This window comes from Mirounga angustirostris, unplaced genomic scaffold, assembly GCF_029215605.1.
Source record: "Mirounga angustirostris isolate CCGP_5_RB_7025 unplaced genomic scaffold, mMirAng1.0.hap1 SCAF_1, whole genome shotgun sequence".
In the NCBI taxonomy this organism is placed as follows: domain Eukaryota; kingdom Metazoa; phylum Chordata; class Mammalia; order Carnivora; family Phocidae; genus Mirounga; species Mirounga angustirostris.
Window position 1 is genome coordinate 109792778 of NW_026991709.1, and position 144179 is coordinate 109936956.

Sequence of the window (144179 nt, forward strand, 5' to 3'; positions counted from 1 at the left end):
ACAAAAAGCTCCCGAGAGCAAACCTGAGCAGATTACTTAGCCCGGACCGGGCAAGGGCGGGGCAATTCCACTTCCGGCAAAGACATTTGGGAACCATGGCAACAGGCCCCTGCCCCAGAAGATCAGCGAGAACAGCCAGCCAAGACCAAATTTACCGATCAATGAGAAAGGCAGAACTCCAGCGCTAGGGGAATACTGCACATAGAATCCATGGCTTTTTTACCATGATTCTTCAGTCTTTCAAAGTTAATTTTTTTTTTACTTTCTTTTTCTCTTTTTTTTCCCCTTTTCAACCAACATCTTAACAATCCCTTTTTAAAAAATCTTTTTTATTTTTCATTTTTAGAGTCATATTCTATCCCTTCATAGTAGTTAACCTTATTTTTGGTGTATATATATATATATATATATATATATATAAGTTGTTCTCTCTTTAAAATTTTGGGATACAGTTTCTTCTAACAGACCAAAATGTACCCCAAATCTCTAGTGTATGGCTTCATTCTAGTCTCCTGCCTTATCACATTCTCTCCCTTTTTTTTTTTAAATCCTCTTCTTTCTTTTTTCAAACAACTTCTTATCAATTCCTCTTATAAAACCTTTTATAATTTTCATCTTTACAGTCATATTCCATCCCTTCATCATATTTACCCTTATTTTTGTACATATATAAGTTTTTTTTTCTTTAAATTTTGGTGGGCACTTTCTTCTAACAGACCAAAATACACCCAAAATCTAGTGTGTGGCACTGATCTATGCACCAGCCTGATCATATTTGATCATATTCTGTTTTTCTGTTTGTTTGTTTTTTTATCTTTATCTTTTTCTTTTTTCTTTTTTTCTTTTTTCTTTCTTTCCCTTTCTTTTCCCCCAGTTTCAGGTCTCTTCTGATCTGTTTAGTGTATATTTTTCTGGGGTCGTTGTTACCCTGTTAGCATTTTGTTCTCTCATTCATCTATTCTCCTCTGGACAAAATGACAAGATGGAAAAAATCACCTCAAAAAAAAAGAACAAGAGGCAGTACCAACTGCCAGGGACCTAATCAACACAGACATTAGTAAGATGTTGGAACTAGAGTTCAGAATGACGATTTTAAAGATACTAGCTGGGCCTGAAAAAAGCATGGAAGATATTAGAGAAACCCTTTCTGGAGAAATAAAAGAACTAAAATATAACCAAGTCAAAATAAAAAAGGCTATTAATGAGGTGCAATAAAAAATGGAGGCTCTAACTGCTACGATAAATGAGGCAGAAGAGAGAATTAGTGATATAGAAGACCAAATGATGGAAAATAAAGAAGCTGAGAAAAAGAGAGATAAACAACTACTGGATCACGAGGGCAGAATTCAAGAGATAAATGATACCATAAGATGAAACAATATTAGAATAATTGGGATCCCAGAAGAAGAAAGAGAGAGAGGGGCAGAAGGTATATTGGAGCAAATTATAGCAGAGAACTTCCCTAATTTGGGGAAGGAAACAGGAATCAAAATCCAGGAGGCACAGAGAACCCCCCTCAAAATCAATAAAAATAGGGCAATACCCCAACTTCTAATAGTAAAACTTACGAGTCTCAGAGACAAAGAGAAAATCCTGAAAGCAGCTCGGGATAAGAGATCTGTAACCTACAATGGTAGAAACATTAGATTGGCAACAGACCTATCCACAGAGACCTGGCAGGCCAGAAAGGACTGGCAGGATATACTCAGAGCACTGAGAAAAATATGCAGCCAAGAATACTATATCCAGCTAGGCTGTCATTGAAAATAGAAGAAGAGATAAAAAGCTTCCAGGACAAACAAAAAGTAAAGGAATTTGCAAACACGAAACCAGCCCTACAAGAAATATTGAAAGGGGTCCTCTAAGCAAAGAGAGAGCCTAAAAGTAACATAGACCAGAAAGGAACACAGACAATATACAGTAACAGTCACCTTACAGGCAATACAATGGCACTAAATTCCTATCTTTCAATAGTTACCCTGAATGTAAATGGGCTAAATGCCCCAATCAAAAGACACAGGCTATCAGATTGGATTAAAAAACAAGACCCATCGATATGCTGTCTGCAAGAGACTCATTTTAGACCCAAAGACAACCCCAGATTGAAACTGAGGGGGTGGAAAACCATTTACCATGCTAATCGACACCAAAAGAAAGCTGGGGTAGCAATCCTTATATCAGACAAATTAGATTTTAAACCAAAGACTATAATAAGAGATGAGGAATAACACTATATCATACTTAAAGGGTCTATCCAACAAGAAGATCTAACAATTGTAAATATCTATGCCCCTAACATGGGAGCAGCCAATTATATAAGCCAATTAATAACAAAAACAAAGAAACACATCAACAACAATACAATAATAGTGGGGGACTTTAACACCCCCCCTCACTGAAATGGACAGATCGTCTAAGCAAAAGATCAACAAGGAAATAAAGACTTTAAATGACACACTGGACCAAATGGACTTCACAGACATATTCAGAACATTCCATCCCAAAGCAATGGAATACACATTCTTCCTAGTGCCCATGGAACATTCGCCAGAATAGATTACATCCTAGGTCACAAATCAGGTCTCATCCAGTACCAAAAGATTGGGATCATTCCCTGCATATTTTCAGACCACAGTGCTTTGAAACTAGAACTCAATCACGAGAGGAAAGTCGGAAAGAACTCAAATACATGGAGGCTAAAGAGCATCCTACTAAAGAATGCATGGGTCAACCAGGAAATTAAAGAAGAATTAAAAAAATTCATGGAAACAAGTGAAAATGAAAACACAACTGTTCAAAATCTTTGGGATGCAACAAAGGTGGAACTAAGAGGAAAGTATATAGCAATACAAGCCTTTCTCAAGAAACAAGAAAGGTCTCAAATACACAACCTAACCCTACACCTAAAGGAGCTGGAGAAAAAACAGCAAATAAAGCCTAAATCCAGCAGAAGAGAAATAATAAAGATCAGAGCAGAAATCAATGAAATAGAAACCAAAAAAAAAAAAAAAAACCAGTAGAACAGATCAACAAACCTAGGAGGAGGTTCTTTGAAAGAATTAATAAGATTGATAAACCCCTGGCCAGACTTATCAAAAAGAAAAGAGAAAGGACCCAAACAAATAAAATCATGAATGAAAGAGGAGAGATCACAACCAACACTGAAGAAATATAAACAATTTTAAGAACATATTATGAGCAACTATATGCCAGCAAATCAGATAATCTGGAAGAAATGGATGCATTCCTAAAGATGTATACACTACCAACACTGAACCAGGAAGAAGTAGAAAACCTGAACAGACCCATAACCACTAAGGAAACTGAAACAGTAATCAAGCATTTAAAGAAGAATTAATACCTATTCTTCTGAAACTGTTCCAAAAAATAGAAATGGAAGGAAAACTTCCAAACTCATTTTATGAGGCCAGTGTTACCTTGATCCCAAAACCAGACAAAGACCCCATCCAAAAGAAGAACTACAGACCAATATCCTTGATGAACATGGATGCAAAAATTCTCACCAAAATACTAGCCAATAGGATCCAACAGTACATTAAAAGGATTATTCACCACGACTAAGTGAGATTTATTCCTGTGCTGCAAGGTTGGTTCAACATCTGCAAATCAATCAATCCTGATACACTACATTAATAAAAGAAAGGACAAGAACCATATGATCCTCTCAATAGATGCAGAAAAAGCTTTTGACAAAGTACAGCATCCTTTCTCGATTAAAACTCTTCATAGTGTAGGGATAGAGGGTACATACCTTAATATCATAGAAGTCATCTATGAAAAACCCACAGTGAATATCATACTCAATGGGGAAAAACTGAGAGCTTTTCCCCAAGGTCAGGAACACAGCAGGGATATCCACTATCACCACTGCTGTTCAACATAATACTAGAAGTCCTAGCCTCAGCAATTAGACAACAACAAAAACAAAACGCATCCGAATCAGCAAAAAAGTGAGTTGAAACTCTCACTTTTTGCAGATGATATGATACTTTATGTGGAAAATCCAAAAGACTCCACCCCAAAACTGCTAGAACTCATACAAGAATTCAGTAAAGTGGCAGGATATAAAACCAATGCACAGAATTCAGTTGCATTTCTATACACCAACAAGACAGAAGAAAAATTAAGGAGTCGATCCCATTTACAATTGCACCCAAAACCATAAGATACCTAGGAATTAATCTACCCAAAGAGCAAAGAATCTGTACTCAGAAAACTATAAAATACTCATGAAGGAAACTGAGGAAGACACAAAGAAATGGAAAAACGTTCCATGCTCATGGATTGGAATAGCAAATATTGTGAAAATGTCTATGCTACCTAGAGCAATCTACACATTTAATGCAATCCCTATCAAAATACCATCAACTTTTTTCAAAGAAATGGAGCAAATAATCCTAAAATTTGTATGGAACCAGAAAAGATCCTGAATAGCCAGAGGAATGTTGAAAAAGAAAAGCAAAGCTGGTTGCATCACAATTCCAGACTTCAAGCTCTATTACAAAGCTGTAATCATCAAGACAGCATGGTACTGGCACAAAAACAGACATATAGATCAATGGAACAGAATACAGAGCCCAGAAATGGACCCTCAACTCTATGGTCAACTAATCTTTAACAAAGCAGGAAAGAATGTCCAATGGAAAAAAAGACAGTTTCTTCAACAAATGGTGTTGGGAAAATTGGACAGCCACATGCAGAAGAATGAAACTGGACCATTTCCTTACACCACACACAAAAATAGACTCCAAATGGTTGGGAGACCTAAATGTGAGACAGGAATCCATCAAAATCCTAGAGGAGAACACAGGCAGCAATGTCTTTGACCTCAGCCGAAGCAACTTCTTCCTAGAAACATCGCCAAAGGCAAGGGAAGCAAGGGCAAAAATGAACTATTGGGACTTCATCAAGATAAAAAGCTTTTTCACAGCAAAGGAAACAGTCAACAAAACCAAAAGACAACCGACAGAATGAGAGAAGATATTTGCAAATGACATATCAGATAAAGGGCTAGCATCCAAAATCTATAAAGAACTTATCAAACTCAACACCCAAAGAACAAAGAATCCAATCAAGAAATGGGCAGAAGACATGAACAGACATTTCTGCAAAGAAGACATCCAAATGGCCAACAGACACATGAAAAAGTGTTCAGCATCACTCAGCATCAGGGAAATACAAATCAAAACCTCAATGAGATATCACCTCACACCGGTCAGAATGGCTAAAATTAACAAGTCAGGAAATGACAGATGTTGGTGAGGATGCAGAGAAAGGGGAACCCTCCTACATGGTTGGTGGGAATGCAAACTGGAGCAGCCACTCTGAAAGACAGTATGGAGGTTCCTCAAAAAGTTGAAAATAGAGCTACCCTACAACCCAGCAATTGCACTACTGGGTATTTACCCCAAAGATACAAATGTAGGGATCTGAAGGGGCACCTGTACCCCAATATTTATAGTAGCAATGTCCACAATACCCAAACTACGGAAAGAGCCTAGATGTCCATCAACAGATGAATGGATAAAGAAGATGTGGCATATGCATATACAATGGAATATTATGCAACCATCAAAAAAAATCTTGCCATTTGCAATGACATGGATGGAACTAGAAGATATTATGCTAAGCGAAATAAGTCACACAGAGAAAGACAAGTATCATATGATCTCACTGATATGAGGAATTTGAGAAACAAGACAGAGGATCATAGGGGAAGGGAGGGAAAAATGAAACAAGATGAAACCAGAGAGGGAGACAAACCATGAGAGACTCTTAGTCTCAAGAAACAAACTGAGGGTTGCTGGAGTGGAGGGGGTTGGGAGGGATGGGGTGGCTGGGTGATGGACACTGGGGAGGATACGTAGTATGGTGAAGGCTGAGAATTTTGTAAGACTGTTGAATCACAGACTGGCACCCCTCAAACGAGTAATATGTTATATGTTAATTAAAAAAATACTGGGGGGAAAAATAAACAAACCTAGAGTAATTGAAACAGTTTGGCATTGGCACAAAAATAGACACATAGATCAATAGAGCAGAATGGAAAACCCAAACACAAACCTACAATTATATGGTGAATTAATCTTTGACAAAGCAGGATAGAATATCCAATGGGAAAAAGAATGCCTCTCCAACAAATGTTGTTGGGAAAACTTAACAGGTACATGCAAATGAATGAAACTGGACCACTTTCTCACACCATACACAAAAATAAACTCAAAATAGATTAAGGACCTAATGTGAGACTTGAAACCATAAAAATTCTAAAAGAGAACATGGGCAGTAATTTCCATGACATCAGCCATAGCAACTTCTTTCTAGATATGTCTCCAGAGGCGATGAAAACAAAAGCAAAAATAAAGTATTGGGACTATATCTAAATAAAAGCCTTCTGCAAAGCAAATTAAATAATCAACAAAACTAAAAGACAACCTACAGAATGGGAGAAGATATTTTCAAATGACATATCTGATAAAGGGTTAATATCCAAAATATATAAAGAACTTTCCAAACTTAACACCCAAATAATGAATAATCCAATTAGAAAATGGGCAGAAGACATGAATAGACATTTTTCTAAAGAGGACATACAGATGATCAACAGATACATGAAAAGATTCTCAACATCACTCATCATCAGGGAAATGCAAACCAAAACTATGAGATATCACCTCACACCTTTCAGAATGACTAAAATCAACAACACAAGAAACAACAGGTGTTGTGTGAGGATGTGGTGAAAGAGGAACCCTCTTATACTGTTGTAGGAATGAAAACTGGTGCAACCACTCTGGAAAACAGTATGGAGCTTCCTCAAAAAGTTAAAAATGGAACTACCCTATAATCCAAGAATCATCCTATGAAGTATTTACCCAAATACAAAAATACAAATTCAAAGGGATACTGCACCCCACACTTGTGATGAGCACCAGGTGGTGTATGGAAGTGTTGAATCACTATATTGTACATCTGAAACTAATATTACACTGTATGTTAACTAGAATTTAAGTAAAATTATTAAAAAATAAAGTCTAGGCAAATCAAGGAATGATGACAGCATCAGCAGTCGCATCCACATCTGGCTTGCCATGTCTCCATTACAGCAATTTCTAAGGACAGCAGGCTACAGCATTATTTAATGTGCCTCTTTTCCTATCAGGTAATACTAATCCATTTTATTTTGTAAAGAAATGATAAAGAAATGCTTTCAAAATATATCCCAGGACACTGAATGAATACAAAAAATACTCAGCCAAATTGTCTCATATAGCATCTTTAAAAAAAGAAAAAAAAGATTGATTCAATTATTTAAGAGAGAGGGCACATGAACAGGAGGTGCAGAGGGAAGCCGACTCCACGACCTGAGCAGAAACGTGAGCCAAAACCAAGAGTCTGATGCTTAACGGACTACACCACCCAGGTCCTCCTTATATAGCATCTTTTTGATAATTGCCTCAGAGATCAATTTCTATGAAGTTCATTAAAATAAAAATATTTAAATTCCTGAAATATATATAGTTTATATAGTATTTTCATTTTTAAAAAGAATTTTAGGAATTAAAGGAATTATCTTCCTTCAATTTATTCAAAGATGTTGGTTTTGAGGCATTTATTTATAGTGCTAAATACTTTTTGTGTGCTCAATTGAAGCAGGCTGAAACATTTTTCTAAACCATTTTAAAATTTCAATGTTATAATAAAAAGCAGGTTAAACACTTCAGAGGAAATATTAGTGATTTTGAAAAGAGGGCAAAATAAACTATGAATCTCACATTTCAGGAGGAAAAAAGACGGAAAGAAATCCTTTACTTCAAATTGTAACATGAATAATGTATCAGAGGAGTAAGATTAGAATTGTAGAATGACTATTTTATGCACAGAGTGATAGAAGTTTCTTTTTGTCACCAAATTGTTGTTAACTCTTTGTGCTTTATGACACACACAAAATCAAAAGTAAAATCCCGTTTTTACCAACATGATATTTGGATGCTTTCTATTAATTGAAAGATATGTTTTTCCTAATTGTGAAATTTGACTGGCAGTGACTAAAATTCTGAATGCGAAATCTGGTTGACTCTTAGGGAAATACTTCCTATCTGCTATTTTTTCCTAGCTACACATTCTTCCAGAATGATTTTTTTTTTTTGTAATTGTGATATATTTTTAGTAATCAGTTATTATTATTACTTATTTTTATCTCCAGAATTACTTTTCCAACCTTATCAAAATATTTCAGTTTGACTTATGGCCACCACCTTATTAATCCATAAATCATACTTTTTCTCGGGCTTAAGTTCAAGTGGGTTCTCACAGAGAGTGGTTCCATAGAAAACTGAAATCTAGGGCGCCTGGGTGGCTCAGTCGTTGAGCGTCTGCCTTTGGCTCAGGTCATGATCCCGGAGTCCCGGGATCGAGTCCCACATCGGGCTCCCTGCTCGGCGGGAGGCCTGCTTCTCCCTCTCCCACTCCCCCTGCTTGTGTTCCTGCTCTCACTCTCTCTCTCTCTGTCAAATAAATAAAATATAAAAAAAAAAAAAGAAAATTGAAATCTACTCTTCCTCAAGTGTGCTCTAGAATGTAATTTGAAATATGTTCTGTCTTAACTTCCACAGTTAATTTGGATAGCAGTGGCCTTTATCGATGGATTCCTAGGCACTAGACATCATTCCAAGCACTGTAAATGTGTCATAATATTTAATCCCCATATCAATGCTGAAATTAAAATTATTATTATTGGAGCTTAAATATCTTTTAAAATGTCACAGTTACCAATTTGCAGTTTCCATTTTATCCCAGTCATTGGCTCCAAAGCCCTCATTCTTTTTTGTAAGTTTCTTCTTATCTTGCTCCCCGAACCCCTCTTCCTTCTTCTTTTATTTTATTGAGGTATAATTGACATACAATATTATATTAGTTTCAGGTGTACAACATGGTGATTTGACATTGTATACATTGCAAAATGATCACCACTATAAACCTAGTTACCATTTGTCATCTCACAAAGTTAATGCAATATTATGGACTGTATTTGCCATGCTGCATATTACATCCCTGTGGCTTATATATTTTATAACTGGAAGTTTGTACTTCTTGATCCTCTTCACCCAATTTGCCTTCTCTCAACCTCTTCCCTTCTGGGAACGACTAATGTTTTGTTTTGTTTCTTTTGTTTTTTAGATTTCACATAAAAGCTAAATCATACAGTATTTGCCTTTCTCTGACTTATATCACTTAGCATAATACCCTCAAGGTCCATCCATGTTGTTGCAAATGGCAAGACTTCCTTCTTTTTTATGACTCAGTTGTATTTTAGTGTGCGTGTGTGTGCGTGTGTGTGTGTGTGTGTATACCACATCTTTTTTATCCATTTATCCATCAATGGACACTTAGGTTTTTTCCATATCTTGGCTATTATAAATAAATAATGCTGCAATGAACAAGGAGCACATATATCCTTTTGAATTAGTGTTTTTTTTTTTCTTTTAGATCGTTCTTGTTCAACCTTGTTCTAGCTCTTGGTTGTCTCTTGAACCTTTATGATTGTCTAAACTGCCTGATTTATTCTCAATATGCCCCTGTTATTGAGGGTGCGCCAAGATCTGTCAGTGATCCAAGAAGAAGAATCATTTGGGACCAAGTTTCAGACTGGCTGGAAACCAGAGCATTGGACAGAAGCTTTTAAAGTGTGCAAATATATGGTCCTGTGGGGCTGCAATCGTAATCCTGCTGGCCTCCAGACTAGGAGATCTGGAGGTTTACTTTGGGCAACAGGTGCAAAAATTAGGGCTCCAGATGAATGTATAATCTCCTTTCCGGGAAGTCATGTAGAGCTGTATTGAGGCCAAGGAGGTGAGCAGGGATAGTATCTCCCTGCTTACATTGCATGGGAGTGCCTCCTTAGTTAGCCTCTACATTTGTGGGAAACCTGAAGCCTCAAGCTGAAGCGCCACGCTACATAAATAGGCTTTTTTCACAGGAAGACTGGGGATGTGTCTCAGTCTACTCTAGGTACAGTGTCTTGAGGGTGGTGGCTTGCCAAGAATGGTCTTTCTGACTGTTAACAGTCCCATGGAGCTCTGGAACTCCAGCTTGCTTGGCCACCAGAGCAGGTGATCAAAGGGCAGGCTTACCCTGTATGGCTTACACATATACACTTGCTGGCTTCAGAAAGACAGTGGGAAAATGTCTTGACCTATGGGCTCCAGCGATGCAGTGAGAGAGTGCTTAGTCTGTGTGCATATACCAACTTTATGCTAGGAGCAGGAGAATGCTGCAACAGCCCACCCCCACCCCCAAGGACCTAGCAAGGCAGCTGGAGGGTGTTGCAAGCTTGCTGCCTGGGCTAGCAGGCTATGTGGACAGTGCCACAATGACATTTGCCGGCACTTCTGTCCCTGGGGAGCTTCTGACTGTCTTCCATTCCTGCAGCAACTGATTCTCCCTCACATACAGTCTAGGTGCTTTTCGAACTGCTGTTGTTTTGCTGGGTTTAGGGCAAGCAAGACCACATGTGAGCCCTTCAAGAGAGGAATCTCCACTTTCCATAGCACTCGGGGATGCCCAGAAATCAGTCTTGTTTGTTTTCCAAGTCAGACGTTCTTGGGTATTGTCTCTCCAGTGCAGATCCCAGGGGCAAGGATGCTTGATGTGGGGCACCAACACCTCATTCTTTGGGGGAAGTACCTGTCTGGTGAGATCCCCTCCCCCACTGTGTATTGCCACACCAGAGGTGGGGTTTTTTGTAAGATCACGTCTCGGCCTCTCCTACCCCTCTCCTTAGCCTTTGTTGTGGAGAGTAGTTCATCTAGTTTTCAGAAATTTTTCAGAGGGAAATGACCCATGTGTAGCTGTAGATTTGGTATGTCTTGGGGAGAAGGTGAGTTCAGGATCTTCCTATGCCACCCTCTTTGACCCCTTCCCAAAGTCCTCATCCTCAATGCTCTGCTAATTAATTGGGGGGGTGGGGTGTTAGAGGTAATACTATAGGTAAATTTCACTTGAACAACTTCTTGACTTTCTGGCCTTCATTCTTTCTTGGCCTATGTATATGTGTCATTTCTCTCTGATGCTGGACTCAACAGCCTCTGACATTAGGTTTCTCTGGCTACACTCAGTGTCATCAGTGACATAGATTAATTTTTAACATGATAAAACAAAATATTTGAGTGAATATTAGTATGTAAGACATCTAGTCTACAATCAAACCAACACAGTTCTTACTTGGCTGGTATGACAATTGAATCAAGTCTGTCTGCTCTCCATTTGACAGGTCACAGGTATAAGAGCTGAAATAAAAGAGAAAGAATGCTGAAATTACTGTGATGATTTTCTATTTCTTCCATTTATCTTGAACTACTAAAGAAAAAATTGAATACTAGGTTCATATTGATCAATGCACATACTCACATCTCAATAGAATGTGAATTATTCTTCTCAGTGACCCATTCACTTGCTCTTGATGAACTTTCCTTTCCATTTGCCAATTTCCAAATAGTCTATTTCAAACTAGCTTGCTATAGCTGCCTTAATGGAGGTGAGTAGAGAGTAGTGTTGACCTGTGGGACAGATCCCTCATCAATCAGCCAGGGGGGTTGAAAATAATTTAAAAAGTATTTGGGTAGACTAGAGACAACAAGGTTGTAGGGATGTTTCTGAGAAAATGTGTGTGTGTGTGTGTGTGTGTGTGTGTGTGTGTTGGGGGTTGACACTCACACAGGGCCAATTTGAGCGTTGGGACCCATTTAAAAGACAAACTAGTAAAACAAGAATTAGATAACTCATTCACAGATGTCACTGAGCAGCACTCTTTCAATTACCTTTCACATTCCCACTGCCAGCATACAATCTCTCCACTGAAGGCTTCTTTTCCTTTCCCCTCATAGTAAGACGGGTCCTCCATCTGTGTGTTGGTAACCCTTTACCCTCAGTTCTCCCCCTGGTTCCCTACCATGGCATCTGGGACTATGCTGCCCCAATCATCATCTCCATTTCTTCAACATAATGCTATTTACTGTTTTTTTAAATAAAACTTATGTAAATATTTACGCCTTTCCTATAATGAAATATAAAAATACAGTACTCACTATAGTGTCTGTATTTTCTTTTTGTCTGACTTCTTATTTCTCATTTTCCCTCCTTGATGAAGCTTCTTGAAAGACTATATGTAGTCACTGTTTAAATTTCCTCAACTCTTCTTTATGCTTCACCCATCATAAGTGAGTTAATGTCCTACCATTCTATAACTTCTGCCCTCATCCGATCAGTACAAATGTCCAAGTCCATGTTCTTAGTTCAGGATTCCTGCAAAATAGAACAATTAATTTTGTATTATAAATTTTTTATTGTAAATTTGAGGATGCTGTCAAATCACAGTATATGGTTGTATTGATATGTACAAAGGTTCTTATGACCATTCCATTAATGGTTGAATCATAAAAAAAAGTCATAGAAAAAAGAATTTCCATTTAATAAGCAATTTCCACTTCTTTGTTTCATTTGAATTATTGTCCAAGTTCTTGTCAAAGCCATTGCCATTATTCATACATCATGTATTTTTTTTCCTAACTAAAGACTAATGATCCTTCTATCTTTCTGATGAAGGCCAGTAGTATCGTTACCTTACACTATGCTACAATTATTTTTTGTATACAAAACTGAAAGATGTTGACAAGATTATATTCTTATAATTATTAAATCACTTCTGTATTCATCATGAGATCTAGAAATTACTTGGCAAAGAAATAAACAAAATCTATTTATCATGAAAGAATTCCTCATTAATCCACATTGCTGTCAAATTTTAAAAGTTGAAAAGCTGTTCAGTTGATTCTGCATATCTAAATGTATGACATATGTTTAAAGTGTTCATTTGATAGTATCACTCAAGATGAAAATCAATGATCCAATCACCTATTTCAAGACATTACGAACAGCAAATAAAACTTAAAGTGTGCAGAGATTATTAATAAAGATAAGAACATTAATTAATGAATAAAAATAAATATGAAATAAAGAGGATCAACAAAAAGTCCTAACACCTTTTGGAAATGCCAATAAAGTGGTAAACCCTTGAGTGGCTCATCAAGAAAAAATTAACAGAAATAAGAAAGAAGGCATCACTACAGATTCTACTGGCATTTGAAAAGATAAAATATTATAAATAACCTTATGTCAATAAATTTAAAATCTTGGATGAAATGGATACATTCTTTGAAAAAACAACTGAATAAAGTCATCCAAGAATAAATTTAAATCTGGATGTCAATATAACTGTTAAATAAATTTAATCTGCAATTTAAAAAAACTACCAAGAATGAAAACCATAAGCAAGATAGGTTCACTGTTGAAATCTACAAAACTTTGAAAGAAGAAAGAATACCAGTCTTACCCAAAATTTTCAGAGAAGGAAAAAATATAGATGGAGTACATCACAAATAATTTTTTTAAAGATTTCATTTATTTATTTGAGAGCGTGCATGCACAAGTAATGGGAGGGAGGGGGAGGGACAGAGGGAGAGGGAGGAGCAGACTTCCCACTGAGCAGGAAACCTGACCCAGGACTCATCCCAGGACCCCAGGACCATGACCTGAGCTGAAGGCAGATGCTTAACTGACTGATTCACAAATCATTTTATTAGACCAGCTAAACTAGTTTCAAGGCCAGGCTAAAAAAAAGGAAAGAAAGAAAGATAAAAAGAAATTAACAGATGAAAATTTCTCATGGGAGTGAACACTGCAATTCTAAACACAATGTTAGCAAATAGAACCAACTACTATATATATAATATATATATATTAATGATATATATATATATCACAAATGGGATTCATTTTATTTATAGATGTTGGCTTAACATTTGAAAACCATACTAATGGAGAAAAATAATAGATTATAGAAAAAGCAGTTGAAATCATTCAACATGTATTAATAATGATAATAATAACAGTAATAATAATAATAAATCTCTCACCAAACAAGCAATAGAAAAGAACTTCTCCAAGGGTAGCTATGAAAAATCTAGACCTAACAAAGTATCATATTTAATAGTGAAATATAAAATCCTTTATTCCTAAAATCAAGGGAAAAAAATTAAGATACTCACTCTCATCACCCCAACTCAACATTAGAGGTCTTAGCCAAGGCATTAAGGCAAAAGAAAAATCAAAGTCATACATATTGAAAAGAAAGAAATAAACTGCCTTTCTTGGAGGATGACATAATCATGTGAGAAGAAAGTCCTAAGGAATTTACAAAGTCACAGTTAATAAGTAAATTTAGCAAAGGCTTAATATACAGGCCAATATTAAAATATCAAACATATTCCTATATACTATAACAAAAATGGGAAAATAAAACATCAAGACCATTCATAATAGCAACATAAAACATCAAATTCCCATAATTAAATCTAACAAAAGATTGGTAAGACTATGATGCTGAAAACATTGTCAAGAGAAATTAGAAAAGACTTAAATCAATTGAGAAATATACCATGTGCATGTATTACAAAACATACTAATTTTAATTTACCAATTCCCCAAAAATTAATCCATAGATTCCACAAAACCTGACTTAAAATCTCAAAAGGTTTTTTGGGGAAAAATTGATAGGCAGATTGTAATTTTTTTAATGTAAAGAACATAGAATAGTCGAGACCATTTTCAAGCAGAACAAAGATAGAGTATATACCAAACCAGATTTCAAATTTAGTACAAAAATCAGTGAACTTGACTAACAATAGAAAGTATTCAAGATTAAGTACACAGGGGAGGAAAAATGGAAAAATGAAGAGTGACCTCTGGGAAAATATCAAGCCACTGAATATGTGTAATTGGAGTTCCAGAAAGAGGTAGCAGATATATTGTTGGGGCAGGAGAAGAGAGGATAAATTGTTTGAAGGTAAAAAGGTCAAAATTTTCCAAATCTAAAAAAAAACTATGAACTCAAAGATCCAAGAAATTCAATAAGTCACAAGAGAATAAAAATGTAAATGATAGCAAGTCACATTTTAATCAAAATGCTAAAAAACAGTGATAAAAAGAAAGTCTTCAAACTATCCAGAGATAAAAAGGAATATTAAATACAAAAGGACATAAATAAGAGTGGTCACAGACTTCTCATTATAAAATTTGTAAGAACAGATCAACATCATGCTATATATGTTGTTCTGAAGAAAAATCACACTATAATCCTATTCAAAGTAAAACCATTTTTTTTAATTCAAGCAAAATAAAATTGTATTAAAGAAACAAAAGCTTGAGAGAAATCACTGCAAGCAAACATACACTACAGAAAATGATTAAAAGCAGTGCTTCAGCTTAAAATCTAATTTGTCTGATATAAGAATTGCTACCCCAGCTTTCTTTTGAGGTCCGTTGGCATGGAAGATGGATCTCCATCCCTTCACTTTCAGTCTGGATGTATCTTTAGGTTCAAAATGAGTCTCTTGTAGACAGCATATGGATGAGTCCTGTCTTTTTATCCAATTTGCAACCCTGTGCCGTTTTGTGGGAGCATTTAGGCCATTCACATTGAGAGTGATTATTGAAAGATAATGATTTTATTGTCATCATGTTGCCTGTGAAGTCCTTGTTTCTATAGATTGTCTCTGTAAATTTCTGTTCTATATCAGTCTTGGGGTCTTTCTCCTTTTATAGAACCCCCCCTAATATTTCTTGCAGGGCCAGCTTAGTGGTCACATATTCTTTCAGTTTCTGCTGGTCTCGGAAGCTCCTTGCCTCTCCATCCATTCTGAATGACAGTTTTGCTGGATAAAGTACTCTTGGCTGCATGGTCTTCTCATTTAGTACCCTGAATATGTCTTGCCAGCCCCTTCTGGCTTGCCAGGTCTCTGTGGACAGGTCTGACGTTATTCTGATATTCCTCCCACTGTAAGTGAGAAATCTCTTCCCTCTTGACAATTTCAAGATTGTTTCCTTGGATCTAAGATTTGCAAATTGTACTATTATATATCATGGCGTCAGTCTGTTCTCGTTGATTTTGGGAGGGGTCCTCTCTGCCTCTTAGACACGAATGCTTGTTTCCTTCCCAAGATTAGGGAAGTTCTCAGCTACAATTTGCTCAAATATATCTCCTAGACCTCCCTCTCTACCCCCTCAGGGATCCTAATAATTCTGATACTGGAATGTTTCATTGAGTCACTAATCTCTCTCAGTTTGATTCCTTGGGTTTTAATTTGTTTTTCCCATGCTGCCTTGATTTCCTTCTTTTCTATCATCTTATCCTCTATCTCACTAATTCATTCTTCTGCCTTGTTTACCCTGGCAGTCAGAGTATCCAGCTTAGACAGCATTTCATTCATCACATTTTTAAGTTCAACCTGGTTAGATCTCATTTCTGCCCTTAGAGATTCTACATTATCATTAACATTTTTCTCAAGCTTAGATATCCCTTGACAATTATTACTCTGAAGTCAATTTCTGACATCTTGGTTATATCCATATCCATTAGTTCTGTGGCAAAGGCCACATTATCTGGTTCTTTCCTTTGTTGTGGGTTCCTCCTCTTAGTCATTCTGCTGAGGGGTGGTTGAGGGAATGTACAGAGTCCAAATTATTGACCAAAATCCAAGCAAGATGCACCTGTTTTATAGGGACCTTAGGGTTGTCAGCCTCTTGTTCTTCTAGTCTGTCTTCTGGGGGAGGGGCCTGCCACGCTGTTACTCAGGCAACCCTGTTTGGGCAGAGTTGCCCTTCCCCCCTGTGAGGAGGGGATGGGCTCAGTGAAAACCATTTTGGGGGGGCTTTTTTTCTCTGGCAGCTTTCCTTGGTGGCTTTCCGTGACTCTTCCGAGAGTCAGAGCAAAAGTGAGCATATCCAAACCTTTCTATGCTGCCCAGAGCAATCTATACCTTCAAAGCCATCCCAATCAAAATACCAATGACATTGTTCAAAGAGCTGGAACAAACAATCCTAAAATTTGTGTGGAACCAGAAAAGACCCGGAATCACCAAGGAAATGTTGAAAAAGAAAAACAAAGCTGGGGGCATCACATTGCCTGATTTCAAGCTATATTACAAAGCTGTGATCACCAAAACAGCATGGTACTGGCACAAAAACAGACACATAGATCATGGAACAGAATAGAGAGCCCAGAAATGGACCCTCAACTCTATGGTCAACTAATCTTTGACAAAGCAGGAAAAAACATGCAATGGAAAAAAGACAGTCTCTTCAATAAATGGTGCTGGGAAAATTGGACAGCTATATACAGAAGAATGAAACTCAACCATTCTCTTACACCATACACAAAGAAAAAAAAATGGATGAAAGACCTCAATGTGAGACAGGAATCTATCAAAATCCTAGAGGAGAACATTGGCAGTAACCTCTTCCACATCAGCCACAGCAACTTCTTTCAAAACACATCTCCATAGGCAAGGGAAACAAAAGCAGAAATGAACTTTTGGGACTTCATCAAGATAAAAAGCTTCTGCACAGCAAAGGAAACAGTCAACAAAACAAAGAGACAACCCACAGAATGGGAGAAGATATTTGCAAATGACACTACAGACAAAGCGCTGATTTCCAAGATCTATAAAGAACTTCTCAAACTCAACACCCAAAAAACAAATAATCAAGTCAAAAAATGGGCAGAAGACATGAACAGACACTTTTCCAAAGAAGACATACAAATGGCTAACAGACACATGAAAAAATGTTCGACATCATTAGCCATCAGGGAAATTCAAATCAAAACCACACTGAGATACCACATTGCACCAGTTAGAATGGCAAAAATTGACAAGGCAAGAAACAACAGATGTTGGAGAGGTTGTGGAGAAAGGGGAACCCTCTTACACTGTTGGTGGGAATGCAAGTTGGTACAGCCACTTTGGAAAACAGTGTGGAGGTTCCTCAAAAAGTTAAAAATAGAGCTACCCTATGACTCAGCAATTGCACTACTGGGTATTTACCCCAAAGACACAGATGTAGTGAAAAGAAGGGCCACATGCACCCCAATGTTCATAGCAGCAATGTCCACAATAGCCAACCTGTGGAAAGAGCCGAGATGTCCTTCAACAGTTGAATGGATAAAGAAGATGTAGTCCATATATACAATGGAATATTACTCAGCCATCAGAAAGGATGAATACCCAACATTTGCATCAACATGGATGGAACTGGAGGAGATTAAGCTAAGTGAAATAAGTCAAACAGAGAAAGACAATTATATGGTTTCACTTATTTGTGGAACATAAGGAGTAGAATGGAGGACATTAGGAGAAGGAAGGGAAAAATGAAGGGGGGGGAAGTTGGAGGGGGAGATGAGCCATGAGAGATTCTGGACTCCGGGAATCAAACTGAGGGTTTTAGAGGGGTGGGAGGTGGGGGGGATGGGTTAGCCCAGTGATGGGTATTAAGGAGGGCACGTATTACATGGAACACTGAGTATTATATGTAAACAATGAATCATGGAACACTACATCAAAAACTAATGATATACTGTACGGTGACTAACCTAATAAAAAAAATTATTTAAAAAAAGCAGTGCTTCAGAAAGAAAAAAGATAACTTTTATCTATATGAAGGAATGAAGATTTACAGAAAGATAATCATTTGGGTCAATACAGATGTTTTTTCTCATCTTAAAAATGCTTCAAAAGATAATCAACAATTTAAAAAATTATTACTATAATTTTGGGTTCATAACATATACCATTGAAATATATGGCAACAATAACCAAGAAGATGGGAGAGAGGAAATGGCAGTAAACTGTTGGAAAGTTCTTCCTACTTATATGAAGTAGTACATTATTTAAAGTTAGATGTGATAACATAAAGATGCACATTGTAAATTCTAAAGCAACCATTAAAAATAATAAAACCAAGAGGTATATCTCATAACCCAATAGTGGAGAAAACAATTAAATTATAAAAATACTGAAATAATTAAAAAAAAAGGAAAATGGTGGGAGAAAAGCAAATGTGACAAATAGGAAACAAATAGCAAGAGGACTTAATCCCATCCCTATACATTTCCAGATATGTCCTTTATATGTAATTTCCATGTATCAAAAAGGATGTCTCTCTGACACTACATATTACATAAAAGGTATCTCAGCCCTTAAGATTATCTACTGAACTTCTGTAATGGAAGATGTTCACAACAGGGCCCAATAATAGACTAACACTTTTTCAAAAACATAGTATGTTGCCTCTGCATCAAATACATTTTGAATCCGGAATCCCAAAGACACCACTGGGTGGCAGTGCTTGACTTTATCTGCAAGTGTCTAGTGACCACCTCCAAAATCCTGCGTGCAGACCAGATTTTGTTCCAGACCCTGGCCAAATTCATTATTTCAATGTATAGGAGTTAATAGGGTGCCTATGTTGGTATATACATCTAGCAATATCCAAATAGCCTACAGGGACTGTGTTTATTTCTTAATGTTCATCCAGCAGAGACTATTTTGTTCCATACATCCATGAAATGTATCTCAAGTTCCTGAATCAGGCTATTCTTAGAAAATTTATTGATCAGGTTAGTTCCTGTATTTTATCTATTTTGATTAACTATCTTCAGCTAATCATGTGAATCAATATAATCTTTGGCTTTCTCCCCAGAGAGAAATTATCCTGATATGCTACTATAATGAATTACCTTCCTCTTAATATTCACCAGGTCAAAATTGTGCCTAACAATAGTAGTAACAGCATTTGAGAGGGGTCAGACATCCCTGAAGGAAGATAATAAACAGATATTGGAGTACCATCCAAGTGAAGGCAAATTATGTCTGAATTTCTTCTGAAGTTGGGATAGGAAAGAAAACATTGGTTAAATCTAGAAGAGCCTACTAGTCACCTTTATCTTGCTGCTCTTCTCAAAGAGCTTTCACTGAAATATTTCTGATTTCCAGATTGGTATACACAAGTGTTAGGCCTTCTACCTGGATGAACTAGAGCAACCCCAGACATACGTAAGCAAACATTCTCTCTACTTCCTACCCCAACAAAAAAATTCAGAATTCTCTATATGCATATGCATCTGTATATAGAAAATGTGTATTGCACAAAGTAATTAGAAAAAAATTAGCAATGGAAAAACAAGCAAAACACTTGAATATGCACCGCATGAAAGAGAAACACTTAAGACCACCAAGCGCAGATAGATAACCAAACTCATTAGTATTTAGAGAAATGCAACTAAAACAAAAATAAAATACTATGTCACACAAATTTAACTGGCAAAAATGAAGAAGTTTAACAAATCAAATTACTGGGAAAGGTGTAGTAGAATATATATCTCAGGTACATATATATATATGGGTGTATGTGTGTGTATCTGAGAAAAATTCTTACATATGTGCGCCTGGAGGCCTAGAAAAGCGTATTTATAACAGCATATTTTGTAATAGCAAAATAACACCCAAAAACCCCCACAAAAACAAAACAAAAACCTGGGAAAAACCTAAATACTCCAAAACAAGAGAATGGTTAAATAAATTGTGACATATTCTCATAATAGAACATTTCATGCATTGGTGAAAATGAATAAGGTTACATTCCATGCAACATCTATGGCTAATGATTGAGTGAAAGTCATGTCTCAAAAGATTACATAAAGTATAATTCCGTATTTTGCCCCTAAAACAAGCAAAACTAAACATATTGCTTAGGACCACTTACACACATCTAAAAAATATTTTTAATAAAAGAAAAAGAGAATTGCATACCCCCAAATCAGATTTTTAATTGTTTCTTAAGAGAAACAGAGACTGGATAGGAGAAATATATAGGGAGATAAAACATATTGGTAATATTCAGTTGAAGTGGACATAGTAGTGAATTCATGGTGTTTTATTATAAAGACTTTCAAAAGAGAGAGAAGATAAAGAAATTAATTCACTCTTGAAGGGCATGGGCAATCTGTAATAAGTGTAAGCCAGAGAGTCCATTTAAGGCCTTCTATGCTTTCAGGGGTCTCTCCCAACCCAAAAGCCCCTGTGCTCAGCCAGACTATTCCTCCCAGCTCCCAAAGAAAAAGAAAAATAAATATTTTTTAAAATGTAACTTCTGAAACAAGATTCATATTCTCTACACAAACAATTAAAGCGCTACAGCTACTGAGAGAAATCTGCACAGCCAAAATGGAGGCCAGACACAAGTAATGGCCAGGATGGTCATTTGGCACAATTCCATGGGTGTGACAGTCTGACGTGACTGTGAGGCTTTAAGGTATTTTGATGACAGACTGTGAAAAGCAGAGGGGATTATGTGAGATGCAAGCTCAAAGTTTCATCAGGCGGATCATTTAACTAACTGATAATTGACCTTGCTTCTTTTGTAACACATACATTAGAAATTATAATGTATATTGCTCATTCCCTTCTGAGACCAGCTTTACCTGCATCTCACAAGTCATGATATGTATGTTTTCATTATCTTTCAATTTCAAAATGTGTTCTAATTTCTATAATAGTTTTTTAACTCTAAGTTATTTAGTAATATGGTTATTACTTTCAAACTGGTGGGGATTTTCAAATTATTATGTTGCTATTAACTTCTAGCCTAATTCCATTGTAATCAGAGGATATGCTCTACATCATTTGAAATTTGACAATAATTGCTTAATGGCCAAGAAGATTTTTTAATGTTCAATGTGTACTTGAAAAGAATGTGTATTATGACATTATTTGCTACTGAGTTCAATGTGTGTTAATTAAACCATTTTTATTAATTATGTTGTTAAAATCTTGTCTACTTATTAAATTTTTTGTCTGTTTTTTTCTATCATTTACTGAAAAAAGATGGGCTCAAATCTTCCACTATGGGTTCTTAATTTTTTAAAATCCCCAAATCTCCCCCATGAGAATCCACACAGAAATTCAGATAATAAAACAAAAATCTATGGACAATATACTATGAAGCAAAATATGAGCCAGAATATAAAGTATCCATACAAACCTACAGGTATGAATGGTCAGAACAATCCACCGACAACTGCAAGCCCTGTGCAGCATCAGTGACTGTACAAGAGTCTGCCTTTGGCTCAGGTCATGATCCCAGGGTCCTGGGATGGAGCTCTGTGTTGGGCTCCCTGCTCGGCGGGGAGTCTGCCTCTCTTCTCCCTCTACCCCTCCCCTTGCTTGTGTTCTCTCTCCCTCTCTCTCTCTCAGATAAATAAATAAAATCTTTAAAAAAAAATTTTTTTTAAATAAAGACTAGACAAGAATCAACACAAGGGAGAGAAAATATGGAAAATGTCATAGGGGAAATACAGCCTGAAAATTAGGAAAAAGTTTAAAATAAAAAGGAATTTAATGGCTACTATATGATTCCATTTGTATGATATTCTAGGAAAGGCAAACTCACAGAGATAGAAAAGAGTAGTTGCCAGGGGCTAGGGGAAACAGGAAGAAATGGTTTGGGGGTGATGGAGCTAGTTCGGGCCTTCACTGTGGAGAAATTTACATGACAGTATGTACAAACTTGGTTTGTACACCAAATATAGTGAACTTTATAGCATGTAAATGTAAAAAAAAAGTGAATGCAAAGAAGAGATTATGAACAAGATTAAAATCACTTTAAAATCCACAAATAAAGAGCAGAGGGAAAGAATATCCAACATAGATATGATAAAAATTTCCCATAGAAGAAAAAGCAAAACAAGGAAATGGAACATTTGCTAAAAATTATTATTTGAGAAGATGTCACTGAAATTAAAAATAAGAAGTATTTGAACCTAGATAGCAATAAGGTGAATGGCATGCCTGGGAAAAATCAAACCAGAATAACCAACACTAAGACATAATTTAGTAAAAATTATTAGTTTTTAAAGAAAAAACAATCTCTTACACATTAAGGAAAATAAGACGAAATAACTTACAGGAGAATGAAAAACCAAAGGCCTTCAGATATTTTATAACAATTTTTAAGCCAAAAAGAAATATATATATACATAACCAATATTATATCAAAATATATATCAAAATATATATAAATCAATATCTATAATAATCAATGATTTTTTTATCCAGTCAAAATTAATTTCAAATACAAAGGCTGAATTTTGTCTCCCCATAAAAGATATGTTGGGGTCCCAACCCCCAATACCTAAGATTCGGATTTTATTTGGAGATAGGGTCTTTATAGAGGTAGTCAAGTTAAAACGAGGTCATTGGGCGCCTGGGTGGCTCAGTTGGTTAAGCGACTGCCTTCGGTTCAGGTCATGATCCTGGAGTCCCGGGATCGAGTCCCGCATCGGGCTCCCTGCTCGGCAGGGAGTCTGCTTCTCCCTCTGACCCTCCTCCCTCTCATGCTCTCTGTATCTCATTCTCTCTGTCTCAAATAAATAAATAAAATCTTAAAAAAAAAAAAAACGAGGTCATTAAGGTGGGTCCTCATCCAATATGACTGGTGTTCTTATAAAAAGGAGAAAATTTGGAGAAAGAAACATACATAGAAGGCCATGTGATGATGAGTTGTGCTGCCACAAGCCAAAGAGCTCCCAGAGCCTAAGAGAAGGCTGGAAACAGATCCTTCCCTAGCACCTGCAGAGGGAGCATGACCGTTGGCCACCTTGATTTCAGACATCTAGCTTCCAGAACTCTGAGAAATACATTCGTGTTGTTTAAGCCACTTTGTTACAGCAATCTAGGAGCATAGGACAGATTATCAATAAAAGTAACAGATGACTCACAGAGCTTAGATAGATGAAGTCAATAATTTTTTCTATATAATTTCCCTAGGTATTACAAAGATAGATTATACAGATATAACAACAAGACTTGGTCTAAGATACAAACTACAATATTAACCTCTCTTTTGGTACCTAGAGAATTTTTACCCTGATTATCAAGTTCCATAACACTATTTCTCTTTGGGACAGATAAAAGTGTGGAAACTAATCAATGTCTGGATAACATAGCTAGAAAAGAGAATGGAAAGCTTGGAGATTTTAGGTGACATTGTACGGGACGTAATCAGATCTTCCCTTATATTGCCAATAAATAAATTAGAGTACATGACTTTTGCTTGGATGTTTCCAATCTTTTTTTAAAGATTTATTTATTTATTTTAGAGAGAGAGAGAGAGAGCAAGTGGGGGGAGAAACAGAGGGAGAGAATCTTCAAGTGGACTCCCCACCAATCCCACGACCCATGTGATCATGACCTGAGCCAAAACCAAGAGTTGGACACTCAGCCGACTGAGTCACCCAGGTACCCTGGATGTTTCCAATCTTGATAGCTTTATCACAGTGCTCCAATACCACCACATAAAAGGCAACCAATTTTGGGAGTATGGCCCAGTGAATCTAACCTTGTAGCATGTCAACAGTAATCAAAGCTACATAAATTCACTGGGTAGTCAAGAGCCCAGTGTCAGAAATTGCAAAGGAAGTCTGTCTAGCAGTGGCTTTTGCAAAATGTCTCTCTTCCAGAATGTTCTGAGACCAAATTTACAAAATAAATAAATGAGGATTGACTGGGCTACCCTAGCACACATTTCTGCCACATTCTTAAGTATCAAAATAATAAAAATTAAAATTAAAAAAATAAAGGAAAAGTGCTTTCCTACTCTGGAATGTAAGGCTTTTCAGGAATTAAACGCTTTGAACTTTTCTCTAGCTGTGAGCCAGCCTTCCTGTCCAAGGATATGAAACTGCATGCTAGTGAGACTACACACTCATGCTCACAAGATTGAAAGAGGCTTTCATCAAGAATCACTATGAGAAATATTCAATGAACAATCAACAAAATGTGCTTTCTGGAAAGATGCACCTTTTATGGTTTGCTTGCATATCAGTTATTTTTGCTGAATGTGCTATCATAATGTAGAGTTTTCTAAGAGTTTTTTTTTCTCCCTGATTAGAACTGGTGGCCAGTATACTAAATGATGAAAAAGAACTGGAATCAGATTCAGTATCACAAAAAAAAATTTTTTACAACAACTTAAAAATATATTTTAAAGGAATTTAAAGGAAATTAAATCAGAAATATAACAATATAATTTGTTAGAAGATCAACTTTCCATACAGATTTTATAAACCTCAAAGGAGAAATATAACTGACTCCAATGACATTCATTTTGTTCTCATTTGTGATAGTCACAGATGTTTTTTTAACCCTTTAGGTGTTGAGCTGAAGAAAAACAACTCTTTGCACATACTTACTTTCTTTCTACATTAAAAAAATATGAAAAATATGTATGAGTTTGTGGACTGTTGAAATTGTCATTTTTAATTGTCTGCTGAAAAATGTAGGTTTGATATAATGTCTGTTCTTTATTGAACAAGTTAGATATTTCAGTTGCTCTTGGGTCAACTAGCTTGTAAATTTTCACTACCCCTACCACACACATAGAGATACATACAAATTTCTTGCTACATTTTTAACTTCTTAACTTGATTCAACTGGTTATACTTAATATCCAAGATTCATACTACTGTATTACAGGTATTTTTTTCATAGCAATAAATCTTTAGTTTTAGTTTATGATTTCACTCAACAAAAGGCTTGTAGAAGTGATTTATCATTTGGGTAAAATGACATATTTGACAGTTTTTTGAAAACCTTGTTCACTCCATACTGAGCTGGGCTATATTGTTGAATTCATATTTAGATTAGAATGAATTATAATGAATTATAATGTTGATCTGTTGCCTTTTTAAAACATAACATTTGACTGAAAATGTGAAAAAAAAAGGTCTTCCAAAAGACATCTAAATCCTAATTCCTGTGAATGTTACTTTACATGGAAAAAAGACAGGTATTTGTAAATGTAATTAAATTAAGGATCTTGAGAGGGGGATATTATCTTGGATTACTTTGGTGGACCCTAAATGCAAACACATGTATCTTTCTAAAAGGGAGGCTGAGGAAAAGGCCATGTGAAGATGGAGAAGAGAAAGATTTGAAGATGCTAACTTTCAAGATAAAATAATCTGGCTACACCAAGGAATACTGTCAGCCATCAGATGAAAGAGGCAAAGAGCTCCATCTAGAGCCTCCACAGGGAGTGTGGCTCTTGCCAACACCTTGATTTTGTGACCCCCAGAACTCCTGAGAGAAAATATTTCTGTTGTCTTAAGCCACTAGATTTGTAGTAATATGCTACAACAGCCACAGGAAACTAGTACAATTACTTTGTAATTTATTTTCTTTATTTTTCCTTTTCCCACGCACTATTGCCATTTCTGTGCCTGCCTGGAAACTATCTTCTCTAATTTGCCAGTAACCATTCTTATTTCTCAACTTTAATAGGGATCGGCCCCTAATGGGACCAACATAATTATAATCAACTATAAATGAAGGGATTAAATGCATTTTACACCTGCAGGTTCTGTGAATCAGAAAAATTAACTAGCTCGAGGACATACAGTAACTGTTATAACTGATTTAAATCTAGATTCAGATAACACAAATGACATTGTTCTTTGCACTACAACTACAAAATATCACAAATTACAATCCATTGCCTGATGGCCATATATATTTTACATATACTATATTTATAAATTATTATCCAGCCAACTAATATACATATCTCTTATCCTGAAACCTAGATGTAAATACAGTGGTGATGCCATGAATGATAAAGCTCCATGGATTCCATTCTCAATATGGTCATGAGTAACTTGAACTCCAACATTTCGAAGTCTTGAAACATACATAAATCTATCATCCTTCAAAAGATCATATTGACAAGTAAGAATATAGGTTGGTGGCAAATTCTGTAACCAGGAATCTTTGACTAACAAGGGTGAAGCTCTGATATCTGTAAGTGCTGGAAATGAATAATTGTGTCTTCCAAAAATTGGTTCAGTATAAACATAACCCTTTCTAAACTTCTTGGGTAAGAGAGTACTCCAGTTAGCAAACTTAAACAGATGTCTTGATCCCAGAGGCATATGTTTATTTCTTCTCATTGCCTGGAGAAATGCTTCATTCTTATTGAAATATAAACTGATGAGTTTTATGGCTAAGTCCCTTGTTAGAACTATACCATTCTCATTTTCTTGGTGAGATGACACATAGGAATCAATTAGCTGTAAGCTAGGGTAAAGTAAAGCTTGTATCTTGACTTTATGTTAAAATTCAAGATCATTCTGCACCTGAAAAAACATAAGATGTCTTATAAGCAAAGACTTCCAAAACACCAGGAAGAGGAGATTGAATTCTAATAATTTAAGCAGTCGTGTGATAAACAAATCTACAAAATTGATGCAATATTATAATTATTTTCACAATATTTATAATGTCTTCCAGTGGCAGGAAAAAAGGTCAAGCTCATTTCAACAGTAAAGTTTTAAAAATATTGTTTGTGTGTGTGAGAAAGGGAGAAAGAGAGATACACACTCCCAGTCATAAAATAAGTCATGGGGATGTAATGACAGCATGGTGACTATACTTCAATAATACTATATTGTATATTTGCATGTTGCTAAGATAGTGAATCTTAAAAGTTCACATCACAAGAAAAACAATTTGTAGTCATGTGTGGTGGTAGATGTCAACTAGATTTATTGTGCTGTCAGTTTGCAATATATACATATATCAAATTATCATACTGTACATCTGAAACTAACATAATGGTATATGTCAATTATATATCTATAATTTTTTTAAAAAACAGACATATGGCAGGAGGTGAGGCACAATTGGGCTGTACCCAAGAGCAATCTGAGAGACTGGGAGCAACAGACACAGTGAGCTCCTCAATCTGAGGCAGTGACAGGAGGAACAGCAACCTGGCTTCATAACCACTAGTCGCACAGACCCTGCTAGATTTGCTTTAGCAAGTTGATGGTTTATAATCAATTGGCTTGGTGCATAAAATGAGTTCAGTACAGTGGGCAAAGGGGAAAAAAAGAGAGAGACGGGGAGAGGGAGATACATACATATAATGATGCTTTTGTCAAAAATCACCAATGCAAATAACCTGAATAGTATATTCCCGAGGGAAATTGACAGTATATATAAATTTGTAAAAATTCTTGGCTGAAAACAACCACAATGAATGGAAGAAATACATGCAGTTATTAAAATAATATTTATCTTAAAGTTTAAAAATTAAAATAAAATATTAATATTAATATTAAAATATTTTAAAGTTTAAAATAATATTATTTGGCTGTTAAGCAAGTTCCCAACATCATACTATAAATTTTAAGAAAACATTTAAATGTAAAAGTACACAAAATGATGTACTGTATGTTGGCTAATTGAACATAATAAAAATGAATAAATAAATAAATAAATAAAATGTAAAAGTAGAGAGACAAAAAGAAAAAGAAAAAAAAGCCAATTGATAGGTAACTTACTTTCCGAAAGAATGGTGATATTTGGAAAACAAAGGGATGAAATTATTTAAAAGAAAAAAAAGCCAATTGATAGGTAACTTACTTTCCGAAAGAATGGTGATATTTGGAAAACAAAGGGATGAAATTATTTAAAAAAAAAAATTTGTTGATATTTACAGTTTGACGTGCAAGGAGAAAAATGTGAAATATTTGATAAGGAGCCCTTTTTTCTTTCCAGAGGTGAAGGGTGTCCTGAGGTTCACCTATGACCCTGTGGACCGTGGGAGAGAACCTCAAAATAATCTCCAAGGAGCAAGTGTCTTAGCTAGAGCATTGCATCTGAGACAATGACATCTAGACAAATGAAAAAACCTGCTACTGCCCCAAGTGAAAAGCTCAGGCCTGGAGGATGTACCTATAAGTCAATCTTTCACCACAGTGGCTGGATGAACCCAAAGGATGGAATAAACTGAAATCCAAGAGGTACCTCAGAAAGGGAAATAGTATCCCACCACCTCCATGATGCTCTCTGAAGGTGCTGGAGGCTTCACAAGGTTAGAATGAAAATGAGCCAAAACAATATTCCCTGACAGAAACTCCCAAATCTTTTCCAAGTGCCCTCAGGTAGATGATTTATTGAGCAAAAGTTCACCATCAACATCCCACTGCCAAAATCCTAAACCTAGACAAAGAAACAAGCTGCACCACAAACACAGGGATAGGGCAAAAGGAACCCACCAACATCCTGATCTGGCCCGAACAGCCCTTTCTGGAATGTCAGATGAAATAAATTATTTTCCCACAAATGTGTCACTACTTACCACCTCTAGGTCCCTATTACAACATTTGTTGCTTGGTCATTCAATGCATCTTCCTATTTCTCGGTCATCCTTTGAAGCTCATTTCAAAGTTAACCCCCTTCGCAATATTGGAAGAGAACCTGCTGGTCAGATCCTCCAAGTCTGGCAGTTTTGCCCTAGTTTTAACAACTATGTTATCAGTCCGGTACGAATCTTCTCAGATGTTTTCTACACATTCTATATATATTTATAAATATGTATGTGTGATTATGCATGTGAGTACCTTTACTTCAGATAATGAAGTGTTCAGTTGAGCATTAAAAAAAGTAGAGAAATGAATAAATCAATATTGCTGCTCAGTTTATAATGCTCTTAAGAGGACACTATCGTTAAACCAGAAATCACAGGATGTAAGAAGCAGTAAGAGACATATAACAAATAGGTCCCAACAGTAACACTGAATTATTCAATTATCTATAGCTTTGTTCTTTCCTTCTAGACCCACATAGACTCAAAGACAGCTAGCTAATCAGAGCACAAAGGTCCAAATACGCATTAATATTGATCCATAAACATTACTACTGGAAGCCCTGAGTGGACCATCCTATAATATAAATGTGACTATCACATGAATGGATATGTATTTCTCATTTCATGGGCAACTCATATGTACCTGACTGCCAAAAATGTATAAGACATTTATTTATCTCAGGACATTGTTACTCTGAAAAGAACAAGAATGAAAATACAAAGTCAAAAAAAAATTTGAGATAACACACCTTGCTTGTTATAATATCCTTGAGGTTTAAACACTGGTAACTGTTCTTGAGTTGTCGTTTAAATTTTTCTTATTTTTCAGTATAATAAAGACCTTTGGGTAACCCAGTAAAAGGCTATGGAATATGCTCAACAAAGTACATCCTTATTCTTAATCCTTTTCAATAATTAACATTATTTCAATGAGAACACAATGGATATGAGGCATTTGAACTTCCCTTTTATAATTAAGTAACATTAATCCTAAATTCATGAAATCTAAAAATAGAATTCTCTCATATAAACTATTCCCTCTGCTCCTCTTTTATTAAACCATGTAATTTGGATCTCTAACTGGTTTTTCAAGTCATGCCACTATATTATTGTTATCATGAGAGTAGTTTATCCACACCATGGTAAAGATTGGTCTCCTAAATCTACATATTTGAGAATGAATCTGGAACCAGTCCATAAAAGGCTTCTGTGTCATGCTAAAAAGCTTGGAGTGACATGAGGGTCAGAACTATTTTCACTCCTACATTAATTCCTTTGTTTACAACCAACCCTCATGAGTTGGGAATGGTGGCTGAGGCTGAGAGCAAAGTCAGAGAAAAGATGCTTCATGACTTTATGTCCTGCACAGAGAGGCCTGTATGAGTCTACTGACTCCACTGCTTTGAAGCCCATTCAAAGTCATTGTCCGTCATGGATACCTGTGCCTGACATAAAGCCTGCTCCAGACAGTCCGAAGCATTACTGGATCCTCTCCCATTCCCCAGATGTCCCAAGACCATCTGTTGGGGCCTGGTGCTTTCCTAGAGAGAGGTAGGTTTTGCCTGCCAAGGGCCTATATACTACAGTTCCTGCCTTGAGTCCCTCATTATCCACTGCCCCTCTCAAACCAGTCACTGGTTCGAAGGGTCCCTACCATCTAGCCCCCTGGTTTGGATGTGTGTTATCTAAGTTCTGCACATCCACAGCAACTTATCCATTGACTGCCATCCACAGAAGTATAGATGTATACAAAAATTAACTTACATGTAGAATTCCTACATCACTCATGCTAAGTCTTATTCATCACACTTAGCAGATCTACTATTTTCAACCCAGGAATCCCAGCTTCATAGCAACTAGAATTGTAACTCCCACTGATTGTCCTTTTCGTTGACCACCCCACTCCACACCACACCCAACTTCACCAATATACAGATAGCCAGTGCGTATTTAGGTGAACTCTGAACCATCATGAGGGAATTCCAATATAAGAGGCCTTTTGGCCTCATCCTAGGGTGCATGTTCCAACTACACTGGAAGCTGGAGAACCCCCACATGGAGGCTTCTATAGTCTGAACGTTTATGTTGCTCCAAATTCATATGTTGAAAATCTAATGACCAAGATGATGGTATTAGTCAGTGGAGTGTTTGGGAGGTGATTAGGTCACCAGAGTGTAACATTCCTGAATGGGATGAATACCCTTATGAAAGAGGGCCCAGAGAGCTAGCTTTCTCCTTCCACCACATGAGGATATAATGAGAAGCTTGCATCCTGGAAGAGGACCCCCACCAGGCCACACTGACACCCTGATGTCAGACTTCCAGCCTCCAGAACAGTGAGAAATAAATTTCTGTTGTTTATAAGCCACCCAGTACCTGCTATTATGTGATAGCAGCCCAAATGGACAAAGAAAGGGCCCTTCAAAAAGCCCAAGATGATCAACTTGCTCTCCTCCTTAAGGATTTATCCTATTCTTTCCTGCTCCTTATTCCTTCCTTGAAAATCGCACTTCCCATTTTATGTCCTAAAAGTAGGACAGTGAAACAGAGTATATGACTCAACAGTGCTGGATTCATGAGATACCATGTCCAGGTACAAACCTAGTAACTGGGGAAGAAGGGCCTGAAATCAGTATTGCTCAGTGGTTAAGCTTTTCATATCCAAGTTTGAATCCTGGATTTATATTAACTCTATGACCTTGGACAAGACACTTAACTTTGTAAGGCCTCCATTTCCTGATCTCTAAAATTGATATAAATTAGTAGATACAGCATATCAGTTTTGTGCGGGTGAGATAAAGCATTTATAGTATGGTTCTGGGCATTTGGTAAGCACTCAGTAAATGATAGCTATCCTTCTTATTGTCATGGAGACAAATGTAATAGAAATCCAACAGCTTATCCTTGAAATGCTTCAGAAAATGTTTCTTGGGGGTGCCTAAGTTGCTCAGTCGGTTAAGTGTCTGCCTTCAGCTCAGGTCATGATCCCGGAGTCCTGGGATTGAGCCCCAAGCCTGGGTCCCTGCTCAGCAGGGATTCTGCTTCTCCTTCTCCCTCTGCCCTTACCCCGCTTATGCACGCTTTCTCTCTCTCAAATAAATAGATAAAATCTTTTTTAAAAAAGAAAGAAAGAAAGAAAGAAAATGTTTTTTGATCTTCCACTGAGCAAACCATAGGAAATATTGGCTCGGCTCCATTTTTGTTTGAGGATGAACCAGTGGTGTCTTATCTGGACAAAAGTTGTAATAACTCTTGTGCAAACCCATGGCTCAGACCACAGAAGTCTTCGAAAAAACATACCCTCTCCCCAACCCTATTTAAGTAGTACTATACAATAGAGGAGCATTGTCATAAGCTTCTTCTTTTCACTGTTTCAGTCACTTGCTTAATCTGACCTGTTACCTAATTCTCTTCTATTTTCATTTCTCTTATTTTTTTTGAGTAGGCATTTTTTGACCAGCCCCACCTCCACTTTTAAACACAAGCATAGCTCCCAAAGTTCATTTTATATCAGAATCTATCTACTTTTTAAGAAATCATGATTGCTAATACTCTATGAGCATTTGCTACAAGCAAGACATTCTGGGTAGTGTTTTACATTGAATTTCTTCTTGTATACATCATAAAACATTCAAACCCACTTCCCATCAACCATTCTTGACTTTTTATTCATTATCCCCCAAATCCAATAGTTCCCCAGACCTGTCAATTTCACCTCTTTTTATTTCACCAATCTAGCCACTATTCTCCATTCCCGTTGTCACTATCCTAATCCACAATACTGTCTTTGGTCATCAGTGTATTGCAATTCTTTCCCATGTTCTCCTTCCCACTCTCTCCCACCTTCTACACTACTCTCCATTTTGCAACAGTATTTTTTTTAAGTTTTTACTTAAATTCCAGTTAGTTAACACACAGTGTAATGTTAGTTTCAGGTGTACAATATAGTGATTCAACACTTCCCTACAACACCTGGTGCTCAACACAGCAAGGGCACTCCTTAATCGCCACCACAGATTTAACCCATTCTCTCCACCACCACCTCTACCCTGGTAACCATCAGTTAGCACTTTATAGTTAAGAGTCTTTTTCTTGGTTTGCCTTTTTTTTTCCTTATGATGGTTTTGTTTTGTTTCTTCAATTCCACATATGAGTGAAATCATATGTATAATGGAATACTCAGCCATAAAAAAAAAAATGAAATCTTGCAATTTGCAATGATGTGGATGGACCTAGAGAGTATTACGCTAAGTGAAATAAGTCAAACAACAGTATTTTTTAAAATACAAATGTGATTAAAATTTTTCTATGACTTCACAATGCCCCTGGAGTCAAGTTAAAAAAAAAATTCAAAAGGCCCTTGTATGATTTGCCCCTGCTAAATTGCCTAACATCACTGTCCACCATACTTTCCTCTGATGTAACATCTATGAACTTCTTTCTTTTGGGGGGGGTAAGATTCAAAGAAACAAAGAGTGCATAAATAGGGAGGGGACAAAAATGAATCCACTCATGCTCTTCTCAGGCAAATAGCAAAATCAACTTGATTCCAAAGACGAATAATCAGTTACTGCTCATTTCAGCCATGTGTAGAACCAGTGTCTTTATTTAATCTCTAAATTTTTCCCACAAAAACATGTTGAAGATAATCTGTAAGACTGTGCTCTGTTACACAATGGGACAGATTACAGGAAGCTGCTAAGCAGGTAAAACAGGCTGAAGAGAAGCAAAAGTCAAATCTTGGAGTATTCTGAAGGGTAGAGGAAGAAGGCAGGAAGAGGACAGGTATGATGTCAGGGTTTGGATACATAATGATTTAAAAAAAATTGTTGTTTCCAGATTCCAAAATACTTAAGAGTCTAGTTGGGAAAATGCACATGCAACAAATAATAGAATAATCACTATACCGTAACTGTGTAAAACTGCTTCGGGTAATATAGAGGAGGTTTGCCTGTGGGAGTTTCTAGAGCTTATAGAATATCCGGGTGGGGAAAACTGGATATATGTGTTTTGAGCTCATGACCGTGGCCTTAGTGGGAGACATAACTTTAAGAGCCTTCAGCAGATCAATCAGAGCTGAAGCCACAAGGCCAGGCAGAGAGTAGCATAAAAGGCAGAAGACCAAAGGTTGAGCCCCAAGGGATACCAGATGTAAAAGAGTGTACAGACCAGGGCGCCTGGGTGGCTCAGTTGGTTAAGCGACTGCCTTCGGCTCAGGTCATGATCCTGGAGTCCCGGGATCGAGTCCCGCATCAGGCTCCCTGCTCGGCAGGGAGTCTGCTTCGTCCTCTGACCCTATCCCTTCTCATGTGTTCTCTCTCTCTCATTCTCTCTCTCTCAAATAAATAAATAAAATCTTTAAAAAAAAAAAAAAAGAGTGTATAGACCAAAAGTTTGTCTCACATAACACTGGTTGGAAGAGAAGTAAGATGAAGACAGAGAGAGTGCTATTACAGACCTCATGGGAATAAGGGAGTATTCTAAGGCAAAACCCGGAAAGAGTTTTAAGTGATAAAAGGAAGTTATATAAAAAGAACAACAATAACAAAAATGCCCTTAAATAGAGAAATAATGAGATCCCTGACAAATTTAGCCACAGCAAGTTGAAGAAATGGCCAGGGGGAGAACACAAAGGTGATGAACTGAGGAAAGTATACATTACGAGTATGTAGAAGAGGAGCATAATTTGCTTTTAATTCAACGGGGTACAAAAAGAAAGCCTTGTGATAGAACAGAAGGTTGGATAAAGGATTAAGAAAGGCTCATCAACTTTGTGTTTCTTTTTGTTTTGATTTGGAGATGAGAAGGCCCAGATATGGTTATATACTGAAGTAAAAGAGCAAATAAGGTTTGAGATTTTGAAAATACTGGAAAGGAAGAGAATACTTCTAGATAAAGATTCCTGAGGTGGCAGGAGGTGGGAGGGAAGTAATCCAGCAGAGGTGGTGGGATGCTTTTGAGCCTGAGAAATACAGGCTTCTAGTTATAGAATGAATAAGTCACCGGAACAAAAGGCACAGCACAGGGAATATAGTCAATGATATTGCAATAGTGTTTTATGGTGACAGATGGCAGCTACACTGGTGGTGAACATAGCACAATGTATAGAGAAGTTGAATTATTATGTTGTACACCTGCAACTAATGTAACATTGTGTGTCAACTATGCTCAAATTTAAAAAAAAAATTAAAAAATAATTATAGAGGAAACTAAATAAAGATTTCAATGATGACCATCCAAACTGGAAGAAAGAAAAAGGAAGAGAAATGATCAACACATAAAAATTAGCTTCACTAGTAATAAAAAATGGAAATTAAAATACCGTTTTTAACCATAAAAAAACAGGGGAGAAGACATGTAAACATATATAGCGGAATTTTGTTTGATGTTTGGTTGGTGGTTTTGTCAGTTGGTTTTGGAGATAATACAGGATTTAAAAGAAGAACATATCTGGTGGCCATTTGCCCATTATCTCTTTAATAAAATGTGTTTCAATTCACAGACAATAGACTTATAACTAAGCTTGTGAATCAAAACTAATTTCAAGTTGGAGATCTCTTAGAGGAGAGAAGAAAACCAGGGAAAGAGAAACAGAGACAGAGAGATAAGTAGAAATTCTTCACATAACATAAATATCTGGCTAACATAAATATATCTTACCCTTAAACTTCCCTATTAAAGATAATAATAATAAAATAAATAGATAAATAAAAAGTCTGGCTACTTAAGGACAATAATACCTCACTAAAAGCATCCTCAACATAATCATGGACCAACTGGAATCTAAAATTCTATAGCATTGGGGGTGCCTGTGTGGCTCAGTCATTAAGCGTCTGCCTTCGGCTCAGGTCATGATCCCAGGGTCCTGGGATCGAGCCCCACATCGGGCTCCTTGCTCAGGGGGGGGCCTGCTTCTCCCTCTACCACTCCCCCTGCTTGTGTTCCTTCTCTCACTGTGTCTCTCTCTGTCAAATAAATAAAATCTTTAAAAAATAAAATAAAATTCTATAGCACTGAAACAGATATAGATCCTTCATCTTTTGAGTTCACATCAAAAGGTAAGCATGTAAGTCAGTGTCAAATTAATTACATAATTTCAAACTATTTTTCCCACTGATGAGGAAAACAATTAACCCAAATCCAAAAAAACCCCCACAAAATTATGATAGTTGAATATCTGATGTTAGGCTGAGGCAAAACAACTTTCTTACCAACCAAATTGACCTCCATCTGTAACTCCAGAGTAAGGCAACTTTGTTGTTACAGTGTCTCAGGTAAATAGCTTTCAAATGTTGAAAGGTAATAATGTCAAAGACAGATGAATTTCAGACTTAACTTGCACTATTAATAAAGGCCTTTTAGTTCTACAGACCTGAAAAAGTTAGCCAATCTTTTATTTAATCTAGCAAACTTACTGAGACCTTTATTTCCCTGAGATAAAGATGTATATCCCAAAACAAGTTGCCTTTCCTAGACATATCTTCCACTTGACCAACACAGGGAAAGAAAGAGCTATTGTTAATGGACCGGTAATAGAGGAACAGAGGAATTTCTCTAACTCTTAAGCGAGGGATACTCAGTTTGAGATCTAACAAATGATGACAAAGACTCTCCTGAGACTACATAATGGCTTTTGCAATTCATCTTGATTCTGCTAGCATAGATGGATAGAGGCTCTCAGAGCAATGGTGATGCAAAATTCAAGTTAACAGAGGACAGGTATATCTGTTTCAATGGATTTCGGGTAGTCTGTGTGACACTGAGATGTTGGGATTACATAGATAGAAATAAACATGGCAGAAACTAGTATACCTACTACTAAAAATATCCCAGGTCCAAGGGTGCTGATTGTCAAGTTTTCTTTGAAGCATCATCATTAATTACAGTCTCTGATTAATATTTGCTATTAAGACTATTTTGTAAAGAAAAATTTAAAAATATTTTTAAAGAAGTGTCAAACATACAAGACTATATATGGCCATAGAAATATGATGTAGAGATGCCATAGAAATACTGTTATAAATTGGATCACAAGGTCACATGACACCTTATGACAAATGAGACAAATTAGTAGGAAAGGTATATTTAGAAATGCCAAAACTATAAACTTTAATAAATATAGATATCTAATATTACATATTCCTTTTTTTAAAGATTTATTTATTTAAGAGAGTATGAGCAGGAGGGGCAGAGGGGGAGGGAGAGAGAATCTCAAGCAGAGTCCACACTGAATGCAGAGCCGGACATAGGGCCCAGTCTCAGGACTCAAAGATCATGACCTGAACTGAAACCAAGAGTCAGACACTTAACCAACTATGCCACCCTGGTGCCTGTATGGCTCCCTTTTCAAATTACCTATATGGAAACACATAGTTTTTAAAAATTGAGAAGAATGGAATTTAATAATTACTTCAAAATATCAAATCAATCCATATTATTTTCTAAAATTAAGAAGACATTTATGACCTAAATAAATAAAAATAATGCATAAATTACTTTAAAATAAAATTGGATGAGCTGACCATGAAATTGCATTTAGATGCTGAGATTAAATTTTTAACAATATTTGTTCCTTTAAATTAAAAATTAAGGGACTATGCCCAGAAAAGATTCCTTGACTATAGTGATTATCCAGATCATTGTGATTGGTCAGCAACATTAGTGATTTTAGGACACATTATATGATGTTGCCAGAAAGTCTCAGAATTATAGGGGAAATATATTCATTTTCTTTTCAATAATTAGAATATAATTGAAAAATAAACAAAGTCCACAAAAGAAAATTACAGGGATGCCTGGGTGGCTCAGTCGGTTAAGAGGCTGCCTTCGGCTCAGGTCATGATCCCAGGGTCCTGGGATCAAGTCCCACATCGGGCTCCTTGCTCAGTGGGGAGTCTGCTTCTCCCTCTCCCTCTGCCTGCTTCTCCCCCAGCTCGTGCTCTCTCTCTCTCTCTCTCTGACAAATAAAATATTTAAAAAAAGAAAATTACAGAAGAATTTATTTGACTTCTTAATCTATGAGAACATCTTTTTATTTTGTGAATTCTGTATGATTTTTTTTTTTTGTATCCACACAGGAAAAACAAATCTAATATATCCTCTTGAAGTCTTCTCAGAGTATAGAACACTATTGATCTCTCAATGATATATTCTTTTGAAACTGAGTTTTTCAGGCCATAAATCTATAACATACTATTAAACACAGGGTCATGAGACTTTGGGGGAAAAAATGGGTTTATAATACTTACAAAGTAAAAGTTGATTTTGATGACCCAGACAAAAAATAAACCTAGTATGGGGAATAAAACTTTTTGATTAAAGTATAACTTATGGAGAAAGTTTAGCAGACTGTGAATAAGTAACTTAAAATATAGTCATAAAAATAAACAAGGGTAAAGGAAGTCACCTTTTTTATGTTATTTAAGCATATTGAGTTCTGATATAGTATTTTCAGTTGTAACAATTTCTTTGATCAGGTATATCAGAAAGTTAAACAGATACTATGTTCTTGTATAATTAACTAATTCAAGGAAAAGGATGATTGTCAAATTTTAATTCACTTCAAGACAACAACTTACACTGCCCCACAAATTTTACTGAGAATTGCATCTGTTTTTGGTGACTATGTTAATATTTAGGATTGCCCTGCTGGAAAGCAGTAAGATAGGTCTTCACATTTTGATGAATCTCTATGACTACATCTGTCATCATTTCAAAAGCTTTCCTCATTTACAAAGCCTGGGAAATATTACAATATGCAAGCAGAAATTATGGGTGTAGCAAGGTGCTTCTTGATTGTTATTGGGTAATTACTGGACAATTTTCAGAATTTCTATATCCATAAAACCAGTTTTAGATAAAATTCAAGATTAGATTGCTATATGACTTGGCATAGCAATGAATATAGTAATGTAAAAGAGGGGATAGTCTCCAATTTTCATTCCCCACCATACTTCCCACCCCATCCCAGCAAGATCTTTCAAATAAGTTGGTATATTATTTCAAATACACAGCAAATTACTTCAGGTTGTAGGAGGCCTCAGGAATCAACAAGTCTAATGGTTTGCAAATTTTCTTTTTGGTAATGAAATTCTCTTTTATTTTTTTCCACTAAGAAAATTTATATAGAACTCTAAACATGAAGAGGATTAAAGTGGACCATCTTGGGTTGAATGGAAGCCCAGGGTGCAGATCAAAGGTGAAGCTTTGTTAACTGTTGCCATTCTGGCTCTACAATAGGGCTTTGTATGTGTATTCGTATTACAGATTAGTATATATGCATATGTATATGTACACATTCATACGTATGTATCTATATATATATTTGCATGTGTGTGTATATATATATAAAATATAAATACATATGTGTATATACTTTTCCTTTAAGTGCTCTAACTTGAGTATTTTATTTTCATACTTAAAAGGAAATTTTTTTTTTTAAATGAAGGAGATTCTGGGTTTGCAAACACATGGAAATTTGGGAAGAATGGCACACCTGGAGAGGGCATTGGAGCTCTGAGCCCTTTTCCCACACCTTGCCCTACGCATGTCTCCCATCTGGCTGTGTCTGAGTTATATCCTTTTTTAATAACATGATAATCTAGGACCTTCTCCCTCAAGGGTTGGGCATTGTAATGAGATGGCCTCTTGTGCTGCAGCTTGTTATTCCAAAGCAGAATATGCTAGATTTCTACACTACAAAGGAAAAAACAGTTACAGATTTTGATGGCATGTAGCATGAAATTGAAGCAGAAACAGATTGAATGAATCTGTTCATTCTATTACACACCCAGGTGACCAGAATGAATACAGGCATTTCCTCCATACTCATTAATTTATGAATCTACTCCCCACATGTGTTAAATCTGTTATAAACCCACCTAGAGTTACTAAAGTGCTCACAGGAGATCAGCTGCCAGATATTGAGTATCAAATCAGAGAAATAATTGTGCAGTTCATCATGCAGAAGAATGGATTTTTGGCTGTTGCCCTAGCCAATACCAATCTTAAAAACTCAGATCACTGAAGCTAGCTAAAGATGTTGATCCTCAAGGTCTGAGGACCCCTGGAGTCATCACCAAACTAGATCTTATGGATGAAGAAACAGATGTCAGGGATGTCCTAGAGAACAAGATGCTGCCTCTTCGCAGGGGTTTCGTGAGGATGATAAACAGAAGCTAGAAGAACATAAATATAAAGAAGGACATTAAGGCTGCTACACTGACAGAAAAGAAATTGCTTCTCTCACACCCAGCTTACAAACGTATTGATGATCTGGTGGGGAACCCATTCCTGCAGAAGTCCCTTAATCAGCAACTTACCAACCACATTTGAGCTACTCTGCCAAACCTCAGGAACAAACTATAAGTTTGTTGCTCTTCACAGAACATGAAGTAGAAGCCTACAATAACATTAAGCCAGAAGACCCTACCAGGAAGACGAACGCATTGTTACAGGTAGATCAACAATTTGCTGTGGATTTTGAGAAGAGAATCAAGGGGTCAGGGGACCAAGTAGATACCCTGGAACTCTCAAAGGGTGCTAACATCAATTGTATTTTCTATGAAGGCTTTCCTTCTCAGATAGTAAAGATGGAGTTCAATGAGAAAGAATTGTGAAGAGAAATAACCTATGCAATCAAAAACATACACTGTATCACAACAGGGTTACTTATTCCAGACATTGCAATCCAAGCAATAGTCAAAAAATGAATTGCAAAGCTGAGAGGGCCTTCTTTGAAGAGTGTGGATTTGGTAACATAAAAATTAATCAACACTATCAAGAAGTGTACCCCCCAAACTGGCAAACTTGCCCAGACCCTGAAAAGAAATGGAAAGGATTGTTGCTAACCATGTTTGACAGCAAGAAGGCAAGACAAAGTATCAGGCTATTGATTGACATCCAAGTCTCCTACATCAACACCAAGCAGGAAGATTTCATTAACTTTGCAAATGCTTAGCAGAGGAGAAGTCAAGTTCATGAGAAAAACACAACTAGAAATTAGGTGATTTGCAAGGAGCAGGTAGCCATCAACATCACTGGCATCATGCAAGGAGGCTCTAAAGGATACTGGTTTGTCCTGGCCACTGAAAGTTTGTCCTCGTACAAAGATGACAAGGAAAAAGAAAAGAAGTATATACTTCCCTTGGACAACCTGGAAATTTCAGAAGTGGACAAGAGCTTTATGTCCAGCAAACACATCTTTGCATTCTTTAATAAAGAACAGAAAAATGTTTACAAACGTTGTTTTCTTGAGCTGGCGTGTGATTCACAGGAGGATGTAGGCAGCTGGAAGACCGCTCTAATAAGAACTGAAGTTTCTCCTGATGAACCTTTAACTGCAAATAATGAGAATAACCAAGCAGAAGAGCTTTCCACAAACCCAGAAGTGGAGAGTCAAGTGAAGACGATTCATAACCGAGTAAGCTCTTACATGTCTACCATCCATACATGTGTTGACATCAAATTCCAAAAATGATAATGCACCTTATAACCAATAAGGTTAAAGATTTTGTGACTTCAGAGCTCTTAGCATAGTTATATTCTTTAGAGGACCAAAACACTCTGATGGAGGAATCACCAAGATGAAATGTTTCCAATGTACCAAACTCTTACAGAAGCCTTTGTGAATACCGATGACATCAACACTGTCACCACCTTCACCCCAACTCTGCTTCCTGTGGACGACTCCTGAAACAGCAGTCCTGTAGCTCACCCCCCTCCCCGAGACTCACAACCCAAAGGAGGCAGACGTTGAGTGCTCCTCCCCTGTGGCCCCCATGGCCCACAAGCAGCCAAAGGTCTGCTCCTGTCATCCTGCTCCTAGACCCCGGCCCCACTGGGGAGCTCCCCCAGTTCCATTCCAGCTGGCCCCTCACCTCTTTTTCCCAACAGCAGCAACGCACTGGAGCACCTCTACAAGTTCCCTCTCAGCCCACAAGGGCCCCTGCCAGTGTCCTGAATCATTCCCATGGATTTTGAGTGAGGACAAACCCACAATTCTTATGAGTGTCTCTTTGCATACCTAACATCACGCTGTGGTGCCACGAATGAAGAATCTGCCAAGCCTTGAAGACTTGGGCTCAGGAAACACAGATGACTAATTGACTTGTGTGATTTCTCCACAATCACATACTGGAAACAACCTGACTTACTCCCTCTTCAACAGCCCTCTAACAGTTTGATTTTTAGAAACTGAGTGTCATTTGAACAAATGAGGAATTTGTGTTGCGATTTCTGAGTTCAGCTATGAGCTTTCTATTATCCTCACCATTCTTCTCCTTTAAAGAATAAATAAATTTATGATTCGGTATTCTGAAAAAAAAAAAATAGAGAAGTTGGAATGCTTCCCAAATGATTGAATGAGGCCAGTACAACTGTTATATCAAAACCTGACAAAGAACTTTTAAAAAATAGAAATCAATCCCTCAAATCTTTAATTTTAGCAAATGGAAACCAGTAATATAAAAAATTTAAGTCATCATGACCAAGTGAGGCTCATGTCTGGAATGCAAGCATAATTTTACATCTGAAAACAAATTCACGTAACTTAACACATTAAAAGAAAAAGAGATACAGATCTGTGATTCAACAGACTTGCACAATTCACAGATCTGTACCTCTGAAACAAATAATGCAATATATGTTAAGAAAAAAAAAAGAAGAAGATAGTAGGAGGGGAAGAATGAAGGGGGGGAAATTGGAGGAGACGAACCATGAGAGACGATGGACCCTGAGAAACAAACTGAGGGTTCTAGAGGGGAGGGGGTTCGGGGGATGGGTTAGCCTGGTGGTGGGTATTAAAGAAGGCACGTTCTGCATGGAGCACTGGGTGTTATGCACAAACAATGAATCATGGAACACTACATCAAAAACTAATGATGTAATGTATGGTGATTAACATAACAATAAAAAATTTTTTAAAAAAAGAAAAAGGGAGAAAAATCACATGGTCATCTCAATAGATGCATTAAAAACATTTAGCAAATTTGGGGTGCCTGAGTGGCTCAGTCAGTTAAGCATCCAACTCTTGGTTTCAGTTCAGGTCCTGATCTCAGGGTGGCTCACCCTCAGCACAGAATCTGCTTGTCCTTCTCCCTCCTTCTCTGCCCCTCTCCCGCCTGCTCACTTGCTGGCGATCTCTCTAAAATAAATAAATAAATAAATAAATAAATAAATAAATAAATAAATAAATAAATAAATAAAATCTTAAAAAAACATTTATCAAATTTAATACCTATTTATGGGAACACTATCTGCAAACTAGGAACAGAAAGGATTTCCTCAACCAATAAAAGCTGCAAACTAGGAATAGAAAAGACTTTCTCAACCAATAAAAACCAACTATGAAAAGTTAACATCATATTTATTTGTGAAATGTTGAGCAATTTCCTCCTAAGATTCAGAGCAAGACAATTATATTCAATATCATCCTGAAAGCCCTAGCCAGTGCACTAATTAAGAAAATTATAAAGATTGGAAAGAAAGAATTAAAACTGTCTCTAGTCATGGAAGACATGATTGTGTAGAAAATCCTAGAAACTATCAAAAAAATACTAGAATCTATAAGTGAAACTTTTAAGGATATGATTTTTTTTTTAATGATATGATTATAAAAGGTCAATGTAAAAATCAAATGTGTTTCTATATACTGTCAAAGAAACACTTGAAAAATATTATTTTACATGAAAATTTTCCAAAATAACTCAGGAATAAATTGAAGAAAGATTTGGAAGATATCTACATTGAAAAAGTAAAATACTACTTGTCAATTTAGAAATTGACAAGATATCCCAACATTTTGATGGAAAAGATCTAGAGTAGTAGGAACAATTTTGAAGAAAAGACAAAGCTGAAATCAATGAAGTATCAATGGAACAGAAGAGAGGATCAGAAATAGTCATATTATGGTCAACTGATCTTAGACTCAAGCATCACTGTAATCCAATGAGAAAGGATGATCTTTTCAACAAATGATGCCAGAAGAACTGATTATCTGCACAGGAAAAAACAAAAAATGAGTTTTGACCTCATCCTCTCAGAATAAAGACAAAACATACCTGTTGAGTCACTCTTGTTGCCAAATTGCCCCCAGAACTGTCTCCTGAAATACAGATTTGGGTGGGATTTACTCCATATTTTGTAAGAATTTCATCTTGAAGAAAAAACTTAACTGCAGTGAGGCAATCTTCATATGGAATTGGAAAGTGGTGTTGAGGAGCTAGTCTATAGCTTTAAAAATGAACAATTCATTTAAACAATTTTTTAAAGTACCATTTACGGTTGTATCTTTCCATGTAGCTTTTAAAAACCAAACAGATACAATTTAACACCAGTCTCTACTGTTTAACCTTCCAAAAATCAAACTTGAGTTTTTCCACTAACTCCTTATTATTTGAAAAAAATGAAAATTGGTATAAAGGTTTTTAACCTTGTATCTAAGTTCCCTGGATAGCATTGTGTGTGAGGAGTAGGGGATATTATGAACTCCCTAAGACTGTAAGTATAATTTTTAGATAAAGCACATTTTGGATTGGATATACTTTACAGCTTATATCATCTTCTCAATGTAACTGATGATCCAAACATTAAATATATATATATATGAAAAGCACCATGGATTTTTGAAGGCAGCAGATCTAAGAGAATATTATAGGCAAAGTATTATATTTTTTCAAGGTCATTTAGAAAAAAATTCTACATGCTTGCAATGTACATATCTCACCATGGATAATCCCCAGGAGTTGATTTTAGATGAAAATTTTGAAGTATAAATAACATTTTGAATATGGTAGGGAGGTCGATTGTTTCTGATAAATTCATTTATAAGGCAAACTATCACACCACACTTTTAATGGATATAAATGGACTTTTCTCCCTATACATGTGGACCAGTAAAAATAGAATAATTCTATTAGCCTGTTATCTATCAGGGCTAACTTTTTCTTTTTGCTCTTTAGAATAATAAAATCTGTAAATATATGTACTCAACATTAAATGCTGGTGATATAATACTTAAAGTTTTATCATAAATTATTATTTAGAAAGTCCTAAACGAAATATAGGTTAAACTCACCCCAAAGATGTTGGTGTCTATACTTTAAATGCAGTAGATTTAGACTTTTTAGGGCAAAGAACAACACAAATCATAAGGATTTGATAGGATATATACGCCAGACACAAACATATCACTATATTAAAACAGATTTAAAATGAGAAGGTTTAGATTACTTCCCAAAAAGCTATGAAGGTAAGGGATGTCTGGATGGCTCAGTTAGCTAAGTGTCTGACTTCAGCTCAGGTCATGATCTCAGGGTCCTGGGATTGAGCCCAGCTTCAGGTTCCCTGCTCAGTGCAGAGTCTGCCTCTGTCTTTCCCCCTGCTCATGCTCTCTTTGTTTCTCTCTCTTTCAAATAAATAAATAAAATCTTAAAAAAAAAAAAGCTATAAAGTTTTTAAAAAAAGTAATGTCCTCATATTATAAATTAGAAGTATCCTTGAAAATAGGAAGTTCTAGTTATTGTAAGTAACCATAATGACAACACTGTCAATCACTCTTTAGATGATCAAATTGTCACTTTAGTTGTCTCATTAAATTTTCATAGCTTCCTAGCTAAAAAACAAACAAACAAAAAACCTATGTCACCATGTCCTCTAAGAACTATTGGATTAGAAGTCTCTAAGTATGTTTTTGTTACTATGGACTAGGGAAGAGGGGTCAAAAAATATTCCTCTTAGGGATGTCAGCTTCAGAAATATAGACGGTACCCATCTAAGAAAATATTGAACTGTCCTGAGACATTCTGATATTTTCTAGCAAAATCCAGAATATAAGATCACTTCTCCTGAGAGTGACTTAAAATTCTTAGCTGATCCCAAACTTTATCTCCTACATTACTCTAAACAAGAATTGTTATAAAATATTTTATCCCCAACCCCAACACCACCTACCAACCCAAATGTGTAATAATTTATTTCTTCCTACCTAGCTATGTTATCTGGGACACTAGTTGGGACCTAAGTTTTATGTGTCTAGAGCAAATGTTTCCAAAAATGCTCACTCAAGGATGTCATTCAGAGACTCACAGAATCACAGAAGAATATGAGATAGTGGACTCTTTTGAGGAATGGTCTATGTTACAATGGTGACAAATAAAATAGAATGATTTTTAAAGAATTATATCTGAGGCATAGTTGACTTGATTTGGAAATCAAACCTCTACTTGGTGAAGGCAAAATCATATAGTAACAAAAGAAAAGCATCTCTTACTCCACTCCTACAACAACAGCATTGAGTTTCTTTGCAGTCCATCTATTCAGGGCATCAAAAGCCATATTCTCTGAAATGAAGAAATAAATGTCGAAGTACTCTCTGTAATTAAACAGCAACAGAAATGCCTACAGCTATGAACTTGGAGGGAAATGTGATTTGTGAGTGTTATAAAGGAACCTATATTTCCCATTCCATTTTTATGCAGAGGGACCAGAATCAGCATGACACACTCTACAGGAGTGTCTCCTCAGTCACTGTCTCCAGAGATGAAAAGAGGACTTTGCAGCTTGGTGGTTTTGAGGAAGAGAAACTAGGCTCAGCCCATTCTAATTTTTCTCTTTTCATCTGCTGCCTGTCCACAAGGATCCTCACTCCCACGAACCTTCTGTGGCTTTTTGCATTTTACTTTGCTTGTTCCTTCAGGCAGCAAGTTTCATAGGGAGGCAGTGTGTGATTGGTCAGCAGGGCCAGCCACTACAGATGAGTTAATCTAACTCAAGAGTGTCATAACAATACCCTAAATACACATTCTCTAAAGCCTTCTTTAGAAATAATGGTTATGTTTTGACTGTCATTTCCTTGAATTTTGTGTATAATCTTCAACTGATTCAGAATTCAGGGGAGAAAGTAAGTAATAGATGTACTGACTCTCTGAAACCACAGCACTCGATAATACGGTTCTTTGAACTTCCAAATTATGTGAATATGCCACATTATAAAATGTTGCAATAACCTTGGTATTTAAGACAGAATCTAAGGAAAAGCAACTAATTTTGAGAGAGCCTCTGGCAAGTCAGTATGCGGACTTAGATGTACATATCCATTTTGGCACACATGACACACAAGCCATCGTCCCTCTCCCCAGTATACACACATATCTCATCCCAGGTACCTCTGAATCCAGTTTACCAATGCCCTAGCCACAAACCTTTGGCAACTCTGTGACATCTGCTATTACTTTATTTACCACAGGATCTTAAATATTCAGAGAATTCTAGAGCTGTGATCAAATTCCAAACTTTTCCAAGATGTCTCCTGCGTGTTAACAAAACTTCAAATTAAAAACTAATGATTATGTTATGTTAATCACCATACATTACATCATTAGTTTTTGATGTAGTGTTCCACGATTCATTGTTTACATATATCACCCATAACATAATAACAAAAAAATAAAAATAAAATAATAAAAACTAATGAAATACTGGGTGTGTAACTACCATGAAAATAGAAAAGTAAGTCAGGTAGTTTTTTAGGTAGAAAAATAATGTTTTTATTAAATATTGAGTTGATAATTTGCAAGACAAGGCAATGGGTAGATAAACACCAAAACGTACAAGACATAAGAACCGTCTAACCCTCACGCTGAAAGCCCCTCAGTGATATGTTTCAAACTTGTCTTCATTTTTATTTCCCAATACTTTTCACTTGTCTCACAACAAAAGTCAGTTTAAGTTTTCTGTTTCCCATTCTTAATCTCCAGCTGTCCTAACTCATGATCTTTGCTGATATAATCTGTTGGCTCATGTTTTTCTCTAGGTCCAATTATTGAGTTTATATCACTTGAAGAACCCAGACAGAAACAAGAAGATATTAGGTTAGATGTCAAAAAACAACCACCACAGTTCTATGTAAAAAAGTCTACTAGAGAAATATCTTCTTATATTTCTTAGTTCTCAAAGCAACTTCAGCAAGTTTAAAGGAGAAAAAAAAAAAAAAGGAAGCCTAGGAAACAAAGAAAGGAAATTGAAATTAATAAATACCAGAGAATAGTTATAGTGTCTATGTCCTGATTTGTCAAAAAATAGAAGGTATCTAAGTCTTTTATAGTTTATTTATATAAGTTCTGATAGATCTATGAACAAATAATGTCCAAATATAAAGTCAAGACACAGAAAGAAGACACAACTGAAATTCAGCTGAACAAGAAATTAGAATGTGTGTCCTGAATAATAATAATTCACACATTTTTAAGAATTACTGATCATAATCATTGCATTTGTCAATAAAGGGGAAATCAATCTGATAATCAGGAACACTTCTAATTTATTTTTCAAACAAAGTAATAATTTCCCATCTGTGAACATGTCTCTTGTGCTAACTGAAGTCCCAGGTAATATGTATATGGATACTTGGATATTTCATAGACCTTATAAAAACCTTAATGGCATTAATACATCTCTTTAGAGATAAATGAGGTCAAATTGGTATTTCATTTATCTTATATATCTTATCTTATAATGTATTTTATAAAGGAAGCAAAGTATTCCAACCACCCTAATGCCTGACATAAATTAAATTATAGGTGAAATCTAATTTACTGAAAAGATTAAGGAGGTAAAAAAGACATAAAAGTACTGGGAAAACATTTTGACTAGTAATCCCTCCAGAGAACAACAATAAAATTTCCTTTCAGTCATTCATTTGTTTTCTCAGTTTATTTGTTGAACACTCATTGTATAGAAAATGCTTTGGTAGATGCTAAGAGGTGATTCCACTTCCTGGAGAGATGCTAAACCAAACATGCAACACAATTATAAAACAAAACAAGGATTGTTGCCATCAGGTAAATACAAGTTGCAATGAGCCATAAAGCAACATTGCTAAAGTCTTTTAAAGCCAGAGAAGATTACACATACACACACACACACACACACACACACACACACCCTCACCCACAAAATGATGCTTTTCATGAACATAAAAGAGTGAGCAGTTCTCTTGAAGTAAGATGGGAAGGACATTCTAGAAAAGCATAGCCAGGTATAGAAATAAGAATTCACAGAGGGTTTGGGAACTAAATATTACAGCTCAGTATGCTTGAAACAAAATCATGAAGGGAAGCATTGGCAAGAAAAGTTAAAAATGTAAGAACCTGGAAATCTGAACCTCATGCTAATGGATTTAGATTTATTTTATTATGTGATGAAAGTCACTGAAAAGTTTAAACAAAGAAATCATATAACCAGATTTGCATGTTAGAAAGATCCAGTACACTAAATGTAGAAGATGAAATAGAGTTGAACAGGACACAGGCAGAGACATCAGAAAGGAACATCTTTAAAAGATCATGAAGTACTAAATTGTGTTAATGAAGTCAAAATATTCAGAAGTAGAGTGAATGGGATATGGTAATTTGATGTGAGCACTAAGGAACTATAAATAATTGACCATAATTGCTATTTACTGAGATTTTTCAGATGTTGGTTTAGATGGATGGTGGTTTTTTGGTTTGTTTTCTGAGGCCATTTGGACACAAGACAATAAATTGTGTTTGGTCCTATTGAGTTTGAGATGTGTGTGGTTTGTCCAGTTGTAAATGTCTAAGTGATAGCTGTATATATGGATCCAGGACTCAGGAATACTATCAGGGAAGCAAATTCAGGACTGGATGTCAGCAGCACATGGATATTTGGAGAAGAGAAGAGATTGGAAAAGAGAGTGTGTAAAGTCAAAACCCAAAGGTAGGGAGAGAATTCTGGGGGGCAAGAATATTTATAGGGGAAAATGAAGGGGGGGGATTGGAGGGGGAGACGAGCCATGAGAGACTATGGACTCTGAGAAACAAACTGAGGGTTCTAGAGGGGAGGGGGGTGGGGGGATGGGTTAGCCTGGTGATGGGTATTAAAGAGGGCACGTTCTGCATGGAGCACTGGGTGTTATACGCAAACAATGAATCATGGAACACTACATCAAAAACTAATGATGTAATGTATGGTGATTAACATAACATAATAAAATAAAATTTTAAAAAAGAATATGGAAAATCTGTTATTTTCTTTGGTTTGTTTTTAAAGATTTTATTTATTTATTTGTTTGTTTGTTTATTTGAGAGAGAGAGAGCATAAGCAAGGGGAGTGAGAGGGACAAGCAGACTCCAAGATTAGCAAGGGGTCCAACTCGGGGCTTGATCTCATGACCCTGAGATCACGACCTGAGCCAAAACTAAGAGTCGAAGCTTAACCAACTGAGCCATGCAGGTGGCCTTGTTTTGTTTTTAAATGAGAGATGAGAAAACAAGGAATGACAGGAAATCTAGGAGATACTTTGTCATAGAAACAGGGAGGAGCAGTGCATGTCAAAGAGGAGAAAAGATTAGTCTTCATCAAATGCAGTAGATTGTAGAGATCAAGGAATTAATTAAAGGTGGGAAAAGAAAGGAGTAGGGAAGGACGAGAGCTTGTTGGGCAAAGAAATGGGTCTGAGAAGGAAGGGAAAATGAAAGGGACTGATTACACAGAGGAATTCACGGTCAAGTGGGAAAAAAAAAAAAATTTAAGATGAGAATGACCATAGGGCACCTGGTTGTCAGAAAGCTAGGGAGAAGATAACTAGAAAGGCAAAATTGCAGCCTACCTATTTTAGCATTTTGTATATTAATCTGAGTTTTTGTGCCTCATTAATTTTCCATGCTAATTTTCTCTATGACTAGTCCTCATAACTTATATTTGATTAAGTGTAGCTTGCTATATTGCCCATATCTTTATAAGGTTCTCAAACTATTTAGAACAAAATGAGGCTTAGAGAAAGGCAAAAGGTAAAAAAAAAAAAATCATTTATTACCTGTTTATCTGTCCTTGGTTCTATTCATTTAACTAAATAGAACAGTGCCTCCTCCTTATATACCAGCACCACTGGATCATCAAGTTTTTCAAAGTTCTCATAAAGGGAAATGTATTCATGTTTGTGTTTTGAATCTGTTATATATGCCTCTTAGAATCATTGCCAGAGATAAATAGGGAAACTATACCTCATAGGAAGAGTTCATTTTTTTTAAGATTTTATTTACTTACTGGACAGAGAGAGAGAGAGAGCACAAGCAGGGGGAGCGATTGGTAGGCAGGAAGTACCCTGGGATCATGACCCAAGTCGAAAACAGATGCTTAACCAACGGAGCCACCCAGTCTCCCCAAATAAGAAGACTTTATTATAAAATAGGTCTATTTTGTGCTTTCCTTTAAGAATCAAGACTAGCTACCATTCTAAGATTTATCACTGTTAGCATTATTGTTATCAGTAACTACAAACTTCACCTTGTAGCCACCAACAACGTAGGACTCTGATTTACCATTTAAAACATCTGCCTCACTTCAATGCTTCTGCTCCTGAATATATTCTGATCCCAAAGAAAACAAGTTATACTAATTGATTCATTCATACCCTACTTTCATTTGATATGAGTTCATTCAATATAAAAGCTGAGAAAAAAATTCTTAGCAAAACCAAACAACCAAACCAAACAAAAGCAGAAATAATGATCTCCATGATATTTTTTTTACCAAACATATGTCTGTGTCTCTCTCTCTACTAGATATCTAATATTTATAGCTACACTTATACCTATTATACATATAAGTATGCATATTTATATTAAAAAGTTCTTATATCAAAAATATACAGCCAGTTATAGTTTTTCCTTATATGATGAACTTACTGAGACTTCCAAAACAAAAGGCACCACCGTGAATATAGATTACAGCTCATCTTGAGGTTTCTGACTTTCTCTTTGGCAAGTACAAACATACTGGAATGTCAACAAATTCTGTATCCATCACTGTGACATACTCATCGGAAACTGGCTGGGTATGGCCCAGCCTCAATATCATGGAAATAAGCTCTTCTCATAATACCTATACTGTCAAAACACATAGCCTATAAAAGCAAACAAAATTGAACATTTTCATCTTTAACATCAAATGCATAGAAAGAGAAAATTTAAAAAACATAAGCAAAATAAACAGAAATAGAATGTTTGTAACAATTATTTCCAAATAATACTGCATAGATCTTAGTCTACAAGCTTGTTGAAAATCTTAAGTGTTCTGTATTTCAGATTAGTAACTGTGTCATTCAACAGCTGTCAGTTTACCAGCAGTTTTTTTTAATGTCCATCATAATTATTTTTTTAAAGATTTTCTTTATTTATTTGACAGAGAGAGACACAGCGAGAAAGGGAACACAATCCGGGGGAGTGGGAAAGGGAGAAGCAGGCTTCCTGCGGAGCAGGGAGCCCGATGCGGGGCTCGATCCCAGGACCCTGGGACCATGACCTGAGCTGATGGCAGATGCTTAACGACTGAGCCACCCAGGCGCCCCCATCATAATTATTTCTTAATTGTAAATTCTTATCTGAAAAATGTCCAGGTCTTGTACCATGTTTTCTTTTGTTTTGTAGGCATGCTGTCACATTTTTCTTCTTTATGGTTCACTCTATTTAATCCAAAATTTTAAATGTTGTCTTATGACCACACTATTAGTTATTTAAATGCCCTGGTTTTCAACTCCAAATAGATTTATGTCCTTCGCCCCCCAACCCCGTCCCCGAAATCCCATATTTGATATCACTGAAGAAAGCTCTCCCTGGTATTTCTGACAACTTTTCTAGGATCGTTGTGACATTTCACTGGACAGTTTACTCAAAAGAAGAACCTTAAAAATTACATGGTCAATAAATAGTACATTAAGCAACCTTTATTCCTACAATTATTTCCAAGAGTTTGAGGTAGTAAAGAACATCTAATACCTATACTTTAATGATGCGGAAGCATGCAGAAGCTCTTAAATTGCAACCAGGAAATGTCAAAGCCAAATCTGCACCCATTTTTCTAGACCAGTCTCTTAGACTATCACTTACTGACTATATGACTGGAAGCAAACTACTCTCTACTTCAATTTTTTAAATCTTAATAATAATAATAATAATAAATAAACCCCTCAGTGGGTTGTTGTAAGATTCAAGTGAGTTAGGACTTTTAATGTACATAGAAGAGTGCCTAGCACATGTATGTATTCAATAAAGCTTGTCTTATATAAGTATACTTCACTAATAAGGATTCTTAAAGGGGCGCCTGGGTGGCTCAGTCGGTTAAGCATCTGCCTTCGGCTTAGGTCATGATCCCAGGGTCCTGGGATCGAGCCCCGCATCGGGCTCCCTGCTCCGCGGGAAGCCTGCTTCTCCCTCTCCCACTCCCCCTACTTGTGTTCCCTCTCTCGCTGTGTCTCTCTCTGTCAAATAAATAAAGAAAATCTTTAAAAAAAAATAAAAATAAGGATTCTTAAATAATTTCATGCTAATTGAATATAATCAGGTAGAGTATCCCTTAAAGCAAGTTTTTGGTAAATGGGTAAATTACACTAATATTTCATTTACTGAATTGAATTTTAAAAGATTTTTGGCAAATTGCCTTGTTTCTCATTTCTCAGATATTTTCTGTTTCTGAGCAGATACTTAAGTATGTTTTGAACAATAACAAAAGTACCACTTTAGAGATTATTTTGTGCTCTTCTAGCATATGTGATCTGTAATTCACAGAGCAATCCTGAAAAGTATTTATGATTAGTATCCTCATTTTATAAGTATAAAAAAAAGGTACAATGAAGGGCTAAGGACATTTTTCAAGGTTGGACATGCTCTTCTACCAAACTCAGCCTTCCAATTTAACATATGATAGACATAATGATGCATTTTATTTATCAAGTTTACTTTCTCAAGAACTTTGATTTTCACTTCCCTTTCATATGTTAAAGAATTAATTTTTCTTGGGCGCCTGGGTGGCTCAGTTGGTTAAGCGACTGCCTTCGGCTCAGGTCATGATCCTGGAGTCCCGGGATCGAGTCCCATATCAGGCTCCCTGCTCAGCAGGGAATCTGCTTCTCCCTCTGACCCTCCTCCCTCTCATGCTTTCTGTCTCTCATTCTCCCTGTCTCAAATAAATAAATAAAATATTTAAAAAAAAAAAAGAATTAATTTTTCTTCCTGGTATCTCAGCTTTGATTTACAAAATTCAGTATTGAGAAGGAATAAAACTGTTTTCTTTAGAACAGCCAATGACTGTTAATTTTACTAGCATAATCTTTAAAGTAAATACATGGATGCTTTTCTTATTATCTTTTGAAAAATAAAGAACAATCCATATACAATATCAAATCTATAAAGGGCATAATTTTATTATAGATGGGCAATGGTGAGAATAATTTGTAGTTGAAAAAGGAAAAGCCTTTATGGAGCCAGTACTTGCTTTCACATTATGTTAACTCCAGGGGGAAGAGCATTGCGGGAAGAGAGAGTTCCGGAGAAGGTGTACCTCGAGAAGTAACCAGAGAGATAAGTATCAGGACTTAGCAGACACAGACAGGAGTTGGCTGTGCTTTCACAGAACTGCTGTCTGCTGTACAACGTACCAGGGCACAGCCTGTCCCTCTGAAGCCATAGATTGCTCTCTCTTCTCTGATCATTCCCTGCTGCCATTGTGTCCTTTCAGCTTCATATCGCTTCTGTCATCAAAGAACATTTCTGGGAGCCTTTGTTTGGCAGAAAGAGTATGAACTTTGAAATGAGGTATCTGTGGATTCAAATTCTAAAGTTGTCGCTTTCTAGCTGTATGAGCCCCTCTGAACTTCTTTGTCCTCCTCTATAAAGTGATACAAATAATCAAAAGGTAGTGGGGATGCACAAAGGTATATATTATAGAAAGCCCATGTATTCTAAAAGCTCAAAAATGCTAGTTTCTAGTCATATCTCCCCCTCACCAAGGAGCTATTTTTGCTCGAATTCATAATCGACCCACATATTTCAAGTCAGACAATCTCTGAAACCTAGCAATTTAGAATTAAAGATAAGCAGTGGAAACCACTGAGATAGTGAGAGTCCTAAATTAACATCCAGTGGGTACAAACACCAATAATGTTTATCTGTATAATATATATAAGTAAAACCTAACTGAAAACTCAAATGTGTCAAATATAACTCAAATGTAAGTTATCAAGAAAACTTCAAAACTTTTCCCTTCAGCAATACCACTTAATGCATATCACAATAGACACAATCTTTACATTTAGCTATAAACTCCTGGGCAGCAAGAATTCTACCTCACTCTGTTTGCACAGATGCAGAGGCAGCAAGTTTTATTTACTTACCTTTATGTAATTGATCTATTCTAACAAACAAAGAAGCAATGGTTATTTCAAAAACAGTAACTACTAAAAAGTTCATAAGCACTGATTTTTTAGTCAACAAGGCGCTCCAATATCCAGAAGAAAAAAATGTTAATCTTACCATAAATGTGCAAGTTTTAGCAAATATATCTAAGGCCCCTACATTCCAGTATTCTTCAATGTTGCCCGGTATGGTGATATACATATGAGAGGCAAAGAGAGCACAAAACAGCCCCAAACAGAGAGCTTTGAACCCCATGATATCCCTTTCTCTAGCCTCTTCACAGTGCTGACATTAAAGTGTTTCCACAAATACTAACTAATAAGTAGCAGAACAACTGTAGATTGGGAACGCTTTTGGGTAATATATGATCATCTTAGCAGCATGAAGCTAATTTTTAATTCAAAAGTTATTGCATCAGTAATGACTCATTTTTGAAATACACAGATTCTGAGACAGATATTATAACACAACAGTTCATGCCTATATTATAATAAGACAGTTAACAACTCCCACAGTGTTTCTTCACCCTGTCATACTGTTATCATGTTAAAGCAACTTAGGTGTGAAATCAGAGCCTACATGAGAGCTCTTAAGATACCACAAAGTAAAATTTTGTGATTGGTTTTTGTAGGAAAAGAATTTTTTAAAAAATTAGCTGATACTTAGTCAAAATGCAGGCTCATGCAACTTGCATGGATTACTATGTTAATAAACCCTGCTTGTTGTGGTGGACCAAACTTTGGGCCAAAAGATAAGGGGTGTGGAGACTTGTCCATATGCCATTATTCATCATGCTAGAACTATAATAGTCTGAAGTACCACAGGGCTCAGTATAAGTATCTCAGGAAACACTGTTTTTTTAAATGATTACACAGTGACTTTGTTCTTATGGGTTAAATGGTAAATCTTTAAAACCAATCTATACCAAGTAGCCTAGTGTGACAATATCAAGTGCAAATATTGGACTTCTGCTTGCTGCACGCTGAGAGAGACCCTGTCCATAAAGCCGATCATTTTGATGTTCTTTAGAGATGCAAGGAACTGGAGATTTTCTGTCTGATATGTCAGGACCTAGGAAATAAAAGAATAGTCACAAATCAATAAACCTGTGATTCTCAAGCTCATTACCAGAGATTGGTACTTAAAGAAAGTAATTTTTATTGATAGAATTCAATCCAATCAGGGGTCTAATATAAGTCTATACTGGGCCTCTTGAAAGCATAAGTATTAATTCCAAAGTCTATCCTAAATTTCATTATTAAAATTTTTATTTTTATCCACTTACATTGCAGTCTTCCCTGAATCCCCCAGGGCATAACTTAGTAATATCATTTGTTATTCAAACTACAATACTATTGCAAGTGAAAGAGACATTATTAATAATGCACATAAACTGGAACTGTCCTGGACAAACTGATACTAACAGACTTACCCTAATCATATAACTCTTTTATCAAATTTAATTTGTGTGCCTGCCTTTCTCAGTGTACTGTAAGACATCATACATTATTTTGTTGTTGTTTTTGCAACCTCTAAGAAATCAATGCTTTGCAGGTAAAGGTGCTAAATACATATTTTGAATAAATTAATGGATAACCAAGTTAATTAATTAATGCTTAAGGATATTAGTAAGGGGGAAATCTCAAATCTCAAATCCACCATGAAGTTTGAAAACTAAAATCAGGAGTGGTCACTGATGACAAAGACTGAGAGAAAAATAGAGTTAAGATAAAGATAAGCAGAGGTATCTTATGTATTTGGAAAGATAAACATATTTGGAAAGATAAGCCGAGGTATCTGGCATAATGACTCAGTTTCTCTAATCAGATCCTAGCAGTTTGCCTAACCCGTGGTAAGCAATCACGAAATATTACCTGTTGTTGTTGTCGTCATTGTTACTAACTGTATTATTTTCAACATTATTGCTGGGATCAAAGAAAAGAGACAAGAGTATGGAATCCTTCAAGAAGATCCAGGTCTATGTAATGAGGTTACAGGGGGACGTTAGACCTCTGACTGGAGTCAAGGTTAAAACATCTGAAGAGCTAGAGAGAGGGGTACAGATAAAGAGAAAATAGCCCAAAATTTGTCTCACTTTGCAGTTCCTTAGGTTCAGCCCTAGGTTTCTGAAGATCTCCAACTTTCACAATTTTCCATGTCCCTTGGGTCACCATTGTTAAGCATAGAAGGAGAACAGATCAGATGTATGACATGAACCCGGAATAAAACTGAGACCATCTTTTCCCAGACTCAATGACTGTGGGTCTTTTCTTACTTTACAGAGCTGTCAACACCATTGCTTTATGTCTCTTTAAACTTTACCTTGTTTTACTCACTAAATGAAAGGTAAGGCTTTTGTGCACACCATAGTGTTTTGTTTGGCAGTTTTTGGCCTTTTGCTTGAGAGGTTATGAAACACGGTGCACTCAGTTCAGAGCAAAGTTTACTTGTTTTAGGGGCACCCGGGTGGCTCAGTTGGTTAAGCGACTGCCTTCGGCTCGGGTCATGGTCCTGGAGTCCCGGGATCGAGTCCCGGGATCGAGTCCCGCATCAGGCTCCCTGCTCAGCAGGGAGTCTGCTTCTCCCTCTGACCCTCCTCCTTCTCATGCTCTCTGCCTCTCATTCTAAAAAAAAAAAAAAAAAAAAGTTTACTTGTTTTATTTTCCCCACAGTTTTCCACCACATGATATCATTATCAGTCAACTAATATTTGTGGAGTCTTGGATGCGCCTTCCCACACCTCACTTCTATCCAGATCAGACAATCTCAAACATCTTTATATCTTTCCCATTCCCTCCAAGATAAAAATCCAAATTTCTCAGTAGTGCATTATATGTTTCCAGTCATCTTCAGAGTCTCTACTTTGACCCTACAAGCCAGACCAACTTCAACTGCTGGAAGTTACCCTATAGCAAAAAGCCATTAAGCCCTCCGGAGCTTTCATCATATCTCTTCTCCCAGAATGAGCCCCTCAAGTTCTCTCTGATCCTACCTGCTTATCACACACTTTTCCGGCTTTTAATTTCCAGCTAAATCACTTCCGTGTTTCTTTTTGTGATCTCTAACATAGAAGGTTGATCAATTGCCCTTTCTTTACACCCTCCTAAAGAAGTATAGACTTGTGCCATCATCCCAGTAAGACCAAACTGAATTTACATAGTGGGTATGAATCTTGTTCTCTTAATGGTATATGGCATACAAATATTTCTTTAAATCCTATAATGGACTGAATGTGTTTTCCCAAAATTCATAGGTTGAAAACTTAATGATCAAAGTGACTGTGTTAGAAAATGAGCTCTGGAGAAGGGATTAGGGCATGAGAGCAGAGACCTCGTGAGTGGGACGGTGCCCTTGTAAGAGAAACCCCAGACAGCTCCTTTGCCCCTTCTGCCAGGTGAGGACACAGCAAGGAGATGGCTGTCTATGAACCAGGAAGAAGGCCCTCACCAAACAGTAAACCCGCTGAACCTTGATCTTAGACTTCCTGACTCCAGAATGTTTGGTGTTTAAACTATTTAGTCTATAGTTTGTTTTTTTTACAGCAGACTAAAACAAACCCCAAACAACATTAACAGTAATGCATTATGCCAGTTAGGCATTACCAATAAAACACAAATAAATCAGTGACAAGACAAGGATCCTACTTTCACTGCTAGTACCTATCATTGTACTGGAAGTTCTACCACTATAGTGGTAGTAGCACTACCAGATAAGAAATGAAAATAAAAGTCAACCAGATTAAAAGGAAGAGGTAAAACTATCTTGATTTGCAATTGACATGATCTGATGTATAGAAAACCCAATACGGGAATATGTAAGTTGAGCCTGGAAAATACTGATACACCAGATTGCAAGGAAGATCTCAATGACTTTCAGAGTAATATCAAGAGGACTGAAAGGAGCTTCCACTGGCCCAAAGAGGGACTACTGAACTACTTTAATAAGAAATTAGTCCAGGGCGCTTCAGTGGCTCAGTTGGTTAAGCATCCAACTCTAGATTCCTGCTCAGGTCATGATCTCAGGGTGGTGAGATTGAGGCCCTTGTCGGGCTCTGTGCTGGGCATGGAGCCCCTCCCCTGCAGTTGCTCATGTGTATGCTCTTTCTAAAAAAAAAAAAAATCAATAAAATAGGCTTGAATTCTCAAGCCTGTACTGATATATTATTTTTTAATTAATTGGTTACATTCTGAAGATAACAGGGAATTATTTCATTATCTTGAAAAGTGGAATTAATAAAAGGACATAATAAACATTTTATCTTGCCTTTCTTATATGAAGTATGCCATTGTTTAACTAAATAATATATGATGGTAACCATCCTGTATAAAATTTTCCAGGTAATATATAAAAGCAAAATTATCAAATTAAAATATCATTTTTCAATCTCCATTGAATTAATGAATCTGTATTTACAGCCTCAATGGCTTTTAACCTAACATAAAGTGACAAATATGTGCTTCATGATCAAATAAAGTCCCATCATGTATATTCTTGTCAAACAGATTGAACCTAAGTCTGATCAAACCTCTGGATTCCAACTGATAATTCACAGGAAACACAGAGGACAGAGGAGCATGGTAAACTGCAAAGAAATGTGCAATCAGAAAATGTAGACTTTAGGAAACCCTGCAAGCCCAGATCTTCAACAGATAAATTAGGAATAAAGTGTATTGTAGATGAAAAGAAATTTAAAAAAGACATACCATGTTTTAAACTGTGAAGGAATAGGGGTGCCTGGGTGGCTCAGTCATTAAGTGTCTGCCTTTGGCTCAGGTAATGATCCCAGGGTCCTGGGATCGAGCCCTGCATCAGGCTCCAGGCTCAGCGGGGAGTCTGCTTCTCCCTCCTCTCCCACTCCTCCCGCTTGTGTTCTCTCTCCCTGTCTCTTTAAATAAAAATAAATAAATTGTGAAGGAATAAACCAGAGTTTCTAGAGAGTCATAGATGGATGATAATATTATACAGAAATGCAGTGAAGTTATTACTATAAAATTCAGGACAGTGGTTCCATTTGGGAAGAGAGGAAAGCTGTGATTTAATTTTGGCACAAGGATGAGTACATGGGTGACTTGGCAAAGTTGAATTTCTTAACCAGTGTGGTGGTTAACATGGGTCTTCACAGTATCATATTTCATTAGCTATGCACTTGTTTAATGTGTTTATTATATTTGTATTTGATTTTACAGTAAAATGTTATTTTTAAATAAACATAGTCTGACATCATATACAAAAATTAACTCAAAAACCTAAATGTAAAACCTAAAACTATTAAACTAGAAGAAAACATAGTGGAAAAGCTTTAGGACATTGGATTTGGCAATGATTTCTTAAATATACACGATAAGCATAGTCAATGAAAACAAAATAGATAAATAGGAATACTTTAAACGTAAAAATTTCAGGGAATCAAAGGAGACAATCAACAGAGTGAAAAGGCAACCAATGAGAAAATATTTGCAAATTATATATCTGATAAGAAGTTAATATCTAGAATATATAAAGAACTTCTACAACTCAACAACAAAAAGCAAACAACCTTGGAACACCTGGGTGGTGAGTCAGTTAAGTATCTGCCTTCAGCTCAGGTCATGATCCTGGAGTCCTGGGATTAACCTTGCATTGGGCTCTCCTGCTTGGCGGTTAGTCTGCTTTTCCCTCTGCGCTCCCACCCCCTCTCGTGCACGCTCTCTCACTCATAAATAAATAAAATCTTTAAAACAAACAACCTCATTAAAAATTGGGCAAAGAACTTGAATAAACAATTCTCCAAATAAGACATACAAATGGCCAAAAAGCACATGAAAAGATGTACATCACTCTTCATAGACAAATGCCAATCAAAACCACAGTGAGACATCACTTTACAGCATTTCAATGGTTACGATTCAGAAAAACAAAAAGTAACAAGTGTTTGTGAGGATGTGGAGAAACTGCAACTGGTGTAAATGTAAGATGGTGCAGCCATTATGGAAAATAGTATGAAGATTACTCATAAAATTAAAAGGTAGAAGCAACCCAAATGTCAACAGTAGATAAATGGAAGATGAAAATATACATATATTCGAATATTATGCACCCTTTAAAAAGAAGGAAATCCTGTCCCATGCTACAACATGGATGAAACTTGACGACATTATGCTAAGCAAAATAAGTCAGTCACAGAAGAGCAAATTTTGTCAGATTATACTCATATGAAGGATCTAAGAAACAGAAAATAGAAAGCTATTACCAAGGGCTGAGGGAAGGGAAGAGAGGGCATTAGTATTTAGTTGGTATAGAATTTCACTGCTGCAAAAGAAAACAGTCTAGTGATCTATTGCACAACAGTGTAAAGATATTTAACACTACTACTGAACTGTACACTTAAAAATGGTTAAGAGAGTAAATTTAATGTTACGTATTTTTGCCACATTTTTAAAAATGGGAAGTAGTTCTCACGAATATAACCACAATAAAAGTTGTTTAACTATAGCTTCACAATAGGGGTGCCTGGGTGGCTCAGTCACCCAGGTTGAGCATCTGATTCGTGATTTTGGCTGAGGTCATAATCTCAAGGTCGTGAGATCAAGCTCTGTGTCAGACTCCACGCTGGGTGTGGATCCTGCTTAAGATTCTCTCTCTTCCTCTGCCCTTGCTACCCCCTCCCCCTTCTTATAAGCGCTCCCTCTCTCTCTAAAAAAAAAAAAAAAAAAATACAGATAGATATAGATAGCTTCAAAATAAAATAAATATAGTCTGATAGGATTGTTAAATATCTATCCATGTATTTGTCACAAATATCAAATAAAATATAGTACACAAAAATATTGGCATTCGGTATATGACAAAGATATTTCAAGAAATTACTAACTAAGCTGGCATGGCTATATTGCTGTTAATCAAAATAGACTCAAGGCAAAAATCATTTCTATACATAAAGTCACTAAATAATGATAAATTTTATGCACCTAGAGGACAGATCAATTCCATACTCTAATAAACTAACCTCAAAATAGGAAAGAAAAAAAACAGAACCACAACTCAAAAAGAAATTGACAAATTTATTGCATTAATAGAATTTGAATACATCTTTCCTATAATTAAGGGATCAAGTTGAGAAAAGTCTCAGAAAGAAATGTGGAAGATTTATAGAGCACACTAATAAGCTCAAGCTAATGGTATAAGTAGACTGTTTTATCCAACAATTAAAGAATACATATTCTTTTGAAGTGTATATGGACATATACACAAATTGATCACATGCTATGCAATAACCCTAATCTTAAAACCCTAAACCTAAAAATAATAAAATTTTATAAGATTGTAACATACTACCATATTCTCAGGCCACATCACAATTAGGTCAAAAATTAAAAAAAAAAATCTCTAAACAACTCAGATATCAAAGAAGACAAAAAAATGAAATAGAAAATATTTAGAACTAAGAAGATATCGACAAGTGTAGAAAGTCTTTTAGGGGCACCTGGGTGGCTCAGTCAGTTATGCGTCTGCCTTCGTCTCAGGTCATGATCTCGGGGTCCTGGGATTGAGCCCCACATCAAGCCCCCGCATCGAGCCCCACATCAGGCTTCCCACTCAGTGGGGAGTCTGCTTCTCCCTCTGCCTGTGGTTCCCCCAGCTTGTGCTCACACTCTGTCAAATAAATAAATAAAATCTTAAAAAAAAAAAAAAAAGAAAGAAAAGAAAGCAAGCCTTTCAAACAGGGAAAAATGAAAAAAAATCTTAAAATTTATGAGTTATGCATATACAGTAAACTCTCCCTTTTTCCTAGCCACTAAGGCAATATTAAGGCATTATTAAGGCAATAAATGAAGAAACAGCTATAAAGAGACAATCTATGCATATGAATGTACATGCATGTGCATTTGGATGCGTTTTTTCTCTTTATTTCAGTGGCGAATTCTACTGTGAAAGGGTCACAAAAATGTATCAAAGAGCAGTTGAGTATTTCTTAAGAAGTGGATTGAAAGCTGAATGTGTGCTTCTCTGGTGTTTGGGGAGTGTAAGAGGTAGCACCTTCCTGGCAGAAGGAAATCAGGCATACGAAACATTTTGGTTTGGTTGCCTAATTACATACGGCAGCTAAGGATACCAAGAGAGAGAGGCCTGGAGACAAAGACAGGTTTCATAAGCCAAATATAGGAATTTGAGCTTTAGGGAGGGAACTGGGGAAATGCTCCATGCTATATAGAGTGATCCTACATTCCTCTTGCCTGAGATCATCAAGGCTTATTTCCCTTCACCTTCACAATTACCTTGTTTTGTACAATAAATTATTTGGTCATCCATCTACAAAGGTGTTCAGGATAAACACAAGTCTGACCTGATAAATAGGGGAGAGGTATTAGAAAAAAATGCCCAAACACCCACAGAAGATCTGATGACACAGAATTGTGTGTGATGCAAACCTCAGCAAGTACAGTAATTGCTCTCCTGTTGCTTCATAAACTTGAGACCAGAAGGCAGAAATTCACAAACTAAATCCCCAGAGTCATGATCTTTTTTTTCTTAAGGTTTTATTTATTTGACAGAGAGAGAGAGCACAAACAGGGGGATCAGCAGGCAGAGGCAGAGTGAGAAGCAGGCTCCCCGCTGAGCAAGGAGCCCGATGCGGGACTCAATCCCAGGACCCTGAGATCATGACCTGATCATGCTTAACCGACTGAGCCACCCAGGCGCCCAAGTCATGATCTTTTACTTGGAACTATAGAACCATACCTGGAAATTTCAGCAAAGAGGAGAAACAAGGAGGAGAAAGCTAAAGCCTTAGCTTGATGAGAGAAAAATTCTCTAAAGGCCTGGTATTTAAGAGAAACCATTTAGATTTCTTTCCAAGCCAGCATGACTGTACATAAACTTTGTTCAAACTGAAAGCCTGATTTATGGCCATATGTTTTGTGTATTTGCTTTGTGAATGAGTAACCTGAAGGAAAACCATCTTGTCCTTAAGATACCGATCAATGCTCCAACTCCCTGCATTCCTTGATGTTAAAACTCATGATTCCTGTCTATAGGTTAATCTAAATTCTTCTGAACTTTTCCAAAATGTACAAACTGTACATTCTCTGTACAAATTGTTCATTCTTTGGAACACTTTCTTCCTTGTGAAGATTGTATTTCCTGGGCAGCTGTCCTAACGGGCTCAAATTAAACTCTCTTTCTTTTAGAGATTCTAAAAAGTTTGTTCATTTTGCGTCAACAAGCCCATCAGAAAGCAAAGTGGCCAAAAGCTTGTGCCAATAGGAAAAATGCTCTTACCCACTGAGTCTGGAATGAGGAGAGGTCTGCTCTATGTCCTTCTCTAAAATTGGCAAAAGCTCCCTGAGGGACCATAATAGCACCCAGGGCTGAGCCATGGAGAACTACAAAGTTGGTCAAACTCTTCAGGTGTCCTCTATCCCACTTTCAGCAGCTTCTCCCCCAGTCACCTTCAAAGGTCTGAATCCCCCTGTGGCCACCCCTTCTCAGATCTTCCCTTTCCTGTAGGGCTTCCATGCTACCTAACTCATGTCTCATTCTCTCCTTCTAATCACAACTTCTTTTCCTTTAGAGAAGCTGATTTGATGTGTTATGAAAACATTATTAACAACAACGACAAACTAAAATCAAATGAACATGTACATGTATCAGGTAAACCCACACGTTTGGATTAAAGCAAACACAATATTACTTTGCACAACTCCCAGCCTTCTAAATATCTGATCGTTAAGTCTCAAAAATATGATATCCCATTTTTGAAATACTTCATTTCCGATTGCTATTTCATTGTTGTTGTTGCTTTAACAAAATATCTCCTAGAGCTCTTCAATTAGCTCATCCATCCACCCACCTCTATCTACCTACAGATACATTTTACCTTGTGGTTTGAAGAGTAGAGAACTTTATCTTCTACCCTGTCTTTCCTTTCACTATAGAAAAAAATGTACCTCAATTAAAAAAAAACAAACCTCTTACATTGCCTAAAAGACACTCTTTAGGTCATCTGTATACATGTCTAGGTTACCTGAGCCTAGTCTTGAATTGTTTTTGAAATATTTTACAACTATGCATTACCTACATTAAGCACACTCTCTACTGCTCATTGTCTTTGAGCTGGTTTTATTATATTGGTCCTTTGGGTTCTCTTCTAAAGAGGTTATAACGTCTGCCTGGTTTCTTCACTGAATGAATTAAAATACAGTTTTTAATATGTATTCATTTTTCTATCTGCATGAGTCATAACTTTAAGATATCTAAAAGTTATCTTTAATAGCACAGACCTTTCCATGTTCTGGTTAATCACTGTAGTATTTACACATCAATATGGTGGTTTATAATATTCATAGCTGTAGTACTTTGATTTTATTTTATATTAAGCTTTGTAATTCTGATGTTTTAAAGAGGTTTATTAAATTCTTATAATACCAACTTCATTCTGACCCTACCAGTAGTTTCATATGCTGAATATTACCTTTTATATAGATATTGTTACATTAATACTCATGATGGTATAAGTTTGAAAATGATGGGCCAATGAATATATTTCCTAGGTTTTGAAACTTGGTCCATAAGGATAGGACATGGCCAGTAGCTTTGGTATCTGAAGAGATTCTGGGAAGTGACTATGGGGGAAGCGTCTCTCTCTCTCTCTCTCATTCTGTCTGGCTCCAAAAAGAGTAAGTATTGGAATAAGATGTTTGTCATCTGCCATCTTATATTAACATCCTTTGGTGCATTAGTTTTAAAGTTTTATCCCTAAGCCAGATGAGCTAAAATCAGCATGTATTTCATCCTGAAACCATATTGCTTTCTACCAGCTTTGTTCTTAAGCCCTCAGAACTCCATACAGCACTACAAGAATGATTTGAAATTGGCTCCAAGAATTCAGCAATATTTTAAAATCCTTGAATAAGAAACTGAAGTCCTTTCCCTAATATCCATTTTCTTGCTATGATTTTCCTCAGTTCAGAGTCAGTCTTCTCTGCCTCCTCACTCCTAAATATAAGAGACTGAGAATTTGCTTAGTACTGCTGAGTTGATGGCTTTTGGGGACATTACACAAAGTATCCTTCCCTCTGGCCCAAGCTCTTAACCAGATCCCCTTATAAATACAGCTTGTGTCTTTGCAATAGACATCGCACTAATACATTGGAAAGGTTCAATGACCCGAACGTTGAAAGAGATTTCCATCTTTGACACATTCTAAAGTTATAGTCAACAAACATGACCAATCACCATTCATTCCCTATAGCATCTATTTGATGATTTTTAGTTTGTTATTTAAAACCTTCTGTTACTCAGATTCCTAAAACTTTCCATTGCTGGTGCCATTTCAGGCTAGAAACTCTAATATGTGATTAGGGCATTGGTCTCACTGTGACAAACTTCAGCTGATGAACACTATTAGCCTGCCTTCCCTTTCCCAGGCCCTGAATTCCTCCCTAGGAGCCTAGGACAGGTGATTTCCTAAGCAAAGTATGTCACCCTCAGTGGTATAAGGAAAAAAATGATGATCACATAAACCCCTAAAAACAAAAAGAGGAGAGAAGATTCCACCACACCTTTCTCAGGGTAATACCAGAAATAGGTACCCCTAATCCAAAGATGGGTCAGCAGATTCTGTTTGTTCTGAGGGAATGCAGAGTCCATTATTCAGCCTTGTCCCTTGTCCAATTATACTGAAATACAGAAATTTGGAAAGTAAATCCATAGCAGTGTTTTTTGTTTTTTTGTTTTTTTTTAAGGCAACAAGACTAGTTTTCCTAGTAGGAATTGCAAAATACCTGCCCTCACCAAAGTAGCTGACATACCAAATGAAAGAATTAATTTAAGTATCAGTGGCACCTCACAAGAGGAAATGATATCCAGCCAACTCTCAAATGTACATTCAAGGTATAGTAGGTGCCATGAGTTCAAAAAGAAAATGAGGAAAGAGAAATTTCCCTAACAGAATCTCTCCTAGGCCCTTGATCCCTCCCTAGTACCCTCAAACAGATAATTTGCCAGAAAAAAAAAAAAAGGATCATCCCATAAGATGAGTGGAAGAAACAACAGTGATCACATAAACAAAAATGAGGTAGGGGTGCCTGGGTGGCTCAGTCAGTTAAGTGTTTGCCTGTGGCTCAGGTCATGATCCCAGGGTCCTGGGGTCAAGCCCTGCATCGGGCTCCCTGCTCTTCAGGGACTCTGCTTCACCCTCTCTCTCTGCCCCTGCTTGTGTGCTCTCGCTCTCTCTCTCTAATAAATAAATAAAATCCTTTAAAAAAATGAGGCAGAGAGATTGAATGGATACTTTCTCAAGCTAGCAGAGGTGATCCCACAAAATGAGTTAGCAGTTTCTGCTGATTCTAAATGTATGTATCCCTTTGCTTATGCTAATTTTGTTCCATAAAGGAAAAATTATGCAAAAGGACAGTAGGTTGATTTTTTATATTTGCCACTTCATAGTTTAAAACATAAGGCCAACAAAAATATTATAACTGAAATAAAATGATTCTTTTGTGTTAGGATTATAGTATATATGTACTATAAACATATATAATGCATTAAACATACCAGTTGAGTCACTTTTGCTGCTACCATACCTCCAGAACTATCACCTGAAATACAGATTTGGGAAGGATCCACTACATATTTTGTAAGAACTTTATCCTGTTGAAGAAATTTGACCACAGAAATGACATCTTCATAGGAAAGAGGGAATTGATATTGAGGAGCTAGTCTATAGCTTAAGAAAAAAAGAGAAAGTGACCAGACATATATGATTATACTTCGGTTGCATGTATCCAAGTGTCTCGCAATTTAACCAACAGGTCCAGTGAGCCAAATTGGCCCTACTTGGAATCTTTTATTTCACCAATCAAGCTTAGATTTACTACCAACTTCCATCTTTAAAATAAAAAGGAGATTCTGGTATAAAGATTTTAAAATGTTGACTCTATGGGGAGATGAGAGAGATAAGGATTATGTCTTCATCCTTGTAAAATTATATGTAAAATTTTCAGCAAAAAACAGTAAGGGAGATGCTCTGTAGTGTTCATCAGATTCTTGATGGAATTAGTGACTCAAAGTTTTCACAACCATTGTTGAGAGTGCACAAGAGATTTAAAAGCAGCTCATCTGAGAGCAAATGATTTGTGGGTATCTTATATTAGAAATTTATTTAGGTAGAAAATCTTCAAGATGGCATATCCTATCTTATATCATGAGCACTACCTGAATTCTTGATTCAAAATAAAAGCTTTGAGGGGCACCTGGGTGGCTCAGTTGGTTAAGCGACTGCCTTCAGCTCAGGTCAGGATCCTGGAGTCCCAGGATCGAGTCCGGCATCGGGCTCCCTGCTCGGCAGGGAGGCTGCTTCTCCCTCTGACCCTCCCCCCTCTCATGCTCTCTCTCTCTCTCATTTGCTCTCTCTCTCTCATTCTCTCTCTCAAATAAATAAATAAAATCTTAAAAAAAATGAAAACAAAATAAAAGTTTTGAAATTTAATATTTAAGTATAGTAAGGGATTTGGCTCAATGCTCAGAACGACATTTGTAAAGCAAATTATTACACTACCCAGTAATGCATACGTATATGTATATGTGTACAGATATGTATGTGTGTGTGTATATATACATATTTTTTTTCTTTGAATATAAGAGCAACCTCTATTGGATTGTCTTATTTTTTTTAAAGATTTTATTTATTTATTTGACAGAGAGAGACACAGCGAGAGAGGGAACAGAAGCAGGGGGAGTAGGAGAGGGAGAAGCAGGCTTCCCGCAGAGCAGGGAGCCCGATGCGGGGCTCGATCCCAGGACCCTGGGATCATGACCTGAGCCGAAGGCAGACGCTTAACGACTGAGCCACCCAGGCGCCCTGGACTGTCTTATTTTTTTATTTCTACCTATACTAGTAATCTTACTCTCCATAAAAATTGTGAATTAACAATGTCAATACTAAACATTAAATACTGACCATATGGCCCTTGCATGTTTGTCATATTGTAATCTATAGCTAAAATATCTGAAATATAATAAGATACAAACGAAGTAACACATCAGAATGTAACTGTTACTTTAAATGCTCTTCAGGGCAAAGAACAAATATCATAAGTAACTGATGGAGCTCTCAAGCCAGATACCATACATACCACCATTTCAGAAGTGTATTTAAAATGATAAGGTGGTCTATTAGGTTAAAATTATAGCGTGAAAGGAAGACTATCCTTTTAAATGATAAACAATAAATATCTGTGAAAACACAGGGATTCTTCTAGTTGCACTAAAGCAGCAACATGACTAGGGTAGCACTGGTTCCACTTGCTTAAGTTCTCACTTTACCAAGAAACCCCACCATGTACTGGGTCGAAGTCTCCAGGTATATTCTGTACTATGTAATGGATAAGAGAGATGGGCAAAGAAAATTCTTCGTACTGACGATGAAGTACAGAGTACCTCTGAATAGGTCAGAAAGTACTTGGCATTTACTAGTCTTTCTGGTATATTGTTGAAAATTCAGGCAAAAATCACGAGCAACTAAGATCTCTCCTTTTGACAATCACTTAAGATTCCGAGATGCTCCCAACGTTTGCTACCTGATGTTCCTCCAACCAAGAATATCTATAAAATGAATCTTTTTAGGGCGCCTGGGTGGCTCAGTTGGTTAAGCGACTGCCTTCGGCTCAGGTCATGATCCTGGAGTCCCTGGATCAAGTCCCGCATTGGGCTCCCTGCTCGGCGGGGAGTCTGCTTCTCCCTCTGACCCTCCCGACCCTCCCCCCTCTCATGTGCTCTCTCACTCAGTCTCTCTCTCTCAAATAAATAAATAAATAAATAAAACCTTTAATAAAAATAAAATAAATATGATAAAAAATGATAAATCTTCAGGCGCCTGAGTGGCTCAGTTGGTTAAGCGACAGCCTTCACCTCAGGTCATGATCCCGGAGTCCTGGGATCGAGTCCCACATCGGGCTCCCTGCTCGGCAGGGAGTCTGCTTCTCCCTCTGACCCTCCCCCTCTCATGTGCTCTCTCTCATTCTCTCTCAAATAAATAAATAAAATCTTTAAAAAAAATGAATCTTTTTATTACCAGCTCAAACAAGACCCAACAGCTCAAATGTATAGTGGGTAATTAAGCACTTAGACAGTCCTAGAATTATCACAGCTGTGTTGCCAAAAATGCTCACCCAGCAGCTCTGAGAGGTCACTAGGCCGGCAGAGACAAGAAGCTGGGCCCCCTTGGGAAGGGGTGGATGATACAACAGTAATAAAAGGTATTGACTTGAACCCCAAATACCTATCCCGGTTTTTCTGAGGGTCGGGTGCCTTCTCTGGAAATCAGTCAATAAAATATACCGTCAATAAAAAAAATGGAAAACCATCAACACTTGTGATCGAAATATGATTAACTGGTGGAATCCCTATATTCTCACTTTTTCTGTTGCCATGTGGAGATATTCAAAGATAAAAGATTTGATGACTGCCACCAAATGGAGAACGTCACTGCAGAAGACAATATATTCAAAGACAACGACTCATGACAAAGCATAAAAAGCTCAGGGAAATAAATGTTAAATACAATTGAAATAAGAATTTGAAGAGGAGTAGGGGTATAAAGCAAAACCACAAAGGAAAATAGTTGGTGATACACATCTCGAGGTCCACAGGTGGGTAGAGGTGGGTAAGGTTGAAAAGTTTGGAGGACTAAATAAAAGAGCATGAATGTCAAAAACTACAGAAAGGAATACTGAGAAACATGAATACTTACAAAGAGTAAAGACAGAGAACTTGTTTTTGTGTGTTGGTGTTTGTGTTGTTTTGAAGAGGGAGGTGCAGATGAAGGGAAAGGGGAGGGGCAAAAGGAAGTTTGAAGAAATTTGTTTCATAGAACGAAGGGAGCAGAGAGTTTCAGTGAAGTAGAGGGGAATGGCCATTCTCAAATTACACAGCTTAAAGAATTATTCAAAAGAGGAAAATAGAGTTCACAGTGTATAGAAATGAGTCTGAGAAAGAAAAGAGAACTACCTAGAGAGAGGGACTTAGGAACAAAGTACAAGTGGTAACATGTTAGGAGTCAATTGGGAGGACATGTTTGTAGGTAGAAAAATGAAAGAGAAAAACTGATAAAACCAAATAGTAGGAGGAAATAGCACAAGTGAAGTGGAGAGATTCAACTTTGCCCAAAGATAAAAATGCCTTTCCAAGGACATAAATAGAAAGAAGTAAAGCTAAAGGACTAATATGGTGCAAATAATTTTTTAAAGATTATTTATTTATTTATTTGAGAGAAAGAGAGAGAGAGCACAAGTGGCAGATAGGGACAAAGGGAGAGGGAGAAGCAGATTTCCTGCTGAGCTGGACTCAGGGCTCCACAAGGGGCTCTGTCCCAGGACTCCAGGGTCAAGACCTGAGCAGTAGGCAGATGTTTAACTGACTGAACAACCTAGGCGCCCCTAGTGCTAATAAGTTTTAAGGGCATGTGAGGTGGGCCGGGGGAGGGGAGCAGTGTCGGATTATGGACATATGTCCTTGATAGCTCAGGGAGGATGAACTGAGTCTTAGAAAGTGTGCTGAAGGTTAAGAAGAGTCATTGGCATGAAGGAGAGGAACCAACTACATGTAAGGCACAGCATCTTAAAGCCACATGGGGGGCACCGATGGGGCTGTTCACCAGTGGTGTGAGGGTGAGTCCTGTGGGTCCTGCTGGCAAGGCTAGTTTTGGCTACTGGTTCCACCACTTACTAATAGTAAGACTTTGAATAAGTTACTTAACCATTCTGTGTCTACTTCTTTCTCTCTAAAACTGTGGAAAATAGGGTGCCTGGGTGGCTCAGTCGTTAAGCGTCTGCCGTCGGCTCAGGTCATGATCCCAGGGTCCTGGGATGGAGTCCCACATCGGGCTCCCTCCTCGGGGGGAAGCCTGCTTCTCCCTCTCCCCCTCCCGCTGCTTGTGTTCCTGCTCTCGCTATCTCTGTCTCTGTCAAATAAATAAATAAAATCTTTAAAAATAAATAAATAAATAAAACTGTGAAAATAATACCCACCCTAAGAACATGCTTACCTATGAAAATAGCCAAAAATGTAGTAGAAAAACAAAATGGAATTAAAAATATTCAAATAATCCAAAAGAAGGTAGGAAACAGAGGAACAAAAAGTAAAGGGGCTAAACAGAAAACAATAATACACTTTAGATCTAATTCTAACATATCAAAGATTATATCAACTACAAACACATCAGTTAGGAATTTTCAAAGGATTTTTAAAAACCTCAAATATAAAGGCGCCTGGGTGGCTCAGTCGGTAGAGTGTCCAACTCTTGATTTCAGCTCAGGTCATGATCTCAGGGTTTGGGGTCGAGCCCCACATCCGGCTCCACACTCAGTGGGGGGTCTGCTTGAGATTCTCTCTCTCCCTCTCCTTCTGCCCCCTCTCCACTCGCATGCTCTCTCTCTCTAAAATAAAATCTTTAAAATAAAACTCAAATATATGCTATGTATAAGAAACTCACAAATATAAAAATATAATGATATAGATAGTTGAAAGTAAAGGGACAAAAAATATATAGCATACAAACAATAATTAAGAGAAAACTATAGTGCTTATGCTTATATCAGAAAAAGTGGACTTCAGACCAGGAAAAACTACTCAGGTTAAAGACATACATTCCATAATTATAAAAATCAATTCACCAAGACAATAATGCAAAATGAGTAAGTGCTTATTAATAGAGCTCAAAAATGCATGAAACAAAACTGATGGAATTGCAAAGAGAAATAGATAATCCACATAATTATAAACATCAACACTTTTCACTTGGTAATTGATGGAAAAAATAGAGAGAAACTCATTAAAGTTATAAAAAGCCTGAATGACTTTATGTGACATTTGTAGCATACACAAAAATGGAAGAATATACAACCTTTTTGAATGCATATGGAATTGTCACTAAAATACACCACATTCTGAGCTTTTAAACAAACTTGAAGAAATTGAAGTCACGGAAACTATGTTGTCTGACCATAATAGAATTAAACTAGGAATCAAGAATAGAAGATGGAAAAATTGTCAGATATTACAAAATTAAAAAAATATTTTTAATAAAAATCACATATATTTAAGGTATACTACATACTGATTTGATATGCATATAGTGAAATTATTACTATAGTCAAGCTAATTAACGTATCTATCTCCTTACAGTTATCTTTTCTTGTGTATGTAGTGAGAGTACTTGAAATCTACCCTCTTAGCAAATTTCTGGTATCCAACATGGTATTATTAACTATAGTCATCTTATGGAACATTAGATTCTACATAACCAACATCTCTTCATTTCTACCACCCCACCTCTAGCAACCACCATTCTACTCTCTGCTTCTGTGTATTAGACTTTGTTAGATTCCACATATAATTGAAATCCTGTAGTACTTGTTTTTTTCTGTGTCTGGCTTATTTTACTTAGCATAACACCCTCTGGGTTCATCTATGTTGTTGCAAATGGCAGGATCTCCTTTTTTAAGGCTCAGTGATATTCCACTGTATATTTGCACATTTGATTATTCATTCATCCACTTATGGACATTTAAGTTGTTTCCATGTTTTGGCTATTGTGAATAACGCTGCAATCAACCTGAAAGGGCCTATATCTCTTTCATGTTCTTTGGGTATATACACAGAATAGTGATTGCTGGATCATAGGATAGTTCTATTTTTAGTTTCTTGAGGAATCTCCATACTGTTTTCCACAGTTGATATACCAACTTACATTCCCACCCACAGTGCACAAGGGTTCCTTTCTCTCCACATCCTCACCAACACTTGTTATTTTTTATCTTTTTGATAACAGCCATCCTAAGAGGTGTGAGATGATACCTCTTTGTGGTTTTGATTTGCATTTCTCCAATGATTAGTGATGTCAAGCACCTTTTCATATACCTGTTGACCATTTATATGTCTTCTTTGGGGGGAAAAAAAGTCTATTCAGGACCTTTTTCCTCTTTTTAAATAAAAAAAAATTTTTTTGCCATTGAGTTGTATGAGTTCCTTATGTATTTTAGATATTAGCTCTTATCAGATACATAGTTTGCAAATATTTTCTCCTATTCTGTAGATTGCACTTTCATTTTATTGTTTCTTTTGCTGTGCAAACACTTTTTAGTTTGATGTAATGCCACCTATTTTTGCTTTTTGTTAGTTGTGCTTTGGTGTCATCTTAAAATATCATTGCTAATGCCAATGTCGAGGAGTTTTTTCCCTACATTTTCTTCCAGGATTTTTCATGGTTTCAGATCTTACATTTAAGTCTTTCATCCATTTGAAGTTTATTTTTGTGTATAGTATAAAATAGGAGTCCAGTTTCATTCTTTTACATATGGATATCCAGTTTTCCCAACACCATTTATGGAAGAGATTACCTTTTTCCATTGTATATTCTTGGTAACTTTATCAAAAATTAATGGAGTATATATGCCTTGGTTTATTTATGTATTTTCTGTTCTGTTCCATTGGTCTATGTGTCTTTTTATGCCAATACTATATTGTTTTGATTACTATACTTTGTAATACAGTTTGAAATCAGGAAGGGTGATGCCTCCAACTCTGTTTTTCTCTCCCAAGATTGCTTTGACTATTCAGGATCTTTTGTGGTTCATTGAATCTTAGAATTGTTTCTTCTATCTCTGTGAACAATTTCATTGGAATTTTGACAGGGATTGCATTGAATCTGTATATTGCTTTGGGTGGAAGTCCTAGTTAGTGCAACAAAGCAGAGAAAGAATAGTTTATGTGGATCAGAAAGGAGTAACAGTCTCTCTCTGTTTTCAGTCAACAGGTTATCTAAGTAGAAAATATTATGGGATTTATAAAAAATAATAAAAAGCCCTTAAAATGAATAAGTAGGTTTAGCTAAACCAAAGGATACAAAGTCAATATAAAAAATCAATTTTATTTCAAAATTAGCAATGAGCAAATGCAAATCAAAATTTAAAAATATCAATTGCAACAGCACCAAGAACTGAAATACTTAGTTATAAATATAACAAAATACATCCAGTATCCATTTGCTGACAAGCATAGAACACTGATGGAAGAAACCAAAGACCTAATTAAATTGAGAATTATATGTTAATTGATCAGATGACTTAATATTGTTAAATGCCAATTCTTTCTAAATTAGTTTATAGAGTTAATCTAATCCCAGTCAAAATCTCATCAGAATTTTTGTCACCAATAAGATAAACTTAAATATTTTATGGAAAGGAAGATTAATTATAATAGCCAAAGTGATTTTGAAAATTAAGAACAAATTTAGAAGACTCACACAACCTGGTTTCAAGATTACTAAAAAGCTATCACAGTTAATACAGTGTAGTATTGGGAAATGCTGGGCTCACAGATCCAAGGAGGAAAATAGTATCTGTCCAGAAATAAACCAAAATCAATTTGTCCAATTTATTTTTGACATATCAGTACAGACAATTCAATGAAGAAAAGTAGCTGTTTCAACAAATTGGAACAATTGGACATATCCATATGCAAAAAGAATGTATCTTGACCTGCTCCTCACACCTAATACAGAATTAACTCACAATGAGCTCAATACTTAAATGTAAAATGTAAAACTACAAAACTTTCAGAAGACAACATAGAAGAACATCCTTGTGATCTTAGGTTAGGTAAAAGTTCTTAGATATGATACTAAAAAATAATACATAAAAGTTTTCTTAAAAAAAGATAAATTGGATTTCAACAAAATTAAAAGCTCTTGTTGTATAATGTAAGACAATAAAAAGAGAAGCAACAGACTAAGAGAAAATGTTGGCAAATCAAATATCTGCCAAATGACTTGTGTCCAGAATAAGACACTCTCAATATTCAACAAAAATAAAGAGCAAATTTTTCTTGAAATAAAGATAAGATTTGAACATATACATCACCACAAAAATATGAAATAGCAAATAAGTACATGAAAAAACACTTGTCATCTTTAGTAACTAAGGGAATGCAAATGTATATTAATGAGATATTTCTATACACTTATTTGAGTAGTTTTTAAAGAGGGGCACCTGGGTGGCTCAGTTGGTTGAGCATCAGACTCTCCATTTAGGCTCAGGTCATAATCTCAGGATTGTGAGATTGAGGCCCAAGTTGGGCTCCATGCTCAGCTGAGAGACTGCTTGAGATTCTCCCTCTCCCTTTGCCCCTCCCCCAGTCACTCTCTCTGTCTCTGTCTCTGTCTCTCACTCTCTCACAAATAAATAAATCTTTAAAAAATTGTTAGAAGGGCTTTTAAAGAAAAACAGAAAATACTAAGTGATGATCATGATGCAGAACTGCTAGAACTTTCATACATTGTTGATGTGAATGCAAGACAGGATAGGCTCTTTGGAAAACAATTTGGCAGTTTTATATAAAGTTAAATATATAATATCTATATAATATCACCCAATACATCTAGTTCTAGGTATTTACCCAACAGAAAATGGAATTTTTGTTCAAACAAAAGCCTATATATGAATGATTTATCAGGTGAGGAAGTGTTTACTCAAAAGAGCAGCATAAAGGTGATTTTGAAGGGTTGTGTTTCTTGATTATTGTGGTGGTTACTTGAATCGATTTTAACATGTGTTAAATAATTTTAACACATGTTAAACCCCATAAAACTGTATGACAAACAGAACAATTTTGCTATACACAAAGTTAAAATTAAATGTAAAATGTGACACAATGATAAAAATTAGAGTCTGAATCAAGACGGTCTGGGTTTGATTCCCAATTCCACAAATGATTAACTGTAAGTCTGCGGTTTACTTATTCCCTGTGCCTCATTTTCCTCATCTTTAAAATGAGGATAATGGGTGCACCTGGGTGGCTCAGTCGTTAAGCATCTGCCTTCGGCTCAGGTCATGATCCCAGGGTCCTGGGATCAAGCCCTGCGTCGGTCTCCCTGCTCCGCGGGAAGCCTGCTTCTCCCACTCCCACTCCACCTGCTTGTGTTCCCTCTCTTGCTGTCTCTCTCTCTCTGTCAAATAAATAAATAAAACCTTTAAAAAAATAAATAAATAAATAAAATGAGGATAATGATAGTGACTTCTTCAAAATGCAGTTGTAAATGTTAAATAATACTTTTAAGAAAAGTAAAGTTGGTCAGGGTATATTGTAAATGTTCAACACATTTTAACTTTTTTCATTATGAATGTATATTAAAAATATTCTTAAATATTTTCATTGCTAGTTAAAAATGATACAGTGAAGATCTTTTCAATTTAGTAAATATGTCATTTTAAAACTAACTTTTATAGAGTTTTGGCTCCTCATCTCTCACAGCTCCAAGGAGTAGATACTGACTAGCTCTCTAACTAGAGAATGAATGATAACCAGCCACCATTTAGACATTACTAAGTGATGCTTAAAACACAGAACCTTTTATTATTAGAGTCAAGCTGCAACATGTGGATTACATTTCTTATTTTACCATGGAAGAAACTGAGCCACAAAAGGATTAAGTAGACTCTTTAAGATCTGATTGGCTTTGAAGCTCATGCTCTTTCTTCTACTTTATGCTATCTATAATTTGAATGTGTAACTTCACAGCCTCACATTTATTCTGCACCAATTTATCAAGAACTGTGATGTTTGCTTTCCTGGCATTTATTAAAAAATTAAACTTCTCTCTGGGAATCACCTGAGTTACTATAATTCAGATATGACAGAGACATGGTTATTCATTTAACAGGTAGAAGCTGATCAATTACTACCATAATTCATATGTCTGTGTGTACATTATTTGTAGTCGGTTCTATTTTAGATGTGCAACGTCTTAATTCTAGTTTGCATTTGGTAGAGTAGAAGTTGAATTCTACAGCTGCATGCTTTCAGAATGTGCTACCATTGATGAAGAAATAAGCTTAAGTTAGTTCCCTCTGAAGTTTAAAGAATATATGAGCTATTTGGGAAGGTAACACAGTAGTTTCTCTATAGGGCTGGCACTTGCTCATGTACCTATTCCTCTATTATCCAGTGAATGAAAAGGTGAATCATTAGCAATAAAAGGGGGGGAAATGGGGCCAGGGGTGACTCAGCATACTTTGGATTTTGAGCAGGAGATATCTCAACTATCTAGTTGGACAGATCTCTCATCTTCTGTGTAGCACCCAAGGCAGCATATACCATGCATTGCTCTCCTCTGAACACTTATTGCCTATTGATGCATTCTCCCTAAACTTCCTATTGTCACTGTCATCCACAAGCCTCAGGACAGCAGCATGTTTTCACAGGGGAGCAAATATTTTTAATGAGGCAGATCTGAGTTCAAATTCTGTCATGTCACAAAAAATCCAAAATCCAGCAATTTAGGACTCAAGATAGACAAAAGAAGTGGTTTTCAATGGGGCATCTGGGTGGCTCAGTCAGTTAAGCATCTGCCTTAGACTCAGGTCATGATTCTGGAGTCTCAGGATCAAGCCCTGCATCAGACTCCCCACTCAGCAGGGAGTCTGCTTCTCCTTCTGACCCTCTCCCATCTTGCGCATGCTCGCTCTCTCTCTCTCTCAAAAAAAAGTGGTTTTCAAGGTGTGGTGATGGAATCCCTGTGGTACTCTAAAACATGTTCAGGGAGTATGCATAATACTGACACACCCTGCCTTTTCTTTTCAATCTAACTCCCTCATGAGTAAGCAGTGGGGTTGTCCAGAGGCTATGACATGTGATATTGCAACTGACTAAATGTAAAAGCAGGTATGAGAATCCAGCTATATTTCATAAAGTGAGACATTAAAAAGATTTGCAAAAATGGAAAACAATGTCACTATCATAGCTAATTTATCTTGTCTTAAAAATATACTTAATTTTAATAAAACTATTATCTATCTTAACGTTTAATGAGATTATTATCACCATCATTAAGTGAATTTTTAATGAGGTCAGTTTCTAATGCAGTAAATATTGATAAGTATTATAAATAGAAAAAAAGCTCTTTGGGGTCCATAATAACTTACACAGTTCCTGCAATCAAAAAGTTTGATAACCACTGAGAAAGAGAAAGACGTTAAAACAAAAAAGGTACTAAAAATACATCAAAATATAAACACAATCAAGGCATACGTGTAAATTTTAAGAGAATGTATGAGAGACCAGGTTCCCTCAGAAATGTCAGATATAATCAAGTTACTTGACAACCTTCCAAATTTTCCACTTAGACAATACAATTTTTTATTCTTATCACAACATACAGTGTATTTATCTTTAGATATAGACTCTTATCAGCAAGAATTTTCTCTCCCTCTGCTTTGTACTAGAGATTAAATTGGTTTGTTAATAATTAATTTAATTAAATTAGCATTATTTGACTGATTTGTCCTAAAAGAAAACCAAAGTCTCTTTCAAAGAAAGTTGAGATGTACTTGCAACAAAGCATCCCAATTCTCTGGGGAAAAGAATTCCTATAAGCAAAGTTTTTATGAAAGCCTGCACAACCCCCACCTGCCTAGATTTTTCAGCGTTTTCTGGTATCGGTGCATAAGCATAATACGCAAAGAGAATACAGATCAGTCCAAAGCACTGAGTTTTGTACCCCATGATATTCTTTTCACAATCTTATATAGCAATAATTTAATGCCACTCTATATGCTAAATGCTAAGTAGTAGGACAAAGGAAAATGGCTCTCTCAAGTGATCTGACCATTTTAGCAACATCCACCTAACAGTGTCAACATTAACAGTGACAGTAGCAATTGTTTTAACAATTACACACTGTATCTGAAACACAATTCACAATATATCCCATCAAGTATCCTGATAGAGTAGTAAATAATTTAAAATGCTGGCCAAAGTTCTTTCACCCTCTGACGGCATAATCATCCCAGCACAATAAGTTTTACTGAGAGTCTTGGGAGAGCAAAGATAGGCTATGAAGTCTGTTTCTCCCATTAGTTTTTTGCAAGGATTAGTGAAAAGAAGCTTAAAAAAGGGAACTGTCAGGTAATATTTAGTCAACCTCATGGCTAATGCTTGTGGCATAGATCACTAACAAAGTTAAAATCCAAGGTGAACCAATTGAGTGTACATAAGAAAAGAAGAAACTGGTATTCTCGTCCAAGTTCCAAAATTAATTCATCCAGGAGAGAAATATTTATGGAGTGTTTACCCAATGTTGCATATGAAAAATTTCAACCTGTATTATTGTATAATCATGGGAAAGGTATTCATTAAGCAAATATTTATTGCATGCCTTATAAATACTAATCAGTATTCGATAAAATGGATACAAAATTGAGCAAAACCTGGCATTTGTCCATTCCTTTGTGGAGCTTTCTCGATCTTTCTGATTTCCATTTCCTAAGACCATTTTTGGAAATTTTATCATAGAAGAGTTAATTTGGGGCCCCTTCTGTTTCTCCACACATGTTGCAGCAGAAGTTGTTATTGTTACTATAGTTGCTGTATTATCTCCATGCCATAATTCCTTATTGTAACCCTGATTTATTATATTTCTTAGCACCAGACTTACAGGAAAAAAGATCATTCTAAAACAGTTGAGCAATAAAAACCACATGGGTGGAAGAGGAAGAAAAGGCTAAAAATAGGCTAAATATGAACATCCCAACATGTGCATAATGAAAAAGTCAACATTTTAAAATATCAATTTCATTTTGCAAGCCTTCTTTCCTACAAATGTTAAAAGAAACTAAGGGGGAAGGGGACATCATTTTATTAAAGAAAACAATAGTAAGAAAGATGGATGATATTACACACCAAGCAACAAAGCAACAGATACCAGAAGACAATAAAATGATATCTTTAAAATACTGAGGGGAAAAAAGAAAGTAGCTGCCAATATAAAATCTGTATATCTAAAAAATATCCTTCAATGAAGGAAAAATAAAGATAAACAAAGCTAATTTGTCACTAGCAGATTCACAGTGCAAGAAAGACTGATAAAAGAAAAACCAAAATAATACCAGAAAATCCAAAAATAATCCCAGAGAATAATACCAGCTGGCAAGAAGAAACCAAAATGGGTTTGAAACATGTTAAGGATATCCATTCCCACTAATTCTATTCTACCTTTTATTGGTTATTTACTCACTTAATCCAGTGAAATAAGTCAAGAAGAAGTAATATGAGGCATAAAGACAGAAAACAATAAATCTCTCTTTGCTCTCAGGTGATACACTCATACATACAAAAAATCCTGAAGACTACATGTAAACAAGCCATTAGAACTGAAATGTAAATTTAGCAACATCACTGAGTAAAATATAAATATTACAAATCTCATATATGTTCACATGCTAGTAACAAAGAATTCGAATATAAATTTTAAAAGTAAACATTTAAAAATCTCTTAGTTTCCTGGCCAAAATACAGTAATAGGCAGGTCTACCCTCCCTAACACATGTAGACAGAAAACCTAATACACACAAGAACAATTGAAAATATATGAAGCAATAGTTTTCAAGACACTGAACATCAGGAAAAGAAAGAGTATAATTCCTGAAAGGTAAAAAATCAGCCAAATGAGTCCAATTATTGCCCTAGCTTACTGCCTTGGGAGAGTTTCCTGTGCCACACAGAAGGGAAACCAGGAGAAGCCTGGTGATTCCCTAAGATGAAGAAACAAAGCTAGGTGTCCTTAAGACACCACTGTGGCTGCAGTTCATTAGGACAGAAGACCATAGCTGAGAGCTGCACAGAAAAAGAATTTCTGAGATCTGCAGCAGGTCCTCCTCGAGTACTAACTGACACATGCATATGAGGAAAATACCTGGGGCAAAGGAAAGAACCAGTTGAAAAAATTAGAGTGAACAATGATTAGTATTCACAGAGGGCCAGGACTCGTGGCTGTTCTAAGAGTCATACTGGAAAATCTGAAGATTCATGGGGCGAAACTGAAAACACAGAAAGGCCTTACCTCAGGAGTGGGGACTGATTAGCCCTACATTGAATACTGCTCTTGTTCTGCCTACAAATCTTCAAAGCAAGAACTAAAAGAGTCAAATTATTAAAAATATCCAGCACACAGAAAGGAAAAATTCATAACTCCCAGCACCCAATAAAAAACAACCTAGCATGCAAATATACTGAGGAAAGAAACACATAATGAATAAATAAATCAATGAATCAAAACTGAACAGACTGGCACAAATGTCAGCATTATCAGCCAAAGACATTGAGAGAGTGTTCATAACTGTATACCAAAATGTTCTATAGGTTATATAGAAACATGGAAAGTATAAAAATGAGCCAAATTGACCTTTCGGTCTGAACAAAATGGCATAGACTCATTTATTCCTGCTTCTTTTAGGTACGACTATAAACTCTAAAACAGTGCAAGAGGTAAATAAACAAAAACTCTAAAAGTTGGAAACAAGAGGGTGGACAGATTAGGGACCCCAAGACTAGAGAAAAAAACATAGAAACATGGCAACAAGGTGATGCAGGTAGGTTCATTCCAACCCCAACTCAAACAATACACCTTAAAAACAGTCTGTCCCCTCCCGCCTCCTTCCTTCCTTCCTTCCTTCCTTCCTTCCTTCCTTCCTTCCTTCCTTCCTTCCCTCCTTCCCTCCTCTTTTCTGTAAGGAATACTCCTATGACTCTGAAAAGCATCAAAAAATACATTTTCATAAAGGTAGGGGAAACTGAGTTTCCTGGGATAGGGCCTCAGTCTTCCAGCTGCGCTTTGGGTGTTGTGTGGATTGGCCCACATACCAAGGGGATCCTCGATCCAGGTCCCAGGAGAGGGAAGCCTCAGTTCACACAGCAAGGGGAGGGTACATGTTGGTCTGTGCCTCCACAGATTCCATTCATTCATGACCCACCTTTTCCCTGTCCTGTTTCCAGTGGAACAGGTGATCAAAAACCACATCCTCAAACTCTTCCAGAGCAACCTGGAAGATACACTCAAAAATTTTATCAATTTATCAAGATGGAAACTTAAAATAAAATTCTTTTTAGAATAAGCTCCAACACGTAAAGAGTTTATAAGTCATCACACAATCTTCACAAGAAGACAAAATCCAAGCAATCATAAAACCAATAACTTTTTTCTTAGATCCATCAGAGAATTGAGGTCACAGGGCAAAAAACCTCCCCAAATCTGGACAGACATGCAAGTACAAAGAATCACAGCCAAGATCAAATTATCTGAAGCAAAAGCCACTGGAACCAGGAACTGGTAGAAAGACTTAAATGATAATTTTGACAAATGGCTGGATGCTGAGTGTGGGCAAACTGGGGAGTTAAAACCTTCTGGAGACCCAGACATAAGGGGTTCACCACACTTTCATGGGTGTTACATCAAGGACCTCCACTCAGTAGGTTGTCATGGTGAAGAGTGGAGAAAAAGCCTTCCTATCCTGAGTAGGGGGAGAGGAAAAAAAAAAAATTGAAATTTTTCTCAGATTATTCTTTATAAGAAAGGCCTCCTCGCCAGGGAAAAAGATCTCTCTCACCTGGGGAAGAGTAATTAGCCAATTCCAGCCCCTTTTAATCTTCCTGTCTCATGTTAAGTATAAAGGGAGAAAAAAGAAAAGGCTAAGAAGTATTTTAAAAGGTCACAGCTCAAAGACTCAGAGCCACTAAAACAAAAACAAACAAATAAAATCCAACACTACAGTCTAAAGAGACAAAGCAAGCATCAAAACCTGATTCAGATATAACACTAATTCTGGAATTATCAGGGAATTTGAAATAACTGTGATCAATATATTTAGGACTCTAAAGGAAAAGTAGGCAATATGGAAAAACAGATGGGTAATATTCAACAGAGAAATGGAAGCACTAAAAGAGAAATAAAAGGAAATTCAAGAAATAAAACATAATGTAAAAGAAATAAAAAGTATGGGGCGCCTGGGTGTCTCAGTCAGTTAAGTGTCTGCCTTCGGCTAGGGTCATGATCCCAGGGTCCTGGGATCAAAACTCACATCAGGCTCCCTGCTCCATGGGGGGCCTGCTTCTCCCACTTCCTCTGCCTGCTGCTCTGCCTCCTTGGGCTCTCTCTCTGTCAAATAAATAAAATCTTAAAAAATGATAATAAAATAAAGGAAGAGAATACCTAAGCCCTGTGGGACGATTATAAAAGCTGGAACATATACCTAATGGGAATACAAAGAGAAGAAAAGAGAAAGGAGCCAAAAAAAAAGTTTGAAGTAATAATGGCTGACAATTTTCCAAAATTAATAGCAGACACAAAACCACATATCCAGAAGGCTCAGCAAACACCAAGCAGGAAAAATATTTTTAAAAATTTATTTAAAGAATAAATTTTGAAAGAAGCCAGAGGAAAAAACACAATACAAAGAGGAACAAGGATAAGAATTCCATCAGACTTCTCTTTACAAACCATGAAAGCAAGAAGAAAGTTGTGTGAAATATTTAAAACATTGAAGGACAAAACCAACAAAGTAGAATAATCTATTCAGCAAAAGTATCCTTCAAAAGTAAAGAAAAATTAAAGAATTCATCAGACAAACAAAACCTGAGGATATTTATCATCTGTAGACCTTCCTTGAAAGAGATGTTCAAAGTTCTCTGAAGATAAAGAAAATTATATAGGTGAGGAATATAGATTTACATAAAGAAAGGAAGAGTATCAGAGAAAGAATAAACAAAGTTAATACCAAACTTTTTTCTTCTTATTCTTACTCGATCAATAGATGACTGTCCAGATTAATAAGAGCAACAATGTATTGTATCATTTTAACATTTGGATAAGTGAGATTAATGACACTAATGTTATGAGGGATGGGAGGGAATCATTGAGAACACTGTTATAAGGCGCCTATGCTGAGTGAAATGCTATAATGTTATTTGAAAACATATAAATAGTTGTGAATATATATTCTACCACTAAAAAATTTTGTGAAAGAAGTGTGATTGATATGCTAAGAGAAGAGAGGAAAGGGAATAATATAACATGTTCAATTAAATCCGAGAACAGAGAAAAGAGGGAAAGACATGAAGAAACAAAGAACAAGTGTAATGAATAGCAAATGATTATGAACATGGTAGATATTAATACAACTATGCCAATGATCACTTCAAATGTCAATAGTCTAAATAACTAACAAAAGAGCTGTCAGAATGGATAAATAAACAAGACTTGGTTTTTTGTTATGTACAAAAAACCCACTTTAACTATAAAGGCACAGATAAATTCAAAGTAAAGAGACAGAGATACACCATGCTAACACTGAATCAAAAGAAACATGGATTTATTATGATAATTTTAGACAAAGCAGATTTCAGAACAAGGAAACTTATCAGGGACAAGAAGCATTATGTAATGATAAAGGGGTTAGTTTCCAAAAAGACATCAGAATCCTGAACATGTACAGACCTAACAATAAAGAATCAAAATATGTGATGCAAAAAATGACAGAAATATAAGGTAAAATACACAAATCAACTATTAGAAACGAAGCCTTTAAAACCTCTCTTAGTAATTGACAGATCTAGCGGCAGAAAATCAGTTAAGATACAGTTGAACTGAACAGCCCCAACAGACAAATGAATCTCATTGATATTTATAGAATACTTCATCCAACAGCAGCAAAATACATTCTTCTCAAGCTCACAAGGAATGAGACAGACCTCGATGGGGGCCATAAAAACACCTTAATGAACTTAAAAGAGTAGGAATCATTCAAAACATGCTACTATGTTGAATAATACACAACTGAAGAGAATAAATTTGAGATTCAAATAATCTGTGCAGTGTAATATGTATACAGTAATGGATCCTGTAGGTGAGCTGCTTAGAACTTCTTAGATACCTTTTAAACTATTTTGTTTATCCTGGGTTGTGTATCCTGTATTCCATGAAGTCTGAACAGACATCCACCTGTCTCGTTTTGAAGACCTTCCCTGGGATGCTAAACCAGTACATACTGACAAACATCAAATCTAAACAATCACAGTGCCTTGGACTTCATAGCACAACAACCACCACTCATGCCTTAGCTGTATTGTGTCAAGTAATGCAATATGGAAGCCCCAGCTCTCCTTCCTAGGGTCCAGACAGCTTTGCAGTGCAAACTGCACTCCAGAAATTTTGTGGGGAATCAGGCTGAAGCTACATTCTGAGGGTCCTAGCCGGACACCATATACTTACATGGCTTCATCACCCTCTTTTTCCTACTTCCTGTATTATCTTACAGATTTCTCTAAGAACACTTCCTTAAGAAATTATTGGGACATGTCCCTTTGTCTGTGGATCTGCTTCTGGACAACGCTACTTATGATAACATGTGCCGACAACCAACATTTCAGTAAGAAAGAACAACAATGCTACCCCAATTCTTTCACACGTTTTAAAGAGAAGAAATTCATGAGTTCAGTATAACCTTACAATCAAATCCTGACAATGACATTCCAAAGAACATCATACAAAATTACCACTCATGAACATAGATGCAAAAATGTTAAATTGTTGGCAATCAAATCAAGATGCATGTAAAATACACAAAATAGTTGGATGTTGGTCATGATGTTTTATTAGTTGCTTAAATCTACAAAAAATTTTAAGGACCCTTGGAAATATCTTGAGCATGATTCAAATGTTTTCAAAACATTCATTTGCAGAAGATGTTAATTCACATGCAATACAGCTTGAAAGATAAAAGGGGGTAAATGGCACACTCACCCTCCCTCTCTGCCACTAGCATTGAAAGAATTAATGAAACCCCAGATATAAAGAAACAGTCTATGCCTATAAATATGTAAGTTTGTGAATTTGTGTACTTTCCCCCTTTATGATAGTGGTAGGACAAAAGGGGGAAGTGGCTAATTCTACCCAGAAAATATCACAAAAATACATCACAAAGTTGGTAAGTACCTCTTAGGATGTGAAATGAAAGCTGAGCAAGTGGTCCCCGTGTATTTGTGTGGAGAGAGGGTACGAAATAGCACTTTCTACATAGAAGGAAAAACTCAAACAAATTAAAGTTTCTTTGATTGCCTAACTCTAGGCAATTACAAGTATAATCCTGGATGCAGAGATAGATAAATTGGCCTGAGGCACAGAAACTATATAGGCCATGAGTAAGAGTTTATGTTTTATCTTGAGGGAACTGGGGGAATGGTGCCTGCCATACAGGGTTACTGTGTGTTTTTCTTTGCCTGAGGTCATCACAATTTCTTCCTGCTGTGTTTGCATCCATGTTCATAACAACCCTTCCTCTTCACAATTACGTTGGTTTGTACAATAAATTATTTGGTCATGCATCTATAGAGGTCTTCAGAATAACCACGTCTGATTTCATGTAGCTAGGCTGATGGGGGAAATGTACTGAAAAAAAAAAAAAAAAAACACCCAAACACCCACAGAAGATCTGATGACACTGAATTGTGCATGATACAAACCCTGGGAGAGAGTGCAATAACCATCCTCCTGTTGCTCCATAAGCTTAAAGTCAAAGGGCAGAGATTCACAAACTAGGCTCCCAGACTCATAAAAGCCTGACTTTGTATTTAGAACTGCAGAGTCATATCCTGATATTTCAGCAAGAAGGAGAAACAATAAAAGCTAAAGCCCATCATAAAGCAAAGCGGCCGACGGCTTAGGCCAATAGGAAAAAAGCTCCTACCCACTAAGTCTGGAATGAGGAGAGGTCTGCTCTATGTCCTTCCCTAAAATTGGCAAAAGCTCCCTGAGGGACCATAATAGCACCCAGGGCTGAGCCATGGAGAACTACAAAGTTGGTCGAACTCTTCAGGTGTCCTCTATCCCACTTTCGGCAGCTTCTCCCCCAGTCACCTTCAAAGGTCTGAATCCCCCCTGTGGCCACCCCTTCTCAGATCTTCCCTTCCCTGTAGGGCTTCCATGCTACCTAACTCATGTCTCATTCTCTCCTTCTAATCACAACTTCTTTTCCTTTAGAGAACTGATTTGATGTGTTATGAAAACATTAATAACAACGACGACAAACTAAAATCAAATGAATATGTACATGTATCAGGCAAACCCGCAAGTTTGGATTAAAGCAAACACAATCATTACTTAGCACGTCTCCCAGCCTTCTAAATATCCTATCATTAAGCCTCAAAAACATGATATCCCATTTTGAAATAGTACACACCTCTGTCTACGATCTCTGCAAAGGAGGTACACTTCAAAACGGGTTTTGGAGGACTCTGCATCCAGATGCAGATAGCACAGCCAATCAGAGAGCATGACATCTGCAAAGGCAAGACAAGGTCACAGAGAAGTACCAATACTGATTCCCACTGGAGTAGACCTTCAATCATCTCATTCAGCTAAGTCATAAAAGCATTAGGATTCACCATTTCCATATTTTTATATACCGATATAAAAGAAAGTGGTTTCATTTAGAACCTGAATCATTTCTAAATAGGGTATTTTACTATAACCAGATCTAACCATCCAGGCTGAAAGACCCAGCCCTCTGGTTTACGCCAGAACCTAATGAAAGCCTTTACACTGAGAATTAAATAAGAAAACTCATTTTAACCAACTACAAACAGATTTTGCAATCTATCCCCGGTGCAAATTTCACATCCCAATTAATGTAACTACAGGATACATCCTTTTCCTGACACATAAAATTACATGATTTTCCTTCTCAATCACCTGGCAAGTGCATAGAATTTAGCTAAATAGTTGGACATTGATCTAGCTGTGTTCCAACTAGATCAATGTCCAACTATTTTGAACAACTAGGAATGTGATCTGAGGATTAAGAAAACAATCTGCACAGTTGGAGGGAGAGAACATGGCAGATGTGAGGTTTGGAACCATGAACCAGGGGAGAGGAAAACCCCACAGCCGCTAAGGGCCAGGAACCCATTCTGCAGAGCAAAGTCAAGGGGAGGGAGAGAACAGGAGAGAGCACAGCAAGCAGGGCTTGCACAATTAGCCCGGTGAGGAGAACCCCTGGGTTGCACTGGGAGAGATCTCTCCCCTTCCCTGAGTACATTTGGAAGAGTGTATTTTGCCTCTCCAAGGACAAAAGGCCAGCAGGGACAGAGTGTGCTCAGAGGGCAGATAACCTTGTAGCAGCTTTTCCCTGTGAGCCACAATAGACTTAAACCACCACATGCACGCGGAGCAGCTGCTTTTCTGGGACGGAACTGAGCAGAGAGCAGACACCGGCAGACAGCAGATAACCTGGCCACTGCTATTCGCTCTCTGCCACAATAGATTCAAGCCTCTGTGCCACTGCTTTTCTGGGACAGCATGGAGCAGGGGACTGAGTCAAGCACAGATGTCTGATAACCTGATTCCAACGTTTTGCTGAGCCTTACAATAAACTCCAGCCTCTGTGTACAAACTGTGCAACTGCTTTTCTGGGACAGGATGGTGCTGGGAGAGCCGGGAGGCTCTCCTCTGGGGGGAGAGGAGTGGGTTCACACCTTGCCAGGCCATTTAAAACTTGGAGTCTTGAATTGTAGCCACCTGCCAGAGAAAAAAATACAGGAGATCAATGGCCCCAGGAGTGCAGATGGCCCGGGCACAGGCAGGTTAAGGGCAAGGATCTGAAGAAAGCCTGGGACACAGGAAATTGTTTGCTTTCCTGAGAGGGTCTCCTGAATAGCAGTGGCCAAGAGTTCCCCTCCCCAGGGACAGAAGGTGGGCTGATGCCACATTCTCCTTCCACCACCCCTCCCTCTCCCCCTCCCACCAGCACAGTCTGACTTCAGAGAGAAACATAGCGCCTCCAGTGGAGACTGGAGTCCCCTACACTAAACCCCACCCCCCTGCATCTGGCAGGGGCATCTTTACAAATAACAAGTCAGCTTGTGAGCCAGCCCAGCAGGCCTCTCCCTCAGAAGATCCACACGGAAATCCCTACAGGTACCAAGTCTACTGATTAAAGAATGGTCCAAAACGACAGCTTCTGGTGGAAATAGGACCAGGCTTGCTTCTCTTTCTTCTTCTTTTTTTTATTCTTTTCTTAATTTTTAAAATTTTTAAATTTTTTATTTTTCTATTTATTTTTAATTTTTTTAAAAGATTTTATTTATTTATTTGACAGAGAGAGACAGCAAGAGAGGGAACACAAGCAGGGGGAATGGGAGAGGGAGAAGCAGGCTTCCCGCTGAGCAGGGAGCCCGATGCGGGGCTCGATCCCAGGACCCTGGGATCATGACCAGAGCCGAAGGCAGACGCTTAACTGACTGAGCCACCCAGGAGCCCCTATTTTTAATTTTCTTATCTTTTATATATTTTTTCTTTTTTTCCCTTTCTCTTTATTTTTTTTGGTACTAGGCATAATTTTTTGTTCATTTGTTGGTTTGTTTGTTTCCTTTTCTTATTTTTCAGATCAGGGTTTTTTCTCTCTTTTCTTCTTTCCTTACTCTTTTTTTCCTTCTTTCTTTCTTATTTTTTGGAATCAGGCTTATGGTTTTTTGTTTGTCTGTTAGTTTGCATTTTTGTTCCTTTTCCTTTTGCCCTGGATTAGGCTTTTTTTCTCTCTCTCTCTCTCTCTTTTACAGGTTTATCAACAAACGAATCAAAGCACACCTACTTAAAGGTCCGAACACTTCCCACTACAAGCAAGGAGGAACTCAGTAGAGGATGGACCAATGGGAAACAGCAGCCAAAATGCAACAGCAGAGTGTATACACAGCATACACCAGAAACACTTCCTGAAGTTGTTGTTGTTGTTTTTCTTTTTCTTTCTCCCTTTCTCCCTCTCTCCTTTCTTTTCTGGACAAAATGAAAAGACAGAGAAATTCACCCCAAAAGAAAGAAACAGGAGATAGTACTCCCTGCCAGGGATTCAATCAGTATGGATATCAGTAAGATGTCTGAACTAGAATTTAAAACCACAATTATAAAAATACTAGCTGGGCTTAAAAAAAAGTATAGAAGACACTGGAGAATCCCTTACTGTAGAAATAAAAGGACTAAAATCTAGTCAGGCTGAAGTTAAAAATGCTATTACCAAGATGCAGTCCCAAGTGGAGGTCATAAAAATGAGGATAAATGAATCAAAAGACTGACTCAGTGATATAGACAATAAAATGATGGAAAATAAGGAAGCTGAAAAGAAGAGCAAAAGAACCTATTAGATCATGAAAGTAGGCTGAGGGAATTCAGCGATTCCATAAAAAGAGATATTCCATATTCCATATAATATTATATAATATTCCATATTATAGGAATCCCAGAAGATGAGGAGTGGGAGAAAGGGGCAGAAGGTTTATTTGAACAAATTATAGCTGAGAATTTCCCTAATCTGGGGAAGGAAACAGGCATTCAAGTCCAGGAGGCACAGACAAACCCCCTCAAAACCAATAAAAATAGATCAGTGCCTTGACATATTATAGTGAAGCTTGAAAATTAAAGATAAAAAGAAAATCCTGAAAGCAGCTCAGGACAGGAAGTCCTTAACCTACAAGGGTAAACAGAGAAGGCTGGCAGCAGACCTGTCCACAAAGACCTGGCAGGCCAGAAAGGACTGGCATGATATATTCACAAACTAAATGGGAAGAATATGCAGCTAAGAATATTTCATCCAGCCAGGCTGCCATTCAGAACAGAAGGAAAGATAAAGAGCCTCCAGGACAGGGGCACCTGGGTGGCTCAGTCAGTTAAGTGTCTGCCTTCAGCTCAGGTTCAGAATCCCAGGGCCCTTGGATTGAGCCCCATGTTAGGCTCCCTGCTCAGGGGGGGACCTGCTTCTCCCTCTGCCCCCTCCCATAAATTAATTAAATTAAAAAAAAGAGTTTGCAGGACAAATAAAAACTAAAGAAATTTGTAAACACTAAAGCAGCCCTGCAAGAAATATTAAAGGGGATCTTTTGAGTAGACAGAGAGCCCAAAAGTAACAAAGACCAGAAAGGAACAGAGACAGTCTACAGGAACAGTGACTTTACAGGTAATACAATGACACTAAATTCATCTCTCTCAATAATTACTCTGAATGTAAATGGACTAAATGCTCCAATCAAAAGACAGAGGGTATCAGAATGGATAAAAAACAAGACCCATCAATATGCTGCTTACACAAGACTCATTTGAGACCCAAAGGACCCCCAGATTGAAAGTGAGGGGATGGAGAACTCCCTATCATGTAATGGGCATTAAAAGAAAGCTGGAGTATCCATCCTTATATAAGACAAACTAGATTTTAAACCAAAGACTATAATAAGAGATTAAGAAGAGCACTATGTCATAATATAGCTGTCTATGCAACAAGAAGATCTAATAAATGTACATATTTATGACCCTAACTTGGGAGCAGCCAAATATATAAACCAATTAATAACAAAATTAAAGAAATTCATTGATAATAATACAATAATAATAGGGGACTCTAACACCCCCTCACAGCAATGGACAGATCATCTAAGCAGAAGATCAACAAGGAAACAAGGGCTTTGAATGACACACTAGACCAGACGGACTTAACAGATATAATCAGAGCATTCATTTCATCCTAAAGCAGCAGAATACACATTCTTTTGGAGTTCACATGGAACATTCTCCAGAATAGATCACACATTGGATCACAAATCAGTCTCAACAAGTACAAAAAGATTGAGATCATACCATGCATATTTTCAGACCACAATGATATGAAACTTGAAGTCAATCACAAGAAGAAATTTGGAAGAACCACAAATACATGGAGTTTAAAAAACATCCTACTAAAGAATGAATGGGTCAACCAGGAAATTAAAGAGTTTAAAAAAAATATATGGAAGCAAATGAAAATGAAAACACAACAGTTCAAAATCTTTGGGATGCAGCAAAGGCAGGCCTAAGAGGGAAGTATATAGTAATACAGGCCTTCGTCAAGAAGCAAGAAAAGTCTCAAATATACATCCTAAAGCTACACTAAAAGAAGCTGGAAAAAGAATAGCAAATAAAGCCTAAATCCAGCAGAAGAAGAGAAATAATAAACATTAAAGCAGAAATCAATGTTATAGAAAAAAAACAAAAAACAAAGAAACAGTAGAACAGATCAACGAAACTAGGAGCTGGTTCTTTGAGAGAATTAACAAGATTGATAAACCCCTAACCAGACTTATCAAAAAGAAGAGAGAAAGGACCCAAATAAATAAAATCATGAATGAAAGAGGAGAGATCACAACCAACACCAAAGAAATACAAATAATTAAAAGAGAATATTATGAGCATTTATATGCCAACAAATTAGGCAATCTGAAAGAAATGAATAAATTCCTAGCAACATATAAACTACCAAAACTGAAATAGGAAGAAATAGAAAACCTGAACAGACCCATAACCAGTAAAGAAATTGTATCAATAATCAAAAATCTCCAAACAAACAAGAGTCCAGGGCCAGATGGCTCCCCAGGGGAATTCTACACAACATTTAAAGAAAAATTAATACCTATTCTTCTGAAACTGTTCCAAAAAATAGAAATGGAAGGAAAACTTCCAAACTCATTTTATGAGACCACCATTACTTTGATCCCCAAACCAAAGACCAGTCATGAAATAGGCAGAAGACATGAACAGACATTTCTCCAAAGAAGACATACAAATGGCTAACAGACACATGAAAAAGTGCTCAACATCACTCATCATCAGGGAAATACAAATCAAAACCACAATGAGATACCACCTCACACCAGTCAGAATGGCTAAAATGAACAAGTCAGAAAACAACGATGTTGGTGAGGATGTGGAGAAAGGGGAACTCTCTTACACTGTTGGTGGGAATGCAAATTGGTTGCAGCCACTCTGGAAAACAGTATGGAGGTTCCTCAAAAAGTTAAAAATAGAACTACCCTATAATCCAGCAATTGCACTATTAGATATTTATCCAAAGGATACAAACATAGTGATTCAAAGGGGCACATACACCCTAATGTTAATAGCAGCAATATCCACAATAGCCAAACTATGGAAAGAGCCTAGATGTCCAACAACAGATGAATGGATAAAGAAGATGGGGGGGGGGTAATGGAATATTACTCAGCCATCAAAAAGAATGAAATCTTGCCCTTTGCAATGATGTGGATGGAACAAAAGCATATTATACTAAGTGAAATAAGTCAGAGAAAGACAAATACCATATAATTTCACTCATATGTGGAATTTGAAAAATAAATGAGCATATGGGGAAGATAAGGAAAAATAAAATAAGATGAAAACAGAGAGGGAGGCAAACCATAAGAGACTCTTAACTCTAGGAAACAAATGGAGGGTTGCTGGAGGGGAGGTAGGTGGGGGGATGGGGTAACTGGGTGATGGGCATTAAGGAGGGCACTTGATATAATGAGCACCAGGTGTTATATGCAACTGATGAATCACTGAACTCTACCCTTGAAACTAATAATACAGTATATATTTACTAAATTAAATTTAAATTAAAAATTTTAAGAAAATATCTACACACACACACACACACACACACAGAATGGAATATTATTCAGCCATAAAAAAGAATGAAATCTTGCCATTTGCAATGACAAGGATGGAGCTAGACAGTATAATACTAAGACAAATTGAAAGACAAATACTGTATTTCACTTATAGGTGGAATTTAAGAAATAAAACAAAGAACAAAGGGAAAAAGAGAGAAGCCAAGAAGCAGACTCATAACTATAAAGAACAAACTGATGGTTACCAGAGGGGATGTGGCTGGGGGGTATGGGTGAAATAGATGAGGGGGATTAAAGGGTGCACTTGTCATGATGAGCACCAGGTGATGTACGGAAGTGTTGAATAACTCTGTTGTACATCTGAAACTAATGTAACACTGTATGTTAACTGGAATTAAAATGAAAACTTAAAAAAAAAATTGGTATCATGAAGACAGACTATAGGTTTTCTGTCAACCACAGCTGAACCTAACAAATACACGCACATAAACAAAATTTTTAAATACTACTTAAAAAAAAAAAAAACTGCTGGGGCACCTGGGTGGCTGAGTCAGTTAAGTGTCAGCCTTTGGCTCAGGTCATGATCGCAGGGTCCTGGGATCGAGCCCCCATCAGGCTCCCCGCTCAGTGGGGAGTCTGCTTCTCCCTCTCTTTCTGCCCCTCCCCCCTGCTCGTGCATGCGCTCACTCTCTCTCTCTCTCACGCTGTCTCTCAAATAAATAAAATCTTAAAAAAAACCCTGCAAAAACCAAAGTAAAAATGTGATGCTATTTATATCATAAACAAAACTCTAACTTATGTATTACATATCAAACTACCAAAAATTGGTGAGAAAAAGATGAAATATCCATCAAAAAATAAAACTGGTTTTAAAATATATGAAAGAATGATCACACGGAATTATAAGAGGAATATATTTAATGTAATTAAATTTATAATAAAAACCATGTATCACCCGTTATGTTGGTAAAGAATAAAACTTTTGATAACAATTCATTGCAAGAATGGAAATGAGGCATAGTCCTATATTATTGCTTGGAATTTAGATTGACTTAGGCCACATAATTTGTCATTTAAACCAGAGCACTTTTGAGAGTGAAACAGGCACTATTAACAGTAGTATTCATAATTTTTTACAGTTCTGGCTAACTGACACTCCTGCCATTTATGGAATCATAACACTTTCACCATGTTTTGTGTATCTTTCCAGATGGGCAGTAAACACATTGATGGAAGGCATCGTTAAGATTTTTTTTTCTTGTAACTCCTAAATGTTTAGTACTTTGCATATAGTATGTGCTTAATATTTTAAAATGAATTTTAAAATGTCTAATTCACGGGGTGCCTGGGTGGCTCAGTTGGTTAGGCGACTGCCTTCAGCTCAGGTCATGATCCTGGAGTTCCGGGATCGAGTCCCGCATCGGGCTCCCTGCTTGGCAGGGAGTCTGCTTCTCCCTCTGACCCTCCTCCCTCTCATGCTCTCTGTCTCTCATTCTCTCTCTCGCAAATAAATAAAATCTTAAAAAAAAATTTTTTTTTAATGTCTAATTCACTAGTGCCTAAAGGGACAAAGGCATGGACCATATTAAATCTACCCACTGCATTAGCATTTGGAATAAACACCAGGAGAGGCCATTGATGAGAAGGGCCAAGAAGGGAAATAGAAGTTAGAGGAAACAAATTTCCTGTCTTGGAACCACCTTACTAATTAGAGAGAGAGGAAAAGAGAGTGATTTTATGAGGCTAAATTGCAGCTGCAGATACGTAGGAACGAAAGGGCCAATGTATATAGTTAAGGAAATTACATGTAGGTGTCTGAAAACTTTCAAAACTTGGACACGAAATGGTTAAGCTCATTCTCTCAAATTTGGAATAAATTTGGAATTTGGAATGAACTGCTGTGGTAGGCAGAAAGATGACCCTCCAAAGATGTTCATGTTCCCAAGCCTTGGAACCTATGAACACGTTATACGACACAAAAAGAGGAATTAAGGTTGCTAGTCAGCTCACCTAAAATAGGGAGATTATCCTGGAATATCTGAGTGGTTTCAATATAATCACAAGGGTCTCTAACAGCAGAATCACTACCAGAGTGATGTACTGTGAAGCCAAAGGACACAGTCAACTTTTAGAAAGTAGAAAAGAGGGCGCCTGGGTGGCTCAGTTGGTTAAGCGGCTGCCTTCAGCTCAGGTCATGATCCTGGAGTCCCTGGATCGAGTCCCACATCGGGCTCCCTGCTCGGCAGGGGGTCTGCTTCTCCCTCTGACCCTAACCCCTCTCATGTGCTCTCTCTCATTCTCTCTCTCTCAAATAAATACATAATAAAATTTTAAAAAAAAAAGTAGAAAAGACAGGAAAACAGACTCTCCCCTAGAGATTCCAGTGAAGAATGCCTCTGTACCAACACTGATTTCAGCCCAGTGAGGCCCATTTCAGTCTTCGAATCTACAGAACTGTAATGTAACAAATTTGTGTTGTTTTAAGCTGCTCAGTTTGTGGTAATTTGTTATACCAGCTACAAATATGCCCATCGGCAGTTACAACAGCAGTTAGTGTTATACCTAATGCACTCACAAGCAGTTATAAAACATTATCATGGTAACACGCTCTCATCTCTGACCTAAGAAAGTCAGAGAATAACCAAATAAAACATATTACATGATGACTGAATCACTCTAATCATATTATACATGTTTGCCTGGCACATAGTAAGCATTGAGGGATTGTTATTTATTGTCATCTTAGAAATATCATGTATTGCAGCTGACACCAAGAAAAGAAGAAACCAGAGAGTACAGGGTCCTTCATAAGGCACAGGTCTTAGTAGATAATCAGTGCGGGGGACTTCATGTCTCCAGAGAGCAGTCTAAGGACACAAGCAGCTGGGGAGTGAGGGTGCAGATCAAGAGAGAATACACAAAGATTCTGTTCCACTTTGCAGCTAGACTCTGGTGTGTGTCTGGATTTTCTCTTATTCTGGCAATGACACATGTCTCTCAGTTCATCAGTGTTCAGTTTAAGGACAGATCAGTTGTGTGAGATGAAGAAGCTGTACAATTGAGTCCATCCTCTGCCAGACCATATTCCAGGAGCTGTTCACAGCACTGCTCTGTGGATGGCTTTAAATTTCATCTTGTATTACTCAATGAAATGAGAGGAGAATGAGACTTTCCAAAGCCCGACACTCGATATGTCACTTTTTTCACTTTTGGTTTATGGTTCTTTTTGATGATTTTTGCAGTTTTATCGTTGGGGGGCGGTCTTTGCCAAGGTCCTTACTCCATCACTCTTTTATTCTAAAACTTAATTTTAGAGCTTTAGATTTACAGAAAAACTGAAAAAAATGGTACAGAAAGTTCTCATATATCCCACACCCAGTAACCCCTTTTACTAATATCTTCTGTTAGTATGGTTTATTAAAAATGCATTAACCAATGTTGAAACATGACTAACTGAAGTTCATAGTTTATTCAGATTTTCTTATTTTTTTACCTAATGCCTCTTTTCTGTTCTAGGATCCTACACAAGATTCTATTTGCTAATTATGTCTTCTTAGGCTTTTCTTGGCAATGATAGTTTCTCAGACTTTGTCTTTGATGACTTTGACAGTTTTGAGGAGTGCCGATCAGTTACTTTGAAGTATGTCCCCCAACTGGGATTTTTCTGGTGCCTGCCAGAGGGCAATCAAAGGGCACCAGCACCTGGGGAGCTGGAAAGAGGAATGTAGAGGTAGAGAAAGGACAACATTCACAAACTTTTTTTGCCATTCTTTAGATTCAGGTCTGATGTCTGTGATTTTTTTTATTCTGGCAATGACACACATCCCTGTAAATAACGTTGTTAAGAAGTGAAGGGAAAAAAGATCCCATGCAAAACTTACAGAAGGTTTAAAACTCATCCCAGCTTCTCCCAGGTCCCCAAAATGTGAACATTTTCTCCAACTCACTCAGGAGCTCCCTGCATCATTGTTCTTCAGCTGTATTAACAATTAACTTGTTTTTCTCACTGAAAATGAGAAGGTCAAGAGTTTTCTGGAACATGTAGACAGTTTTTTTTCTTTTGGTTTGTGAGTAAATGAGGCAGCATGAAAACCATTCAGGGCAGTATGCTTATTATATCTTCTCTGTGACATTTCCATCACATGGAAACTGTGTTAAACAAATATCCATGCAGATTTGGCAGCTTTTCTGAGACAGACATGTGTTCTCAAACAAGTATATAATAAATAATATTCTCCCAATTTTCTCCATGATAAGTACAAATATCAGAGCAGGGCATTATGTGTGTCTGGCCTTAAGGGAGTCCTCTCTTGACTCTATAACCAAGGCCAGCCTCCACCACTGAAGGTTCCCTAAGGCATCAACCACATAAGGCCACTGGAACTTTTGTCACATTTCTCTCTCCCCTGTGGAATAGCTTTTAATTTCTCAGCTCAAACCTTACCTACCTCCATGTTGCCTTTTTGAACCCTCACAAGGATTGACCACTTTATCCTTTTGTGTTCCCTCCTAAAGCAGTAGAGACTTCCAGTACAGTACCAAAAGCACAGTACCCTACTTGCTTATGCAGCAGGCACAGATCTCATTTTCTCAGTGATATGGGCAAGAAATGCTAAGTTCCTTATTTTCTGTCAAAATTTATTTCTCACTATAAATAAATTCATCTCTGTGTTTTATGTTATTTGCAGCTCCAAAATTTCTACTTTTTAAATAATTTCCAGTTATGTGCCAATTTTTCTGAATTGTGCCTTTGTGTCTCTGAACTAAGCATAGAGAATTTTAAAGCTGTCTCTGATATTATCTGGATTCCTATGGATCCGTTTCTATGGTCTCTGTTTCCTTTGGATTTTTATCAAGTGACATTGTGTCTTCATGTGCCCGGGCATACATTTCATTTCTGAGTATCTGACACTGTATTGGAAAAACTCGAAATAATTTTGAGACTTAGGATCATGTTCTGTTCCTCTTCACTTTCATTCTGATAAATTCCTCAATCACCTTAATCCAAATATACCAATTGAGAAAAAATTGTGAGTTTCAATACCTATTGGAACCATTGTAGGTCATATTTACTCAAGGGGTCCCAAACCAAACTTTCGGGATTCCCACAAGCTCCACACCTTCATAACAAAATATGGGCTTCATTTTTTGTCTTTTTACACCCATGAGCAATGCAAAAGATCTGCTCAGCCTCCCAGTCTCTCAGAATGAGCTCAAGTAGAATGAGCTCTAGGGGAAAAGAGCAATTTTCAGGTTACTATTGGGTTTCTTCTTTACCTGGATATTGGCCTTGAAATTTGTCAATGCCATGTCGACTCCACAATTCCTTCAGGTAGGTTTTGTTTGTTTGTTTAAATACCATATGTTGTTTTTCCAACGTTTGCAACCAAAGAGTGTGTTTTATTACTTGGTTCACTATTAGTGGAAGTAGAAATCCCACTTTAATTCAATAACACATCAAAGTTACAGGCTCAGAAAATTTTTTTGTGGTCAGTAGGGGAGGAGGGACATTGAAGCTCTCTATTTGAGTTAAAAGACCTTATAGTTAGAAGTAGTTAGTACACAGAGTCTTAGGTTGAGAGTTCCTTAAGGCCTATATGAAACCTATATAGATAATGCATTTTAGAATGGAAACAAAGTCTCCACTAACAGGTGGATTTTTAATTTTGTTCAAATATTAAAACTGCGGATATTTACTACTGTCTTTAACATGAGATGTTGATTTCATCAATAAGAGGGAAGGAAATGACTACAAATACAAGTCCTCACTATTTCCTACTTTAATACTTAAACACCAATGTACTCTAGTCAAAATATAACCTTTTTAAATAAGAAACTTTTTTAAACACATGGGTAAATTTGATTCTAGTATATATCTGAAATTTGTGATTTTGTTTCACATATTTAAAATGTGAATTATTTCTTTGTTATATGAATACCCATCACAGGGTCCCACCCTGTGGCTCATCTTTTTTTATTTTATATGGTATCTTTTGCTTTAAAAAAAATTTCAACTTTTTCCTTGATTTATATATTTTATGCCTTGTCTCAGAAATCCACCTAGATGCCCTAAAAATATTCTATAATTATTTCTTGAAGTTGTGATTTCACTTACATTAACTCATCTAAAAATGGATTTTATATATAGTGTGAATCATGGGTCCAATTTTCAAAATTTTTTATATTTTTAAATTTATATTAAATTTTTATAAATTTATATCCTATAATTTTTAATATAGAAATGTTATTAGCCCTACACCATATAGTAAATATTTTTGCTACTTATCTTTATTTCTACACTGTCATATTTCATACTTTCAATTCTTTTCTGTACTCTCAACTCTTTTCCATGGGTCTGTATGTCTAACCTCAAATCAATATCACTCTTTTTTCATTAACATAGCTTCATTTGTCTTAATAGCTCAGGAAAATCTCCAAAACTTGTTCTTAACTACATAATATAATCTTTTTCAGTCTTAACCCTCTGTCTTCCATTTAAATTTGGAAACAGATTGTCAAGTTTCATCATAGGTACTGAAATCTTACATGTAATTTCATTGAAATCATAAGTTATTTTGAGTTATACTGACAACTCTATGCTATTAGGTCTTCTAATCCATGAACATGGTATACCTCTCCATTTATTTAGGATTATTTAATGTCTTTCAGTCAGTAATATTTAATTACTTTTCCCAGAGAGTTCAGTTTTAGATTTTTTATTGTTGTTACATTTATTTTTGGATATCTTTATAAGGTATATAAGAAATTATATTTCCTGTCACTATTAAAATGATAGCCTTTTTGTTCGGGTAAGGAAAATGCAACTGATTTTTATTACTAGCTTTAAATTATTATATTATGTCATCAGAAGATCCTTTTGGATTTTTTTATAATAATCATATTATTAAAAAAGTTATTTCTTTTTTTTTTAAAGATTTTATTTATTTATTTGACACAGAGAGAGAGAGGAATCACAAGTAGGCAGAGTGGCAGGGAGTGGCAGAGGGAGAAGCAGGCTCCCTGCTGAGCAAGGAGCCCGATGTGGGACTCGATCCCAGGACCCTGGGATCATGATCTGAGCCGAAGGCAGACGCTTAACGACTGAGCCACCCAGGCACCCCTGTTATTTCTTTCTTAATTCATATTATTTTTATTTCGTTTTCTTGACTTACTACACTTTTTTAGCTTTTACTCTCAGTAAAATGTTGATGTTGAATACAAATGGCGGTAGTAGACAATCTTGCCTCATTCCTGAAATCAAAGGAAAGAATTTGACACAATATATAAATACTAGAAAAATATATCTACTTACTAGGGCTGCCATTAAGAAGTACCACAAACTAGGTGGCTTAAACAACAGAAATTCATTGTCTTGTAGTAGTGAAAGATATAAATTCACAACGTTGGCAGGGGTGGTTCCTCCTGAGCTTTGAGGGAAAGATCTGTTCCAGTCCTCTCACTTTGGATTACAGATGGCCATCTGCCGGTTCACATAGTGTTGTCCTATATCTTCACATTACCTTACCTCTGTATGCGTATCTCCATGTCCAAATATCTCTTTTTTATAAGGCTACCAGTCATATTGGATTAGAGCCCACCCTAATAGCCTCACTTTAACCTGACTAACTCTGTGAAGATTTTTATCTCCAAATAAGGTCACACTGAGGTACTGAGAGTTAGGACTTCAATGTATGAATTGTGGGTGGGGTGGGGTACAATTCAACCCATAACAAGGAGGGAACAGTTCCAAATTCATTTTATGCAGCCAACATGATCCTATCCTACAAAGACATTACAGAAACAAGTAAACTAGAGACCAACAACCCTCAGAAACTTAGATACAAAAATTCTAAACAAAATATTATGATCTAGAATTATGATCTAGAACAATACAGAAAAGATAATATATCTCAACTAAGCAGGTTCACTCCAAGAAGGTAAGCCTGGTTCAACATTTAAAAATCAATCAATGTAATTCATTATATTAATAAATGATAAAAAAAACAGGTGATTATCTAAATAAGGCACAGAAAATGCATTTGACATAATTCAACATTGATTAATGATAAAAACATTCAGTAAAGGAATTGAAGGAAACTTCCTTAATCTGATAAAAAGACCTCTAACAACTCTATACAGCTAACTTAATGGTGAAAGACCAAATTACTCCCCCCTAAAATTTGGAATAAGACAAAGATGTTCTCTCTCATAACTATTCATCATTGTACCTGGAGTTTTGTTATTGCAATAAGATGAGAAAAAGAAATAAAAGGCATCAAATTGGAAAGGTAAAAGTGAAATTGTCTCTATTCACACACAACATTATTGTCTACATAGAAAATTGAAAAGAATCATTTTTTTTAAATCTCCCAAGAATAAGTGAAACTTAGCAAGGTCAAAGACTACAAAATCAATGTATAAAAGTCAATCTTCAGGGCACCTGGGTGGCTCAGTTGGTTAAGTGTCTGCCTTCAGCTCAGGTCATGATCCCAGGATCCTGGAATTGAGCCCCACACTGGGCTCCCTGCTTAGTGGGGAGTTTGTTTCTCCCTCTCCCTCTGCCTGCCAATCCCCCTGCTTGTGCTCTCTGTCAAGTAAATAAATAAAATCTTTTTTTAAAAAAAGTCCATCTTCTATATAATAGCAATAAATGATTGGAATTTGAAATTTGAAAAAAATGTCCTTACAATAGCAGCAAAAGCTTAAATACTTCAGTATAAATTTAACTAAATGTGTTCAATAAAAAATTTTAAAAATGTGTTCAGGATATATATTGAAACTTCTACTGAAAACTATTAAACACTGATGAAAATAATCAAGAATAACCAAATAAATGGAGAAATATACCATGTTTATTTACTAGAATACTCAATATTGTTAAGATGTCATTGTAGCCCCAGTAAAGATCAGCAACTAACTCCCATTCTTGAGTGATATCACAGTCCAGAGATTCTAAGTAATACAATAACAATGATTACTGTTACAACTAAGAAACATTCTTAAAATAATAATCTGTACATGGCAGTTCCTGCAGGACACTCATATTTTTATAGTTGATGTTGCAAGAGGAAATCAGACTCCCACAAGAAACCAACACACTTTAAATCAAATCTTGCTTGCATTAAAGCTGATGAAATATGCTATCACAAACTAACTTAAGTACATCAGACTATTCCATGAACCCAAGTTGCATTAAAAGTATGCAAGAGAATACAGTTTTCTCTCCCTACATACAAATGTCCTTATAATTTTCATTTAACTTACACTTTCCCACTCATTTCCATCCTTGCCACTTCCCAAAAAGTATAATCACTTCACTTATTCTCTTAATACAGTTGGCCTATATTAACATCTATTCCATCAGAATGAATTAAAACTAAGAGAAAGAATACACACAGTTGTCTTCATTTTATAGATGAAGGATATAAGATCAGAAATATAATTTTCCCAAGGAATACAATAATTGTTATAGCTCTTATTCAAACCTAGTTTGGCCAACATTAATTTTATAATTCTTTCCACTATACTCCCAGACATCACAAATTAACCTTTGAACTACAATCCACTAAATACTGAGCTACATGTACATATTATATAGTTATAAATTTTCATCTAGCCTAGTAATGTATTTATCTTTTATCCTGGGCTTAGGTGGAAATGGAAAGGTTATACTGTGAATGTCAGAATTCCATAAAATTCAATTCTATGTGCTCATGGCAACCTGAACTCCCACATTTTGAAGGCTTTTAACCTAGAACTCCCATATTTTGAAGGCTTTTAACCTAAGGCCAATAGCTATTTTGAAATCATATTGACAGGTCGATGTCAAATTCTGTAGCTGGGAATCATTGGTTAACTAAAGTGATACCCTATTTTTTTTAAAGATTTTATTTATTTATTTGAGAGAGCCCGCGCACATGCGGGAGGGGGGTGCAGAGGGAGAAGCAGACTCCCCGCTGAGCAGGGAGCCAGATGCAGGACTCGATCCCAGGACCCCAGGATCATGATCTGAGCTAAATGAGCCACCCAGGCACCCAAAAGTGATATCCTATTAACAATAAGTCCTGGAGGGGCGCCTAGGTGGCTCAATTGGTTAAGCTACTGCCTTCGGCTCAGGTCATGATCCAGGGTCCTGGGATCAAGCCCCACGTCAGGCTCCCTGCTCAGCAGAGAGCCTGCTTCTCCCTCTCCCTCTGCCTATTGCTCTGCCTACTTGTGCTCTCTATCTCTCTGTCAAATAAAATCTTAAAACAACAACAAAAACACAGTAAGTCCTGGAAATGAATAACTATATTTTCCAAGGGTTGGTTCACTGTAACTATAACTTTCTATATATATTTTTTTAAGATTTTATTTGAGAGAGAGAGATAATAAGAGAAAGCATGAGCAGGGGTTTGGGGATGGAGGGTGAAGGATGGAGGGCAGGGTGGAGAGGGGGTGGAGAGGGAGAAGCAGGCTTCCGGCTAAGCACGGAGCCTGACCCAGGGCTCAATCCCAGGACCCTGAGATCATGACCTAAGTCAAAGGCAGACACTTGCTTAACAAACTGAGCCACCCTGGTGCCCCTCTTTCTATACTTCTAAGGAAATAAAGCGCTCCATTAAAGAAGTTGAGTATTTTTCCATAGGCATATGTTGGGTGTTTCTCCAATTGCTTGGGAAGTATTTCTTCCTTAGTCAGCTAGTTCTATTGCCAAATCACTTGTCAAATGGAACATGCTAATTTTCTTGGTGAAGTGGCATCTAAGTACAACTTGCACGTGAGTCAGGATAAATTCAAGCTCATTCCTTAATTTTTTTTTTTAATTTCAGGATTACACTACCTGTGAAAGCTATAATGGTAGGTGAGTCAGAGGTTGCCAAAATACAGGATTAATAAATTTCACTCCAAACATAGATTAGCTACAGCATAAAGCTACAAAAAGTAGCATAATACTTACTAATATTTGTATAATTTTGATGATGTCTTTCAAGTACATGGAAATTATCATAACTCTAACACTAAACTAATTTTGTAGATTTTCTAACTAAAATTATGAATTTATGTACACATATGTATATATGGGACCAGGGCCCCATTTCAAAGAAATATAATAATAGAATATCATGATCATAGAAGCTAAGGATGAATTCCTAATTTCATATATATTCCAAATACAAACTGAATTCACACACCTAAAAATAAAATATAATAACTTCCCTTCTTGAGAGTGACTACAGTGTGGTAAGAATTAAGTGGCATTAGTCATAGAAAAAAAAAAAACACTTTAATATCCATGAGTTTGAAAGGTGGAGCATTGCATTTAGAGCCTTTTTTTTTTTTTTTTTACTTTCAGAGAAGAAAGGCTTATCCTTAGCTATTGGGCAAGTAGAGCTTCTATACATTCCCCTTACTTTCCCCCTAGACCTACAGATTGCAAGATGGAACCAAACCGGATCAGTAGTCTCAGGTACAGAACAGCGTCTGCAACAACGGATTCTGGACACATGGATCTACCTGCTGCTGCTCTAAACAAAAAGCTCAATAATTGGAGGATGTGTCTCTAAGTTAAACTCTCACCACAGCTACTGGCTACTTCCAAAGGAGGGAAACAAAGTGAAATCCAAGAGGCAATGGAAACCAGAAGGTTTATAGCTCTCAGAAGAGGAAGAGGAAATGGAAACCAACCACCTCCCCTACATCCTCCCAACATGACAGAGATCCCAAAGTTTACATGAAAATGCACAAAGACAAAGTTTTCTGACAGAAGACCTCCTGGGCCCCACATGTCTCCCTGGCAACCTCAAGCAGATGATTATTTGAACTAAGAAAATCAGCCATCAACTTCAATTTCAAAAACTACTGGGAAGAAACTCAGTGGATACACAAACAGAGAGAGGCCAAAGAGACTGTATTTACACACTTCTCAGACAGACTCTGCTGCTTCAGAGGTATGTAGAGCTCATGTGTTTAATTTCTTCCCTTGCCAAATCATTTTGAAATAAAGATGGAAGTTAGGTGTTTGATCTAATCCTTAGCAAATGTTGAGGGGGAAAAAGTGAGTAAACTTCTCTTCTAGTAGGGGTTAAAAAAAACTTCAAACTTTAAACCAAAGAAACCTAGAAGCAATATCAGACTATACAATTATTAAAAACAAAATTGGTAGAAAAGAAAAAGGAATAGGCTAAAGTACCTTTGTTATCATGATGTATTGGACCACTATTGTTCTTCCCTGTGCCAAACTGCTGAAGCTAGCTTGCTGAGATGGTGAGAATTTCTTTCCTCTGGACACACATGAGATGTACATTAGTCACCAAATAGTGCTGCTTAGTGTTCAGACCTATCTGAGGGTGGATACCAAACTCTTCAGAGATATGTGGGAAACCATGAGTGGCCATTGTTCACATGGGAGGGCTATCCAAGGAGGCTTCAATTTGACCTAACCTGAGCCACTGGCAACCTGAGGAGCAGCGATGGAAATTACTAGCTGGCTCCAACCATACAGCAAGTCAGAAGATACCTGGCACAGAACCTAGCTGGAGTCTTGAGATAGTGTCCAGTGCATTAGACACAGCCAGCTGTCTGTGAAGTCTGTGGTATGTCTAGGACATCGCACATCCGACAGTCTTTCACAAAGGAAGCAGTTGTGTTCTTTAAAACTGGTGCCACAGTTAAACTCTTCTAGGAATTCAGGGAATGCTTTGTCCCAGGCCAGAACTGTGTCAGAGCCATGAGAGAGAACTCCAGTTGAGTACGGACAACTGAACTGTCCTCAAAAGCAATTTTTCCAGAACACAGAGAGAAAGAACAGTATGAAGGTGGGTCTGTGAAGGCCATTTCTTTGAGTAAAACTAGCTTTAAATCTTGTAGGCAGCACAGGAAGAACATCAAAGGGTTTTTTCCACCAACAGCAAACCAGGATGGAGGACCAGGAGTGGCTCAAAGAGGCAGCAGCCACCCTTTACCCCGGTTGCACATTATGGACACTGGGATAGCTGGCAGAGCAGCAGCCACAGCACAAGAATCCCCTCTTGGGGGAGGGACAGTGACACAGAGAAGGTCACCTAACAGATGGGGATAGTCCTAATTGCAAGGCGCCTTAATGATTCCAGAAAATTGCCTTTAATACTTCTAACTGTCCGATTGATAGAACTCTAAGCTTCCTTTGGGAAGCTAAATGTAATAGCTTTCTTTTCCCAAAATTACTTCTTTTGCCCTGACTCCATTATATTGCCTGCTATCCCAATGCTCAATTATGAGGCTCATGCTTTCAAAACAAAACAAAACAAAACAAACAAACAAAAATGGTCAGAGAACAACACAAACCAAAAATATGGTAAATGCATATGAAAAAGAAAGAAATGAAATTTAAAAATATATTTTATGAATATTAATTCCAAATAAAGCTGTAGAGACATCATTGCATAAAGTAGTACCTTATTATTGTCTTTGAAGGAATCTTAAATAATTAGTTTTAGAATAAGAGTAACTTCATTCAAAAACCATCACTCTACTGGCAGTTTCTTTTATACCTGGCCTAATTATTTTTTAATTGTAAGCTACCTGAAAATAACAGATTTTATAATTCTGCTTTATTTTCTTAGTAGGCTTATTTTCAAAAATTTCCTTTCATTATTTAGTCCTTCAATTTTATTCAAATTTTTTAAAATTATTGTGTTAATTAAAAGGTTGAATTTTCTATTTTTCACTAAAAAGTGTTCATTTCTTTCCTGGAAAAAAAAAAAAAACTAGAAAAAGGATGATTCCCATACTCCTGTCACTGATACAAAGTCCCTCTTACTATTTCTGCCCAGGCTTTTTAGCATCGTGTGATATGCCATTGCTGAGTACCCACAAAAAGGAAATTTTAAAAATTTTGTGGACACTTATAAGTTACACCATACTTATTTTACATTTTTGTATATTACCTTGTTAGGATTTTACAGAGTATTAAAAATTATGTAACCCTTCTGCTTTAGAGATAAGAAAACTGAAGCCCAGAAAGTTTGACTGAACAAATTTGCACAGCTAGGAAATGGCAAAGCTGGATCTAACACCATTTTTTAGGTCAGCGCTCTAGCTGCTTTAAAAAACAGACAATTAACTTCTAAATTTTGTGAAAGAGCACCCTGGAATTAAAAAAAGAAAGATTAAGGAAGACAAGATAAATCAGAAAAGGCTTTTCAGAGAAAAAAGAACTTGACTTTTACTGTGAAGAATGCCTGAGATTACAAAAAGGGAATGAGGTATAATGAATGTGAATGATATGCTATGTGGCCTCAGAGAAGCCATGTTTGTCACATTGGCACTTGGAGCCAAAGATTTTCTCATGGGAACATTTTGTTGGTAACAGTGCCCTGGTTTGATTTAGGGAACGACCACTCCCTTCCCCGACTCTCCGCCCTTGGATGGGACCTTTAACAGGGCTGTTGATAAAGAGGCTGCCCTCCTTCAGTCAATAGATGGGAAAGTAACCCAAGTGTTCAATCAGGTGCTCTTTCACTGGGAATTTCCCCACAGCTATATCCTGGAAGTCACTCTAGTTACTGCTACTGAGTGCTTATTGCTTTAGCATTCTGGAACTTTACCAGCTCACATACATTTTAAAGTGTGGTACTTTGGCTTTCCTTTCAGTTCTGTGCTATTCCCTAAGTCCTACCAAGATCTACTATCACTTTTTCCTTTAAACTAGCCATAGTCACATTCTATTGCTTGCAACCAATACAATCTACTAGATACAATCTATGTATGGGGTGGGAACATGTTCCCATTTTCTTCTCAGGTAATGAAACTAAGTAACACAGGGATTAGTTTCCACTGATTGGATCCAAAGTCCTTACTGTATCTTCTGACAAAGTCAGTCCATAGTAGTTACTCTCATCTGCAGCCTTTCTTTCCATGGTTTTAGTTACCTGTGGTCAACTGACCCTCTTTCTGATGTTCATCAAAAGTTCATAGTAGCCTAATGCTATGTCACACTGCCTATGTCACTCATCTCACTTTATTTCATCACATAAGCATTTTATCATCTCGCATCATCAGAGGAAGAATGAGTATAGTACAATATTTTGAGAGAGAGAGAAAACTACATTCACATAACTTTTGTAACAGTATATGACGATTCTATTTTTATTATTAAATTATTGTTGATAATCTCTTACTGGGCCTAATTTATAAATTAAATTTTCATAGGTATGTATATATAGAATAAAAATCATAGCATATGTAGGGTTTGGTACTACCCACAGTTTCAGGCATCCAGGGGGATCTTGGGATGTATACGCAGTGGATAAGGGGGCAGTACTGTATAAATTGAATGTGTCATTGCATCCTTTTTAAAAAAGATTTTATTTATTTATTTGAGAGAGAGAGAGAGCTTGAGTGAGGGAGAGGGGCAGAGGGAGAAGTAGACTCCCCGCTGAGCAGGGAGCCCAATGCGGAGCTCAATCCCAGACCCTGGGATCATGCCCTGAGCGAAAGGCAGACACTTAACCATCTGAGCCACCCAGGTGCCCCTGTCATTCATTGCATCCTTATGAATATTTTTCAGGAACTGTGGTTACTTTTTATTTTCTGACATATTAAAAGATATAATTTCTCTCCTGGAGTCACAATGTTGCTGCTATAACCCCACTGTGTCAGAAAAAAAAATTGTATTTTGTCCTTAATAAGCAAAAGCCACTCAATGACTAAACCAACTCTCAAATTAATTTTCTTCTTTTCTTGTTTCTACTTTTAGAAAGTCCTATGCACATACAAAAACACAAAAATTAAATAATTTTAGAAGGGGAGTTAAGTATATTTTTTAATTAAGAAAATAAAAGTAGAATTTTAGATTTGTATATTCTGAGACCAATATTGATAATGAATTAAACCTCAGAAAATATTTAAAACAATGAGAATTTCCCCCCAAGTTAATGTCAGACACCAAACCATAGATCAAAAAATACCAATCGGGAAAAATGCCCCCAGAATTACTCCTGGCATATCATTTTCAAACTACAGAAAACCAAGCATTTAAAAAAATTCCCCAAAGAAGCCAGAGGAAAAAAATACCTTACCTACAGACGAAAAAGATGGGAATTACTTCTGACTTATCTTCAGATCTAGGTAAAAAGAAACCATGCAAGTAAGAAGAGAATGGCATGAAATATTTAAAGTTTTGAGAGAAAAAAAACACCACCCTAAAATTTTGCAGCCTGTAAAATTATTCTTCAAAAGTGGTAAAATAAAGACTTCCTCAGAGAAATAAAAATTGAGAGAATTTATTGCCAATAGACCTGACTTGCAAGAAATGCTGAAAGAAGTTCTTTGAAGAGAAGGGAAATATAGATCAGAAACTCAGTTCCACCTGAAGAAAGGAAAAGCTTCAAAGAAGAAATAAGTGAAAGTAAAACAAAAACTTTTGTTTTTCTTATTCTTGATTGATCTAACAGTTTACAACCTGCTCAAAATAATAATAGCAACAATGTATTCAATTATGTATGCTTATATATAAATATATCTTATGTATATATACTCTTATGAATGCTCATATATAAGTGAAATGAATGACAGCAATGATACAAAGGACAAGAGGGAGCAATTAGGATTGTCTTGTTTTTATAAGGTACTCACACAACCTGTGAAGAAGTACAGTGTTATCTGAAAGTGGATTTTAATTAATTGTAAATGTATATTGCAAACTCTAGAGAGACCACTAAAAACAGTTAAAAAGTAGAAGCATAACTAATATGCTAAGAAAATACAGAAAGTGAAATTATATAAAATCCTCAAAACCACAAAGGCAGAAAAGAAGTATGAAACAAACAAGAACAAAATAAGGGCAACAAATAGAAAATAGTACCAAATATGGTAGACTCAGCAGACATGGGGCTTTCAGCAGGAGGTACCTAATGAAGCTGATTGATACATTGTCAACTTTATGGGAAGCAGAACAGTAGGTAAAGGAACCAGCTCATAATGGCTGTCAAGAAATGATTGTTAAATGTTCAGCTCTTTCGCAAGCCATTTGTTAAATACAGCCATTACAAAAAATACACTTACAATTAAATTATATTAAAAATAAGGTAATAAATACTCAAAATTGATCACTTCCTAATTTGTTTTATTATATTTACTATTATCTATGCACATGCGGTATTTATGTCTCTAGTATCTACATTGTGGAAAAAATACATAATGGTGGGCTACTGCACATCTCTTCCCAACTTTGTGCTCAGCTACATCACATCGATCATTTACAATCAGCCAGGATTGTAGTATTTACAGCGCTGAGCCAACCAATACTACAAGTCAGGGCTTTTCTTGGAAAGCCAGTCATTCAGTGTTTACCAGCACACCACACTCCCTGCTTTACCTGCAGGTGCTGATCCCTACCCTCAAATGGCATCAACTGTCCACCGCCACCTCCTGTCATCACTATCATAAAAACCAAAACCCCCAGGAATTAGCATGCTTTGGCAGAAAGGACATAGGTTCACTTTCTAGTTTGTGATCTCTTCTGAATCTTAGCTTCTTCCTCTATAAACTTTCGAATATATTGAAAGAATAGTGGAAAAGGAAGTGAGATACATAAAAAACCTGGAACATCAAAGGAGCTCAAAAACATTATTTCTTGCCCTATTTCCCTTTTATGGGTATCTACTTTGAATGAAATTCAGGAACAAGAGGAAGATATTGAATTGGAAGGACACTAAACAAATAATCAAGCAGAATAAAATAGAAGTAATCTACACATATAAGTTGTAGGAGAATATTAAGGAAACTTCAAGCATAATGAAGATACTTAACAATTCACAAACTTCCCCCTTAGGCATTTCCTTTATGCTTGTCCCAGTGTCTGCTGTCTTTCTACACATCTTTATGCACCAGAGGGAGCAAGGATTCCGTTGCCCTCTACTGCACAACGTCAGGGAAACACATGTAATTTGCCAGATTTATCCTCAAAGAGACTCTTTCAAAATACAAATCATTATAAAGTCTGCATGTGCTCATCTGTGGTCAGCAGGGACTTCCATGCCTAAGGGGGCAAGGGAGGAACCTTATCACAAGTGCATTAGTATTGAAATGAGATCTATGGCCACCAATCTCCAGCATTTTGCAATGTTATCTGGCATGAATGCATAAACATTATAATCAAAGAGAATACAAGTCAGTCCAAAGCACTCAGCTTTGCACCTGTGATATTCTTTTCTCCAATCTCTCTGCACAGTGATTAGTTTGATATTACTCCATGTATAACGAACACTGAGTAGCAGGTCAAAAGTGGAATCCTCTTAGGTAATATCATCATCTTAGTAACCTGGACCTACTGTTCAGTTCCAAGGCTGACAGTGACAGTAGTAACTGCTTCTGCAATTATACAGACTCTTTGAAACGGAGTGCAAATCAAGTATGCATCATTAACAGGTAATTAGTACCTCTCGCAGAGGGCTTTCACCCTGGGACAGGAGCCCAGGCAACACTTCTTTGTTTTTGAGAATATAAATAGAGCACTGAATAAACCAAGAAGTCTAACTATATGATTGGTTTGTTGCAAATTTAGTGAGAAGAGGTTAAAAAAAATCTGTCTCCTAAGATCTAGTCAACATCAGGCTAATACCATTGAAATGAAACATTAACAGTCAAAAACCATTGCTTAGTGCTGTGAATTGAGCTTTGGATGAGAAAATAGAGCATTCTTGTCCAAGCTCCATCATTCATTCATCTAATTCTGAAATATTTATTCAGTGCCTACCATATGCTGGACATTCAGTGCATCTTAGAGTTTCACCATATGAAAATCAATTATTCTATAAGCAAATAATTATTGTATGCCTATATTGTACTAAGCTCTACATTAGGCAAAAGATTACAAAGGTGATCAAAAGCTGGTATAGTCCACACCTTCCTGGAATTTGGTGTACTCATCTTTCTGACTTTTGCTTGCCTAAGGTTAGTTTTGGAGTTCTTATCCTATAATTTTTCATTAAATTGGTGCTGCTCCCAGATTTTCCTACTAAGTTTGCAGCAGAATCTGCTATTGTCACTTCTTTATTTTTTCCCCCACCACATAATTTCTCATTGAAAGCCTGCTTTCTTTTCCTTCTTTGTATTAGTTATAAAGTAGCAGTATCACTGTTCTGAAACATTTGAGGAATGAAGATAATCAACATGTGTGAAATAGTAAAGTCAATAGAAGTGAACATATATTTTTTAAATAACCAAAATATTAATAGTTTTGTGTGCTTTCCATTTCCTCTGCTTTACCCAGCACTTCCTTTTCCTCATTGGCCCTAATCTTTTTCCCATTTGGGCAGCTAAGCTCTTGTTTTCCCATTGTCTCAAAGATGAGAGTTTCCTATGACAATTACCTTTCATTCTATAGGTCAAAAAACCAATGTGAGAATTCTTCCACCTGCTAGCAATGTTCATCTTTATTATACATTCAAGAAAGAAAGAGAAAGCAATGGGAGTAAGTGAATCCATTAAATTCACTGCAAGATAGACTTGACCCAAAACATCAATTATCTAATTTCTATGCTCTCTTGCTCTAATGGGGGGATAAGCAGGGGAAGGGGATGTCATGATGGTGCTTTGGGTCCTCAGGTATGTGTGTGGGTTCAGAATCTATACCAAACATCTGATGAAATATGTGAATATTTTCCTTCCCTCGGGGCAGTTATTCAGGTAGTGGGCATATATCCCTTTGGACAAGGGCTAGAAGAATTTTTACTCAATATATATAATAGCTGCGGCACTTCAGGGACCTTCCTAAAATTGACTCAGTCTCTCCTTCAATATATAGCTCTGAATCTAAAAAGTAGTTAAGCTAACAATATTGGATCAGGGATTAGAGCAGCTGATATCAATCTTCTGTTCATCTTTATCTTTTCTGAAACTAGGCAAATACATAATCAAGAAAACCCCTACGAGCTACCCACAGATTTTGTCCCTCAGAACTCAGTGGTCTATTGACCATTACTATTAATTGGCTATAGGTCAAAGCCCCGAAGTGACATTGCTCTTCAGTAAAGTATATTCACCTTTTCTATGATGATAAAATGCTGCCCCACCTGGCTTTTGCTATTCCAGAATTGTCACACCCATTGAAACTAGCGAAACCAAGATTGTCCTTTACAAACAAACAAGAAATAAAACTAGACAGTTTACTATATGCATATTGTTATCTCATTAACTTCCCTAATGACCAATAATATTAGGAAGTTTTCATGTACGTTTCTGATTTCTTGTTTCTGAGAGCATTACATGATAGTTTTGTTCATCTGGGGAGGATAAATCCTTATCACAAACCTATATCCATATTTTTGGGAGAAGATAGCAAAAGCAACAGGCCTAAATGTCACTCTTGTTCCTGCTATTCAGGGGTAGACTTTCTCCCCAGATTTGCTTATCTGGAGACTCTTCAGAGCTACAGTGAACTGAACATGTCCTATGTTGATCAATGTACACATCAAGATCATGACACCAAAAAACACAGGGGACTTCCAACTATGAATGGAATCAGTACAAAAATTTTCTCCAATCAGGTATCATGTATAGGAATAAAATCTAATTCTGAGAAGGAGAAATACAAAAGCCTAATAGAAATACAATAGAGTGTTGTTAAATCTTAAACATCACAAATCATGATGATGCTGTGCCAGTTTGAAATAAAACTTTTATGATTTAGGTGAGTTGTAAAATACGTGAAGGACTTCTGGGTTGGAAGTTAAGAGAGGTAGCCCTTATTTACAGAGGTCTCAGGCATTCTTAGGTTTTTACAGCTGCTATGCCCTTGGACTTGGCTATGCTTTCACCACCTGTGGGTCAAAGGTATCTTCACCATATGGTCTGCCCTCAGGTATAGACTTTTGGAAGAGTCTTTCCTTCATCTTTCGGACAGGATTTAAACAATTTGTACCTTATGCTCTAGTTACCCTTATAAATCAGGTGACCACATAATCTTTATCAAAACAGGGACAATTTTTTGAGTAAAAATGGTTAATCACACCAAGAAAATGGGCATAAGCCAAGACTGATCTGGGAAAACCAGGACTTTTGGTCATTCTAATTGTAAATTGCTTATTTGTTTCTAGACCTGCCCTTTCAAATAAACAGTATTTTGCTTGTACTAGGCATTTAGTAAGCATTAATGAATTAATTAATGTCTAAGGAGACTAAGCAGGGCAAAGGCTAAAATCTACCAACAATAACAGTGGGTGGAAACTAGGGCAAGCAGAGATCAGTGACAGAGAGGACCAGGACAACTGGCAAGAATAAAAGAGAAGAAAAGCCAAGAAGACTCTAAATAATACATGCATGTGACAGATACACAAATGGTAACAGGTTAAACCATGACTGCTTTCTATAGAGATAAGTGGGATAATAATAAAGCTTCAAGAGATGTGGTCCAAATAATTTAAATTAAGAAATTAAGAGAAAATTTTCACAGCAGGCATCATGCAGTTAATGTTTGCTTCATCTTGTATTTCAAAGAATGGGGAAAGATATGTAGAGAATGAGTATGAATTATTTTAACCAGATAACACAAATTAATACATAGTAAAGCATTGATGCTATTATTAAGATCATCGAAATTAGTGCTAAGATTGGCTACTCTGAAAACAGGAGATTGTGACTATATCAAGAGGAGGGGAGATAACTGGGAGCACTGACTGTTTCAAGGAGTGGGTCTCAGTTGGGTGGTCATGAGGGAATTCTAGAGGCTGCCCAAAGGGACCAGCACCTGGGAAACAGAAGAGAACAAGGTATTAAGCCAATGAATGTCAACACAGGAAGGAAACCAAAGTGCCATATAATGAAGATTTTTGCCTTAATACCAGGAAAACCACACCTTCCTATTTGGAGTGCCAGCAAAGCTGTTATCACTGAGAAGCTACGCAGGACTCCAGGGTTACTCACATGCCTTTCTCACCATCTGATATTACTCATTTTAAGGACCTCTTTTCCCTGTGTGCCAAAAGTTTGCAGTACATAAGTTTGGTATCTGTCATGCAACAGGGTAAATTCTTTTAAAGAGAGGATTTTTTTATTTTGATGGGAACCTAAATACCTCATAGAAAATTGATAGTGCTTTGTCAGAGGCTTAACAACTGCCTACTCAAATTATCAGTGATTTATTGGGGAGCTCACACAGGGCAGAAGGACAATATTTCTAAAGGCAATGATTGTGCTGACAAGAGTTTCAAAAGCTGCTATTAACCCATAGCAGACTCCAAACTTAGAAGCCCCATTTTTTGATACTATAAGAAATTTTTCTTCATTTTCAAAAATATGTTTCACGAAGGAAAATGGACAAAGAGGCTATAAAAGGTGCTAAAAGAAATTTGACTGGACTATGGGAATTACATAACAAAATAATTCCCGTGCCAAAGTCCCTATTTGTTTGGTTAGTATTGTATCATCAACAAAATCATTTAAATTTAAGAGAGACTTCAAAGACACTAGATTTTACTATGCCTAATAAACAGATGAAATTACTTAAAATATTACAGAGATGTGCTATTTATCAGCAGAATACAGGCCACTTCCAAAGTAAACACAGGAAGTTTTCCCTAAACCAAATTTCCAGGAACCAGTTGGATTTTATAGAATTAAGGCCCATGAAAAGTAAAAGATTTTGTCGAGTTACAGTGTGTATGATATCTGAACAGCTCAGGCAGTGGTAGTCTTAATATATACAGATACAGCGGTAAAGCCTCTCCCCACTTTGGGCACACCGGAGGATATTAGATCTAGGAAGTCATTTATTTCTACTGTTGTCCAGGAATTATACAAATGTTTGCAGATTCCTATAATTCTCAGTCCTCTGGACAAGTAGAGTGAATAAATCAAAACCTAAAACAAATCATTGGCAAAGATTCAGCAACCTCCTATGATAGGAGAACCTACAACTCTACCATCAATCAGTCTTATTAAAAATTAGAGTAATCCATATCTACAAGCAAGCAGAGAGTCTCTCACAGTGACCTCATATTTGGCAAGCCTATGGATTTTGGCCTGAGACCATGTCCTGTGCCTAATTTAACCAAATCCTCTTACAATCATTCCAGTACTTTAAAAGGCATCTCCTTTCTAGCTAGAAAGCCTGAAACAAAGTCATAAACACCTGGAGTGACCCCCTGGAAGAAGTCTCCTGCTCCTACTGACCAAAAGATTTCATCTACATGAAGATGTTCCAGAGAAAAGATGGGCTGTCACTGCCCTGACAAGGACCCATTCGAGTGCTTCTGATCATTGATGGCTATCAAAGTAAAAGAAAAACTCAGCTAGTTGGTGCTTCCCGTGGAAATAGGATCCTTAGGAGGACTGGATTGCACTTACCACAAAGGACTTGAAACAAGATTTTTAAACTGTTATTGATACTGAACTCAACTGAAAAGAGGTATTCTGGCTAATTTATTATTTTTCTAGAACTTTTATGAAAGTGAAATTGTAAAAATTTGAATAAGATGATACTTTCAACACTATTGCAAGCATTCAGTTCACTTAAGTTTGTTTGGAAACTTCTAACCAATGACAATCTTGAGTAAATTATGCCTACAAGATCATAAATCAATTATGCCTCTATGATCATAAATCAATTTAAACACAGAAGCATTTCTTAAAAACCTCAATCAGGTACTACACTTGGTACTTACCCCATAGAGAGCAACCCATAGAATTTTGAAACCTGTTTTTCCACATTCTTATCACTATTCTTAGCAGAACATCTTTCAGAGAATTATAAATTATACTATAAAAAGGAGAAGAGTTGACAGTTTTGATTATTCAACAAATGTTAGGTAATGTCAAAAGGAAAAACATGAAGTATTCCCTTTGTTATAATAAATGATGAATTCCTTGATAACTGAAACTAAACTGTATTTGCCTCTGTCTTACTAGAAGTTCCTGGCATAGTCCCCTGTTCATAGACATACACACACATTCTCAATTAAATTTGAATGTAGCCAACTTAACAGAGAGAAGCTTCAAAGTAAGCTTTTAGCTCTCTAATTTTTAGGATTTACTGTTAGGGCACCAAAATATAGATTAAAAACAAACAAAATTTAGTAATGACTGGACACAGAACAATGAATGTTCAAAGGTGAGATTTTCCAATCTAGTCATGCCCTTGTACTCAGCCTGGCTTGACTCTCTCTTTCATATTATGTCAATCCCTCTTTTGCATATAGACTCATTCATTCCTGCTTCAGGGAAAGCAGACCATTAAATTCTCCTTATAATACATCATGGCTTCTGGCTGTTCAATTAGCGACAATATACACACATGAGACAAGATAATTTACATTATTGTTACTTTAGGAACTCAATGAATTCAAAGTATTGAAAAGTCTGTTTGCAAATTTTAGATTTCTTTTATTAAACATTTTGTGATTGAACTAAATATTAAATGAACCACTGAGAGGCAGTGTAGTACCAAAACTTATCCTTTCTTCCCAGGAAAAGATAGGTTTTAATTTTGCTTTTGAATCCAGAGTATACGAATATTACTCTCAAAGATTTAGTGCTCATAAGGGATGAGAAGATCATCTGTGATATCTCATTCTTCCTACTGTCTCCCTTTCTGTACAACCCAAAACAAGCTATTTTGGAAACATATCTTGGAAAATTGAAAACTATGCTGTTAAAGAAAATGGTTTCACAGCAAGATCGCAAAGTGAATATTCATTACCACTGAGGACAGAAAAGGGAGGAATCTAACATTTGTTAAGAAACTTATCTGAGCCAAGTGTCTATTTTTAGCAAGTAATTTTACTGAAGCAAATTCAGTGGAAAAACCTAGAAATGAGTAAATGATCCACTCGAAGGTACATAGGAGATTTGTTAAACTAAACAAAATGGAGTCACAGTAAAACATTTTAGTTTTAGGAGATAACTTGTTTAGTTCCTGCTCTGTCTGCCAGTGATAGGGTGCCATTCACCACATGGCCTCTGTGAAAAGAAAACTCAGAGCGGCACAAGCCTTAACAAAAATAATAATTTTTTTCGTTTGCAATGTTTTTGCAAAAATGACCTCAGAATAACTCAACCAAATAACACACATAGAAGGTACTTAAAGTAAAAACCAAAAATCAAACAAATGACCTAAGTTATAGTCTGTTCCAGATGGGAAAATAGCAGTTTGCTCACTTGATTTTCATCCCTGCAAGCATCAAAGATCACATATTTATAGTCATCAGGATTTCAAAAGTCAAGGAGTTACCACTTACAGAAACGGCTCAAGCCTTCACTTACTTAGACACTAGTGCTCTACGGAATGTTTTTGCTTTTTATTTCTTATTTATGTATTTATTTAGAGAGCACGCAAGTGAGGGGTGGGCCGAGGGAGAGGGAGAGAGAGAGAATCTTAAGCAGGCTCTACACCCAGCACAGAGCCTGTCCTGGAGCTCGATCTCACAACCCTGAGATCATGACCTACGCTGAAATCGTCAGATGTTTAACCAACTGAGCCACCCAGGCTTACCATGTTTTTGCTTTTTAAAATTCATCTAAGGGGGCGCCTGGGTGGCTCAGTCGTTAAGCGTCTGCCTTCGGCTCAGGTCATGATCCCGGGGTCCTGGGATCCAGCCCCGCATCGGGCTCCCTGCTCTGCGGGAGGCCTGCTTCTCTCTCTCTCCCACTCCCCCTGCTTGTGTTCCCTCTCTCGCTGTGTCTGTCTCTGTCAAACAAATAAATAAAATATTTAAAAATAAATAAATAAAGTTCATCTAAGGATATAAATTGCTTTTTTTCTGTTATGTGAGATGCTGAGTCAAAATGCCAGCAGGGCAAAGTGTCATTTTGCTTCTCAGTCCCTGCTTCTGGTCAAATTACACTCCCACGTAAGTGAAGTTTTGGCCATATACATTTGTTTAGCTATTTTCTAATTCAGTATCAATAATTTGATGCTTTGTTTACTTGGCTTTTGTTACTGTAATTAATAAAAATATCCTTAAAAAATATCCTTGTTAACATGGTTAGCATAACTAGAGCCATATGAAATTAGGGCTTCATATTTGATTTCTCTCTGGGGAATTTGTAAAGCTCCGAGGGCCATAGTAATCACTGTTATTTGCCAGAAGTACTTTTATTGCTTTTGTAACAATGTATTTCAAGGCTAGGGTTCAGAAAAATCCAACGCAATGTGCCCCTAGTAAATTTTGCCTGCAGTACTTACAAATGTAGAATTATTTCTGTTTCTCTAAGATCTCCGGGACATCTATCCTTCCAGAAAGGGACTCTTTTTCCTACCTGTAAGTCTAGGAATCCATAAATGATAGAGCAGTTACCAAAAACTACATTTCGGCATCATTTCCATATGAGAAAAAACATGCTTTGTTCTTCAATAGTAGACTTACCATGCCTCATTAAATAAGATTTTTATTGAAACTATGCAAATAACTACAATGTAATAAAGAGCAACAGAACATATTAAAGGCATTTTGCTTAATATTTAACCATCGTTCTGAGCTCTTCTGTCAATAGGGCCAATAGTGTGCCTTTGATTTTTAGAAAATTCTCTCTTAAATGTTTCCAGTTATGTATTATTTTGTATATTAAGTTTTTATTTTTTAGGACTTTTACTGAATTCTAAGGAGTCAATTTATTCCAGGTTGTAATAGGATAACCTATTAAAATTGATAGATCACAAAGAAAGGTAAATGTTCTCATATTTTTATTTAAAAAATAAAACATTAAGCAAAATTACATTTCTCTCTCATTCAGTCTGAGGTAATTCATTCTAATTCATTTGATCTTGAGTTATTTTCTACTATACTGACACAAAGTCCTCTGCATCTATATTAGGAGTGTTAGAAATCTTATTTGACAGGCATCTTGCTCCCAGGACGACGACCCCCACACGCCTAAGGCTGTGCCATATAGAATCAATGGTTAAGAATGTGCGGGGAAGTCCTTTACTAAAGTCATCATTCATTTGATGTTTCTTCCACGATACTTCGAGGCTTGTGGTGGGGGACTTGAGGCAAGTGGGAGGAAGAAGCAGAGAGCACTTTTAGATTACAAGACTAAAAGACTCTGGTTATTTCATTATAATAATGAACAAAATAAGAATGGAGAAGAGTAAAGTCCCCCACTGAAGTTTCATACAAATTAATTTTTTAACAATTTAATATATGAATACCCTGAGAATAAGAACATATTGTGGACAGTGAGGTCACTGACTCTAGGGTCTTTTACTTTATCCTATAAGATGTGTGCCATGATTGTCACCAACTGGCAAGCTATTTTAAACCTAGAAACTAACTCTCTTGATAATCAACTTATTGTTACTGTGGCAGTCTATGCACATAAACTTGACTGTTTCCATTCTTCCTAAAAAGTGCAAATACACTAAAACATATTCATTTTGCATAAAATTACTGTAGAGAAAATTAGCTTCTCTTTTTGATTTGTCAGTTCTTATATCTTGGGCTTAGCTAACCGAACAGTTTTGACAGTAGTGCTGAGCTAATTAAAATTATGGCATGATCCTCATACATAGACACAATTATTTCTAGCATTTTTCCTTTCATAGTGTAAAAGAGAAAATTATTGATGTAGTCTAGTAGTCTTATGGGTGTAAAAGACACCTCGATAGTTCTATTATTCTGGTTTTGATGGCTAAATTTGTCACTCTTAAAAGGAGGCAATATGTGTTATGAAATTTTAAAGATACTAAATGGTTATAGGAAACAGTCATAATCTTGATTTAGTCTGAAAATAAACATGACAGCAAGTAGCAGGAAATATTAGAAAATCTAGTCTTAAAAAAAGCGGGGGGTGGCGCCTGAGTGGTTCAGTCGGTTAAGCGTCTGCCTTCGGCTCAGGTCATGATCCCAGGGTCCTGGGATCAAGCCCCACATGGGGCTCCCTGCTCAGCGGGGAGTCTGCTTCTCCCTCTCCCACTCCCCCTGCTTGTGTTCCCTCTCTTGCTGTCTCTGTTTCTGTCAAATAATAAAATCTTTTTTTAAAAAATCTAGTCTTTTCACAAGTGAAATCTTGTTAAAAATTTATTCACAAGCATAAAAAAAGCACATAAAAAGATGAGTAGGCTCTTGAGTGAGATTATTTTGATGATCATAAGAAAGCTTTGCTATCCAAGAATAAAAAAAGGTAGTGCTTTCGTCAAGATCTACCTGTAGATTCAAAGATCAATTTTCCTTTGAATGATGGTTTTCCTTCTTTATTATCTGTAAGCTTCCTGTGACAATTTTAATATCTTCATATTTAGACATATACCAATGCATATACAGTCAAAGGCTATTTTTTTTTTTTAGATTACCTAGGGATGCAAATTGTTTTTTTCCCCTCTCTGTGACAAGTAAGAGCTAAGAACAAGAAGTCAACTTTTCTTCTCACTTGAGACACAGAGAAGAAAGGGTCTGATAGCAGTTCAGCATACTTTCTTGTCCAAGGAAGATCATACATGTGAGCTCCTGAGTGAAGTAGAACTTCCCTACCCAAAATAAACACAGCAGGCTTACATTCCTATTGATTTGGCAAATGAAGAGACCATGAACTAAAAAAGATAAGTGGCCAAATTTCTTAACTATTCATCCTATTTTAAAATGGTGAGAATCAGAGGCTCCACGTAAGTTTCCAGTAACATCCTGTTGTTTAACAAGCTAGCAGTTAAGAAAAATGATCTATCTTAAATATCCCCAGGGAAACATCAAGAATATTTATTTGGTACAATTTTTATGCACCAAATCACATAAAGGCATGTCCTTTGAAATCATAATCATAACAGGTATAATACTCTGAAATAGGCAAATTGGTTTAAGAAGGGTTAAAAGAACTTTGGAAATGGAAATTTCAAACATGTTACTTGCAGACTCTATACTTTGCTAGTTAGCCATACTTTATCTTTAAAACATCCCATAATGCTACTCTCAGTGTTCAAAAAAGGGGGAGGAAAAGAAGGAGGATATAACTAATTCGTGTGATGCAGTTTGGCTATGCCCTATAAATTTTGATTCCACTCCACGACACATATTTACTATGAAAATATGCTGGTAGTTTCATCATTCAAAGTAGCCCACATTATGTGAGAAATTGAAGTACACACATGACCAGTGTATGCTAGTTTTTAGGATCTTAACATTCCTTGGAGGAAAAATGAGGGAATGAGGACTTAACCATAGATTTATCAACATAATCATGAAGATGATTGCTCGGCAGAATATTTAATGTGACTTGTTTCAATAGGGAATCTTTAGTGGGATCAAAATACTAAAAGGGCTTTTTGAAAAATTTTAATGCAAAAGAGAATGGCTTTTTTTCATCTATTATTAATTACTGGGTTAGGTTGTGCACAAATGGAAACAAACAGCTTCATTTCATAAACTTACCTTTTGAATAAACATACAACTACAAAAAATAAAAACTCATAAATAAAAATAAATATCTCATGTATCTGAGACAGGCCCAGGCCAAAGTGTCTTTCCTCAAAAGAAGAACCAAAAAAAAAAAAAGAAAGAAATGTTGAGAAGTTGTAGGAGCAAGATGACAGAATAGGTTCTCACCCTAATATGCCCACATAAACACTCATTTAACAATTCTCCACAGTATAAAATACCTTCATGAGAACTCTGGAATCCAGATGAGAGGTAATAGCATATAGGTGGAACACAGAAATGAACAAAGATGCACTGGAAACAGTAAGAAGAACAGTTTCCCTGTACCTGCATTACTCCCTCAGAATGCAGTCTCAAGAGATCCCATTGGCCCAGAAGCTCTCCCATGGGGGAAGGGAGAGCAAAGGGAGCAACGGACTTTGCTGCAGTCCCTGGCACCTGGCCTGCCCACTGGTGGACCCCATCAGCCAGCCCACTCAGAATCTCTGGCTGAGCTGACTGGTGAAGGGTTTTCCCTGACAAACCCAGTCTGCAAGGCCTGGAAGAGGTGTCTCTTTTTCAAATGAGCAGATACCAACACAAGGCTACAAGGATCACAAAGAATCAGGGAAACATGATACCACCAAAGGAACAAAATAAAGTCCCAGTAACTGGCCCTAAGGAAATGGAGATCTTATTACCTGACAAAGAATTCAATATAACTGCCCTAAAGGAAACTCAGTGAGCTAGAATAGAACGTAGACAGGCAACGAAATGAAATCAGCAAAACAGTACATCAAAAAACTTTGCAAACAAAAGCAAAAAATCATGTGCCAGGTAGATGGAAATCATCTATGCTGCTCAAAAAATTGTCTTGTTTCTTTATATATTACATCATTGTACATTTTAAAGTTGTGTTTTCAAAGACTATATAACTATTTTTGAGACACTCCCAAATCAGAGGACTATATATAATGGAAACAAATTTAGAATTCTTTGAATAAAACAAATGTTCAATAGTAAAATAAGTTTATTTCAAGGTATCTAGATTCTATGTACTTATAGTATTAATTTATAGTGTTTTAAATTCTAATTTAAAGACGGTTTTGCTGTTATACAAATGGGAACTTCCTAAAAACATCTATCCTCATGTTTTCATACTTTCAGTCTAATCCAGTTGGGAGCTTGAAAGAAACAATATGAGAACTTAAGGGCCATAAATAAAAACAGCAGGCCAGAGACTCAGATGATCAGAGCAGAGATCACCATGGGAAATAAACTGTGTTTAACTGTCCTACTCTTGGTAGGGCTGGGGTGGGGGTATGTGTGTGGGGGGAAGCACTTATAAAATCATAGAAGGGGAAATGCCATTATAAAACCACAACATGTTTAATCTTTAAATGTAAATAAACAATTCAGTGTATGTACACATGTAGTATTTTATATTTTTGTCTACTAAAAAAGCCTAGAAATAATCTATAATAACCAACCCATGAGCAATAAGCATCTGAGTGTCCAGACTGTGATCGTGAAATAACATTTCCAAGTGAAAGAAACCCGAACCTCTTGGGAAATGACTGATTTCAGTGCAAGAAATGTACTAGTTGAGCCAACAGTACCTGGTCTTACTGGATAATAAGGAAGCTATCAAATGCAAGGGTCATATCAAAAGGATAAAAAAGCCAATTTGAAGAGGCTCCCACTGACCAAATATGGAACAGTTGAAGCTTCAGTATGGAGAACTGCAGTGCACTGAAGCATATTAATAACATTTAAATTCATGGGTTTATAACAGTATTTTAAAAATAAACCAACTAGTCACCTTCTGAGAATGACAGTGAAGTAGTTCATCATCTTAAAAACTTACATAAAGGGAAAGAATCAAGAAGTTATTCTTTACAAAATCACACAGCTAACAAATTAAAAAGAAGTGATATAATTAGAATATCACATTTATTTTAAGCCCAATTGAGGTTAGCAGTTCTAGGCACTAAGCATCAATGGTTGTTAACAACAACAGAGAGCAAAAAGCAAACAGTATGTGTCTTCTGATAGAAGAACACAACCTGGCCAAAGAGAAGGAACCCAAGTCTGATTAAGACTTTTAATAACAAAAAAACAAAAAAAAGAATTTTAATCTAGCTGCCAGTTTGTAGGAATTACAGAAGATAGAGGAACATGTTGAACTACACTGTGAGTGTGCAAGATGAATATATAAAAATCAATTGTATTTCTGTACACTAGCAATGAACATTTGAAAATAAAATTAAGAAAGCAGTTCTATGAACAACAGCATTAAAAAAACAATAAAATACTTAAGAATAAATTTACCAATAGAAGTACAAAACTTATTCTCTGAAAACCATAAAACATTATTGAAAAAACTTTAAAAACCTGAATAATAGAAAGACATTCTCTGTTCTTAGATCTTTTCTCCTTCATAGTCAAAAAAGTACAAACTCCCATTCTTTATCTTTGAAAAAAATTTTTTAAGATTTATTTTAGAGAGAAAGAGAGAGCGTTTGTAAGCAGGGGGAGGGGCTAAGGGGGAGGGAGAGGAAGAGAGTCCTCAAGCAGACTCCCCACTGAGTGCAGAGCCCCACACAGAGCTTGATTCCAGGACCCTGAGATCATGACCTGAGCCAAAATCAAGAGTCAGCCACTTAACCAATGGAGCCATCCAGGCACCCCAAAAACTTCTTTTAACATGAGAGTAAATAGAAAGAAAACAAAGGATTAATTCCTTATAAGAGCTCCTACAAATAAAAATGAAACCTCTAAGATCTCAATAGATTTATAAGCAAATAGATAAAAATTAAAATGAGACCAAACATTTTGCCTTTTATTGAGGATGACTTATTTGTTTAGAATTCCTACTACTAAAATGATTGCAAATTAGTGCAATCTTTTTGGAGAAAAATGATTGTATCAAGAGGTTTACAAATATTTTTATTCTTTAATCCAGTAATTTGTATGCTTTTCTGGGTCTTCTAAACACAGAGAAGGCTTTTATATACAAAGAAAATTCCTGTGTACAATGTTCATCATAGCTGTATTTATAAGAGAATTAGAAACAATTCTTTTTTTTTTTTTAAAGATTTTATTTATCTATTTGACAGAGACAGAGATAGCGACAGCAGGAACACAAGCAGGGGGAGTGGGAGAGGGAGAAGCAGGCTTCCCATCGAGCAGGGAGCCCCATGCGGGGCTCGATCCCAGGACCCTGGGATCATGACCTGAGCCGAAGGCAGACGCTTAACGACTGAGCCACCCAGGCGCCCCAAGAATTAGAAACAATTCAACAATAGGGGAATGCAAAAGCAAAATATGGTACAGCTCTGGGATATATTATATAGCCACTAAAAGAAAAACAAAACCAAAGCAAACAAAAACAACCATCTTCAAAGAATGTTTAGTAACATGGAAAAATATTTAGGTTAAATGTTAAGTAAAAATAATCAGAATAAAAATATCTGTACAGAATGTCAATGATATAAATATGCATGGAAGGGCAACTGGGTGACTCAGTCGGTTGGTCGTCTGCCTTCAGCTTGGGTCATGATCCCAGGGTCCTGGGATTGAGTCCCACGTCAGGCTCCCTGCTCAGCAGGGAGTCTGCTTCTCTGCCCCTCCCTTGGCTGGTGTTTTCTCTCTCTCAAATAAATAAATAAAATCTTAAAAATAAATAAATAAACAAACAAACAAACATGGAAAAACACAGAAAAATGTTAATCAAGTATTAATAGTGGTTACATTGGAATGGCTGGAAGAAATCCATGTGATCATGCTTTCTTCTTTTCAATAGAAATACTTTTATATAATGAATACATACTAACTGTAAAGTAAAATAAGAAAAACAAAAAAACAGGACTTAAAAAAAGTGACATGAAAAATAACCTGCTAATGTCCATAATAGCCAAAATATGGAAAGAGCCCAGATGTCCATTGACAGATGAATGGATAAAGAAGATGTGGTATGTGTGTATATATACACACACACACAATGGAATATTACTCAAACCATCAAAAAGAATGAAATCTCACTATTTGCAATGATGTGGATGGAACTAAGCGAAATAAGTCAGTCAAGAAAAACAAACATACGATATCACTCATATGTGGAATTTAAGAAACAACACAGATAAACATAGGGGAAGGGAAGGAAAAATAAGATGAAAACAGAGGAAGACAAACCATAAGAGACTCTTAACTATAGGAAACAAACTGAGGGTTGCTGGAGGGGAGGAGAGTAGGGGGTTGGGGTAACTAGGGTTGGGCAGTAAGGAGGACACGATGTAATGAGCACTGGGTATTATATGCAACTGATGAATCACTAAATTCTATCTGTGTTAAAAAAAAAAAAAAAGAAAAGAAACATGACCTAAATAAAAAAAAAAAAGCATAGTTTTTTTTTTTTAAATGAAATTTGCTTGACTATTTATTGTCTAACCTTTTGCTTGAGTAAATGTATAAGCATTTTTTTCAAGTTAATCTCTTCAACTTTATGCTCAAAGTGACTTTCAGTATTTAATTTTGAGAACATCAAGTAAATAAACTTTCCAGATATGATTATTAAAGAAATGTGCATAAATCTGATGCATAACTCCACAAATGATTGCTAAAATTCAAAATTTATTGTATTAGGCAGAATTCCATTTTTCAGCAATCACATGCACTGTAAGAAAAATCAAATCCAAATGTTAGTGATTCATTTATACTTACATCATCAAATTATTGAATCCACTTTTAAACGGGAGATTTAGTAATTTAGAAACATGTAAGTATCTTTCATGAGCTTATATTTTCCTCTTGTCTTGTTATATTATCTCCAACAGTCTACTTGCTATCTTACAGTTATAAAGAATTTATGGATGAGAAATTCTCTCTTACAACATAATTTTCAGTATTCAATCTTAATTTATTTCAATGAAACAAAAAAGGCAAAGGTTAAAGTGCAAAATGAGTGAAAATGCTTGTTATATTGGTTGAATAATATTATAAAAAATAAATATACAGCAACTGCATTTTGAGCTGTCTCTCAGAGCTTGAGAGAGGAACACCTTTTTCCTTTTTGTTGAGGCTACCAATATTTTGATAAGTGAAGACATGCCTAAATAATTCTATAAAAACTGGATATTTAAATATTTACATTTAACACAAAAATTATTTATGCAATATAATTGTGCTATTCCCAAGATACTTAGGAGATTTATAAAAATATCAATTGAACACATGAGAACGGTACTATGGCCCATTATGGATACAAACATGATAAAGGTCATTTTCTTTAACACTGTCAGAATATCTCTGAACTGCATGTAGAACTTAAGTACATGTAAACTTAATTTTGCATGTGAAACTTACAGATCCAGCAAGAGATTTTAACCCAGGATACCTGGCTCCATGGCAAATGCACTTTTTACCCATGGTAAAGACTTTCAGGGAATAAAGCTCCTTGACGAACACTGACATTGAAAGTGTTTCTCAGACTCTGCTAATGAGCTGGACTAGTAAGCTGGAAGGACAATAGGTAATTACAGGGTCCACGGCTTCCAAGAAGACTGTAAGTGAAGAAAACAAGGAATAATGTGATAAGGGAGTAACTGAAGTATAACTGCAATAGGGATCCAATAGGGATCCTGGTGCCTTCCAAGACCAGGGAAGCTCCAGGAAATGTCTGAGGATAACCCTACACACAAAGGCCCCCTCAGGGTCTAAGCGAACTGAGTGTGATCATGCTTTCTTCTTTTCAATAGAAATACTTTTATATAATGAATACATACTAACTGTAAAGTTACCTAGATAAAAAAAAAAGAAAGCATCAAGGGATACAGGAGAATTTTGTGGACTTTTCACATCTCAGCTCTGATGATACCCCTTCAAGGAGGTCTTTATAGAAAACATTATTGAAGTACAAAAATATCAAATGCATAATTTGGAACCAAATAAACAATACAAACAAACCAAATTTCAATTGCATGATAGAAGCCTGAAGCATATAGCAAAAGTATATACTCAAAGTATGGTTCTCAGTCCCTGGGAGCTTACAGAAATTCAGATTACAGGCCATTCCAGACCTACTGAATCAGATTCTGCATTTTAGATCACTAGGTAATTGATAAGTACATTAAAGTTTGATAAATGCTGTACTAAACAGGTACTCCTACACCTTGTTTCACAAATAGATAAATGGAATCATATAGATAAAAACTAAGGAATGTTTCAGTATTTCAAATAAAGAGAAGGTGATCAGTATTTGCTTCCTTCCTTAAGCTATAGTTTGCAACAGTCTAATTGAACATTTTCATAAAATAATTATTTAAGTTGTTAAATCTATAGATATAAAACTACAGAAAAGTTTTATATTTATTGCAAGTCTAGGGTGAGCTTAACATATGCTAAGTGTTGTAGAAAATATAAAAAAAGGAAAGAGAAAGTATGATGGCTTCAAAAATATAATTTCCTTGATCAGAAGGCTATTGACACCCACAAAAAAAAAAAAAGTTCATTTGTTCATTTGTTTGTCCTATCAAGAGGAGTAAGTATATCAAACAAATATTTGAATATTGAAAAACTAACTTGAATCAGAAGTAGAAACAGAAATAGGGAAAAAAAAGGAGAAATAAAGAATTGATTGAACTCAGGAAAGAAATGGAAGAAAAAAACAAACATCTCAGAAATGAAAATTATATTACAAGATGCTTAAGGAAGAATAGGATCAAATGAAAATATAAAAAGGGACACTGACGAAATGTAGGAAAATGACCAAGAGAATGAAAATGATATAAAAAAGTAAAAAGCGTCAAAAAGTAGTGGAAATGGAAGACAGTAAAGAAGGAATACTATTTTTATTATCAGAACAATTGAAAAAGAAAAACAAAACAATAGAATATATAAAACTGTAGTCTAAGAAAAAGTTCCAGAGGAAAAAAAAAAAACAAAAACATTAACTGAATCTGCACATTGAAAAATTTCACTGGGTAATTGGCAAAAAATCAACCTAAAATGATGAAATACAGAATTTTCAAAGTCAAAATAATTAGACTGAAATCAGAATTTTCAAGACAAAATATAAAACAAGACAATGATGAATCAATCTTTATAAAAATATTCAGTGCAAGAAAATATGAAAAAAGGATTTTATGTCCAACCAAGTTATCCTTCAAATATCCAACATAGTAAAATCATTTCTAACATCTAAGAATTTAGAAGATTCCGTACTCAGCAACTCTTCTTGAGGAATTTACTAGAAAATGAACTCCATCCAACTTCATCCACGCAATAATTGGGAAACTTTCAGCAAAAGGATCAATGGTTAGCATTTTTCTTAATCGTTAGCGTATTAAAATACACAAATAAATAACTAAATAAATAAATAAATAAGACTAAATATGGGATAAAGACTAAGGTACAAATGTTATAGATGTGATGACATAGAAATTATGCAACTAAAAAATTAGTAAAACAAAGAAGGAAAGAGGAAAACAGAAAAACTTCATTGCTGTAGGTAGGCATCAAAGGGTGTTAAAGTATTATAAACCAGAGAGTAAAAGGTTAGATAAGAAAATGGGGACCTAAAAGTATTTTTAAAAGAAAGAAATACAAAGGTAACTAGTAGAATAAAAATACAAACCTTCCTAGATACAGATAATAAATAAATAAATAACACAAAGAATATACATGTCATAGACACAAAGCAAATACAACCAAATATGTGTAATCATAAAACATGACAATTTAGACCAAATATATCAGTCATATCAATAAATGTGAATGGACTTAACTCTCTTATCTAAAGCAAACAATTTTCAGTTTTGCTCACAAAACAAGACCCAAATATATGCTGTAGACAAGAGACAACCCTAAATCAAAATGATTCAGAGAGGCTAAAAAATATGGAAATGAATTTCTGCTTCCAGGAAGATGAAATAGACATCCATTCCCCTATTTCTTCCACTAAGTAAAACTAAAATTCCTAAGCATTACATATAAAAGAAATATAAGAAGTCTCTGAAAGGTGAAAAGAAGGAGGTAGACTGGCTAGGGATCTCCAGACCTAAGGAACAAATAGTGATGAGTTCTTTGGGTTTTCTTTTTGGCTCATATATCCCAGATTTGGCACTGAAAAAAAAAACAAAAAAACAAAAAACAGCAACCTAGAAAAGCTAAGAGGCACAGATAAAACAAACACCAAATCAAATAAACACACAAACAAAAACCCTGCTTTCTCTAGCAAAAGGACCAGGAAAGGGGCAGCTTAGCAAGGCAGAAATGTATAGACAAGAACCACTCTATCTTGTCAACACAGAAAAGAACTGCAGCTCACCTTCACCCATTCCAGAAAAGGCCAAGTGGGGAAAAAAAAAAAAAAGAAAGAAAGAAAGAAAAGGCCAAGTGGGGAGCCCAGACTCGCACCTTCATGTGCTTTTCTACACATAGCAAAGGCTATAAAAGAAGTCAAGAGTAATTAACTTGTCATCTATAATACAATTCACTCTTGGTATTTTCTTTCTGTAAATACTGTTTGCTCTCAGGCCCCCCCAAATTCTGGACCTCTTGCCTACTTGTACCTCTGCCCACCTCATTAAGCTGGCCTTTGCACTAGGTCTGTGAAATGTGACAAATCTCTCATTTAGGGGATAGCTAGTTATAAACCTTGCTCTCCAGACCCACCTTGATGCCCTCCACATTCCAAAATTACACACAAAATTATATGAAATCTCTAAATGGGCTTTAACTTTTTATTTCCCATTTGTTTTTAAAGTTGTTGAAGCAATACCGTTTTTACTAGACTACTTGTTGAAAGGAAAGGGGAAAACGTGGAAAAGAAATAAAAGTTAATACGCAACACATGTTGAAAACCACTACCACTAAATATTTGAGAGTTATTTGCTTGCATAAGGGAAACTTCACTGAAGCTACTGCAAATAACTTTCAAATGATATTGCATAATATTACCAAAAATTGGGAATTAGAGTAAAATACTTATGCTCTGATCATGAAAGATTTCTCAAAGAGATCCAGACATAGTGTAACGTCTCTTCAAGGAAAGATTGTATTAAAAGATATTTTTAAAGTTCTCAGAAAAAATTAAAGTCATATTTTATATCTGATAAAGTATTTTGAATTTGAAAAGCAATGCTCTATTTATATCATCTGCTTAACTATGAGATGACTTTGGGATAATATCTTCACAAAAAGAAAAGAACTATTGCTTTATGAGTTCTTAAAAAAATAGACAAATTGGACTTCATGAAAATTTAAAAAATTTCTGATCAAAAGACAATATCGGGGCCCCTGTGTGGCTCAGTCAGTTAAACGCCTAACTTTTGATTTCAGCAGGTCATGATCTCAGAGTCATGAGATCGAGCCCCACATCAGTTTCATACTCAGCACAGAGTCTTCTTGACATTCTCTCCCTCTCCCTCTGGCCCTCCCCCTGCTCATTCTCTCTCTCTCTCAAGTAAATAAATAAATAAATAAAATCTTTTAAAAAAAACAAATATTCTCACTCCTCTCCCTCTGCTCCTCCTCCCTGCCCCCTGCTGACACACACACACACACACTCTCTTTCTCTAAAAAAATAAATAAAGGCAATATCAATGGAGTAAAAAGGCAACCACAGAATGGAAGAAAATATTTGCAAATATATATACATATATATAAAAAATAAAACCTAATTCAAAAATGAGCAAAGGACTTGAATAGACATTTTCCAGAGAAGATATACAAATGGCCAATAAGCACATGACAGGATAACTAATCATTAAGGAAATGCAAATCAAACTATAATGAAATACCATTAGGATGACTCCTAAAAAAACAACAAGCAAAAAAACAAAAACAGAAAATAACAAGGCAGAGAAATTAGAACCCAGTACACTGATGATGGGAATGTAACATGGCTGTAAAATAGTGCAGCTGCTATGAAAAACAGTATAGCAGTTTCTCAAAAGATCTGAGTTATTATATGATGCAGAAACTTTATCTCTGAATATATACTTAAAAGAATTGAAATTAAGGTCTCACAGAGATATTTGTTTGTATATCCATATTCATGGATATACACAATTCATGATAGCTAAAACATGGAAGCAACCTAACAGTTCATGGATGGATGACTGGATAAGCAAAATGTGTATGTACATACACATAATGGAATATTATACAGTCTTAAAAAGGAAGAAAATTCTTACACATGTTGCAACATGGGCGAACCTTGAGGATATTATGCTAAGTGAAATAAGCCAGACACAAAAAGAAAAATACTATATGATTCCACTTATATAAGGTACAGAGGGTACTCAAAACCATAGAAACAGAAAGGTTAAAGTATCTGTGGGACATCCTGTAAGTAGGTAGATGTCAGATGGTTAGAGGAGTGGACTGGGCTAAAAGTAAACTTCAAATAAACTTTAAACTCAGCAGGTCCCCAAATAAGTAATTTACCCCTCTATTTACTCTTACACCTCTTTTTTATCTTGATTTTTAGTATCTCATCCATTGCATTTTCCAAGTTCCCAATGCTTTCCTCTCCCAAGTCCTTTTGATTCTACATCCGATTGAACGTCAATAACTTCTCTTCATTCCAACTGTTACTCACCCTTAATTATCTCACTGCGTTCCTGAAATGCTTCCTCAGGGAACTCCATGTTTTTCATTTCTCCTCCCTCCCCCTAACCTTGCTTCCAAACCACTCCCAGCATTAACTTTTTTTCATTGTTCTGTTCTTATTTCTTACCTAGTAGGTGTCATCAATTACTCTTCATCAACATCAGGATAAAAATCTCTATTTCTTAGCATGATCCTGTTTACTCTTGCTATCTTTTTCCACAAGGACAGGTGCCTTTTAATTCTTTGTTTTTCTTAATATAACTTTTGGTAAAGAAGTCTCTTTAAATATGTTTTTCAAGTGAAAGAATAAAAGGACAAGTATTTTCTCTAAAAATATTATTTTGTGCTTCTTAATCTTTTGCACAAGTTTAGAAAGTCTTCACACCCCACACCACACTGCTGCTCTCCACTATCTCGACCTAACATTTACCTATTTGTTTTCCATACCTAGCTCAAGTGTCACTTCCTACAATCTACCTTTACCTACTCCCTACCAAATAGAGTAAATCAATTCCCACTCTCTGGTTCCAATATACTTTATCATGGTGATGCTATTTCACTCAGCAACAAGCAATTATAATTAATTTGTTTACATATATTCTTTCTTAGTAGGCTTGAGGAGAGAGACTATATTTCATTCAACTCATATATTCCCAAAGCCTGGCATAGAAATTAGCATGTAGTAACAAAGAAGGGGTGCAACAATTGATTTTTTTTTTAAGATTTTTTTTTAATTTATTTGACTAGAGAGTGGCAGGCAGGTGGAGCGGCAGGCAGAGGAAGAGGGAGAAGCAGACTCCCCACTGAGCAAGGAGCCTGATGCGGGACTTGATCCCAGGACCGTGGGATCATGACCTCAACTGAAGGCAGATGCTTAACCAACTGAGCCACCCAGGCACCCCAGCAATTGATTTTTCAATGAATAAAGGAATAAAATGATAAATTGAAATACAAGGAATTTGTAATGGAGTTTTACAACATATGCCACTACTATAACTAGTGTTTATTATAATAAATATTTTCAAATATTCTATTAACATAAGTGTATTTTTTATTTGGCTTGCTATACTTTCAAGAAATGAAGAATAATTCCATGATCAATAAACTTCCAAGCCTAGGAAAAATTGAAAACCTATTGAAAAATATTCAGAAAACCTAGAACTAATCACAAGGAGAGTGAGCCACAGAAAGGAATTAAAACAAAGAAGAAGAAAAAAAAAAGAGGTTTTTCTCTGGAAAAAAAAAAAAAAAGACTCCAATTTTATCCAAACATAAGATTAAAACATACATTTTTCAAATTCAAAAATCTTGGTTATGACTTCTATTATTTTTCTAAATTTCTGTGTTTCTCATCTTGGAACAGAAATAGAAGTCTCAATGTACCATTTCATAGTCTAAACATTAGTCTAATTGCTAGACCAAACACATTGAGCTATGCTTTAGATCAGTGGATAATAAGTATTTGGGATCTGGGCATGCATAAGCTTTGCTTTGAGTAGTCCAAGATTTGATTTTAAACAGGACACATTTCTTCAATGGTAAGTCAAAATGTTTTTATAGCAAAGGAGAGAGGGGTATTAGGGGGTTAAGAGCAAAAGGACATAATGTCTGGCACATAGTAGATGGTAGAAAAAATTTTGTTAAAAAGACCTGTTGATTATTTGTGGTTGAATAAAATAGAATAAATCTATGTTATTTTTTATTTAATATGCGATAACAGAGAGGATTTGAGAAGCAACCCTTACTCACTAGAGTGACTTTTTTTTTAATGGAATGACTGTATTAACTCCTTCTCTCACAGATGAATGCTATGAAATTATTCTTTATGAGAACAAATCATTTCATATTGAAGCTATAAAGTAAAATGTTACTTGGATATATTTAATATATATAACATATATAATATACATGTAATATATACACACACTTATGCATTACATATATATATCTCATAAGTTCAAACTTCAAATGTCAAGGAGAAAATGAGAGTTGAGATTGTGCCCACAAGGGGATTAAAAAAAAAAAAAGTAGATTCAGATTTAAGGGAAGAATCTTTTTTGGTGAGACTACATGAACAAATAGGGAAGAGAGGACCCCTTCCTTAAGGAGACTTTTATAGCTGGAACAAATATCTGAGGTAACTTTTACTACATCTCATGATTTTGCCCAATTGAGGAGATAAGATTTTGATCACCATCCCCCAACTTTCAACCATGCCTTCCTTAAGATGAAGCAGCTTTAATATGGACCCCTTCCACTTCAGAATTCTCTAAAGAGCACTCCGTACAAATTTCTAGGAAGCTCCTCAGACTGATCTTGTCACTCTAGGGCATTCATTTCTTACTTAGCTCTCTAAGAGTCCAAAGTCAAGACAGGTAATTAATTCATCCTCCCCCACTTGGCTGCCTTCTGTCTTCTTTATTTCCATCATGGGGAAAATGAGGAACAGCCCTTGCTGTAACTTTTGGTTTGTCTGTAAATGGCCTTGGAACAAAATGATCTGCCAGGGAGAAAATCTAAGGAACCTCCAATAGGCACTTGACATTCAAATCAGAAAACTCGCTTACAGTTTTCCAGAGCTTAAGAGCCAAGTTCCAAGAAGAGTCTAAAATGGCTTTTCCCTTCTCCCAGAGAGGCACAGCTCAGTGCCAAAAGAGAACTTCTCAGCCCATGATTTCCCCCCCAGGGGAAAGTGAGAAAATGTGAGTAAGCACCCGATTTCCCCAGCTGTGTGGGACACTGTCAAAAGGCCCATCTCTTTCTCACCCCACCAAGAATACTAAGTCATAAACTGCATGGTCGGGGGGCAATGAACAGCTAGAAGAACAGCAAGCCAGAAATTAGAATGAAATTTATCAAAGAGATGCAGATCCTGCTAACTGCTTTGCAGGCTCTGTCAAGAAGCCCACCCATCAAGCCTTTGAGGTTGCCTCTCCTGCAGATCCCCACAACTGGCCCATGGGCTTTCCCAGTGCTTTGCACATGCCCCACCCTACATACACACACCCCATGGCCAGCTCCCTATGTGTGCCCCCAACAGCAATGAGTGTGCCTTTGCCAAGCAATGAGTGTGTGCTATCTGCAGGGTTAGGAGAAATCACACAAACCTGAGCTTCAGCACTGCCCTTGAGAAAGTAAATTAGAGGCTGTCAGTACCTGCCTCAGCTTTGCAGGATCCAGAGAAGGCATGCAATCTTGAGAACTCCTCTTCAAGAGAGAACAAGAAATGTGGAACAGGCATATTCATATAAAAATTCTGAGAAAGCCTCAGAATTTTAAGATTTATTTATTTGAGAGAGAGAGAGAGCATGAGTGAGAGGGGAAGAGGGAAAGGGAGAGAGAATCTCAAACAGACCCTGCACTGAGTATGGAGCCCAATGTGCAGCTTTGATCCCAGGACCCTGAGATCATGACCTGAGCCTAAACCAAGAATCAGACACTTAACTGACTGTACTACCCAGGCACTCCAAGCCTCAGAATTCTTAATAGGGAAGTACAAAAGCAGAATTTTTGTATGAAAGTTAAGTTGTTACCAACCTAAAATAGACTATTTTATCTATGTTTTGTGTAAGCTTCTTGGTAATCACAAAACTGAAATCTACAGTAGATACACAAAAGATAAAGAGAAGAGAATCAAAACATACCACTACAGAAAATCATCAATTCACAAAAAAAGTAAAATAAGAAGGGAACTACAAAACAGCCAAAAAACCCCAATAAAATGGCATTCATTAGTAAGTCCTTAACTATCAAGAATTACTTCAAATATAAATGGATTAAATTGTCCAATCAAAGCACATAGAGTGGCCAAATAAATAATAATAAAAAAAAAGACACAACTATATGCTTCTTAAAGCATTTCATTTCAGGGGCACCTGGGTGGCTCAGTCAGTTAAGCATCTGCCTTCAGCTCAGGTCATAATCTCAGGGTCTTGGGATCAAGCCCTGCATTGGGGGAGGGAGGGGGAGTCCCTGCTGAGTGGGGAGTCCACTTCTCCCTTTGCCAAATTGTTCTCATGCTTGATCTCTCTCTCACTCTCTGTTTCAAATAAATAAATAAAATCTTAAAAAAACAAAACAGATTCATTTCAACTTTAAGGACACACAAAGGCTCAAAATGGGAGAATAGAAAATGATATTTCATGCAAGAGGAAACCAAAAGAGAGCTGGGATAGCTAAACTTATATGAGACACAACAGACTTTAGGTCAAAAACTATAACAAGGGACCAAAAAAAGGTCATTATATAATGATAAAGGGATCAATTGATCAAGAGAATAAAGCAATTTTAAATATATATGCACCCATTGGAACACTTAAATATATTAAGCAAATACTAATAGATTTGAAGGGAGAAATAGACAACAACCTAAGAATAAGAAGCTTTAATACCCCACTTCCAAATCGGATAGATCATTCAAACAGAACATCAATAAGGAAATATTGGACTTGAACTATACTTTAGAACAAATGGACCTAACAGATATGTATAGGACATTCCATCCAACAGAAGCAAAATACACATTCTTCTCAAGCACATGAAAAACATTCTCCAGTATTAATCATATATTAAGTCACAAAACAAGCCTTAGCATATATAAGAAGATTGAAATTACATCAAGTACTTTTTCTGACCATGATGATATGAAACTAAAAAACCAGTAACAGGAAGAAAAATAGATAGTTCTCAAATATTTGGAGAGTACACAACATGGTATTGAACAACCAATGGATCAAAGAAGAAATCAAAAGGAAAATGAAAAATCTTGAAACTAATAAAAATGGAAACACACATACCAAACCTTAAGGAATACAATAAAAAGCAGTGCTAAGAGGGAAGTTTACAGCAATAACCACCTACATTAAGAAAAAAAAATCTCTCAAATAAACAGCTTAACTTTATACCTCAAAGAATTAGAAAGAGTATACTCTATCCAAAGTTAAGGAAGGAAATAACAAAAATCAGAGCAGAAATGAATGAAATATAGACCAGAAAAATAACAGAAAAAAATCAACAAAACTAAGAGCTGGTTTTATGAAAAGATAAATTGATAAACATTTAGCTAGACTAAGAAAAAAGAGAGAAGAAACCTTTTCCTCTAAGATCAGGAACAAGACAAGGATCCCCACTGCAGCCACTTTTATTCTACACAGTATTAGAAGTCCTAGCCAGAGCAATTAGGCAAGAAAAAGAAATAAAAGTCATCCAAACAAAAAGGAAAAAGAGTGTAACTGTGTGCAGATTACATGATATTAGACATAGAAAACCCTAAAAACTCCATGAAAAAAACAAACTGGTAGAATTAACAAATTGAATCAACTTACAAAAATCAACTGCATTTCTATACAGTAACAAAAAACTGAAAAAGAAAATCTCATTTACAATATCATTAAATACAATAAGAAAAACTTTGGGATAAATTTAATCAAGGAGGTGAAAGATCTGTATACTGAAACATAAAGACCTGGATAAAAGAAATTGAAGACAATTATTGAAATAATGAGAAGATCCAATATATCAAGCTATCACACTGTACACCTTAAACTTAACACAATGTTATAGGTCAATTCTTTCTCAATAAAGTTGGGGTCAAATGTGTATTTTTTTGTTCCACCGAAAGACCCAATTAGTTGTAAGAAAATTTTTGCCCTTTCAAATTAATTAAAGGCAAACATACCAGAATTTTAAAAATATAGCTACTACCAGGTGAAGGGCACACTGGACCTGTTTGTACTGTCTTTGCAATTTCCTATGAATCTATTTCAAAATAAAAAGTTAAAGAAAACACAATAAAGATAGAGAAAACAGTATGCAAAATATTAATGCTTGTTGAATTTAATGATAGTGATGAAGGAACAGAAGGCAAGCTGAGGACAAAGCAGAAGCTGACACCCCACATCCCCCCCACCCCAAATGGGATATACAGGACATTCCTCATACACTCCTGGCTGCCCTAAAGCTAAGGAAAGGAAAAACAAATAGTTAACTTATAGAGATCACAGTGCTGCAAGACAGGAGTCTCCCTCAGTTTACAAATGTCTTTGCAATTTACAAAAACAAAGCTTTTCTATCAATAACCTAGCTTCCAGAAGGAAATGTAGATACAATTAAATGTCTTTATAACCTGCAGTCCACTGACAGATACTTGAAGTGGGCAGAGTTTAATGTTCCTCCAGGAAGCTCCCAACTATCTTAAGATTAATGCCTTGCTAGAGGGAAAAACAACCTTAACTTGACAATGGCAAGGCCACCAGAATCCTTTGAGTCTTCTTTAACATATGAAAATCCTTTTTGAAACCCCCTTTTCCTTACCTCCCCCAACTCCCAAGTATATAATCAGCCACCCCTCACAACCCTGGGGCGTCAGCTTTTTTTGCCCACAGGTCCTGACCCTGTACTTTAATAAACCACCATTTTGCAACAAAGACATCTCAAGAATTCTATCTTGGTCGTCAGCTCTGGACGCCCCCCACCCAACCTCACTTATATTACAAACCCCATCAATAGGTATATAGGTATTCATTGTGTTCTCCTTTTGATTAGCCTATACGTTTAAAATTTTTCATAATAAAATTTGGAAAAGGAGAAAGCGAACCTATTAAAAAGCAGCAAAAATAATTATCCAACCCTGGAATTTATACTTTTGATTGTGTTTCCATATGTATAAATTATTCTGTTGTGGATGGATTTGCACCTATTTAACTTCCGTATATATACCATATTTTTCCACTGGATGATTATGGTTTTACTGGACAAATAGTCTATAAGGAAAAAAGTTAATAGAAAAAAGAAGCACATTTATAAGAAGTCAATTTAATTCTTGAACATGCACTTAAAAATGGCTTTCTCGGGGCTATTTTATGAAATGAGGATCCTACTTATCCCTTTCCCACGTGTAATTTTCAGTATTTGCTTCTATTTCTTAACATTTTCAGGGTTCCAGTACACTAAATCCAAGTGGATTTAGTTTGGCTCTAGTTAGAAATTTCAAGCTCAAGTGATCTGCATCCTACTGAGCTTCCTTTTCTCTCTTTCTTCTGTTTTCATTCTTCTAGTGGCTTTTGACCCTAATCCCTAACAACCAGAAAAGGAGTTGACTTTCATTTGTATCTTAAAATGATGCTTTGAAGATAATGACAAAGTCACCACAAACTGGGTGGTTTTAGAGAAATATTCCATGAATGTTAAGTTATTTAGCAAAGCAAACCAAGATTATATCAATAAATTTAGGAAGGCCTGTCAAATAGGCTCTCTAGAACTTCAAAAATGAAGCTAAAGTGCTTTAAGAACCTAAAGCACCAGAGTTATGTGCACCAATCTCATTCATCACACAGAAGACTGATAAAGAAGCCCTTGAGACTGAAAATTTAAAAATAAAAATTAAAAAATACATTCAGGAAAATCTGGAAACAGTAAGGTTTCTTGTACCTTTGTAAACAAGGCATGCCTTAAATAAAACCAGATTAGCCTCAACTCCATCTGGTACAACCACTTCTCAATCTCCCCTTCAACAGCCAAGAAGTATTCACTCCTACAATACAAAAGATCTACTTGATGTTGACAAAAGTGCTTATCCCCCATTAAGTAATATTTTCCAAAACATCACTGTGAAAGGATAATAGAAGTCATGGAAGACAAAAACTTTTAATTAACATTTAGAGATAGTACAAAGGGAGAGTCCCAGGAATGCAAAATACATTGACATTTATTTTTTGTGAGTTCCTCTCAGTTTTGCCATGCTGTTTTTGATAGTTCGTTCTTTGAGAAATACATTTCAGCGGTCAAGAGTATATTCCTGACTTCTCTCATGGTCTGAGTTTAAAATCCTGAATGCCCTGCAGTCACTCCTTATATAGTTTTTTACATGCAGAACTGCAAATGTGTGTTTGTCAGTCTCTTCTCTTGAAAGCAAGAATAACAACATTAAAAGGCTTTAGAATAGGGAAAATAGGGGCAGATATGAAAACACTTTTTGCTGCACAGAAACCTGTGCAGTGGATCAAAATACTGTCTATAAGAGAAACTTTAAAAAACAAAATAAAACAAAACATGCTGTTCTAATATAAGGGAACCTGTACCCAAAGGAAGCAGCTGGATAACCTGGCTTTCCTTCTCCTTTTCACATAAATAAAATCTGCTTGTTAATAAAAAAACACATCATGATCATTATTAAGAGAAGTACAACCAAATTCTCAGAACAGAAAAACCAACACATTTATGAAAAGCAAACTCTGAGGAAAAGGTAACAGAACATATGACCTACTTAGTCCTCATTTATATCCATACCTTGAGATTGCATTATTAGTGTGCCCCTTTTACAAAAGGGAAGAAAGGAAGGAAGGAAAGAAGGAAAAAGGTGCTATTATGTTTGTAATCCAGAACTTCATGGATACATTTAATGTTCAGAAAACCATGGATTCCCTGTTCTGCAGTTTTGTCTAATATCAACTAGCCAGGCCTGAGCATTTTTAGCTCATCTTTCCTTACTTTAAAATAATGGTTCTTGGGGTGGCTCAGTCAGTTAAGCATCTGCCTTCCCCTCAGGTCATGATCCCAGAGTCCTGGGATCAAGCCCCTAGTTGGGCTCCCTAATCAGCAGGGAGTCTGTTTCTCCCTCTCTGCCTCTCCCCCGCTGGTGTGCTCTCTCGCACGTGCTCTCTCTCTCTCCCTCTCTCAAATAAATGAAATCTTTAAAAAAAAATATATATATATATATATAATATTAGAAATCAGCCCCAAATTTCAGCAAAAATATAAAAACATCTAAGAATAAAATTAAATAGAAGCCTACATGATCTCTCTGGAAGAAGCTTTAACATGTTCCTGAGGGGCACAAGGGAAGATGGAAACAAATGGACATTTATGTCCTAAGGAAGGAAGATTCAACACCATAAAAACATCCAGCAGGACATTTTAAAAGTTCCATGGCTCAATTTAATTTTGCTTACATTCATAATAGTACAAACTTAACCACTTAACATTAAAACTATTTGTTACAGGAAAGAAATCTGCTGTTTAAAAAAATAAAGTAAAATAAAAAATAATAAACAACTTGATTCTCAAGTTCACACAGAAAGCTAACAAAGAAAAATCACTAGGAAAATTCTGGACAGGAAGAATAATGAGAGATCATCAGTTTTTTAGAAGTCAAAGCATATTACAAAATAATAATAATTAAGCCAGTACATGAATGTTATAAAGCTACAATTAAAAGCATATAATTAGCTGTGATAATGAAGAAAGTGGGAAAAAGAAATTCAGTAGAGGATGGAGCACACAAAGGGATTTAGTATATAATACAAGTGGCATTTCAAATCAATGAAAATAATAAGATTTACTCAATATATATCATTAACAATAATATAAATTTAAACTTACTAGATGAAAATAGGAAGGAGCACTTAAAATAAACTTAGAAATTATTTAAGTGTGACACAAGACTGAAAAGCCAAATAAAAGATTGATAAATTTAACTACCAAAAAAAATTGTTGAGGCCAAGAAAAAAAATCTATAAAATGCAAAATTGTGTAAAATATCTACAACTCAAATCACAGACAATGTGCTAACTTTATTAATAGCTAATAAAGTGGTACAAATCAGTAAAAAGGATCAACAACCCAACTGAAATTTCAGCAAAGTCTATAA

General features: G+C 36.3%; 1 protein-coding gene and 1 pseudogene across 1 annotated transcript; one reads left to right on the forward strand and one right to left on the reverse strand.

Moving 5' to 3' along the window:
* Positions 1-26500: 26500 nt before the first annotated feature.
* Positions 26501-55662, reverse strand: LOC123841051 (arylacetamide deacetylase-like 2). Its single transcript, XM_064575847.1, is given in 6 exon segments — positions 26501-27103; positions 44181-44352; positions 46391-46460; positions 51828-52015; positions 52017-52045; positions 55449-55662. Coding segments are annotated over 6 exon segments (1200 nt in total). The 5' UTR covers positions 55587-55662.
* On the forward strand, positions 36785-42102 carry LOC123834371 (dynamin-3-like; annotated as a pseudogene).
* Positions 55663-144179: the final 88517 nt, after the last annotated feature.